The following is a 117962-nucleotide window of genomic DNA, read 5'->3' as shown; positions in this document are numbered from 1 at the left end:
CCTAGTGACACCTATTCACATCTTTATTGTATGTTCTTTATCAATGCCGATATCCTCTCCTGTCCAGAGTGATTTCCTCCTGTTGTTTTCTGCCATCAAACACATCACATTCTGTCAGATTACTTTGCTCTGTAAGAAACAATTAGTTACTACAGCTCAGCATGTCAATAATGAGTTTTTAATTAGCTTTTTGGAAAATTCTTTTCATGCTTTGCATTTACCTGCTTGCTTGCTGCCACCAAGTGGTATTGTGTTATATTTACCCACACAGCAAAGAAGATAGAGAGCCTTGGATCTTTTTTCTTTTTCTTTTCTCAGTTTCGCAAGTGTCATCATAGCTGAATCAAAAAAAAGCAAATCCTCTGACATATGACAATGTTTGTTTTGTTTTGTTTTAATTAAAATAAGCTAGCATTAACACTTTGAGCGTAGCAACAGTTAAAATTCAATATAGATTCAAAAAATTAAAAATGTATTTCTTGTTGTCAGTAGCAACAATCTGTGATTGTGCCAGAACATATTTTGAATCACCATCATGGGCATTTCAGATTTAGCACAGGTGGCTGATTGTTACACTCTGGAAATTGAATGAAGGTGAGTGTCATAACCCAATAAATCATGAAAAAATTACTTTTTGGTGAAAAACTTGGTCATGACAGTGCAGATTCCTGACATTTTGTAAGCATATAACAGTTATTTTCTAACACAAGAATGTGAAACTGAAATTAGAAAAATTGTATTTCCAACTGATCCACCTCATGTTGTGTAGTATTCTGGATTTTATACTTATTGAGCTACATGTTTATTTAATCAAAATGCACATTTTTTTATGTAACGGAAATGTTTTATTATTTGGCCTAAAGCCAATAAGAAGGTTACTGACCATGTTTATATGAAACGTGTATAGGCTACTTACTGCATTTGGTGTATTTTAAGCATATATAATAAATATTACAGAATATAACACCTGCACATTGATTTTGCCACCCCACGGGATTTCCACCCTCACGCCATCCTAGGAATATTTCTGTAGATCCACTCCTGCACGTCAGGACCGATATTGCAAGCTTACTGGCTAGAACTGAAGGTAGATCCTATTCTATGTTTCTTTTTGACTCTGACTGGGGGCATAATAATATCATAAATGAGCACTGCGTTCTATTTAATAAAGCTTAACTAGATCAAAAAAACTTAAAGGCCATTTTCCTTACACTTATTTACAATTAGAGGAGTCGCCCTCTGCTGGCCCGGTGCTAAAAAGAATCCAGGTTTAAGGCACTACAAAGAGCCAAAGCTCTTCTGTGCAGTGAATAATGGTCACAGAGTTTCCTTTCAGGCTTTGCATGGCTGAAAATTTGTTTTCTACAATACAATGATCCATTTAAAGTTCAAGGACTAGGTTACATCACTGCTTTTAAAATGTCCACCTGTAACCGGTTGGTTTAACTCTTGAATACATGCTGTAAACACAGCTGTCTGTTGAGCTTGGAACTTAGATGTGGGCTGGAATCAAAGGCAACATTGTTTTCATTGTGTGTCTTTAGTTTGTTGTTTGAGTCAAATTTATTTTCTGTGTCCCACTGTGAGGACATACAAAATGTCATGAGGGCAAAAGTAACTCTGAACATAAATTGTTACATTTTGGGATTACAAGTAGATAAAGACAGGTCTATCCAGAAAATGAATGTCCTAAAACATAACAGCTGTCATCAGAATAGTGCACAATTTTGAGAATCTGCGATTGAAATAAGGCTGGGTCTATTTTGTGGAAAATTGTGGCTTTTTGAATTTATTGAAAGAATAGCTGCATAAGATGATGCATTTTATTTTCCAGTGTTTCCTTTTGAAAATGTGAAAAAATCACATTTGAATTAAAAAGAGATAACACTTTATTTCAAGATAATGTTAAATCAGAAAAATCCCAATTAAACTGATGTTAAAGCGTTGTAAAACTACTCAAGGAGTAATGGCAAAGTGAATGGTTTTCTTACAAATGGATGTTTTGGGTTTGTTTGGGGGTGGGGGGTTAAACTTACTCACTGTCATATTATTTCCAAGCCTTTCAGGCTTGTTTTCTGAACTTGTTGATAATTCTGTCTGCCCAGATTTATGTTGTTTTGCTTTCTTTAGATTTATTTTTTTACGGCCTAATATTTTGCACTGATTTACTGTAATAACCCCTCCATCCATCACCATCTAATCATGTTCCCAAGACCTGTGTTGTCGAGAGAAACTTTTTCTGGTGGTCTTCAGCAGTGGGTTAGATTAAGTGTAACTCAAATGAGCACTGAGTGGCCGAGCCTTAGCCCACTGGGCCTGGCCGGGCCTACCCAGAACAAGATTCATGAGCCCACCCTCCTGTGGGGGCAGAGGGAGCTATAAGGGTCTGGTGCTTTGTAGATCAAGTAGCAGTCAGTGGCTTTGGCAGCCACATCCCCAGCTACCCAAGTTGACTTCAGGAACATAGAGACGAGTGAGGAGCTTGTTCATCTAGGACGACTCAGAGTAGAACATCTGACGAGGATGGAGCCTGCATGTGTAACTGGGAGAGAACATGCTGGAGAGATGACGACTCTTACTTGCCTTGGGAAAGCATTGGTGAAAAACATTTCTGCTGGATAACCTAGAGGCTATAGCCAGGTAAGAAGTGGGTCTGAGCATCTTTTCTTAGTCTGCTGCCTCAATGACCCAAACCCAGAAAAATGGCAAAAAAATGGCCCTGGTCCTGAGCAAGATTATACATGAAAGCCAGGTCAAAGAAATCTGACAGCAGTCTGGCTGGACTCGGCTAAATCCTCACAATCTTCTCAGAACAGCACTGAAGCACTATCACATCCCAGACCACATCAAGGGAATAATCAGCAGTTACCTGAGAGGGTTCAAGCGCCGCTTCAAAGCCAAAGACTACCTACAGAAAGAGATCGTCACCATTCCTGTTCGCTATGAGCATTAACTTCATTGTGACGTCACTATCATTGGAGCAGTGGAAAACATAAGACAACTGGCAATAAGGTGCTTCATACCTTACAGTCACAACATCTTCCAACATGCAGCCAAGATGGGTTCTAGGTTCTAGGTTAACATCGCTGACAAGTGCAATCTGAGAAAGTGGTATGACAATTCACCAAGCGACAGAAACAACACAAGCAGAGGGACGGCTGAAGGACACGGATAAATCTGACTACCTGGGAGTCTTAAGGCATGACTGTACCAACACGGCCTGCTCCCCAGGTAGATGTGGCTCATCATAATATATGAAGCCCCACAGTGGACAGAGAAGAACTGAGATAAGAAACCTGGAGGAGGAACAGAGGAAGTTAGAAGTGGTGGAGGTTGGATCCAAGCCATGACTGCTGACCTGCCAGCAGGAGACTGTTAGAGCATCAAAACACAATCGTGGCCTCATAACATTTCAACCACTGTGGGCCCCAAAGTGGCTGTCCACATCTTATTGCCATTTTTTTCTAATAATGTTATGACATTGTCTGTTTCATGCTTTATTTCTAACTATAGAGATATTAACATATTTGACTTACTCATAAAAGTTGTCATCCCAAGTCAATGCTTTTGTGATGAATGGCTCCCAGGGGTCCAGGCCCAGGTTACCCTGTCCCTTCAGCTGACATGGACCTTGGGAAGTCTGTAAATTCATATATATGTCTTTTTGAAACTAAAAAAAAGCTCATGAAGCATGGTCTCACTTGAAACTTGAAAGGCATTCGCTATGGGGCATAGGTGAGTTAAAACTGTTTTTTGGGCTACTCAAGCAATTGGGCTTCAGTGTTTGTTTACAGTACAGCTCCAAATCCAAGTGACAACGAGCCAAAATGATGTCACCTGTCTATGTCCAGCTGCAGCCTGTATTCAGTTTGAATATTGCTATAAACTGATATGGATCAGTTTATGCCTTTTATTCACTGTAACATTTAAGTTTTAAGACTGAGAGAGGACAGAGAGGGAGAGAAAGACAGAGAGCAGGGTGAAGACAGCAAAGAGAGAGAGCAAAAAGAAACTGGTAAGAGTGGACATGTAGTCAAATTCACCAAAAATGATGAAACTGTAGCTTTACCACATTTATTGACGATGAGTTTGCATATGTAAGCAGTCTGCTGTCCTGTTGTCAGTTGTGGATACCGCTCTTATACTTATTACTGTTCTATAATAACTATTATGAGATTATATTTGTTGTCATTTTCTAGCTTTTAGCTGAGTGAAGAGGATGGAGAGAGAGAGAGGACAGAGAGGTTGTAGTAGAACAGGAAGATCAGGGAGCACATAGTGAAGTTAGCTGGAAAAATAAAAGTTATTTTCATAAAGTAGTTTTTCATGTATTTTGTGGATGCTTTGCATGCTTTCCAGTAGCACACTTAAAAATGCCAATGGAAATTCTAAACAGGGCATATTGATATGAATAGTAGCATTTTACAGGATTCAAAAGCTTTAATATAAAACAGCTCTATTACAGTTTGCGTTGTGTCCTGCCATTATAGAGTGGCAGGATGATTTCCCAGTGTCTGTACTGCTTAATGCTACTTTAAATGCTTGATGATTTGGTGGACTGCCTCTGTGTGATTGAGAGACTGGAATAATGTTGTGCATGTTTCTCATCTTATCTGCTTTGCCACAGATAATTCAGAAACGTCTTTAATGACTGAGCCTTTGGCTTGAGTTTAATAACTAACGGCTCCACACTAAAATGGTGTATTAGATTGAAATCTCTGAATTATTCTTTGACACTACAATTGATCATCCAACTATTAGGCTGCTTTTGAAGGTAACATTGTAATGTTTATCCAATTGAATTGAGGTTTGCAACTGTAAAAGGGGTTTATTATATTTGTTGCAAACACCATATTCCATTAATACTAATTACACTGCACTGCATGCATGACATTATGATTGGGAGCTGAGCCCCCTTAAAGGTTTGAGCCTAGAATCGCCATTGCTATGTGGTACTGTTTATGGTATTATGCATACCGCTTCACGGTGTGGTTTCATTTACATTGTTTATCCTTGAATTTGTTTTATATGTTGTGAAGGTGGCAGCAGTGATCTCTGCTCCCTTTTTATTTCATTTTTTATTCATTTAATAACAAAGTGAAGTGATTCTAATACCTCCTGACAAATTTGTTTGACTTTTTTTTAGAAGAAAGGTGATTTTTTCCCCCATCATTTCCACTAAGAGTGGAAGTAGTGAAATGCATCGTAAATTTCCGAGCAGACCCTGAAGACCTCATTGTGTAGCGTGGCGAGGGCGGACCGTGTGACGTCGAGCCGAGGCTCTGGCTGTTTATTGTTCCTTCCTCAGCACGGACAGAGAGAAACGGGCTAACAGTCTGTCAGCCACTTTCTTCACACGGTTAACGGTCGATTTTACGAAGGTGTAACGGGCTAGACAGCTAACTGCACAAACCAGGGGTCATGGCGTATGCGTACCTCTTCAAATACATCATCATCGGAGACACGGGTAAGTTACAGAAAGTGCCAGCTAGACTGCCAGTTAGCATTTACCTAGCTCTTAGCCGCTAGCTAGCGGCGTATTTCCGCAGTGTTGGATAGTTCAATGACGTGGTAAAAGCAGAGACAGAAGGGGTGGGATGACAGCTCCAATCCTTCTCTATTAACATATTTAGATAACAATAAGCGACCCCTGGCAGTGTTAAAAATCTACACAGGAATCTTTACACAAGCTGCCTTGGAGTGTCAAGGTTGATAGCGGCTGATAAATGTTTGGGCCTTTTGTCCCTTTGCGTCGAGGGTGGGGGTGTTAGCCACAGCTTGCCAGCCCAGCTAAGTAGCTTTAGCTTTTCCACCAAATATTTAGCAACCGACTGTCACGACATCCAAATAATGCTTCACTGACTGCAGCTACATACGACAGACAACCACACTACCAATTTCTGTTGTTGTTCATGTCTTATAATTACTAAACATTAGCTTAGCCTCTTGTCAGAGAAGGCCAAGACGCCAAGCTGCACCTCTAATATTCCCTGAAATGGCGTAGAGCAGATCTAATTTCTGGCTGCATATATCCTCGCGATTTGGAGTCGTTGCATGGTTCCATGTTTTGCGCTTCATTTACCAAAATGTAGGTTTGTATATCTTGTGCTGGAAACCACTCAGTTAGCCGGCGGTGTTGTCATCTGTTTACTGTTAGCAGGCTGTACTGATGAGGGGTACCGCTGTGTAGTTGCAGGTACATTTCTATATTATACTGTTATAGCACCAGTTTTAAAAAAGCAGGCAGGTCTTACAACTGTGAGGTACAACGAGAGCTTTAGTAAACTGCCAGCGATAGCAAGAGGCAGCTAGAAAATTTTCAGAGTAAATAGATATTGGGGAAAGACTCCCATTGTGCGGATATGTAGTTTTGTCTTAGATGATGTACACTGTGGTGGGCTTCATGTTTACTACACTGTTATTGCCAAGCAGGGTCACGTTCTGCCTGCTGCTGTTATGATTTCGTACAAGTATGTTGTTTATCTTCAGTAGTGAATGTTGAAAAGGTCCCAGCTTGATTACACAGATGTCTACACCAGAAATACTCCATCTGTGCGCCACTTACTTTTACCTCACGAGGCTTTTTTAAGCACACACGCGGGCATTGCAGTGCTAGCCTCGTTTTGTTTTTCAAGCATATTTCTAGGGGGAAATTGTATTTATTTTTTAACTAAAATATCTGGTGTCCAGGACATAACATGTAGTTAATATTAGTGTCAAAAAAAGCTGCAGGGCCAAATGTTCCATAGCTATCATCTTCTCATCATATGACATTACAAATTTAGTGTGGGGTGTTTGGGATCACTTTCAGGAATCCCTGGAAAGAAACCTAACATTAGTCTACCAGCTGAAAATCTAATTGGCTCACTGATTTGTTGTTGTTGTGATCAGTAGAAAGGCTTCTAAAAAGGTTTAGGGGCAGAGTAGTAGTAACTGTATACAACAGTAAATAATTGTAAAAACATCATTTTCTGCATATAATATGTCATTTTAATACAACTTTACATAATCCCAATATATCTGACTGTGTTCTGTCTGGCTCAATTCACCTGGGGCTGAGAGATACATCAAGAGTGATTCTCAGAAGTAAAAACCTATCCAGCGGTTGCTTGAGTAAAATATATTTTCCAGCATTGTCAATGATGAGACTCAAAGGTGCAGGAGTCATGATGTTTACTTATACTAGGTCATGTGATTTCTGTCAACAGAAAGGTCAGCAGTTACACTTATGTATAGGAGACAGGTCATTTTAAGTAAGAAACTAGCCTGCAATGTTGTAATCATACTATGATGCAAGTCAGACTGATCAGATCATCTTAAACTAAGGTGGGTTGGGGAGAAGGGATTTAATCTTGCAAACAATGTATGTAGCACTGTTCATAAGCTACAATGCTTATTGCTAATTATGTAGCGGTGACTGGGAACAGCGAAGCTGCTTACGAGTTGCTCTACATGCAGGGAGAGAGGGGAAGGAGACAGTGGGGAGTTTATCTCTTGCTTACCAGCAGGATGGCACCCAATCATATTTAGTCAAAACAGAAATAAATGATTTAGGCCACCTTTATTAGTGAACATAAGTCAATAGATGTTAGCTGAACAGGTATAACAGTATGAAAGATTTGTCTGGTTCTTTATTCCCTTGCTAAAATTGAAAATTTCTAGAGCTATATTTTATCTGTAAACAATGTTAATACCAGGCTGTAGCTTAGGCAAAAAACAACAAAAAGCCCAGTGCATAGGTCTGCAAGGCATGTAATTCAGTGGGTGAATCATTGGTATGAGTAGAATGCTCATTTTTGCCACCACCTAACTACTTAACTAACTAGTTAGACAACATCAGCTTGGCTTGTGGCAACTTTGTGGACAAAGTGTGGGGCGATTTGCCTGCCTTTGTATGTGAAAAGTGTGTCAGAAAGAGAAAGGGACATCTTCTGGAAGAACTCTTTTTGACTGTGATCGTTTTTTGTATTTTCATTAGGCGGTCAGTTTTTACACTTTTGTATGACTGTATTTAATAATTTTATTTTGGAATTATTTGTTTCTTCTATGTTTAATTTTATAGAATATAACACATCTTATCTTGGTCTTATCTTCACCCTAAAGGCGATATGATGGTTCCTGGTCTGTACAGCCACATGTTATCAAAATCTAAAACCAGTCATAGATTAGTAGTTGGACAAGTTTAACTTGGGTGTGTCATCTTGTTACCTTGTAACTGCTTTGCTGAGTCAAAGTAAATCCACAAGTTTAAACACCAGAAAAACCTCCGATCTCCAGGTTAATCAATGTTCAGTGAGGCTTTTATTGTGAAAAGTAATCATTAAGGCTTCCATCTTCCCCCTGTGCTTAGTAAGATGGTCAGTACCAGTAAGATTGGCAGTCTTTTAGTGCAGTGTGTAATCATTCATCTACACTTGAAGACTGAGGAAGATGTATTTCCAGTCAGTGAGTTTTAGTTGGGTTTTAAGGTGTGATGCGTAGACATCATTTTAGTCTGAGGAAACATTCCCAGCTAATACACTCATACAGCTGGTGCTCTTAACCCCGCCTGCCAGACATGTATTCAGAGTTGACACTTTTTTTTTCTTTGGTTGAACTCAATAGTTCAACTAGTTTCTCACAGAGATTTTTCTTTTAAAATAATAACTATAATTAATACAGAAATACAGCTGCAGTGTATGACTTTCTAGGGGGAAAAACACACAGAGACAAGTCACTTTATCCAGTGGCATCCTACCTTTTTTGGCATGAAGTATGTGTTTCGGTAGTTGTTCACCTTAGGTGTAGATTCATGGCCTGCTATAAATTTTCTTGACCTTTATCTAACTTGTCCATGTGTCATTTTAATTTGGCGTCTACCCATTGTTGCTCTAATGCCTGCATCCTTGCTGTGTTGCTGATGCTTTCTGAAATGTGACATTTGTCAAAACTTACCGTATATCATTCCAGGTGTCATCACCTCTCTCTCCTCTTATTTTCTCTCAACCCTTTGTTGAGTGTTTGAGGAGATGCTTTGCTTTATGACTTAAAGGAGTAGCAGGGACTTGCACAGGCGAATAATGATAAATTGGATTGACTATTCTGAGACATAGGAAAAAAGTTAATTCGGTGTTGACTGTCTCTCTGACCCATGGCCAGGCTGTCCTCAGATATAGCTTGCAGAAGACAAACTGCATCTGAACAGAAATTATAGCTTCAGTACAGATTGAACGTCCAAAAATAGGCTCTGTCCTACTGAACACTGCCTGTAGATCTCCAGCTTTTCAAATTTTAGAGTTTGACCCCATTCAGAGAATTTGAGGTTCATTGTTTCACAGCAGTTTTCATTATGAAAAGCACTGACAGATTTCAGTATGCACAGCTATAGTTCGTTGGGATTTTTTATGCAATAATATCCAGTCTTTGGCTAAAATGAACAAACCCTTCATTCATGGACCTTTTGTTAAGTCCTGCGTGTGTATCTGCTTTGACTAAAGTTTTTTTTACAGGTATCCTTGGGAACCTACAGTGGAGTTGTGGTAAATGTTTGTGTGTAGTTTCCCTGTCTAATAATTATGATTATTAGCTTTCCACAATTCGCCCCCCAACAAATGCCGTCATTTTTTAAAACTCTTTAGATGTGCTCATGAGAAAGGCTGCAACTAACACATTTTCATTAGTTATTAATCACCTGAGTGTTTTGCTTCAAATATTTGGTCTATGAAACCTTTGATACCAAAGAAAATTGCTCAAGCAAACATTAGTAATATCTATGTTAGTCCATACAACCACCTAAAACTGTAACCAGGCAGAAACATAACTTAACAGAAACTACCTGTCCTTGACTTGTTTTTATCATTAATCTTTTTGCGGTATAGAGAGTACGGTGTCCCATAAGCCCTAATTTAAAAGACCTCTTCGCGGTAATGATCAGACTGGAGTGTGAACTGAGCCAACAAGTGTGTTATTCATAGTTGAGGTTGTTTTCTGATGACAGTAGTGTTTGAGGGATAACATTGCGTTCATGTGTGATTAAACTGGGTTAATGGGGGACCTATAACAGTAAATATTAACTGTGTGAAATCTGCCTTGTCAGGATTGTGGGACTGCAATTTGACCAGGTTTGATTAATAAATAGTCCCACAACTTGGGGTCTAATAATTATTGTTGTATGTAGGGTCCTTCATTCAGAATAGGATGCTGATTGAGTTTAAGTTTTAAGGATCTCTAAAACTATAACTTCAGCTATTTTATATTGTTCTCAACTTCTGAAATCCCCTGCCAACAGCCTACGGGGATGACGGCTTCAGATCACACTTGAATGCACTTGAGTAATACTTAATGTGCAAAAAACTGTTCCTGTGGACAGTTCCTGTCAAATTCCTCAGCAGGGATTGTGGTGCAGTCTGCTGACCTTGCCAAGCTTCAAGTTACTGCTGTAAATGAGCAGAGCAGCATCTCACTGGCTTGCTGGACACTCCCAACACATCGGCACCAACCATGTGCAACAAGGTTGTGTCTTGTGCCTGCTTAATGTCAGCGTTTTCTTGTTTTCTGTCTCATTTCAAACGAAATAGTAATTTTTTTGCTTGTGTTATACTTTTAATTCTCAGCCCACATCCATCATCTCCTCATAAAAACGTAATTGCTACATTTCTGAGTGCTAGAGATGAAATGGTATCAACATTTGACGTTTTTAGTGACCAGAATAACAGTATCAGGAATAAGTGAGCATATTTAGACGTTTTCATGTGTTAGAGCCTCGACTTGTTTTTCAGCAGATGAGGCCTGAGGAAGAGGATGAGGGTGGAAAGGGACGTAATGCTCAATTTGTCCTGGCATATTAACAGTTTTAACGGTTTTTGTCTGGAATGGGTAAGCAAAGAGTGCAGTCATACTACATGTACAGCAGCACAACAGCATCCAATGTTTTTACATGAACAGTCACACAGAAAACTTCAGTTGTGATTATTGATAAGCTGTGAGCAAAATAAAAGGGAAAAGTCATTACATTTGACATTTCTCTGCTCTCACTATAATATTGTTTGTGGTGCTCACAAATCAGCTCACTTTCTGCATCCTCAGTATAAAACATGAACACAGACATCATGACGTCACTCGCTGATTTGTGTCCTGTTAATGTCTGTTGTGGTTTTGTGTTGGTTGTGTCAGAAGTCCTGACATCATCGATGCCTCCTCACCATTTATACTGGCACTGAGGCCATGCAGTCCTCTCGTGGACAATAGGTGTCACCACTGAAGCAAAACGTCAACTTCAACATCAACACTGATATAGGACTAGAAGTTGAAAGAGGAAGCACAGTGATTGCAGTATTTTTGTTTTTGTCTTTTTCAACGTTTTCTCCAGAACTTCTTACTCTTCAAGCCGTCCAATATCTCCTTCTGTACAGTCCAAGATCTCTGCACTTTAACTGGTGGTAAAAATGGACACAATCGTACACTCTTGTTTTCAACCTGGCCTCACCAACTGGCTGGGTTTACAAAAATTGAGTGGTGCGTGACCGGCTGAAACCACACCACAGCGTGGTTCATACTAGCAGACTTGTCAGTCACAAGTTGTTAGTCAGTGACCATCTGTTTTTCCCTCTTTTTACAGTTAAAATGACCAGAATTTACAAATGTGCTATTCATACCCAAAACGAATGACTGAGCCCATAAACCCATAATCCCATTAGGAAAGTATTTACAGAGATGGAGTTCAAAGGCAGTTTTCCCACAAAGATCTGTAGGAACCAAAAGTCCTTTTGCAGGTGTCACCCCTGATGGCCATTAAAAAAAATGCAAGTATGTTGCATTATCCTCACTTTTCAAACCCTAAAGCGATGTCAGTCTTTTATACTGTCTGGTTTTCAATCGATTTTGGTTGAAGTGTGTTAGCTGTGATTTATTGTAATTAAAAACAATTTGAAATGGGTATCAAATAAAGGTAAGAAGTAGTTCAGTCTGGGAAATTGCCCCATGGTATGAGACAACTTGTGAGGTGCTCGGCCATGATGGACCTGTTACTATGACAACTGTTGAAGTGAGCTGGAAAAGGATACTTTTTTACAAGGTATCCTTGTCTAAAGAACAGGGCCGTGGTTTATGAAGCATTTTGTCGAATGCATCCTATTTTTTTAATGTTGCTAAAGGTCAAAGGTCCACTGTTCAGGCTTTTGTGAGAGCTTTCCCATCATTAAAGATTTTATCTGCCACAACTATGGGAGGTGGATATTTTTACTTGTTAGTGGATCACATTTGTTGAGTCATACTGGTGTTTGCTCAAAAAGCACAATTTAATTATTCCACCTGTCAGTAATCCAGTCAACATGTTCCTTTTGTTGTCTGACAGCCCAGCATGTATGTCCAAATTTTCCTCTGCGTGACGAGATCTGGTGAGAGCTAGACTCTGTTTGAAAGCACATTCACAGAAACCTATCACAGTCACTAATTATGACTCCAATTGTAGCCATGCTCTGCATTTAAAGACACAGCATGCTTTGATTCTAGGCTCCTGTAGACAGGTTGCTTTTGCTCTGTATCACAGCCATCAAGCTGTTACCTCTTGTCAGAAATGAAAAGTTCTGCTATGTTAAAATGTATGTTAATTGCATTGTGGCTAATTAGAAAGATTGCTATTACTGTTTTGTTGCTTTAGTACTGCAAGAGTGGCTATGAGCAGGTGTCTGTTGACTGATGGAGGTAACAATGACTTCACTGTTACACCTTTATTTAACCTTCTCGAGATCCCTCCATCCCTTACTAGCAACAGCGTCGTCGCACAGGCCCTGCTTAGCAACTTGTGACCCGTGGAAACCATGGAAGAGGAAGACCATGTCGCACCTCCTTGAGTTTCTGTCAGCTACTGTCTCCTTAACGTTCTCTTTTATTCTCCTGTGTTCATCCCTCCCCCACTTCCTCCTCCTGTTTTTCTTCTTACACACACATATGTTCACACACTCCCAAACCCTTCGACTCCAAAGCCTTACTTACCATATTTGCTGAGTAAATCATTCTATACCAGCATTCTCCATTTTCTTGAATGTTCCTGACACTCTTGGTCTTTTTATAAAAGGGTTAAAATGGTATCAGGTTGAGTTAAAGTTGATTCAGTGCTTTCAAAATGCATCTCGTCACCAATAGACATCGATATTCTTCCTTAAGTGATTCCTCACCATAGCATATTAGCCTTGGAGGTGGCAATGGGCAGATTCAAGGTGGCAGGAATTACTGCTGGATTTTTTTTTTCTTTTGTTTCCTTGCTTTCGTAACTGCTCTTCACTAAAGGAAATTTTCTTTTTACTACACACTTACACACACATCTCAGTGACAAGGATCAGCACTAACTTTTTTAAATGTTGTAGAAGTACTGCGGCACCAAACCTGTTGAGTGTGTTTGTCATGCTTCTAGATATTTGTGTTGAGGAAATAACAGCTCACACTCGCTCTGAGAATCTGCTCACCATTTCCATCTGTAGTTTGTAATGCAGTTAAGTCGATGTGTCTTTGATTTAATGATTGCATTTGCAAACACCTGTCATCTGACTTCCTAACTCACTGTTTCGCTTTGGGGGTTTTTTTCAGTTGAGAATAAATTACCTAAAACAGAATTATCACTGACAGAGCGTTGCTTGTCAGCAATGAAAGTGTTGCTTTTGTAAGTGTTTGTGTATCTGTGGGAGTTTGCCACATTCAGAGCTGAAGGTATGTGTGGATTGCCATTGAAAATAGGCACGCTCATTAGTGCCTTTTTGGCTACATAAAAATTAGCCACCTTTTATAGCTCAGTTAGCTTGCTAATAGTTAACTGGAGCAAAGCTGATGAAATGGTGTGCTCCCTACTGGGTCATTTGAACATGATGATGACTCCAGTTGTCTTATATTAAAAATGTAAGAGTTGTAACTTGGTGTTTTGCCAACCTACAAACAGCAGTGGCTCTGACTTGTAGTATTTTATTGTCAGCATATGAATGAATCCCCTTTGATCCCCTTTAATTCTGTTTGTGTACTTTTTTTTTTTTTCAGGTGTGGGAAAGTCATGTCTATTACTACAGTTCACAGACAAGAGGTTTCAGCCAGTTCACGACCTCACCATCGGTAAGACCACCTGCATCATTTTTAATAAAAACATAAAGCATAATTAGATGACTTTTACTAATTAAACTTGATAGACTAGGTCAGACTAAAGTAAAGTAAAAGCAATATAGCTGATGCTACGTTAACAGCATAAAAAAGTAAGTAAAAAGTAATTAGATGCTGAGTTAACCAAAACCCTTCTGATATTCAGATAATTCAGATTTTACTGTGTACAACTCCAGTAGATTTGACAGAGAGGAATAACCTCTTACAATTGCATCAGTTACAGAAAATTGCTTAATTACTTTGTGCAGTATGAATGGCCATAAAGCCAGCTCTCAGCTTTGCAGTCTCCAGTATTATTGAAATGCAGATGCTGCTCATTTTACGTTTTCGCTCACTTCTTCATTTTTCCCCGACACGCTTGTGTACCTGGTCTGTACCACCACAAAACGTCTGCCCCCCTTCCTTCTTTCACACAGCCCTTCTTTGCACGTGATTGACTGCATGGTGTGCCCATCAAAATAAAAACCCACCCCTGCCCTGTATGGATTCTCAGCAGTGCTGAATTCCATAGTGCTGTTTAAATCCGAGTGGGTCAGCGGCCTAAGCCATATACCGGATCTCTTGCCAACTCGTGTGTGATCTATGTACAATGAAAGAATGAGTTGGAAATCACATGTTGGAAATTACATGCACATAAAGCAGCTTCAGCAGGAACACCACCCCTGCTACAGGGGAGGAGCCACTGATAAATCTGATGAGCCAATATTTACGTCCAATTTTAGCCTTTGGCCTAAGAGCAGATATGTGATTTCAACTTCAAATTTGATCTTAAGCACAATGCAATGTATACTTTGTTGTGTCTGTGGGGCAATTTATGTTGCACTCAAAACACAGATGACCCAGTAATTATAGCATCTATAATCCTTATCAAGTGTTATGTCATGTAGAAATTCAAACCTCAGATTACACACATTATGCATACCACTTGCTATCACTGGTTGTGTGATAAGAACAGCATGAAGCCATCACACAAGCCCCACAGCCTCCATCAGCATTATTTAAGATTGTAGATAAGATTGATTAAGGTTGTGTTTACATTGTGGTACTCTTCATGGTCTGTATAAAGGTGGATCTGGAGAGTATGAGATAAGTCCAAGTGGGTCCATTTCCTCACCTTTCCTCATATTTAAAATGAAATGTCTGGCATCAGACCTCTCCACAAATCTCTCTTCCTGTGAACTAGGCTGAGGGATCTATACGCTTGTGCAGTAAGAAAAGCATAGCAGTGTCATTTGAAAATTGTAAAACTATTTCTGAAACCCTGTCGTTGACCCCGATGTGCTGGGTTTGACTTCTCCAACAGAAATTATAAATGGATTTTCATCATCTCTTTCATCATCTCGGTTAAAATCAACAAATGGCCGATCTGCAAAGCTTTTGAGGTGTTTCAAGTGCTTATTTGTCAAATTGCGATAATGTTAAGGACATTATCCATATCCTGCACATTACCTGCAGGCAGATGATAATGGTAAGATCTGTGTAGCTTTTATTTAGAAAGGGTTATTCATCCATCTTCTGTGATTGTGTCTATGCAGGTGTGGAATTCGGCGCGAGGATGATCACTATAGATGGCAAACAGATCAAATTGCAAATCTGGGATACGGTAATACATATACTGTTTTTCTACCTTTTCTTTTTCAAACAGAAAATATAACTTGAATTTGTTTCCTCAACTGTAAGCGTATTTAAGTCTTATAAATGTAGGTTTCAAGCTTGTTAGTATAATGTGGCAGGAATGTATTGAATTTTGTTTGGCTTTTATTTTTTCCGAAAACTGCAGAGGTGAAAGTAAATGTCTTCCAAATGCTCATCTTATTTAGGGAGTCTGAGTGAATTTTAACATGAATATTTGAGCTGGAGAGCACCACATGGATCATCGCTTGGTCTCATAAACATGAAATCTTAAATCAATTAAAGATCAAATGTGAATTATAAAGAAATTAAACTCGGATCCTTTGAATACTGAGGAATGCGTGCTGTCATCTTTGCAGCATTTCTCATATTGTGTTTAAAAAGAAGCCTTCCTGTGTTTTAGGGTTTAAAGAGCTTTAGATTTCTGCAGAACTAAAAACTTAATTTCTGTAATTTGTAAAGTGCCTGGAAATAAATATTTAATGAATTTTGCATGAAAACTGTTATATGCACCATCTTGTGCCTGCTTCAAGTTCCCACAGTAGAAAGTCATCTGCCAAAAACCAAAAGCATAGCTACCAGGTATAAAATAATTCTACAGAACATATTATTATGTTATTATTATTTAACTTATGTGCAGCACTACAGAGCAAGGACCCACCAATAATGCATGCATGCAATATTTGTGGGACAGTCCCAGAAAATGATGTAACATTGTGACTTTTGGATTGGTGGACTGTGATTTTTTTTTTCAGAGCTTGCACTTACAGCTTTAACCAGCAGATGGCGTTAGAGCTCTGTGAATACCTGTTCTCTGGTCTTAAGGAAGCAGTGTGAGAAAAGGGACCAGCATTTCAGTCCTGGTTCTCTGGTCCCAGGATAGTGCATTTTGGGGGACCCACCAGTGAGATTATTGTCTTTACCTGGTTTTCCGGGTTTGGCCAAAGTGAAAATCTCAGCAACAAATTTGGATTTGTATAGTACATAATCTCCTAATAGTTAGAGAAGCCACTTGGGTTATTGTGCAGGCTGCACTTGCCACATGTATGCTTATGTGTTTCTTTATGCACGCCTGTTGGCCAGATGGCAGACAGGCACAGCGTTCCCTCTCTTTCACCCTTATTTATCATTTATTCACTAATAGCTGGCTGGTTGACTGCTCCTTGAACATCTAGCAGACTGCTCTAGTGACCAGCTAACTTGGTGTTTGCTGCACTGACTGACCAAACTTCTGAATGGCTTTCTAGCTGGCTAACTTACCCAGCTTGTTGGCTGTCCTCACTAGTTTTCTGACTCACAAACCAACTGCTTCGCTGGGTGAGAAGTTGACAGCCTGGTCCCCTGACTGGCTGAATGATTCACCTCCCTGTCTGTCTGACTGTCTGGTGTTTCAGATGAGGTCAGAGCAGCACGGGACTTGCAGCTGCTAGGATAGAGTGTCGTTTTGTTTTCTGCTCGGGCTTGGACGAACACAGGCGACATTGTTACTGTACATTGAATGGCAAGAGAACATGAATAGATATTGCACTGGGGGGGTTGTAAGAATACCGGATGATGAAAATAATGAAGGAAAGAGGGGAGGTCTGTGGATAAATGGAAAAAGAATTAAAAGATGAGTGATCGAAGAAAGACATAGAAAAAGTGAGATAACGAGGGGATGATAATAATGTAGTGGGGTTCACTGAACAAGGTGACCCAGAGATCCAGCTTGACTAGCAGAGCTAGTCCTTCTGTTCATCATAAATATGGAGAAACAGCAAGGTTAGACATACAAGCAGAGAGAAAGAAAGGGATTGTGAAAGATAGATGGAGAATGAAAGAGAGAACTCTATTGTATCCCATTACAGGCTGTGCTCTGTCCTGTCCTCTCCCCAGCTGACTGAAAACCCAGAGCTGGACTCTGCTAGAGAATCAGGACTGATGTATAACATGTATTAGGACTAGACAACATGGGAGCTTGCAGAAGAGCTGGGCTGTTTGAATGAATTGCAGAGCTAAAAAAGCAGACCTGTGAAGCCAAAGTCTTTGTTGGGGCCCTTGAAAAACCGACAACTCTGCAGGTGTCTGCAGACATTTCAATTATTCAGCTTTCAATTTCTGTTTATTAATATATGCATGTGTTTCTCCAGGCTGGTCAGGAGTCGTTCCGGTCCATCACCAGGTCTTACTACAGAGGAGCGGCAGGAGCACTCCTAGTCTATGACATCACAAGGTAACAATCAGTCAGTCAATCATACACATGCTAGCTGAGTGTTTATAAGACACAATGCAATAGAGATGAACCGCAGTAGAACTACAGTCACATTACAAGCATCCTTTCCTCTCTATGGATAATCTCCACTTGTATGTTATGAGCATGTTGTGATATCATCGTAGACTGTATATAAATGACTGGCGTCACCCATTAGTTGCTAGTGTTGAATGCTAACCATTGTCATCTGCTGGCTTACCAGCTGTCCCTGAAAGTTAAATTACAGCACTGATAAATGGAAGTAACCTTAGCGAGCTAAGAAACTAGCAATGAGGCTAGATCAGATGTTGTTGAAAGAGATATCCCTAATACTTAATTTATCCAAAAGTTATAAAGATACTAGTGAAAAAATCATCATGGTGCTGTTGAAAAAGAAAGGATGGCCAAAGTCAGTAGCACATTTTAGCCGAGCTGTTTAAAACCCACTGGCAGTTCAACACTGTGAGCCATAGAAACGTATATATTGTCATTTACTAGTTTAATTACCTTTAATTGTGATGATTGAGTTTCATATTCTTAAGGGGTTAAATATTTTCTGTCCCGTGACTTTTTGTCCAGGGTAATTCATTCAGGATTTCCACTCCACCAACTCATGATAATCCATTTTCTTTGGAATATTTATGATCCCCAGTGGAAGAATCCTATCCTTAATAGCTCTGACCTTCTATATGCAGTTGCAGTCAGTTGACTATGGAGTCGGCCCTTTTGTGGTCCTGAATTTTCTGTTACATAAACACATTTGCAATGGTAGACGCTCACATTAAACTGGCAAAAGTTTTAAGTAATGTTTGTGACAATATCCCTAATACACTCATCTCAGGCATATGTCCACCTGCTGTCCAAACCTAATATTTACAAGGGTCAGTCAGAAGACAGTTGGCTTTAAGGGAGGGTGGCCGTAAAGGGGGAAGGGTTCAATGCTTGTTTTAGACAAAGAATGCACCAAGGCCCACTACAAGCTGAATAAGGATCATTTTGAATGTTGAGTCTCACAGAGTTGCTATAGTAGAGTGAAAAATAAAATGCTGGAAATGAGCAGAACAGATTTTGTTTTTCATTCAAGTATTATTAAGAACTGGGACACTGGAGTCCACTGAAGAGACTTCAGACATTATAGGATGAGCTGGAAAAAAAAGGCCAGTGTGGGGTCAGATATGTAATGACATTCTGTCAACTGTGATACGGTGATAAAGATTCATTATATCAGTAGTTTATAGCTCACAGTCTTAGTGCCAGTTGTACTGTCTCCAAGTTTTTTTTAAATCAGAACATTTTTATTATATATTAAGTTTTAATTCCAACCCTGTTGATTGTATTAATGAAATTTTCTGAAATTAAGAAAAGAAAATTCATTTATTCAGGTGCACTGGTGCGTTTTAAAGGCCCTGACCATTAACTGCATTGTGTTTGAAACCAGCTGGAGAATCGAGCTTTGATGATCTGTCTCTCTTTCGTCTCTTGTTTCCTTTCATGTGTTTGCTGTAGATACTCTAATAAAAGCAGCAATCCTAGTAAATGACAATTCATCCGTTAGTGCTCAGGTATATGAAGAGTTGAAAACTGTCTGGAGATGTATTCACATCACATTTGTCACCTGTAAGAAATTAAACTGAAGCAATAATTATTGCGAATAATGTGCATAAAGGAGTTAGAGAGGTAGATGTATATTTTTCAGGATGAGGGAGTTTTCTGTTTAAATAGTTGGCATAATTGCAAGAGGAAGTGGCACACACATCAGTCACCAATTTAAAAGGAAACGGCAGATCTGTAAAATCAGTTATGTTTATGCGTCTGCGTGACAACAGCTGCTTTATCTGGCATGCTTTCAGTTTGATCTCAATGCAGTCATAGTGAAACCATCAATCTGTGCTTGTTTGAACAGAAGGGACACTTTCAACCACTTGACGACCTGGTTAGAGGATGCCCGCCAACATTCCAACTCCAATATGGTCATCATGCTCATTGGCAACAAGAGGTAACATGTTTTTTTGTTTGTTAGTTTGCCCCCCTCCCCCCTTCTACAGTGATGGCTGCCCACTGCCCTACATAACGCTGTACCATTAATAGTGTGTTTTACAACATGTTGCTGTGTAACGATGACTTGTCTGACTTTGTTTTTTATGGCTGAGTCTGGTCATAATTTTACACTGTCACTAAATGTGTAATTCAGTCACTTCTGCTTTTCTCCCCCAGACACACTCTGTGCTCAAGCTTACATAACACACCATCGTGTAAGAAACTTGTCACAACAAGTGACGTCCATTGCTAAATGTGCTTTAATATTTACAACTTACATGAGGAAGTTTCTTTCCACAGTTCTCTTCAGCTGGTATTGAACAAACTGCTTGCTCACTCATGTTCTGTAAGATGACAGTTTCCAAAAAATGTAGCTTTTGATACAATTACAGACACATTGGCATTAACTCTGTCGTTTAAAAAGACATTTACTTTGTGTGATCTGAGGTGGAATTGTTAAATTTAGAAAACGGCAATCTACACTAAGCTAGCAGTAAGTTAGACACCTAAAAGCAGAAGGCATTACTCTCTGCTGCTAGACATTTCCCAGTCAAGACCTAAAGTAGCTTCATGATATCATGAAGTAGCAATTCAATTCAATTTTATTTATATAGTCCCAAACCACAACATCAGTCACCTCAACGAGCTTAAGGATAAGTTTTCAAACAAGAAAATATTAATTTGATATATGTTATATGTCCAGTTTTGCCTTGTGTTTAAAAAAAATCCTTCCAAAATGTCTTGGATCTTTATCCAGATCAACTCCAAAATCTAATCACTTCTGAGTTGTTGGGCCAATCCCAGTGTCTGGTAAAATGTTTGTGTAAATCCATCCATGACGTTCTAAATAATCCCACTAGTAAACAGACAAGGCAAATAACATCATTGGCTAATGTAGGTACAGATTTCTTGGGATTTACAAAGAGAGCATAAAATGTTTAATTCGTTTTTGTTTAATTTATATTTCTCATCATTTTGATGCAGAATCTTAAATGAGTAGTTACCAGAAGTACACAAAATACAAGCCCCCGTCAAGAATGGACCCAGAGAAAATTCAGTTACACGCTATAGTTGTAATAAGTTTGGCTACAAGGGTGCTTCATTTTTTTTTAAAAAACATAGTTTAAAGTGATCTTCTGCAATTTCTACCAAAATTGCTTTTGTAAAATCAGTAATCCTGTAGCAAATAAGGATACACGTGACCAACGCTGAACTGCCTAGCAATTTAGTTTGTAATTCATGGCTTGTTACATCATTTTATAATTGATTGTATCTATTGTTTTAGTGACCTGGAGTCAAGGAGAGAGGTGAAGAAAGAGGAAGGTGAAGCATTTGCCAGAGAACATGGACTCATATTCATGGAGACCTCAGCTAAGACTGCCTCTAATGTAGAGGAGGTAATTCCATACACGCAACCCTACCAGCTTTCACCACCTATTTATCTGAATTAGGAATTTGCCTTGGAGGTCAGCATTATATTTGAATATATTTTAGGAAGTCTTTATAATCACAGTCAGCTGGTTGTGATGGTGGTTCAGCTGAAGATGGTGATAGCCCTGCTAAATATCTGCTTATTGTGAGCATGTTATCACATAAGCGCTGCCATAGGCTCATAGACGAAACACACGGACTGTATATAAAAAAAATCACCATAACTTGCTGGTGAGGCCAACATGGAGGGTCTTTAACTTGCTTTCTTTTTAATGGCCAGCAGGGGGAGAGTTCTTTCTTTCCCTTTTTTTTTCTTTTTTCTTTTTTTTTTTAAGGAGTTTAGTTTTATAGAAATATATTTTTTAAAAATGGCCCTCAGCTTCCTCGATCTGGTCTAGATTCTGGTCTTTTTGTGTACACCATACTTGTTGTTTTCTATCACATTTAGTTAAAAGGAAGAGGAAGGATATGATTTAGGGTGGACCTACCTTGTTACTGATTCTTGGGTGTGCTGTGTCCCTCAATTTCTGAGTCAGAACCCACCCTTTGCTCAGTGTCCAGACACCAAGACTTTAACTGCCAAAACACTCACATTGCAGCACCGCAACAGGACTAGCTACAGGATCGCAACGAATAGCTACAGCCATCATGTATATACAGTCTATGCATTCAGCCCAGTTTGGGAATTTTCATGCATAATCATATATTCCTTTCTCAGATATATAAAATCCCCAAAGTAACAATATGGATGGAAAAATATTTTGTCCATTGAATTAGTAAAAGATTTGTAATTTATTAGCCAAGTTGCAGCTGTGTTTCTGAAGCAAACATACAGACAAAACAAATTTTCATTCAGGTTTAATTTATACTCAAAATCACTATTCAGGTCAGATAAAATGCTGAAAACCCAACCTAATTTCAAAAGCCTATAAAGAATTCATAGACTTCATGCTGTTTGTGGAACACATTAATCAAGCACAATTCATCTTTGTCCTTTTATAGGTCCAAAGTACATTGTAAGTTTCTAACGTAAATCTTCTAGTTAAGTCAGTTTTTCCATTCTTACACAAACTGAATTTTAAATGCTTGTTATTTTTAAAAGATGTGCAAATATGTCTAAAAATATAACAGTACCCCTTCATTTTCTTACATGCCCCTAATATTCCTGTATTTGCCATTCAGTGCATTAGCTTTAACAAATTACCTGTAAAAAGTTTTATTGGGGCTCAGAAACACAGTAACACAAAATCAACTTTGTGTCTAACTTGCAAACTCACAGTCTTCAGTCTTCCTCGTCAGTTGGTTTCTGGCCTGAAAAGCCTCAACATTTGTAATCTTGCCACGTTCATCGTCTGGAGCCAGAAAAGACCATATTTTGACAGTAGGGCCAAATGCAAAGTTATCAGCTAACAATGGCAATCTTGGTTAGAGAACTGCATACAAAAACTGTATGGATGCAACATGTAGACACAGAAACCTGATCAATAAAATGTACAGAAGCTGGAGTACAAGATGTTTGAATGTGTCAAGCGGCAGGCCTGAGGATTTGTCTGATGATTCCATAAAATTCTCCACCAGAGGTCATGACTAATAGACCACAATCAGGTGGCTGTGTTGCCACAACTCTAACTTTTAAAGCTTAAAAAACAGGTAAGATACTTTTTAGCGATTGCGAGATTGTTTATAAAATAGAAAACTGGAACTGCCTATAAAAGGTTTTCGGCAGTTCCACGATAGCTTAATTTACCAGCCCTGGATGTGGCGACTTGTTTACTGCCAATAGCCTTAAACACTACATAACTTTTTTTAATGACCAGCAATAACTGTTGTTCCAATAAGACCTGTGGTTCTATAGAAGTCTGTCAGAAAACAACCCTCTGCTCTGACCTTCACAAACCTTTTCCTTCATAGTCTCAGTCATCCAAGCCCATGGTGTAAGTGTGAAGTATTTTAAGAGTTAGACAAGAGAAGATTATCCAGGATGTTATCGTTGTGATTGAAAAGTTGTTACCCAAATAGCGTGGTTTCTCAGTTAGACTTACCCCTGGCTCGTCACATCTGGCTTCAGAACACCAAAAAAACACCATGTAAATGGTTTTCCACTCTCTGTGAAGAAGACGCTCAGCTCGAGGCTTCAAACCTGTACTTTACAATCCATTGGGTGACATCCATCTTTCATATATTGTCTATGCCAACAACACATGTATTTGTTTTTACATGTTCCATGATAAACAAGTCGGTGCACATTTTGGATCAGTAGTAAAAGTCAACACACATTTTTTTTTCTTGTTGTAATGTTCTGTGTCACAGATTTAACATTTGACTAAATTCCACATCAGACTCGAACCTCCTGTTTAACCAGCAGTGTCAAGGATCACAATGGTGGTGTATAACCTTACCAGCCTCACAGTAGTATCACAAACCCCAGTTGGCACTCTAAGCATCCTTCTCCACCCCTGAGAGAGACACACCCCTGGTGATGTTGTGTGTAATGAATGCATGGCGTCGTCTTCTGGGACCCCTCTCTCACTTATCCAATCACATAAATAATCCTATCCTGCACAGTGCAGCATGCAAGCTAAGAGCACGGCACTGTATGTTCGTGTGTGGGTGGGTGGCAGTGGTGATTTGGTTTTGGGGCTTTTTGGGTGTGTGTCTTGTTTTGCTTTTATTTTCCCCCAATCTCTCCTTCATACCGTCTTACGCCTGGCCTATATCATGCAAACACATACACCAACACCACTGATGAGTTGAGTCCTCTCTTGGGTTAAGATAAGGGGGAGGTGTGCGTGTGCGTGCATGCGCGCGTGTGTGGTATGATTAATTTGTCTCATTAGTGTCCTCTGAATCCTCCTGATACCACTCCTCTCCACCCTTCCCTTCATCTCTCCTCGCTCCATCCCTCCTCATCCCTTGACGTCCATCATTTGCTCTTTAGCTCTCCTCCTTTACCTCCCCCATCCTGCTCCACCATCCCTTTCTTCCTCCCCCCTCCTCCAACGTGTCTTCCTGCCCTTTTTTATTCATTTTATCCTCCCCCAATTCCCTCCTCTCCTGCTCTTCAACCCATCGCCTCCCCTCCTCTCTCGAGCAGTATATCAACCGGTTATAGTTCATACATATTCATAACCTCCACCCCGCCTCCCCTCACAGCGACATTCAGCAGCCAATCAGCATGCTGGGTTTGTCGTCAGGGTCTGTGGGTGGACATTGAGGCTGATAGGATGGTCCTTACAGTTAGATGGAGAGAAATTCCTGTAAGCACCTTTTCATCATCTCTTCTGCCCACCCTTCCTTCACTAAGATCCTATCCTTAACCTCTGCTCGCTTCTGTTCTTGTTCACCAGTCTTTCTTCTTATATTTCTTCACCTCTGCTGTTTTTTTTGTTTGTTTGTTTTTTGCCCACTGCTTAATTGCTTGTTTACTTTATTTAATGTTTTTTTTAATATTTTTTCCCAGTATTCTGTTATCAGCCATGTAATGGTTTTTCACTCTCTATTCTTTGCCCTATCACCATCTATAAATCTTCTGTAGTCACCTCAGTTTTCTCCCTCTTGTTTTCACTTTCTACACATATCTGCAGGTCCATTAGTTTAACTCAAAAAAAGAAAGTCTAAGTACATTTGATGGTACAGAGGGTGCAGTGATGAGTTGAAGAAGGGAAAGAGGACAGAGTACACTAGAGTGCACCCTTGGGCTCGGTCTATTTCCGACAGGGTGTCAGATAAAAGTTCAGGACATATTTTCAGTTCTTGAACATTCCTTTTTTTCTGATGAGGCTTAGTTTTGACTGCCATTGCTTATATGAGCCTGCATTGTTAGATCATTCCTACATAGAGTGAAGGTTATGACATCTGAGCTGGTGTCGCATTTCTAGTTATCCCAGCTGCTCTTCAGCTCGGACCCTTGAGACAGAAAGACTCCCCCTGGAGACGAATGCATCGATACCGTAGTCATAGGCCAGTCGCTCAGGGAGCTTAATTCTACTTTATTCAATCATCTTTGATCCTTGCTGTGCTCTTAGTAAGCCCAAAGTAAGTGTGTGTGTGTGTGTGTGTGTGTGTGTGTGTGTGTGTGTGTGTGTGTGTGTGTGTGTGTGTGTGTGTGTGTGTGTGTGTGAGAGACAGACAGACAAACTTTGTATTGTCTGCTTGTGTGTTCTGCTCAGATCTCTTTTGCTGATCTGCTCAAAAGGGCAACTGCATCTTCTAACAAGGTCTTACGCCATATCGCCTTAACTTCTCAAAGCTGGCTTGAAGGGCTTGGATAGTATTTGCAGAACAATCATACTTCTCAGTTGTAGTGTACATCATAAGCTCTTTAAGCCTTAACAAAACACAATTTTGAGAACATCTTCCAAAGAGCTCAGGGGTGCCAAAAGCCCCAATTTTACTCTTCTTTCTTTCTGTCTATATAATTTGGTAAATTGCAAGTTATGATAAATGTGTAGCTCTGAAGTCAAATATGAGATATCTTTAACATGTTTGAGCTAATTTGTTCTAAAGAATCAAAACACAAAAACACCAGACATAACTCCCACTCAGTTTACATGTGAGAAGCATAGACTGAATATAAAAGATGGACCTACATGCCTTCTAATGAGCTGTTAAAGAGGCTGCAGAGTTATACAATTGTGTGCTTACATGTTAGAAACATAGCTTGCAGAAGAAGCCTTTTAAACTTTTAAGTTGTTTTTGTTTCTTTTTCTGAGGGTTTATTTTATTAGATTGTCATTTTCTACATGCAGCTTTCATGTCGCATGCAGCATGATGTCACCTTTTTTTAAAAATCTTTCTTTACGTTGACATTTTTTTCTTTACTAATTTTAGGGTTAACTTAGCATGCAAATACTTAACATTACTTTAGAAGCATGACTAATCATACAAAACTTTATGAAATGCATTTACTTAAGACTGATATTAGCTGCTTGTGGATTCATTGGTGTTAGTGTGTTTGTTGTCCAACAAGTAACTTAAAGGATTGAAAGGATTTGTTTGTGCTTTAAATAGAGAGCTGAAGTCAGGGTATGTCTGACCTAGCCTAGCAGTTAGCATTTTTCCAGAGTAAGCACAGCTGCGCAGATATTTTATGCCTTTATCATGTCGAGACTGCACCATCGAACACAGATATTTTGGTGACCGTTTTTGGTTATCATTTGCCTGCCAGGTGTGTTTTTCCACTCACACAAACTTGTGAATTTATTTGTGTTCAGCAGCCAACACTTAACACTTAGTAACAAAATCAGACAATCTATAGATTGTCTGATTTTGTTACTTGCACTTGACACACCTATATGGAATATTTAACAGATCAGTTCATGCTTTGTGTCACTGATGTGAGAGAGAGCATAAAACTGGGAGTGGTAAGTTCACTGTGATGTCAAGTTTCAAAGTTCTGTGAGGTGTTTTTGAGCTGTGACGGGAAGCTCGGGCTGCAGCTGAACAGTAAATGGCTGAAAGTCAGAGCCTGGTTATGTTACTGAAACTTGAATTTGCTTTGCATTCCTAATGACATGAGGCTCATTTATAGGAGTCAGCATAAAAAGATGGTTTTAACCTTCCTGTCCTCTCTGTCTGTTTCACTTCCTGTCTCTACGGCAGGCTTTCATCAACACAGCCAAGGAGATCTATGAGAAGATCCAGGAGGGAGTGTTTGATATCAACAATGAGGTGAGATACTGTGTTCCTCCTGTGTTGGGTTTTTTTTATTTCCTCCCTGAGCCTTCTTCTCTCTTCTTTGTTCTTCTCTTTCCTTCCCCTCTTCTTCCTCAGTGTGGTTTTGCAGCAGTGTGTGTGGTTTGCCATGCTCCCTCTCTTTCAAAAAGAAGGGGAAAAAAGCCCTCCACTCAGCTTCCTTTGACTGCAGCCAAGCAAAACTCCCAGTGTTCCTCCTCTCCTCTGCTCTATTTTCCACACACACTCTCTTCACTTCTTAGTTTGCGCTCTCTCCCTGTCTCACTCTCCCTGTCTCTCTCTCGGCATCTTGCCAGCTCATAAATTCCTCACATCCCACAAGGTCTCAGTCATTGGGCAAGAAAACAAACACTCAGCCAGCCAGTCAGACTGGAAGCTGCCCATCCAGCCAAATAGAAAGTTTGTGAACCAGACATTGAGATTCATATCATCATCTTAGTGAAACACTAAGTGTAAGAAAGGCTAATTTCACATAAAGAGTGCAAAATCCAAACACTTGGAATCCATTCATTAAAATTCAGAGCACTATTATTTATACAGCGTGACAGGAGTGAACTCAAAGTGCTTTCCCAGTGTAGGAAAAAGGATTAACATTCCAAGTATGGAAAAACATACGGAATAGACTGTGACAGCACTGCATAGTGAGTTTAAAAGGAGAAGGATGTATACAGATTCAAATGGGAGGAAAATGAAATAAATAATTACAATAATAATAAAAATGGCTAACTGTAATAGAAATGCACTGACTGCAATTTTCTTGGCCAATTTCTGTTTTGGTTTTTGTTTTTTGTGGGGTTTTTTCCTTCTTGTTCTCCCCCAAGTATAAGCTCCCTTGTCACAAGGGGTCACCACAGCGGGTAGCTCCGGATGTTTGATTTGGCAGAGTTTTACACCAGATGCCCTTCCTGACACAACCCCAAAGGGGATTTGTGTCTTCTGCCGATACCGATTTTAGCTGATTCAGGTTTTCTATCTATGAGCTCTGACAGCATATACAGACTAAATAATTACAGAATATTTTTTTCTTGATAAAAGAAATCCCTCAATTTTACCATCCCCCCCCCTCCCCCCAACACATTTGCACAGTGACACAGCATCATGAACCTATTTTTAAAAGTAGCCTCTCTATTTACAGCCTGTTAGCCAAATAAAATGACCGGATGCATTGGACATTTCACATAGCATTACATTTTGGTTTATAGCAGAATTATTCTTAAAACTTTGTCTAGTTCTACATTTAGAAAATAGCTAACAATAACAGTAGAAAGTAAGTAGCATTGGTAAAGTTGAAACCTATAGCTTAAGTTTAAAAACGGCATATTAAAAATACCCTTCTCATGCCTGACTGTGGGCAGTTTATGGCCTCATATACACTGACAGAGGCCCTGAAAATAAAGAAAAAGATTCAAATAAAAGGAGCTCTCCAGCCTGCTCAATAGTTTACAGAAAGTCAAAGTCAGGACCTGTTAACACAAATATCACTGTAGGTTCAAGATCTTTTTCCACATTATTAAACATATTTAGTTGTAAACTTAAACATGACACAAGCTTTTGTAACATCCACAGTTGATAATACTGCCTACAATGCTCTGATTGGCTGTGATAATAATGCAACCCCATGATGAATCTCTGAAGGTGAATCTCCATCAAGAGGCTAATATCAAGTTCACTGTGGACGTGCACCAAGTTGGCTATCCAGTCCAGATGGTTATCTCCAAATTGTAAAGCACATAAATGTGTTTCCTGTAGTCACATGATGTAAGTCGTATAATGGTTCTCAAACACACACACATATGCAGAGTGCCAGAGTTTGGTGCCTGTCAGGCTCGCCAGCCCTCAAGTACAGGCAGTGGGCAGACAGAGCTGGAGGAAGCCAGCCACAGAGTGTTTTTGTTATTAGTAACAGTAAGACGGAGCGAAGGCAGGCCGGCCGGCCAAACCACATCAGCTGACTGGCTGCGAGGGAGAGCGAGAGAGAGGGAAGCCCCACCAGAAATGTTGGCAGTCACTATGAGAAAATGCACACTCACTCACACACACACACATGGCCTTAGCTCAATAAATGTGATTTAAAGGCATACAGGGTTTCCCAGAGGCACTACTGCTACTGAATGTAGGAGGGGGAGTTACAGTGAGAGGAGGAGATAAATATATACAGAGGCAGAGAGCGAGTGAGGCTGAGACTGTGCTACAGCCACACAGAGAGAGACATGATGAAACACAGAGGGAAAGTGAGCACTACAGTACAGAGAGAGGGAGGGAGAGATGAAAGTGTCTCCCTACCACCCACCTGCCTCTCTTTTTCCTCGTTTCTTTTCTTTTACAAGTGCTTTTCTTTTTTTCCCCCAGCGTCCTTGAGTGCCGCTGGTGTTTCCTTTTCTTTTGTGCTACGCAGCAGCACCTGTTGCTTCCTCTGTGATGAGATCTAATAGGAGCTCCCACAGGCACAGTTCAGTGTTAATCTCACCATGAAAGCTATAACACAGTCATTCTGAGGTGGCTTTATTTAGTCCAATACTGCGATTGCACTTTTTTGTTATAGCTGGGCCTGTTTTTCCATTTCATTGAGCTCTACAGTAGGGATGGGTATCGAAAACCGGTTCTTGTTGAGAACCGGTTCCCACTGTTTCAATTCCTTGGAATTGTTTGCCATTTTTGCAAATGATTCCCTTATCGATTCCAGTCACCCCGAATGACGTCACCGCGTTGCGGAGCGTCATTTACCTGGCAGGAAACATGGCGGCTCAAACGCTCAAAAGTTTGGTCATACTTTACGAGAACAGATGACAACAGGGCAACTTTCAATACTTGCAAAGTAGATATTTCATTTAAGGGAGGAAACACTATGAATATGCAAAAGCATTTGCTCACAAAACGCGCGATGACCTTAAATGAATGTCGTCTTTTTAATTCCGCTCCGGACTCGTGAATCTCAACCCAGCAGCAGCGGTAACGTTTGCACGTCCTCTCCCGTTAATGCGGCAGGTAAATAATCAACTAACAGTGCATATTATGTTAGCGCGATCTGCCTTATTACAAAACCTGCCATTACTGTGCATTTAGGTGACCATGATGAGACAGACAGAGTCTGGCTGGCTCAGATGCTGGCAGTTTTCGCTGCAGTCTACCGGTAGCGTCTCCTTTCAGGCCAGAATGTCACCGAGCAGTGACTAAGTTTGTGGTCAAAGGCTTGCACCCATTTGCCAGACCAGATGCCCCCGATTTTCAGTAAGTGAATGTGTTTAATTGTAGGCAGGGAGATTACTGGATATTCTAGTGTAATTGCTACAGAATAATTTATGTTATACTTTGTTATTGCTACAGAACAATATTTATTTTATTTTACATTTACAATTTTTTTCCCCGGGGACCCTGTGACACCCCATTGAAGAGCCATAGGCTGTGGATCTCTTAAGATCTCACTGTTGGGTTTGTAAGGCCATGTTACTCCTAAATTTCTATCTTGTTCAAAGAGAAGATATAAAACAAAGTTCTAAGCTAATCGACCTTAGTGTTCTCCTTTTTTTTAAAAAAAGGAATCGATAAGAGAATCGATAAAGAATCGAATCGTTATACAGAATCGAAAATGGAATCGGAATCGTGAAAATCTTATCAATACCCATCCCTATATATGACTGTTTTTGTGTTTTTAAAAAAACGAAAAGAGAAGAAATCTATGATGCAAATTAGATTTTTATTAATCTAACTGTGTCTAGACACCGATAGTAATCCTACAGTTTCATTGTACATGTACAATGACAATAAAGGGCTATTCTATTCTGTAACATTAGCTACATATGAATGATGCTATGATGCTATTAGTTGGATGAATAAAGTGGACATCAAGGCATTGGTTTGAAGCCTTATCCTGATGAACATACTTCACCACGGGAGTACATTCAGACCCAAAAAAGTTTTCTGGTTAACGTTGTTACTGCCGACAGTTGCCAGCTTGCATAGCTCACTGAGCTCAGCTGCATGTTCGCACACTGCCTTCTCCTAGCTTTAGCACACCTGTTGTTTAATAGGGGCCTGGTCCCACTATGGGCACAGTGAGAGACATCGAAAAGTCTGCGAAGGAGTGTTTGCTTAAACTCCATTACAGGAATTTAAAGCTGTAACCTGAATGTTGCAGTAACATGAACCTTTAAGAATAGTATAAACTGGTCTGCCTTGTTTTACGCGGCATCTTACAGACTGGAAAATGTCACAGGTAACTGGATAAAGTGGTACCAGGACCAACACTGTCATGTGTCCGAAATGGCAAATAGGTCAATAAAATGGGTAACAACAACAGCAAACAAAAAAAGGACAAAAATCCCTGTTTATTTTACAATATATTTCCTAATAGTGCCGATAGAAATACCTGCTCTTACCTTCCAAACTGTGCTGTTTACTTTGTTGGACATCAGCTGTTGCTTCCCGTCCCCTCCTCTCCAGACTCCAGGTTCAGTTAGTAATTGGACTGCTTTAGCACTTTTCTACTCTGAGCACTTAAAGACTCAAAGATGAATTGATGCTGTGGTCTCTCACGCTGTCAACGCCTCTTTCGTGGGGCACTTTATGTTCTACTCATGTCTGATTATTTTTATAGCTGCAACAAAAGCACTGTGCGCTAGGGCTGGGCCATGTCATACCGTTCACGGTAATACCGGTATAATGTTGGGCAACGATAAGAAAATGAAATATCGCGATAGAATTTGGGTAAAACGCGCATGCGCTGTGCCTTTGTTTTCATACGCACATGGCGGAAAAAGCATGGCGGTGAGGGAGAATGAGAAGAGTGAAAGCGGATCGTTGAATGAAACAGATGAACCAGAACTGGTTTGTAAAAATGCTGCAACTTCAGTGGTGTGGAACTGGTTTAGCTTTCGTTCGTCAGTTACACAACAAAGCGCTATTTTTGGTAAAGCATGCTAGCAGGCTGTCGCTATTACCGTGTTTTTTGGAAAATACGGCACACTTAAAATCAATCCTTTGATTTTTCTGAAAATCGACAGTGACCCTTATAATCCCGTGTGCCTTATGTATGAATTCTGGTTGTGTTTACTGACCTCGAGACGATTTTATGTGGTACACGCTTGACTGAAAGGTGATGACTGTGGCCTGATTTTGACTATATTTACAAGTTAAATGGTCACTCAAAGAAAGACAGAGGGTGTCTTTACTTTCTTCTGCCACACTGTGCACTGCCGCTCTCACTCTGAAGCCTCACTGATAAACACAGCAAACACTGTGGTGCTAGATACCACTGTGAAGTAGGAAACTTTATGTGGATTTTATTTAGCTGTGGGCTAAAATCCACTAATATGGTTTGACAAAGGAGACACAGTACAGTGTTTACACATGCTGAACAAGCAGAGTTCCCAATTCTCAAAAATTAAAATCCGATGCCTGCCCAAGCGATGACTATCAGAATCACTGAATATTTGGCTAAATCATTAGTGGATTTACAACCATGACTTATTATTCATGCTTGCAAATTAGTTTGTGATTATTTTAGTGAATCCAACTTGGGGGACTTAAAGAAAACTGGTTATTCAGGTTTTGTATAGGAGCAGGTCTGTGGTATGTGTGAGAAGAGGTAGTGAGTAAAACACTAAAAATAGTCCATCTAGTATTTAAATTGGATGTAGAGTCATGGTTCTCATATGTTTTATGTAGACCGGAGAGAAAATAAGTGACCAGCTTGAACTAAACAGACAGGTGTCAGTATGAAATGTACAAAGAAATAATGAGGCCTCCCACAAGCATGTAATGGCGACATGGGCGCTTTATTCTGTTCTTGTTCAGATGAGATTTTTTATTTACCTTTGGTCTCTTTGTGTTTGTGTCCACCCAGGCTAACGGTATTAAGATTGGACCCCAGCATCCCACCACCAACTCCACACTGTCCAGTAGCCAGGGAGGCCACCAGGCTGGAGGGGGCTGCTGCTGAAGCCCCAGAACGCGCCTCCTTAACCTCCAGCCTCGACCCTTCCTCCTCCTCGCCCGCTCCGACCCTCTTGCGTTTCTACAGAAATGTCCAGGCTCTCTTAACAGTTTAACCTCTCTCTCTCTCTCTCTCTCTCTCTCTCTCTCTCTCTCTCTCTCTCTCTCTCTCTCTCTCTCTCTCCTGCTGCATTTTTTTCGCTGCATCTCATCTCCCCCGAGTCTCTTAACCATTTTCATGAGGTCTAGGAGCTGCACCCCAACCAGTCATCCTGCAGGTTTACGAGGACAGAGTCCGCCTCACCTGCAGATGTGCCCACCTAATTTGTAGTTTTTCCTCAGTAGATTTTGGTTAGACTTTAAGCTTTTATTTAAAATTCAACACGCAAACCTATCGGAGTGTTATTCCAGCAGTTCCTCTGAATTCTTTTGGGTGTTGTTGGGATGATTCAGTGCCGCAGGATCGCAAAGCTCTGCGGTGAGTCGACTTTGTCAAGATGGAGACATGACCGAGGGTAGACGTGAAACACTCTTAACTGGCTGGTTATATGGAATAAAGCGGGCACTGTGTTTTGTCTATACACACATCTGTACATGTTTTTAAAGACCGTGTTGATAGCAGGACATGTTTCAACACGCTGAGTCAGTTTTCATGCTGTGCCTGTGTGTATAGGGATGATACAAGTATTCCACTGTCAGTCTGTGAGGTGGGGGAGGCTCCAAGTCGTTCTGTATTTTGTCCATAAAAAAAATGTGCAAATCATGTCCTTTTTGTCCTTCCTTTTCCCTGCTTTTTGTCCTTGTTCTCTCTCTGTCCTTGTGCCCTTTTTGTTCATTTGCAGATGATTTGTATTACTGAACACTAAAAACTGCTTACACAGTGTTTTAAACCACATGGAGAGAGAATAAAAGACCAAACTGTTGAGCGTGAACACGGATTCTTTGGGAGAGATGTAAAAAAAAGAAAAACAGGAAAGTTGAAATGATAAAGGGATGTCGAGAGCAGTGGTTACCATGATGAAGTTATGAAGTTTTAAAAAAAAAAAGGAAAAATGAATTGGTAATTTAGGATTTGGGGGGGGGGGGGGGGTGTTGTTTTTTTTTTTTTTATTATTATTATTTTTCTATATTTATCAGGCGCTTTTTTGTGTATATATAGATCTTTAGATTTCTGTGGCTTTTTTTGAGCTGAAGCTTGGCATGTTGTTGTGGTCTAGTTATTTCTACACCATGGGATGGAATAAAAGAGCCTTCAAGCAGCTTTTTAGCGTTTTAAACTATTCTCATTTAAACCCAAAGGTACCGAGCCGCCCTGTTATATTAGGGTCGATGGTGTCCTTTCTTTTAAATGACAAGTATGAATGATAACAAGCTGTTAACAGGGGTGCGCAGAGGCATTCACAGTCCCTGGTGGAGAACGGACTCCAGCTGAAAATGTCAAAGTGAGCTAAGATTTCCACCCAGAGTTAGCCTGCAGATATATAATGTATACTGTTTAGAGCTTGATCGATGGCTGCTGCAATGGTTTTTTTGTTTTGGTTTGGTTTTTTTGGTTTTTTGGCTTCAAGATCCCCGATGGAATGGCACCGTTTTACTGTTATGATCATGTTGTACTGCTTCAGTCGTTCACTCCTTTCCCCTCTTTCTCAAACTGTTTGGTAACAATACCACTCTACCAGTTTTTAATGCCAAATGATCGTGTTTACCTGTGTTTCTCATCAAACAAAGGATGAAGAAAAAATAAATCTGACCCAAAATCAGCTGTCTGCCTTAACTCCACCCCCCTGAGAGATTTGGACAGCTGCTAAAAAGAGCAACCCTTTTATCTGCGGATAGGCATTTGACCACTAATTAGCTAGAGTCACATACACAGTGAGAGAGACGTGCACGTTTAGAGACCGTGATATGACTTGGAGAGAAGCCCAGTTTGAATCGGGGCATTTAAAATGAATCTAAACCCACATTTAGGTTTTTGTTTTTCTTCTTCGCATCTCGTCCACCCTGCACACACACGCGCACACAAATTCATATGTATGCAAAGGTAGATGGTGCATACATATATTCCCTTCTATCTAACCTAGCTGTGTTTGCTCTCCTGGCTAACCGTACAACTGTTTTGGGTTTCACGGCAGTGCGAGTGAATCTGTGTTCTTATTTTACTTTCTTTTTTAAAGTACTAGATATATTCAGACAGTTATTAATCTTCTTCTGATGATGAATATTCTTTGTAAAGCAACATGTAGTGTGTGTGTGTGTGTGTGTGTGTGTGTGTGTGTGTGTGTGGACCCAGAGGGGCTACAGGGGGAGGATCAAGCCAAACCTACCTGATGCGTCTATCTACCTACTTACCAATCTATCTATCTTATCTATGTGGCCCTCCTCTCACTCTTCCCTCTTCTACCTGCCTCTCCTCCCCTTCCCCTCAACGTTATTTGCTGTGTTTGTTCTTTGGAAAAAAGAAAACCTTGAAAAAAAGGAGAAAAAAAAAAAGAAAATGCTATCACAATAAACTATAATAAAACATTCTAAACTCTAAACATGTCATTTTGATGGTTATGTGGAGATGGAAAAATACAGTGTTAAAAAAAAAGTTGTATTTTCTGTCATTTTATTTTATTTTCGAGTGCCACGAGGTGTGTCCCGACGCTGATGACTTCTCACTGATAAGTCGTACTGCGTCCACATTTTGTTTCTCTGTGTCTGATTTATCCATTAAACTGAGCAAGCAGGGACGTGTGCACTCTTGGATCTGTGCTGTTTGACCTTGAGGCATCATGGAGGGTTGGTCCAATCCAGGGCCGCTTAAAAAAATAAGACTACGTACACGTGTGACTTTTATATCAGAGTCCTCAGACTACTCTTAATAAATAACACGCACATTTTAATATTCCATTATTTAGGTACTTTATAAGTTTCACATTTTTACTCTATTGTAGAATAGAGTAAAAATGGTGTAGACCAGCATCAGTTAGCATGCATAGTTCAGCTATAGCAAGAAGGGAGAATATCATGGTGGCAGGTTCGTGAAGAAAAGATGCCATTCATATTCTCCATATTGGTTTTCATTATGAGTCATAATGTAACCGTACAAAGTAGCTATGTGAAACCTGGTTTCTCGTAGAAACTACAAGGCTGCGTGATATCAAGCTTGTTTTATTTAACTAAAGCATTTCACTCACAGAAGAACCGTTCTGCCTGCAGTCTTCTAAATTTAAACAGCAATGTCTGTGATTGGTGAAGGTTGCCGCTACCATTGAATGATTTAAACCTGCAAACAGGTTGCTGACACTTGTTTTATGGGACTGTAGTTGTGTGTAGGCCTACATCAATGGGTTTTCAACCTAAGCAAACAAGCTCCCGTCCACTGGAGATCGTATGCTGATTGGTTGACAAGTGGGCCGGAACAAGGAAGAGTGTGACACTGTTCTATGTGTTACCATGAACACGACTAGTGTGAACAAAAACGTTGAAGATCAAAATTATTTCAAACAATTATTACACATCAATGTGATCATGAAAAGGACAAGAAGGTGAATGATTCTGTTATTCAGAAACAGTCATGGCTAGCTTATAATTGAGTTACACTCAGGAGGTAGATGTACAGTAAGCTATATAACAAACATGCACAAAGCAGCTACAAAAGGGTTTCAAGTTTTGGTAATGGATTCCTAACAAGTCACTTTTCTCAGTCAGTAGCATTACTAGTATATTATTACAAGAATCATCACTCAGCGTGCATGGGCCCAATGTCAGACTCCTTCATTTACAGGAATATAGAACATGTTTGGGACATTAGTGTAAGTTAACTCATTAGAAAAAAAAACTACCAAGGTTAGCTGCTATTATTTAACAAAATACATGAAATCGCACAGGCGGGGGGGAAAGTGCTGACATCAGGATAATGAGTCGTAAGGGTGTGTGAGTGCATGAGTGGATAGCATGGTGTTGAATGCATTGCGTGACATGAAAAAAAGATGCATGTGAAAGAAGAACTCCCAAAGGTCTGAGGAAAGGTGGGGTTTTATTGGGGAAATACTGGGCTGCTGCTTCTCCAATTAACCTGATGAATCTGCTCCACCCGACTACTACAGCAGAAAACAGAACATTCAGACAAGTTAGGCAAGCAAGCAGTCATCGCAGTGACAGCCGATGACGACGTACAACTGATAAGACTCATTATCCTAACCAACAAATAAAAAATTCAGAGAATAGTCCCTATTGCACATCCAAAAATCCATATTTAATTTGGGTTTTTCTCTACCTGAAAGCCACCTCATGGATCTCTACCTCACTTCCTTGCTGTTTTTAGATTGCTCCCTGAAAGTCTCTTTCTGCCACTTGTGACAAAGCAAAACCTGCAGCAATTCCAGGATGCAGGGTTTCATGATCCATATCATTCACTTTGCCTGATAGTAGCTGTAACATGATGGCTGACTGGTGTAACATTTAGTTAATCTAAGACCTTTCACAGATATGGGATCATGAAACAGAACAGAAAATCAGAAGATGGACCCAAAGTTGGGCAACACTGTGTTCTCCTCATTTGTCACAACACGGTTATTTTAACTGGATTGTGCCATGTTCATTATCTCCAGTAGTGACAGGATATTTAATAATTAAGCCTGCCCCAGTCAGCACTTTTCAGTGTCCATCTGTTTGGAATCTTAATGGACACTTGGGAAATACATCATGCAAGTGGGCACCTGACTGCCAGTTGGGCTGCAGGTGTAGTGCCTGAGTCAGAAAGTATGCAGTCTACTTTTGACCCAATGATGGTGCAAAATCCAAAGCCATGATTAACCAAAAGGCACCAGACTTCATCTTAAGAGTGTTAAGTGCTTCTGCAGTACATGTGAACGTCACTGTGGGATCTAAGGGAAACTTACATCATCAGGATCAGTGAACAGTGTGTGCAAACCACATTGCTAAACATGGTACATTTATGTGACCTGTGATGTATTGTTTATTTAAGCAAATGGTGAAACATTCATACATCCTGTTCTCCAAGCTTTATGCCAATGGCAGTTGAACCATTGTCAGCAATAATCACTCTTCCTTTATAATAGTGAGGTTTTTACATGCTGCAGCTGATTGGGTAATACCTCTGACGCACCCACCACACAGAATAAACCTTCCTCAAGTCCACACCCTTACACACTTTAAAGGAGCCATCCCTCATGTTCGAGGATTCAGCGGTTTTTGTTTTTCATTCCAGCGCATGTTTTCACATGAGGTGAAATTTAATTCTTCATTAAGGTCACATTAGTATTAGGGGAGTGGGGCTGCATTGCAAAGTATCCTAATCTCCTGTGATAATTCTTCGTTTGGGAAGGGGCAACAGTGAAGATGTTGGTTTGGAGAAAATTGTAAAAAATATATTATTTCAGAAATAAAGTTATAGTCTTTCAGCATATAATTAAAAAGCATAATTGTAAAATGTGTACTGCGTACTGTCTCAAAATTACCCTGAAAAGTACCTTCAGGGTGTAGTTTTAAAAAAGGTCATTAGTTATTTGTTTCTAGTTGTTCTGCTGTACCGACTTGGAAGTGCTCTTTGAAGTCTTGAGCTAGTTTGGTTAAAATGTAAAAATGATATCCAATATCAATAGGACAATCTCAGAAAATATTCAATTTGGAATGGGCCTTTTTTAAAAAAAAAAAAAAAAAAAAAAAAGATAAGATAAGATGTTTTCCTGGTATTATTGTCAAATAAATTATTTTAAAATTCCTGTTTTGCTGTGCATTTTTGTCCCAGCTTTTTTTGAGAAATGGGATTGTAGATGTCCAAGGTCAAACAGGCTTTGAGAATATTATGTATTTCACACAGAGAAATAATTCTTCCCTACACAACAGTGCACATGTGGTAAATGGTGCGAAGACAGAGAGAAAAAAGTAATTTGTCACTCATAACCTCCTAATGAGCTACATTATTTTCATCCCACACACCTATTTATACTCATATACCCAGATCAGCTCAGATTTGTTTCTGATGCTACTTTTGTTCCTGAAAGGTGATTCTCCTCCGTGCTTCACTCTGGCATTTACTGGGCTGCTAATATACCTTGTTTTAATGCTTTATAACAGCCATCATTCACCTCCAAGCCTGAATCAACTAATAATATAAAAATATCTCTGCGGCAAAAATGAACTTGAACTTTCTTTCCTAAATTTACCCCCAAAATAAGTCCTTTTCATCCCAACAACTTCATTCATGTTCTACCTTTCCTTAGTTCAGTTCAGGAAATCTTTATTAATGTAAAAGAAAACACAAAATCAAATTCCCATCTTATTTTATATCATCATTGAAGTGGGGGGCAAATGTATGTGTAAGGCGTGCTCTGCTTCTCCCCTGAAATCCACATTTATGGCTGTGACTATATTAACCACAGACACCGTGTTCACGGTGACTCAAGCAACTTTCAAGTCTCTGCATGTTGAATTTCAAAATGTACTGAGAGGAAGCCTGAAAGGAAGGTGAAATATGTTCAGATATCTCTGGAAATCAGCCAGCAGAGTGCAAAACATGTAGAATATATACAAAATGGGTGATGAAGGACAGACTAGGGGAAGAAAAAACAGCATATATGTGTGGAAATTCATTTAGAAGACGTGTTTTCTGGTGAACAAAGTACAGCGTGTTCTCTGCAGTTTTGCTGAATGCGACTTCCAAACTATGTCAGCATGTTAGGGACTTTGTGACCTTTTAACCAGAAAGGAGGAAGTTGTAGAGATTGGAGACCTAAGAAAGCGCATTTACATGAATAAGTGTCTGTGTGTGAGCACGTGTGCTTCTCTACTGAGGACTAGATTGTTATGATAAGCAAATTACAAGTTGTTGCCACATTACTGCTGGTTCCTCATATTTTAGGTCATTTGCTGGCTTAAAATAAAAGTACCATGTAATTCAAACAGGGTGGTCTCCTGCACTTGACTGAGTGTGGTGAGTTTCTTTTAATCTCCTATAGAGCCGTGCATCATTAAAACACCATGAAATCCTCTGCAATAGGTCTTGGCTGCTGGGGGATTCCCATGATGCATTGAGTCTTCAGTCACCTTTTTCATTCACCAAGTGTTTATAGGGAGATCCTTTTCCATTAGGTGGAGAGCAGCTAAGAAATATAAATAAATGAACGGGTCACGGTAGCCAAGAAGTTCAAAACTCATTTAGAAGATGCATTAAATAACATTGAGTTACAATATATGCACAGGTGCAGCAGTCTTGAAATGGATGTTCTAGCATCAACCATCACAGAAATCCCTCTTTTCACTGGTTGTGTCTCGCTGAAAAAGGCCTTCTTACTGCATACAACTCCTCCGCCATATCCATCAACCGGTTCTACGGACAATTCCAGGGCCAGTCTCTTTGGAGTCTGGCTGGTTTCTTGATCCCGTTGGTCTGCCGAAGCTCTGCAGTCATCATGCTTGTGCCAGTTGTGTACATGCTCCATGACTCCTCTCCTCTGACTGCTCTCACCTCCCTACTTTTATGCAGCGTGAGCAGGTCTGGAGAATTCCTTTGATAAGGTGTGGGTTGGAAGTAAAAAAATAGATAAAAGCATGCAAAATATATTCAAACATGCATAAAACCATACTATAACACCAAACCAATAAAAGACAGAACAAAGCATTAAAACTACTTCTTCTCAGAGCATGTCTTTGTCCTGTCTTCCTCCCCTAACTCTACGCCTGGTTCTGCTGGAGGTTTCTTCCTGTTAAAAGGGAGTTTTTCCTTCCCACTGTGGCCAAAGCGCTTCCTCATAGAGGTCATCTGATTGTTGGGTTTTCTCTGTTTTCTTTGTATTATTGAAGGATGTTTACCTTACAATATAAAGCACTTCGAGGCAACTGCTGTCGTGAGTTGGCACTATATTAATAAAGTTGAATTGAATTGAACTCTTAGCATGTCCCTGCTGTAACTTGCAGTCTTTTACTGCAATCAGAGTTTTTATTATCTAATATGTACATGATTGTTTCAAGAGACTGGATGCTGTATAAAATGTAAGAATATAATAGTCCTTATTTATCATGTAGAAAGAGCAGCCCAAACGTTTTCCCCACATGTACTACAATTACTAAACTTTCTAGACATCGCCTCATCAGGCATTAAACATTAACCTGCCAGCTCCATGTTACAAATTTAGCATCTCCCATATCTGATTGCACTCATGTGAGAACAGAACAGGTAACTCTCTGGTCAGTTCACGCTGAATGAGCGCGTGTCATGTGTCCTGCCCACCGTGTGCTGTACCAAGGATGCACCCACTCCTAGACCAAATACAGTATTTTCAGTAGTTCTAACATATCTGAGGATGGCTCTTGTCGCACACTACATGTCAACTTAACAATGATCAAGAAAATAATACCCAATTCAGAATACAGGCAACAGAATAGTCTGATCCTAAAGACATGTGGTGTTGGGGCCGGGCATTAAAATGGATGTTTTTAAACCTATTTACTGTCACAATATCTGAAACACTTTGGAATTCCTGACAAAAAGGCTAACATATAAGATGCTGATTTTCCCTTTTCACTGATTTGATGAAGTAATACAGAAAGACAACTTGCACTGCCTTCTTGGTGAGACCCATCAACAAGTACAGTTTTGTGAGGCTTTCTCCAAATCAGTGTCATACACACCTCTTTTCTCTCTGATGCTCAGTCACAAATAGATGTTCAGTCTATCATGGCCTCTGGACAACAGGTTATGTGTATTCATGAAATCTGACTGTGTCTGATTGTGCAGTGAGAGCTAAGATAAGATAAAATAATATAAGAAAAGATAAGATAAGAAAACTTATAGTTTGTTTATCCCAGATTTGGGAAATTGTGAGAAGCTATCTTTAGCTTTATCACCAATTAAACACCAGACTCTGGTACAGCAGTTGACTCAAGACAGACAATAAAGATGCAGCAGGAAAAAACACACACGTTTTGCTTTTCATTACAATTATAGAGATATATGTTTGATAATGTGCAGCTCAAAGACAAAACGGGACTATTTCAAATGATTTTATACTGTTGGATGTCAGTCCTGATTCACACATATGCACAATCGTGGACATTAAGTCTGTTTGATCTGGTGACTGAATAGTATCTAACAAAGCATGTAATAGATTGTGGCCTGTCTAAAGTTATCTGTATCACTCTTATCCAATGGATGATCGTGTCCCTAATCAATAGTTTGTGAGTCCCTGATGTGTAAAATATGAGGAGCATTTGCTTGCCTAGATCCCTCACCCAGAACAGGGAGATGAAGAAGTTGTGAATGTGTAAAAATAATATAAATAAGTCTGTAAAGATTACAGAAATACACATATACATTCAGGTATTTTCCTAACTTACACATTCACCTAAATATTATATAAATGATTAGAAGAATTTAAAGTTGTTCACAATGATAAACATTAGGGCACATACCCCAAAACCTTCTAATTTTTAAAAAATCTTATCTTAGGTTTTTAACCGAGTTTATGCTTTCCACTGTTTGTTTGTTTTAAATAAAAATGCATTTAATATATATATTTAAAAATACGCCTAATTTCTACGGTTTTATTCAGAAGCTCCTTTTCTAAATGACGCCCCAGTTATTTTTTTCATCCCCTAATGAGAACTTACGGGCACGGCCGGGTCAGTGACCGCGCACGCTGCCTGTTTATCTGTATGAGAGGTCCTCGGGAGCGCGCCCCCCCTGGCCGAGGAAGGTGAGCGAGTGTCTGGAGGGGAGGACTCGGGAGCGCGACCAGCCGAGGGATCGATCGGATTAAACTCGATTTGAGTGAAATTAACACAAAGGAGAGAAGAGCAACGCACACTAGTCGGCGAGGTCGCGGATGCGAGATACGCCGGAGAAATAATTCATGAAAAACGCAAAACTTGAACTTTTTTTCCTCTGTTTATTTATATTTCAAACTGAAAAGGACCATCGTGGATTTTTTTCAAGCAAGCGGAGATACTAACCCTACTAACGAGGAGTTGATTTGATAAAGAGCCCGAAGTGACCGAGCTTGTTGGGTAAGCTAACAAATGTCCCTTTTCACTGAGTGCATTTAAGAAAAATTTCGAACAGATTTTGGCACAAGTGTAATGCTTCCATAATAACACCGGGTCCTGAATTAAAATCGTTTATATTCTTTCTGAATAGCAAGTTTTCCATACTTTTTCAGCACAATCGGACTCTTTAATCCACCCAGTGAGTTGTGGTTTTTAGACCGACGAGCATTTCTTTCAGGGCAAACTCGCGGGAAAGGTTCTGTTTTAGACTGCAGGTTTATTTCGCATCTGTTTTATTTTTTTCTTTCAGTAGAAAGTCATTGAAGGTCCGTGTAGCTGCCATGCCGACATGCTAACAATAGCAAGTTTAGCTTTGCCACCCGCAGCATCGCTCACTCACACAGACGCACAACAGTCCCATTAGTTAGTTGAAAAGTGGAAAGAAAAATGTCCAGCACAACACTGAGAGCCTCGCAGTTTCTGAGTCAGTTCCTCAGACAACTTATCGGCCTTTGTAATATAAAACTTGGACTTAGTTCATTTTTAAAGTGTGAGTGTTAGCCCTGTTAGCTAATTGTGTTGAAGCTTCTAGGAGACACGAGGTGGCTCGAGCGTAGAGGTGAGTCACTAGCCGACTGAATGAGCGGAGCACCGAGGGAGATTCCCAGCGGAGAATACTTGGCAGAAATCTCCAAAAACGCCTCACACTGGCTCAATTGCACCATTTAACAATGAAAGTATAAATAATAGTTTGATTTCAATAGAATTGTAGTGTTTTGTGGTTAAGGGGACAGTGTTAAGAATGTGTAGTAGTCGGTAGTTTTATTGGACGAAAGGGACAGAGCAGTGGAGGAGAGGAGGGGGGAAGCTGTGAGGCCAGGCGGTCATTCCATACAACCGTGTTTTTCTTGTTGTTTTTACCATGCCTTGTATTATCAGAACACTTTGGAATGTGCTGAAAAAATTGTCCTACTCGTGTACAGCTTTGGAGTGGCGCAGAAAGTATTTTACTTTAACAAAAAACGAGATGAGCGAATCGTTCCCTGGTCCGAAACGACGTGCGAAATACCGCTGATAGGCTAATTAGCTTTGCTAGCCGCTGGAGGTTGGCCCAGCGCTAGGACACAGAAGTTCAGCTAGCCTGCTAGCCAGCTCTCATCCTCATTGTGTACGGGCAAAGACCACTTATTAGCCCCCCCGAGCTAGCTACTAACCTGCTCGAAACGGTTATCGGTCAGTGCATAGCTCTTGGGCAAGGGAATTAACTTTGCTTCTTTTTTTCACTTCACTTTTTGACGAGGTAAAAATGCAAAGTTACATTACAGATCCTCCTTAGGTCTTTCCGCCTTTTGGCTTTTGTTAGGAGCACTTGTTTGTTGTGTTACATTGTATCCGGCGACCGAAGTTTGGTTACCCTTACGACTACACTTGTTACTCGATGTGGACGGGGAAAAAGGCAGTCCTAAACACCTGCCCTTGTAGTTCCACTGACACATCTTTACCATATACTAAAACCGTATTTTTTTTCTCTGTACAGTCTTAACTTAATTGCGTGTGTTTCTTGCGCTATCCTGTTCTCTTTCCCCATTATGTGTTCTGTAATCGGCCAACTTGCATAATGGTCACCCTGCCGCTCTCACGCAACTCTGGCACTAAAATCTCTGGAAAATAACCGAGCTTGGTCCCCCCTCAGAAACACGCGCTCGTTTTCTATCCGTTTTTACTTTGTGGTTTTAGTCAGTGCGACACATTTCAGTGGATTTGTGCTGGGTCTTTATTTTTTTCCTCTCGTTTCCCATAGAGGCAGGAGCTGCTATACCCCCACCACTACCACCTTGTGTCTTTGAGCCAAGATGGCAGCTAGTCATGTTTAGCGGGCCACAGAGGGAGAGATAAGAGGCCCCGACCACACACACACACACACACAACAGATGCTCAGCACTATTTGGTCTCTCTCCCCTCTGTCTCTCACTGCCCTTTTTTGTGGTAAAATTTGAGCCCCCCTCCCAGCTGCAAGGCTGACTTAGTTTGCTAGAGACAGTTAGTCTGGGCTAACCTGAGACTTTTGCACAAAGTTAGATTCCCCTCCCTATGACAACGTGTGCAGAGGTGAATGTTTTAATTTTGCACATATTTAGATTGATTTACTAAAGTAAACACAATGGTTGTTATTTTTTAGAGTAGCCTTTTTCTCCGTTTAAATAGTTCAGACTTAAGTTTGTGGAAGTCATGCTGATTACCCTCGAGTTGTCTTAATTTTGGCTGGTGAGTGTGCATTATTCACTCAAAGAGCCATATAATGCAGCCATTAACATTTGAAACTTTATGAAGCAAGTTGCCGGTAAATCTGTTTGTCGCGTTGTCATAAACTCTTTGTTCCACTAAAAGCGCAAAGCAGAATCTGCCCTCTTGTCTCATTTTTAACTCTAAAAGATGGGGATTCTGTGAGATTGAGGAGTTTTTCTGTTTCCTATTTTTGGCAGTGGTCCCAGGATGGCCACATCTAGGGAAATCCCTGTCACCTTACACTGGGGCTAAGATTGGGGCATACACCACACATACAGTGAAATGCAATTTTAAGATAGCGTTGCTGAGAATGATTCAATCAAATTTCCATGCTTATAGCTGTACACTGATGCTCATTGTCGCCATGTATGCCCTCCCCCATTATCTATATTCAGTGATTTTAATGGACATCTGTCTGTGCAACTTTACCCTGATCCATTATTTTAACTTTGACACTTTGTTTGGAGCAGGTGTCCATCAGTTTGTCATGATTTTGAATAAGCCTACTCCCTGTTGTTATGGTCTATGAATCATTAGTGTGGTCAGTGTTGGTTATCTGGACATTTCACTTTTGGTGTGCAATCATCTGATGACCTTTTCACCAGCTCTTGCTACTTTCATGCTGTGAAGAATAGTTCAGATTAATATGGCTAAACTTACACAAGTGTACGCAAAAGTGACAGATGAGGAGAAACTAAAGACAAACGAGAGGAGAAATCAGAAGTAAACTTGTTGGCATGTGGGAGAACAGTGACATTTTTGTATTATGCTGGTTAAAGTGACATTTGTTAACATATTGGGCCTTCCTCTCTCAGTTTAATGTACACATGATTATTGAGAGGATGGGAAATCTAGATGTAACAAGTTCATAATTTCTCAGCCTCATTTCTCAAAAGGATAAAAAGCAACTTTAATATCAAAGGCGCATTTTCACTTTCAGCATTGCACCTACTGCCCCGAAGTGATTTTTGTGTCTGACTTAATGCATTAGCACCCACTCTCTTGGTCTGTCGAAGTGTTGAAGTTATCTTACACACTCAGTGGGGTTAACAGTGCAAATAAAGTATTGACCACAAAAAGGAAGTGCTAGATTCTTGCCTGTGTTGCAATTAAATCTGAGTGCGAAGCAGAGTGACTTGTCTGGAGAATGATCTTGATTTGGCACGTGGGGTGCTCTTCAGTGGTTAGGCTCTTTAAAAGCTCTGTAAAGGCATTTTAGTGTGAATGTTCCTCCCTGTCTTGATTTGTGTTCACCTGCCTGCAGGTTGGCCAGGTGATCTATGAAGCTGCCTCTGCAGACTCACTCGTCCCACACACACAGACTCCCATTGTAACCAGTAACTGGTTTATCTAAGCCTCTTTTCCACTAGTACTGCCTCAACTCTACTCGGTTTTTGGTTGTTTTCCATTTCAGTAGAGTACCACCTAACGTGGTCTATGCAGCTGAAAGTTCCAAGATGCCATTTGTCACATTTTCCGATCAACTCAGCTCACTTGGAACCCCAGCCAAGCAGGTACTAAAAAAGTACCTGGTACCAGGTAATACTACCAAATGGAAAACCGCAAACGCTGACTAGCTACTAGTGAGAAAGGGCTCCTAGTGAACTGAAAATGTTTTAAGGGACTCACTGGAGAGGCAGCCGAATGACAGAAAGGACCAGGCCAGCTTGAAGGTAGGGAAACATCAGATAGCGTGGGCTTAGCTGTGGACAGCTGGTTAGCAGCACCTGAACTTTAAAAACAGAATACTTCATAAATAAATTATAGAGAGATACAAAAACACAGATTTTAAACAGAAGATGGAACGGTGTGCAGAGAATAGTATCAAGTAGACCAGCATCATAAAAGAGATGTTTTAGTGGGAGATATGCAAATCACTCCAGTTGGTCAGCACTTTCAGAATAAAATCAGTAAAAAGTGGAAGCAGAAATTTGTCATTTGCTGCCTTTAGTCCTGAGATAAGCGAACAGTTGTAATGCCCCAGCTGATGTTTTTCTGGACAGTAGTGTTAAATGGAATAATAACGAGAAATCAAAAAGAAAATTCTTACAATATTTTAAGAGAGCTGACTTGCAGTTAGTAAACAATGGGTCCTGAAACCTTCTAAAATGTTTCTTCTGGATTTTAACCTATGCTCACAGGAGACGCTCCATGAGGAGCTAGTCTTTCTGTAAGTTTCAGTGAACAGCCTCCAATTAAGCTCTATAGACACACACTGCATAGTACAGATAACCTCTGGTTGAACTGTAACAAAAGCAAAATGTATATAATGTTTTTGATGTAGATATGATTTATAACTGAAGATAGGTTATCTTCACAACTTCTTTGTAGAAGTGGACCTTACGAGAAAAATAACTTTTTCTCATGTATTAAAGAACAGCTGCTTGTTTATGGGAACGTCTGTGGCGTTAAGAGCTGATGCATTGCAGGCATTGTTGAAATCCATTTGAGGTCAGTGGAGGTTTCGCTGTAGTTATGTAGTTGAAAGTAATGATGAAAAGCACTCACTTTCTCTCTCACCGGACACACAAACGCACATAAGATGGATGACACTGATTGCCCGGCCAAAACTGAACTGAGTGGATTGTCTGCAGGTTAGCTAGCAGCAGGTAATGCAGCGCACTGGACAATCTGGTGCTGAAAGGTTGCTGTTGGGTGTCTGAATCAGATCACTGTTGTTTGTTAGGGGGGCCATTTTGTCTCCTATCATCATGTGTCATAGATGGCACTTCTGTTAGTGGGGATGAGAAGTGGTGCTGTTGTTTGCCTCCATCTCTTTCATCTTCGCTATCTATTGCTCCACCTCCACCCCTCAGCCACCCACCCACTCCCTTTCTGCCCCTCTCTGCATAAGCCTACCTCCTTTTTTTTTCTAGTCTTCTTTCTCACCCTTTGCATCTCTCTTTCTCGCTCTCCATCTTTGCCTGGCTGTCTGTTTTCTCCCCCGCCCTCAATCCAGCGCTCTCATTTCCAGCCAAAAGGTTAGCGGGGGTCTTTAGCACTGTGGTGACATTCAAAACTGAGTGTCATCACTGTGTCTACTGCTCTCTCTCATCCTTCCCTCTCACCTGTCTCTCCCTCTGCCCCCTCCTTCTCTTCTGCGCCTGCCTCCCCCATCCTCCTCCTGCAGCGAGGGCCTTCTGGACCAAGTGCTGTGCCTAGGAGAGAGGCTGGCATTAATACAGCTCTCAAGTGTTTGTGTGTGGGCTGTACGTGTGTTCTGTATGTGCTGGAGGAGACGGCCTGTCAAGTACGGGCCTTTTAATCTGTTGTTGACCTCTGCTGCTGTATATACTTTTGGAATATCCCGTTTCCCCTCTTCAGCTCTTTGCTAACGTGGGAAGAAAATAAGCAAAGCTAAATCCAAGGCCTTTCCACTGGAAATATGTGGGAGTTTTGTGTCATCAGCTGCTGATGAGTCCTATTGCTGAAAAGCTCCGTCAGCGCCATGCAAAAATCTCATCAGTTTCCCGGCGCTTGCTGTGGTTTAATGGCACTCTTGTGGCATCCACGCATCCTTCTTGCTCATCTTCGATCACCATTTCTCCTTGGTGATTCACGTTGCTGATGAAAGATTAAGTGCTGCTTGCTTTTGGAATCAGCATCCAGTTAGGGAGATGGAATGAAAACAGGATGATGTTAACTACATGTGAAAGAGATTTCAACCAGTAAAGACATTTTCGTAAGAGGTACATAGATCTTTGTTTTTGGCAGATAATATTGGAATTTCCTGAACATGTAAACATGTAAATGACTGATCCTCCGTGAGCCTGGAGGTTTCTTCTTCTTAGAAGGGAGTTCTTCTTTCCCACTGTTGCAAAGTGCTAATCGGTCGGAGATCATCAGATTGTAGGGTTTCACCTTTTATATGTAGGGTCTTGAACTTAGGTTATAAACCACCCTGACACATCACTGTTGTTGACTAGTAGAGCAGGGCGATATGGCCAAAAATATTTATCACGATATATATTTGAAAATTTGCGATAACGATATAACTGACGATATAATTGATGCGAGACAAAATACAAAATACTCCACAACTTTACTAGCGCAAAAAACCATCAAATTATTTTTAGTTAAACAAGCAGCTGTTTTTTATGTGCATTAAAGCTATATAAAAATTTAACAGTGCAAATGCAAATTCCTTGCTGAAAGTTTAACCAAAAGGCATTTCCAGTAGAAATGGGCTGACATATCCTGAGCATAACCATGTATAATATCCACAAAAGTTAAAAAGAGGTGCTTTGCAACATTAAACTGCAGTGTGCCAAATAAAAAAGTCAAATACGTATTTTTCGGACCATAAGGTGCACGCGATTATAAGGCACAAGAAACGAAGCAGTCAGATAAATCAAACTTTATTCAACTCATTCTTCTTGCTTCCTCCACTTCCGTACCATTGATTCATTAATGTTGAATTCTCTCGCAGCTTCTCTATTCACATGTTGTTGCAGAATATTAATGACTAACCTCTTATTTTGGATGGATTATCTCAGTTGTTCTCCTGACTCAAGTTTGGTCCGTTTACAGCATCCTGCCATGCGATTGCATTTGTCTCTAACTAGGGCTGTTCGATATAACGATATATATCGGATGACGATATAAAAACGTCTATCGTTTCATTTTACGCTATCGTTTGTTTCGTGGTGTCGCAAAATAAACTGTTTACGGCAATATTTTTTCATCGTTTTGATGGTCACTGTAGTGGCTATATTAATTTCTTAAAGTTCTCTCTTTCTCTTATATTTAATATAACCACACTACGGACGGACAAGCGCCTGTTTTTATGCGTTGTGGTTAGCAACAATGACGGTAACAGCATCGCGTGTCCGCTTGTTTATGTTCCACATAAACCTTTCACAATAAAGCTCAAGATCCTGTTGAGACTTCTCAAAATAAACTGAATCACATGAAAGAGCAGATTATTACGGATGAGAAGTAAAAAAAGAGCCGCCAGGTGTTAAAAAAATAAACCTTAGACTAAAACGTTAGAACAGGCTTTTCCCCGCAGCACGCCGTGTAATAAATACTCACAAAGAAAACGGCGGCCGTTACAACTTAAGTCTAAAAATGTATAGTTTCATGCATCGGTTAAAACACTCGACTCTAGCTACATGACGCGCAGCTGGAAACACTTCCTGCAAGACGAGCTGCCCGAGATTCACAGAATTTACAGAAAAGGTTACATTTTTGTGATTTATATCGTTATCGGGATGATAGAATTCTTATATCGGGATATGAGATTTTGGTCATATCGCACAGCCCTATCTCAAACTATCAGGAACCCTCATGTTAACTTTTGAGTGGAAAAGTGTTAGCGTTCATCCTGCAGCTTCACTGTTTATGTTATGCTAACATAACTGTGTCGCTAGTGATCACGTAGCACATCATTATATACCAGCTATCCCAACTTCAGTAACCCTACAAACGTACAATTGGTTTTACAAACCACTTCTGGTTCATAAGTTTCACTCAATGATCCGCTTTCCCCCTTCTCATTCTCCGTTGCTGCCATGATTTTTCGACCATGTGCGTATAAAAACAAAGGCACTGCGCATGCGTGTTTTACCCATATTCTATCGCGATATTTTATTTTCTTATCGTTGCCTAACATTGTACCGGCATTACTGTGAACGGTATAATATGGCCCAGCCCTATTGACTAGTTCCATCTACTGTTGGAGATTTAAACCCATAACAGAAGCACCGTGATCCCATGGAGCTCGCCAGCTCTGGAGAAAGCGAGTGTATTGGGTGATGTTTCCTCGCGTTTTTAGGAGGACTCTGGAAGTCTTAGCACCTGGGCAGGCGGGGCAAGAAGAGTAGCTATCCAGGCTCAGGAGATTCGGTTCAGACCTGGCTGTCACATTGGTCGAAAAGGACATGTCGATAGCAGTGACTGACTGAGCAGCAGTGGGGGTTGCATTCTGGAGAGCCTGTTTATCATCAGTGTGAGAGCCTTCCTGGTTGCTCTTGCATAAAGGGATACCTAAGCATTTTGACTTTGATGGGGAATTCACCATGAAAGCCTTTCTGTGGAAGCCCGTGTCATATTCATGTTTTCTACAAAAATGAAAATCTAGACCAAGAGTCAGGAAAGTACTGCCTGTGATGTTCTTGTTGCTCAGAAGTATTTCCAAAGCTTCGTTGTTTTTTTGTTTTTTTTTTTGGTTTTTTTTTTGGTCTGAACAGGTATGACAAATCTCTCAACAGCCCCAAAACCACTGGTGGTTTTCTTTCAGCAAGCTGATCTGACTCCCTGCTACTGACAAATCCTGTAGTTTTTGAAAAGACTGCTGCTTTTGAACACTTGCAGGGTTTTCCCCAAAGCCTGTAATAGTGGCAGTGTAACACTATGATAAGTCATTTGCATTACCAAGCTACAATTTCCCCTTCACCTGCAGCCGTTTGATCTCTGAACTTCATATCAGCTTATGCCTGCTGCTCTGACTTTCTGATCAAGATTCAAACAACACTGGAATATTCATATTAATGAAGGGGTTTGTTTTAGACACAGGGGACGCCTGTCTCCTTCAGCTCTGAATGCCTACAGCTACAGACTCTGAGGGGTGGTAGGGGAAATACCAGCATTAACTATAGCGCTCATCCTGAAAGCGTCGGTACATGTCGTCTGACTGGGCATTGTGACCTGCCTCCTGTTCTGAACTCAATGTGGGTCAGATGCTACAAGTCAAATATTAGTTCAGCCTACTGTATGTATTAAGGTCAGATAAGACACTTAATCTGGTCCCAGTCTATGGCAGAAGTTTTGGAAACTCATTCATCCCTAGAGTTTTAGTACTGCAGAGGACAGGCTGTAGAGTACTTTCAGGAGCTGCAGAGATCTTTTAAAGATGCATCCCTCTGGCTTAATTTATAAATTTGAGACATTTGCTTTATATGAAAAAGACACTCCAATGACCTTATTGCCTGTGAGGGCCTATCACAATTTAAACATGCATATGTCAAAAGTCTTTCTTGATTTACATAAGCTCTTTTCACAGATTCTAAATGCATTCTACAACCATATCCAGTGACCTTGTAAGTAGATGAGTGGAGGAAACCCGTCAGCTAAGCACAAATTAAACATTCTGGTTCTTAGGAAGCATTTCTCAGCAGTCTATTAAAAAAGATTCAAGTCTTTGCCTAAACTTTTGTTCTTGCTTGTGTTTTCCTGTTTGTAGTAAGTGACACAAAGTGTAGAAGAGAAGACTGAGAATCAGTCTAGCTTCAAAACAAGCTATTTTGACATCCTACATTTGACATTTGGTTTTGATTTGCTTCACTCTGCTGTTGAGTTTTGATGACTAGAATCTACAGAATTTAGGAATGCCAGTTTCTGTTCAGAAAAAATGTTAACATATAATTACCAATGACTGATACTTGTTGTAAACAGTGTTTTGTACTCATGTAATGGAGTATTATCTCACTATCAGCTGAGATAATGCTAATCGCTAATTCCGCAGTGACACAGACAGAACAGCTTGTGTGTAGCGCTGTGCACGGGAACAGAGAGGAGGGAGATGGGACGACACACTGTCAAGTTTATTTCCTAGCTCCAGCATGAAGAGAAAGTAATGCATGTAACAGATGGAGAACAAATCATACTTAACCTCATTTACATACACCAATGAATGATTGAGACTCGCTGAATCAGTGAGCACAAATGGATGGATATAAGCTGAACAGGTAAACCGGCACTGAGTCATAGCATTTGCCTGCTTCTTCAGTCCTGTTTTTAACTAAAAAAATTGTCTTTTTAATGCCTTAAAAGGGATTAACAGGAGCTTCAGAGCGATATATAAGGGTTGTAGGGTTAGATACTTATTTGTTGCGAAGCCAGTACCGGCATTGTCTCCACCCTTCAGCTCTTACTAGTGGTTGATGTTCATGACTCGTAACAACACGTTGTAAGGAGTTCAAAGAGGTCAGTAGAGTTCTCGTTTCGGCAACATTACAGTATTAAACAGTTATCATAAATGTTAACCTGGCTCAAATCAGGAGAACCGTGTAAGATATGTTACCTAAATCAATGGTTGGAACTTTTGAACTGACCATCAGTGTGATGGGTCACCACCCTTGTAAGGTGCTGGCAGAAACCCTGGTATTGGCAACAGATTGGTGTCTCGAAAAATTTGGAAGCTTCAGTTCTAGCTTTGGTTTAAAGAACTGAAAAATCCTGTTTAGGCCCGATGGGTAGAAAACCTACTAAACCCACTAGAATCTTTAAACTATTTGGCCAATATTTCTGGGCATATATGTGTCACTTTTTAAATAGGCTTGCTTAAACCAGTGATTTTCAGAGAGCATACAGCTTCACAAACCACATGACAGGTTCTTTAGCTCAGTGAGCACAGAGACATGCACTCTTTCTCTCTTAGCAGGTTCCTTGGCTACCCCCTGTGGCCTACTTCTTTCTCTCCCTCCCTCTCCTGTGTCTGTCTCTCGGCCTCTATGTCTTCTGGGATCAGACTGAGAGCCGGCCAGTGGTTTTTCCTACCACATGGTAAAGGCAGGGAACAGATTGGATAAACACAGCCCTTTCCTGCTGACCCACCGCCACCACCCACCCCCTTCTCCTCCAGTCTCTCTCACACACAAACGCAAACCAACACACACAGTGTCCATTAACAAAGCAGCCGTGCGTAAAATAACCAGATTTTCTTTAGCTTCACTGCTTCTTTCTCTTTTCGCCTTGCTCTCTTGGCCCCCCTCACCGCCACCCCGTCAACCCCCACCTCCTCTTCTTTCTTCCTTCCTTCCGGCCCTCAAATCCCAGCCCCAAACACACGGCCATGCATCCCCTCACTTGAGCGTAATTACACACACAGCTAGCCAGCTCTTGCACGCTGTCCTCCATTTGGGAACAAAGGTATAAATTATAGTGGCTTAGATCCTGGTGGTAATGGGAGGTGGGTGGGTGCACACGTGTCCTGCAGAGGAAGAGGGAGATCATTCGCTTTTTAAAAAAAAAAAAAATTCCCCCCGGAGGTGTTTAGTGAGGTTGCGCTTGCTAAGGCACTGGTGTAGTTTGCTCTTTGGCTTGGTTTTATTTGTCCGTACCTGTCTGTGCCTCAGAGGAAACATGGTGTTGTTGACATGGCAGAGATTTCCTGTAGTAAAGCCTGGAGGCTACAGACAGTTTAGCTGCCAAACTGTCGACAGCACAGACAGAACTGTATTGAGCCGCTGTTGGCTAATCTCCCTCCCTCACACCCCTCCTTCACCGCAGGCTGACGCTGCATGCACCAAGTGATTTGCAGTCATTTTGGTCAAGTGTGGTGATAGTAATAGATGTTAACAAATAAAAACCAGCAAGTGTCTATAATAGTGGAGAGGAAAAAGAGTAGAGGAAACCACTAAAATGAGGCCTGTGGATCGAGAAGGTGACAGCCCCATGCAAATTGTCGACATCTCAAGATTTCTCTGGAGTGTTTAAAATGACAACTTCGATAGGCGTTCAGAAATGTTTACAGAGCAGGAAAAAGGTGAGGTGTGCCTGCCGCCTGCGGGTTTTCATTCCAGCCCAGTTTACACCAGGTGACGTCACTCCCAAACATGCCTTCACGCCGACGGGAAGAACATATCAGTTGGATCACCTGATGTGGGCGATTGTCTGCACTGAAAACTTGGAGACTTGTCACGCTGTGTTTTGTTAACCTGCCAACAGGTATATATGTTTAAAATGCTCAATACACAGAAATTGTAAAAATAAAGTGGGCATTTCTGATTGGGCCAGGCTGCCAGTCTTTTCTTAGAGTTCCTGTTTGGGGTTGTTGTTAAATGAAAGCCCATCTCTAATGCATTACAGTGAAAGGCTGTGTAATGCCTCCGGCAGCCAGAGAAGGCCATTCAGTTGCACTAACTTGGCAGTGATATTCTGCGGTTTCGGCTTGGCTGAACGGGTGGCCTCAATAATTGTGGTTTGACAGAGCTGCACAGTCAGTGTGAATTCCTGAGCCTGGCTGGTGATTGCATGTGTATTTATCAAGTTGGCTGAAACTCGTGCATGTATAGTTGGTTAAAACTATACGTACACGAGCCTTTCAGTTGTGTTTTCAGGTGAGGTGGAGCTGGTAATTACGTTATTTGCCTCACAGGCCCGTGCACTCCTCTGACAGTGCCCAAACCAAACCCTTTTCATATTGCTTCTAGCTGTGTGTAAACTGGAGTGTGTCTGCTGCTTCAAGGTCAGTGTCTTGATACAGTATCTTAGGTTTTATTTTGGGACACGGTTTGCTTGGAGTTGCAACACAAAGAAATGCAAAGGAAAGGCCCTTTCTCTCCCATCCTGACCCTGTCTTAGCTACCTCCAGTGCTTTCTTTGCACTGCACAGAAATTACTAATAAAACTCAGCATTTGTGTGTGCTGTAGATCATTTTTCACACAAGTTCTCATATTTGACAATGAATTGTTTTAATGACGACTGTTAGATTTGTTGATTTTGTAATTGTCCATTATAACTGTCAGTATGGTGAAATTAATCAAACATTAGCCAATATATAAAAATTATAAATATATTTACAGATAGATACGGATAAACATCAGTTAATCTTGTGATAGTGGAAATCAGCCAGGCACATATCGGCTGATAGCACATTTTGTTGTGCTCTTTTACGTCTCCTTCAGCATTTTATGTCATTTTGTAGATTTGACATTTATCCAAACGCGGTCGAGTTTATCCAGTTTTGATGCTGTTACGCCAGCACATCCTCCAAGTCTATATATGAGCAATTAGTGATAGACTGGAGCTAAAATAACATATTTAAGCTGCTCAAAATAGATTTCCCCACTAGTTTCACTTGCCACTTTCTGCGCAGTATGTTTTGTAATTATATTACTCTTATAATATAATTATAAAAATGTATATTACTCTTTTTCTCTCCTTGACTTTACACAGATATGACGATTGATATTCTAGATTTTTGCAGTGTCTTGTGACATGAAAGTGGATTACTTTCTTGTCTTTTCTTTTTTTTTCCCATGAAATCTGTTACTGATATTGACAATTAATAACGCGACAGCAACTAAAAAGGATATTTACCTTGTTCATCACCATTGGAGCGTCTACTCAATGTTTTTGGACTAATGTTTTTTGCTAATACTGAAGTTTTGTTTATCTGAGTCATCCGCCTTCAAACTGACCCCTGTTGTTAAAACCTACATTGACTGTCACCTCTGAAAATGCTGATAACCATCAGTGTGGTCGTGTGAAGCCACATTAAGTGAGCATGAGCTTTCGGCTGTGTTAGTACCTCCTTTCTTTTTTATGTCACTGGATGGCTGAGTAAATTTGTTGGATAGGAGGTCGAAGTGCCTACCATACTGCCGATAGCACACAGACTACTTATTAACAGCTTGCCCTGCATCATAAAAATGGGAGGTCTATGTTGTTGTATGTGAGCTGCTAAGGATACTAGCTGTTGAGGGTCAAGCATGAAGGCTCATCACATGCCAAGATACTGATTTGCATAGCTGGGAAGGGACAAAGTGTTTGCTGCTTCATGCTAAACATTGACTGGTATGTATTCAGTTGGTTCAGATGACAGCTTGCTTGTTTGTTTGTTTTTATGGGGTTTTTGTTGTTGTTGTTGTTTTTAAACAGATACATCTGTGGTGTTCAGTATGGATATGTCTGAATTTCTACTGGGCTCCTCAGCATAAGTGTGTTACGGCAGGAGGAGCATAGGGGCCTAAAAGCCTCATCCTTTGATGAGATTTGGCATTTAAAGTGGCACACTGGTCGCTCACCTAATTCCCTGTGCAATGACAGCTGGGCCAAGCTGTGCACGTGTTTTCATATATGTATGTCACTGTGTGATCTCTGCAAGAACTCAAGTTTGGGCTAAAACTGCAAAGAAAGTGGTACAGAAAGTTGAAATCAAGAGAACAAGGAGTTTGTCTTTTCCATGACTGAAGCAGGTTTCACAGAGGGATGAACAGATACGCTAGAGGGATGGAGGATGAAATAAAGAGCAAGGAGATGAAGTGTATCCTGCTCCATCCACTCGTTGCAGACGAGTGTTATCTTGTGGGAGGCTAAGTTCTAAATGCCAGACAAGAAATGAGGAGGATGAGTGGAGCAAAGGAGCCCCGAGACACACACACGTGCAACTGCGCTGTTCTCTCACACACACATAGACGGCTCAAGTAAGTGCTTATATAGCTACATTTATTTAGTAATGTGGGATTCACTCTTATGTAGAGTGTGTGTGACAGGAAATCAGTTACCCTCACACTAGCTTGCTGCAAAGGATGTGACATTACACTCAATTACTCTCACCTGAGACACAGACACATGTAGAAACTTTTTTTTCCTTCCTGTAGTGACTGAAATGCACAGCGTTTCCGAGCTGCTGTATTCTTGGTAATCTAGTAGCTGAACACAATTTTTTTTTTTTCTTCTCTAATGCAACACTTGATGTGCTGCTTTAAGAGCATGCAGCACATTGGCCTTAGCTGCCATGCAATGTTTGAATGACTTATACAAAAGCAACTAGACATGGCATAATATCTTTTCCTTATTTTCTATCATAGTGTTACATTGGTGGAGACTTATTTTAGACACGGCCAATATTTCAAAGGAGTTTAATCTATATACAATTAATCCCAGTGAGTCAGATGCTTATGATTCACACTGCTCTACTCAGAGGAGATATTCTAATTTGGTCTTCTCAGGCACACAGCCCTGCCCCTCTTAAACTCACGGTTTAAGAGGGGCAGCCAATCAGATATTGACATGAAGTGTACGAAGCTGTAGAGGTTGCTTCCCAAATATGAAATGAATAAGGATCATTTTGACCTTTGTATCATGCATAGCTAACGGTTCAAGAACAAAAGTGGACATAAAAATGTACGTTCACTCTCTGGTTATTGAGTTTGAACCTGCTGAACTTAAGTGTGCACCAGCAGGCATGCCCATGTTTACTGTTTATAGTAATGCCCTACTGGAGCTAGCAAAAATATAGCTGATCGAGTGACCGAGTGAAAAGCTTTTATAGGTGTTTCTACTTCTTTATGGAAACACATCTCAACCAGGGATCTTAAAAAAGGGCGAGGGGGGTGTCTGAGTTTTGTGCAAAGTTAGCAAATTCTACAAGAAAAGTGCTGTCAGCTTGACACAAACAGTATCAGATCTCCTTTATAGGCCAAGGTCAGTGAATTCTCCATTTATCATTGGTCCTGTCCAGTATATGATACTGATAACCTGTGTACCCTAGCTGATGTTGTTTGCTGGGTGTATTTAGAATCAAGTTTCCAAGTTCTTATTTGTAATCCAGAGGCCCTGTCTCAACACATGCATGTCAAATTTATTTTCATTCCTGTTCCCTCTGACTAACACTCTGCTGTGTAAGTCTCAACTGTAACAGCTTTGCCATTAGGACAACGTGCAGATATTTGGAGACTCCATCCAGGTGTGGCAGAATAAGTTGTGTTACTGGCAGAAGAGTGAAATAATTAATTCAGATGAATTGTTATCCTTGTAAATTAAATTCACATGTTCAGAAGTCTAAATTACAAATTAGTGATTTTTAATTGATGATTAAACTAGTTTTCCAGAACACAGGGGGGAAAAAACACATTACATCAACACTGCATGAAAAGTCAACTGTGCTTGAGACAGATGAGCTTATATGTGCTTATTTTATTTTGATAGAAATATATAGATATAATTTCAGAAGAGAAGGAGACTCGAATTGTAAACAAACATGTTACTGTCTGTAAAGCCATTCAGGTGTTAGCAGCTCTCCTTCCTCCAATTCAGTCACTTAATACTAAAAACCAACTGACCAAGACTAACAGATTTCCTGCTTTACAGGACAGATGTAGTGTTTTTGTCACTGGCGACCGGCACTTTGTCAGAAATGGCTCCAGGTAAAGCAGTGAAAATGTTCTCAATATAAAGTTAGTTTAAGTCTTGGATACCTTTGCATTTTGCCGGCCATGTCGTAATAAGCTCTGTGTTCGTACAGGCAGCTTGTTTACGGCTCATAGGTATGGAGGAAAGGACTCGTTAATGCTATTTACACAACAAGAGTGGATGCTCCCAGCCGGCATCTTGGAGATTTGCAACAGAAAGGCCCAAGGCTTTAAGGAGAGCTTTTTCACTGTAGTGCTGTGTCATGCTAATGTCATGTTACTTAGTGAATGGCTTTAGTTTATAAGGGTATTGTCACCCAAAAAGCAGACATTAAAGAGTATGCAAAGAGACTTTGAGGAATCACATCTGGTTACAAATAACTTGTGCTCGTTAGTCTCAAACGTTAACTTTTAGATTCTTGAAACTTTTCAAACAAAAAAGTCTTGGATTAGTTTAAAAGTATCACTTTGGCTTCTGTGTTTTAACTGAGTAGAACATGGTAGTTTTTACAGCATTCAGAGTTTCTGGCAATAGCAGATGGTGGAAGCAGTGAAAGGATGGTGGACCAATCAATTCTAACAGTTTTATCCTCTCGAGTAAAGCTGAAGAGAAAACATCTGCCTGGTGACAGGAAGCAGCAGGCTTTATGTGAAGTGTGGTCATATTTTTGACAAAACAGTAGCAGAAGTGCTGCTTCTCTGCCATGCAGACTGCACCAAATGTAGGCCCAGCTCTGTGATAGGCACGTGAGCCAGTCCAGGATGTACCCCATGCTGTGATAGACCTCAGCAGGCTGTATACTCAGACCTAGTTAGCCCGCAGTGAGAGGTGCTTCACTAAATCTGACGATTTGGAATATCAGTTGTCTAATTTGATTATTTGTGTGGGCACGAGGAGTTTTACAGTGCCGAATATTTATTAAGAAGGAAAACTTGCTAATGCTTGTGTGCTACTTTGCGTGAGTGGAAATAATGACACGTTTTATCCCCGATACCTGCCGAGCTCTATAATGAACCAGTATGTGGGAGGGAGGAGTGGAGGAGGATAGAAATGGGGCGAAGGAGTTTGGGGGGGTGGGGAACTCTGTAGCGGTATAAGTTGGCTTGGCTGTTGGTTTTTGCAGCGCATAGAAGCAACAAGCAAACCTCCCCCAGTCCTCTCTATCTCCACTACACACACACACACTTCAAGCATGCTCAGATCCACCTACCTCCATCCTCTCACTCACACTCACTCGCTTGTTACATTGGCCTCTAAGCTTCTCGGATGCCTAATTTTATCACACAAATAATGCCGAGTTCTTAGCAATAAGTTTCCCGTACGCATTTTAATCTAGCTTTTTATACAGAGGGAAAGGGAAGCCCACAGGTAGCAGGTGGCTAATTCCCGTACCTTCAAACATCTGCCAGGACTGACTGGTTAGTTAGCCAGCTGAATGAGTTGCTGACTGAAAAGCTAACCACTGACTGACTGGTGTATGGGCAGGCTCTGTGGCCTGTTGGCTTGCTGTTTTCTGGCTGGCTGGATGGCAGCTGCTGCTGTTCAAACAGAGCTGCATCTGCTGGGTCCTTTGTTCTAACACACACACACACACACACACACACACACACTCTCACTCAATGACTCCAAGTGTGTGTTGGAAAAGAAAGAAGTTCTTTGTTTAGTAAAAATGGAGGTGGGGGAGGGTCTCTTGGGGGTGGGGTGATATAGAAAAGTTTGATTCAGTGGTTGCCTTTTAAAAAAATAATTTTTAACATCTTCGTGTTTTACCTCACCGGATAAACTAAAATCTTTACGAATGAGGCCATCATACCATAGTTAATAAAGATGGCAGTTCAGTTCTGCATGCATTTTCTGTTGAACAAACTTTGATAACTAACCCTCCTTCAGTGTTTCTTTCAGTGGGGTTTCTAAGAATGGAAAAAGAATCAAAATAAATTGTGTTCTTGGGTTTTACTCCTGAATTCAAAAAGCTACCTTTGTAGAAAATGTCCCTACAAGAAATGTCGAACTTTATACAATACCAACCACGGAGGAGAAAAAATGGTTTCCATGCTCATCTGATTACCCGTTGCTGATCAATACATCTTAGATGCTAGCTTAAACTAAACTGTGTTGTCTCTTTGTACAGGTGATCAGCACCATCAGTACTCACAAGGTTTATGATATGATTATGTTGTTGCATGTCCATCAGCAAAAGTTACTGTAGTGTAACTAGCCTCTAAATCAGCTGCTTTTCCAGTGAGTCTCCACGTCTGTGTGTTGGACTGCAGCTGACAGCTGTACTTCTTGTCCTGCTCTCCACCCTCTGTGAGCTTGGTGTAGCTGAAATTGAACCACCTCTCCACCTGTTGTAGGTTCTGCTTAGAACTGCCCTGGAGCAGAGCAGAACAAGGACTCGTTGACCAGCTGCAGCCTAATATATTCTAGTTGGAGCAAACCAGATAAGATGCTCTCTAGGTGAGCTGCTGAAGGATGCTGGGGACTCTCACAACATCCGTCTGACCTCAGACTAGCTTTTTAGCAGTGACTAATCATTGAAAATAAGAGTGAGGAGGACTGAGTAATTGTGGATGAAGTCATTCGCTCATATTCATCAAAAAAAGATAAAACAACTTGCTGAATATAAAGTTAATATGAAAAACTGGTATATTATATTGTTACTGGCATATGGAGTCCTATACCTGTTAATAGTATCACACTACATGAGTAGATTAAGTTAGGTGGCTGTGGACTATGTAAACACTTTATTAATACAGAACTATTGAAGACTAGTTCTGTATGAATTAACAAAGGCAGCATTCATCGGGGGACTGTTAAAGTAAATTATTTTCATAGTGAAGCATCCAGGAGCTCTTTGCCCTTCTCTGAATACCTGCATTAATTCCACTGTTTCTTTTTCTCTTCCTGTCTCACCAGAAACCTTCATGAGGACCATGGTGGAAAGCTTCAAATTAGCAGCTATCTGATTAGCTTCTCACTGCACAACAAATCTCCCTCCATCCAGTCCCCTCCATCCAGCCATGGCGGACCCTGGGATGTTGAGCTTATTTGGGGATGACCCAGGGCTGTTCTCAGATGGGTTAGATGGTTTAGGAGACTGCTTTCCTCAGCAGTCGGTCCCAGGCCAGTCTGCTCCTCTTGCCCAGCAGACAAATTCCGCTCTGAACCATGAACACCAGGGAAGCAGGGGATACCACCAGGGGATGATGCATGGGAGTGGGCCTACCCCAGCACAGCCTAAATTGGGGCAAATGTACGACCATGGCCCGTATACAGGCTATGATCAAGCCGGCACCCCTGGAGGACGAATGATGGCTCAGAATGGCCCCAGCCAGGGTCCCCCAAATGTGAACACGGCTATGAATGGCATGACCTCCCACTACCACAGTAACCCAGCTAACGCTAGCAACCCCCACCATGGGTACCAGGGTGATACTGGAGGAGGAGGAGGTGGGGGAGTTTGGGGCCAGCAGCAGCAGACCAGACCAGCTTATCCACAGGCTCCAGCACAACCAGGGGCTACTCCCAACCAGATGGGAAGCTACCAAATGTCTCAAGGCAATTATGGTGGGATTCAAGGTCCACCCACATCTAATGCAGCCCGCATGAATCAACACTACCCTCCACAGAGCATGGCACCCCCTCCTGCTCAGGACGCATCTCACTACTTGGGACATGTTGGAATCGGGGGTAACCAGATGAGACACCCTCAGCCTCAGGCACAATCCCAAGGCTATCCCAATATGGGACACACATCCCGATATCCACACTCCCCATCCAGACAGCCGCCACACCCCCACCACCAACAAGGCATGGGAGGGTTTGGGGGTACTCAGTACTCTGGCTATCAGCCCCAGTATGGTGCCATAGGACCTGGGATGGGCCAGGGTCCTAATACTAATGTCAGCGCTAATGCCAGCCAGCCCATGGGATCAGGGCAGCTTGGCCAGAGGTTTAACCAGGGAACAGGCCCGGCAGCAGGGCAGCAGGGACAACGATACCCCCCTGGACCACCACACCAAGCCCATCAGACTCATTCTGCCCCAATGCAGCAGCAGCAGGCAGGGCAGCAGAGCCAGCCTATGCACCCCCTAAACCACCCGCAAAATATGCCCCAACCCCAAAACCAAGCCCAGTCCCATCTTGCCCCCCCAGCTCAGGGAACTTACTCCTCTCCTTCATCCATGTCCCCAATGCGGGTTTTAGGAGCCCCGACCCCTCCTCCCGCCCAACAGGGCAGACCTCCTAGCACAGGGCTAGCTGGGCCCCCAGAGGTTGCAGGATACACAGCAATGCATTCTCCACCCAGTGCTATGGCCCATCCACAGAGGACTCCACAAACCCCGCTGTCTGCCCCACACCCCCAACACCAGCAACCCCATAGCATGGCCCCCAGTGCGGGGCAGATGTATCCCGGTATGGGGCCACAGCGTGGCGCACAAATGGGACCAAACAGGCCTCAGCTCCAGCAGCAGCAGGGTAAGCGGTGTTCTGTTCATGGGCTTCACTTTGATCCTTTATTGGCGATCAAGATCAGTTTCTTCAATTTACAAAAGGACAGAAGTAGAAACTAAAGCCATCTCCATCATGGATGTATTGGCTAAATACTGAGTAAAGCTTAAAGAGGCACATGATTTGTTTAAGAGAAATGATCAAAATATGGAAAAGTAAGAGCATGTCTACACCTGTTTGGGGGGGGGGGGGTCAGTCAAAGTGTTCAGATGAATTTCACAGGGGAAAAACACAGGGGAAAAAGGAATACTGCCTTGATTCCATCTAAATAGTTGACAAGGGTGACATGACGATGATGATTCTTTTTTTTTCCTTTTTTGTCCTGTCACTTTATCCAGGGCACGAAGCCCCCGCAAGCCAGGGCGGAGACCAGCGTCTACTCCAGACCCAGCAGCAGGCCTCTCGAAGTGGGCAGCATATGCAGCCGGCACCCATGAGTTTCCAGGGACCGCCTGTTGGTCAACATGGAATCCCGGCTCCAAACCAGGGCCTTGGGCCACCCACTCAGAGCCCTCAGACGCAGCACACACACCTGCCCTCACACCCTCATCACTTGCAGAGCACGCCCCCTCCCCCCAACCAAGCCTCCCACCCGTGGGCACCTCCACCTTCTGCCTCCCACCCACTCTCTTCACCCCCTCTTACCCCACAGAAAGTGCCTCACATACAGGTGAGTCTCCGTCAAACAGACACTTTGATGTGGTAGCAAGGCTGAGTATGTGTGAGTGAGATCAAGACTATGTGCATTTGTTTTCATGTGTGGGTGTATTTTATGTGAATGTTTATTTTTCATGTGGGTGGGGGAATGTGTGTATTTGGAGTGTAAGGGAAGTGTGTATGTGTGTGCAGGAGTGTGTGTGTGTCTGTACATGACATTTGAGAACACAGCGGTGCATTGGGCACTGGCTCACTGGGGTTTTGTGTATGTTTGTTCATGTTTTTTGTTTTTTTTGTTTTTTTTTTTCCTTTTGTGTGTTCTGCTGCGGGCCTTGTGCACGGTGGTTGTATTTCCGTGTGTGTGGTGGGGGGAGGGGGTATGGATTTTTGCAGCCGCTTATTTCCTGTGAGCTGCATATCCTGCGACACGCGTGCACACACATGCACAGAGGCGCCACTAGCATAATTTCTCCTCCCCCTTGCTCCCACTATCCCCCTCCTCTGTAGAGGAAACCTCCCTTCCTGTCTCTCTCCTCCCAGTCTCCTCTCTTTCCGCTCTCCCTGTCTGTCTTACTATTTGTCCTCTCCTTTTCAGGGGTGCCATCATTAAGTTAATGTTGTGTAGCCGGATGTGCAGAGAGACAGTTTGGACAAGAGGGAGACCGTGATGATGGGGTGTGATTAAGTGATTTGGAGTGAGAGAGAAAAAACATTAAGAGGAAAGAAGTGAAAAACCGAAAGAAAATCTCAAGTGAAGGGAGTCCAGAGGACAGGGATGGTGGGAAGACATTCTCAGTGGCGACCAGCACGTTTGTGTGTTTGAGTGCGCGGCACCATTGCCGCCTGCGTCACGTGTCCTCGCCTTCCATTAGCTTGTTTTGTTGCTCAAAGCCCCCTTTCTCCACTGACCCATTCACACACAATAGCAGCCCTATGGACATACACACCCAAAGATCCAGTCCCCATTTTCTCTTCCACCCCCACGCCTCACCACCTCCCCACCTCCATGCCTGCATCGCTGTGTTCAGTGGTTGACATTTCAGCCGTCACACTTAATTTATCCAGCACTCCTGACCTACATGCCAGGTTGACTGGTGAGCCTTGCTCCTCGCTGGGGCACGCACTGCATGTGCCGTTCTGCCATTCTGGCTCTAGCTGCAGGCCCAGCAGCCCCCGTCATTACACACACACACACCAACGGTGCTCTGGAACGGAATAGTGAATGTGCCTTGAGAAATAGGATAGTCTAACTAGAGGAGTTAGAGTAGCGTGTGCATGTGGCCCGCGAAGCAAGGTTTCTGTGCGCCTCATGATGCACTTGTTAGAAAGAGCCCCACACACAGACACACACACCAAGCTGGTCAGTCAGTCATGATGACTGCATGTCTGGTACCCTAAGCTCCATCTGTTCACTAAGCATGGTTATTACACATGCACGGACACATGCACGCGTGCCTTCGTCAGCAGCTCAAGGTCAAAGCTCTGGCAGAGTGCTGGGGTGTGACCTTTATTCTACATCTCATGCACACTATGTTGTGTGCAGCACTCTAGTTGACATATAACGCGCTTGTCTTACCCCTCCCCCTGCTCTGCTATACATCTAGCTTACCGGGGTTCTGTAGCTTTGAGGAAATGCTGCTGTGATATGAAGACGTCGGGTGCTCGTTTGTGCGAAGTTCAGCAAATGAAAATATTCTGCAGTTGACTGCTTACTCAACACATGAGCACAGTTCATTTTTCATTGATTTTTCTCTTGGTAAAGTTGAAATTCATCCCATCTGAACTGTCTGTCTATAATAATAGATGGATGCTGGGATGGATCATTAAATGAAAATGATCAATGGAGATTGACAGCAGATAGTATGACTTTGTACTTGTTCTGAAAGTTAACAATATAGACATGTTAGAGGTTAAGGAAAAAGGTGTTTTGTTCTAGGGGTTGTTTTTTTTGTTTTTTTTTAAGCAAAGTGTTTGTCTAATGCATGCCATCAAAGTCATTGGACCTCTTCGGGCAGTACAGTTGTTCCTGATATCTCCTCATTGGTGCTTTGATTATGTTGTTGGATAGCACTGCCTTTCATGCCAGTCCAAAGTCTCCTAAAGCTGTTTATTTGTGTTATACTGGTGACTGAGAAGGCCACAGTATATGATTCACATCCTTTTTATACTCATAAAACCAGTGAGTCAGTGAGCCCTTGTCCTATAGGTGGGAACCGGTTCCATCAGGATAGAAATTTGTTTGTATTGACTCTTCTCTCTAAAAAGAACATGTTCCCCGTCTTACCATAAAGTGTCAACAAAAGCAAGCAAAGTTTATGTTATTAGAATAATATAACAAAGTGGTGTGCAGTATTTATTCCCTCAGCATATGGCTCACTTGACCTTTGCTTAAGTTGTCAAACTCAGGACTATGTTTTAAGTGTAAGCATCCAGGTTTTGTCTTTTCTTGCATTATTTTTTAAACTGAAATTTCCAGATCACCAGTGTTCATATCCGTGAAAGAAATACACCATTTTTCTTTTTTAAAGAATTTCTGGTTCAGAGTGTTAAAAATTCCTTTAAGAAGGATGTGTCCTTTTAGAGGCATTGACACCATCTTAGCCACAGTCACCTTGTCCCAAAAGATGACAAATCAGGCTGAGAGTTGCTAACATTTGCAAATTTTTACATTATAGTCTAGTGACTGCCATTGATCTAACCAATTAGATATGATTAGGGCTGGGCTATATGGCCTAAAATCCATATTGTGGTATAATTTGAAACATGATCCGGTGCGCCTTATGTATGAATTCTGGTTGTGCTTACTGACCTTGAACAGATTTTATGTGGTACACGGCGCTCAAAACTCTGTCAAAATGTTTTAGTACGACTTTGGTAAGCTATGAAGTCGCACCGCTTGATGGATTGTTGGAGCCTCGCAGAGTAATCTGGGTCCAAAACTCCATCTGCTTCAGGTCCTAAAGTGAAATGAACACTGCGGCATCACTGAGAGTTAAAAACTGTCTAAATTCTTTCATCTTTAATAAAATGATCAGTGTTGCTGCTTTACCGGGTGTAACAATTAAGTTTAACATCCAGACATGAAAACAGAATTTATTAAATTTAACAGAGTTTGAAGTTAGCAGGAAGTTAGCTCGCTAGTTTCCACCTAAACATAATATAGCATGTTCTGACTGAGAGATTTCTGAAAAATTCAAACGTACAGCTCTGCTATCACTTCGAACATAAATGAAGACAGAAAATAAACAGCAGTGACTTTTGTAGGGTTACTGAAGTTGGGCTAGCTGGTATATAATTATGTGCTACGTGATCGCTAGCGACACAGCTATGTTAGCATAACATAGTGAAGCTGGAGGATGAACGCTAACTTTTTTCCACTCGATAAACGTTAACGTGAGAGTTCCTGATGGTTAGGGACAAATGCAATCGCATGGCAGGATGCTGTAATCGGACCAAACTTCGGTCAGGAGAACAACTGAGATAATCCATCCACAATACGAGGTTAGTCATTAATATACTGCAACAACATGGGAATAGAGCAGCTGTGAGAGAATTCAACATTAATGAATCAATGGTACGGAAGTGGAGGAAGCGCAGTTTTTGGCTTTCCTCATATTCCAAAACATGCTTTGTCTCTTCGCTATTACTGTCGCCCAGCAAAATTTGCAGATGATATTGTTTGCAGCTGCTGCAATGCTTTTGACCAAAACAGGCGCAGCTTGATGACACCATCAACATGCGTTATCGCGGTGGAGCAGTATAGTCTAAATCTCTACCATTGGCCAAATTCATATTGTTTCTACCGTATACCGTTTATACCGCCCAACCCTAGATATGATATAGAGATATAGATATAATTAGAATGTGAATACTTTCTCCCCTTATTAACCAGTTGGGCCGATTCAGGTGAATCTGGGATTTGTTCAGAAATTTACATTTTAATAAAGATTCTCAGATTCTAAAAAGTTAACCTCATACCAAGTACATTAAGCTTACGCAACCATTTCTGTGTGAGAACTAACTGATCAAAGCTTGTGCTTCAATGTTGCTCTAATAATTATCAGAATATAATCACTGTGATTAAACTTTGATCTTGTAATTTCTGTTTTAAACCACAGTCACAAAACGTGACAAATGTTGGACACTGTTCAGTTTTCGTCTGATGTTTTGACTTATTACTGACGAGTTGTCAATGAGGTCAATTAGAACAAAGTTGGCTTAATGGGGAATGAGCTTAAACTGTTTTAGATGGAGGATAAATGGAGGGGCTGCATAACCGATTTTTCAGGATTCTTTCAGTTGTTAATCAAATGTATAGTCTGCCACAGTGTGATAAAGATTTTGAACTGTGAATCAAGCAGTGCTGCTTTAGTGGAGTCAAACAATAAAAACATGGAGCAAGATGTGAGCGTAATAGGTGTATATTAAGTGCTTCTGCCTGGTTGATTTAACCATGGCACTATTCTCTCCTCTCACTCACCTTCATCCTCGCACTCTCCCCTCCTGTCCTCCCCTCTGTTCGCTGAGAGCTGACACTTGACGCTCTTCATCTACTGAATCTGTTACATTAGCCATGCAGCTCTTCTGTTGGTCTTTTAAGGATTTTTTTCCCCCTTTTATGAAATCCAATTATTGGGGATGATATTACAATCTGTTTTGGAACGAATGGAGATCATGTCTCAGAAAAGAACAATAAAACGTTCTATTGTTGATGGAAACACTGGATTTAAACCAGTACCTGTGGAAATGGCAGAGAGCTGAATTCACCCTGCAGAACGCCAAACCTGACGCAGCACTCGAACATGTGTGTTTGTGTACACACTGTGTGTGTCTCCATTGTCATTCCTGTGATTGATTATCTAGGAAGCTTGGCAGGAGGACAGATTTATCTCTTGGCACCACATCCCCCCTCGCCATCTCTCTCTCTTTCTCTCTATCCCTCACTCCCCTCCTGTTTGTGTGCCTAAAAGGCTCAGTTTACGTGTGTGTCAGCAGGTGTTTGTGTGCATGTGTGTAGAGGTTTGTGTGATGTGACCTTGCAGTAGTTGGGTCTGTGTGTGTGTCCCCGCACACATATTTGCATTCTCCTGATGGAAGTGGACTTGCAGTGATAGCAAGCACTTCCTCCTCCAAGTGAACAAGCCGTGTGTGTGTGTGTGTGTGTGTGTGTGTGCGCGCGCTGCTGAGGCATTTTGCTGTAAACTTGCTGATGCTCATACACTTTATTCAAACACACACAACTGCACACATGTGTTACACATGCACGCACAAACACACACTCTCAAAGGCTTGGTCTCTTGCTCTCATATGACACACACACACACACGCTCCCTCGCTGCGCCTTTTTGAAGTATGGAGATAATTTATTCGTGTCATGATGCCTGATTTCCCATCTGCTACTGGGACCCTGAGCAGCTGGAGGGAGAGAAAGGGGGGAGGGATGGAAGAGTGAGGGAGAAAGAGGAGAGGCAGTTGGAAAGGCTCCCAACAGCTGGTAACCAGTTTCCTGTCACAGAAAGCTTACTTGGGAGCAAAGAAGAGGTGGTGGTGGTGGTGGAGGGGAGAAGGAGCAAGGAGATGGGATTTAGTCTGCTGGAGAGAGGAGGAAAGATGAAGTGTCAGCCAGTTTGTTTACTAAGGTTAGGCTGCTGGAGTCGAGGCAGGAGGGGGGCGGAAGCTGCAGCAACAGGGAGTTGAAGGGAGGGAAGAGGTGGCAGCCGTGTTCATGGATGGATGATTGAGTCCCTTCTCCCCCCCCTCTGCTCTGGTCTACCATTACTGACAGATTCATACCCCACCCTGCAGAATTTATATCAGTATTGATTGACAGGTGAACCAGCAGTGAAGCCAAGTCCACATTTGAGATTATTAGTTTTAGAGTTTAAATGATTAGTAGATTAATAATCAGTAATCCAAAAATAATAAGTTGGTTAATTAAACTGATAAGGTTGATTAACCACTGAGGTCATTTTAAACAAAAAAAAAAAAAAAAATTCTTTCATTTGAGAATTTACAATTTTATGTCTTTGTCTGCAGGCAGAACAAGATCATATGGTAGAGTAATCAGTGTTTGAGCCCCAGTTTCTTTTGGGTTTTTTTCTGCTTCTGTGGTATATTTATGCTGTAGTTAGATTTTAACTCTGAAACCCTACACTGTAAGCTACACTGCACTGATGTGCTACACCTTTTTTGTCATTGGCCTGTTCAGGTCCTCTTGTGCATTTCTGGGTACTTTTTTGCCACAGTTTTTGAATGAATCAGTGAGAAAATAATAATCATAGCCTCAATAAAAGATCCCTCACATGTCAGCAAATTGAGATTGTTGGAATAAATGGTAAATGGACTGATTGTTACATAGCGCTTTTCTTCTCTCCTGGAGCATTCGAAGCACTTTATTGCCTCATTCACACAAACACTTTGTTCTATTAAGTGCTTCCTATCTGTCAATCACACACATTCTTACTCCGATGGATGCATTGGAGAGCAACTTGGAGTTGGTATCTTGCCAATGATATTTGGCATGCAGACTGGAGCAGCCAGTGATCGAACCACCAACCTTCCTAATCAGTAGATGAACTGCTCTACTTCCTGAGAGCATCCCAATATATGTAAATATATTTGAGGGAATGACCAGAGGTAGGGAGAGCAACAGTAAGACCTCAGCAGAGAACAGGCATCAATAATAACTGATAAGACACTAAACCAGATGCAGCATGAAAGCGGAAGACTGGGTGGAGGTGGGCTGTAAAGCTGCTTGTAGATGCACAGAAAATGGGGCCCTGCTAAGGCAACATAAATGGCACACTCTATATAACATTTGCATACATCTTGTTTCAACCAATAGGCTGCCATTGAGATCAGCTGATCTCCTGGCAGCGGCTTTGCACCATTCCTGGACTGTCTAAATTAATGCTATGTTCAGTTTCTGTGGAAATTGTTATAGTAAATGTATGTATTATTCTGTCAGTGCCTCTAATTTTCAATTGTCGAGTAACTTGCATGTCTTTCTCCTTCCTCTGTTAGCATTCCCCCACGGACCCGTCAGGTGATGTTTTGATGGCGGTTCCTGACAGGCCAACAGTTGGTGCCGGTGCCCCCGGTCAGCCTATCAGCACAGAGAAGCCCAACGACCAGGAGACCAAGCCAAAAAAGAAGAAGAAGAAGAAGGCAAAAGTAGTGGATGGAGAGGAAGAAGGTACAGGGAAGAAAGCGGGAGAAGGAGGAGAGGAAGACGTAAAGTCTGAATTTCCAGGAACAGGAAGTGATGGTGGTGAACACATTACTGGCACAGAACTTGTAGAGGGAAGTTCACCACCGGTGGAAGAGAAGAAAAAGCGGAAAAAGAAACCAAAGGAGAAGACTGAGGGCAAGGAGCCCAAAGAGCCCAAGACCCCGAAGATGCCCAAAACACCCAAGACCCCCAAAGAGCCCAAGGAGAAGAAGGCCAAGAGCTCCACACCCAAGCCCAAGACTCCCAAGAAAACCAGGTAGGACTAATGCACTATTACAGTCACTGTGTGTGTCATAGTTGGTGTTGAGCGGGACGTCACTGTAGTAAACCAGATTAAAGTGTCAGCTAACAGGTGAAAGGACTTATTTTCTCATCAGCTGTAAAGAGCTCATGTCCAGAGCGTCCCAACGGTGCATTTGGCACCATTAACCACTAAGTGGAACTGTGAAGATTTCAGTTCCACATGAAAACAGAAATGGATCAATCTGAGGAGGGTAGCTCGGGCAGTCTCGGGTCATGTGGGTAACATTTCAAGTGCTGAAGCTCAGCATGCTGGAGATATCTCGATTTTAATGTCAAATGCTGAAGCTGTCTTGAGTGTAGACGCACAAAAATAGTATGTGCAGATACACACAGACACCTCTAGGCCCATCATGGGCAAGCACGGGGAACCAAAAGGGTTACAACTCCTGAGCAGTGAGCCGCTGCACACTGTGTACAAGTGTGAGTTAGTGATCAAAGGCCTGCTAACAGGCACATCTGAGGATCAGTTGCATTTACCGCTACATATTAAAACACAGTCAGGCTTCGTTTTTGAACAAAGAGGAGCAGAGCCAAGAACTTGTTTTTGGTTTTTAGTTGAAAGTCTCTGAAGAACAACACAAATAACATTTTTATTAATGTTATTAATAAAAATTAAACTGCCACCGTTTTTAACATTCAGTGTCATGCATTTAATTCTGGAGGAAGAGTGAGGTCCTGTTTAAACTTCCTGTACAGGGTTATAGATGAGTAACTTCCAGCACCTATCAGCGATTGCCGATATCACCTTCAGTTCACTTTGTTTACTCTGTAGTCTTATCCCTGCCTTTTCACACCCTTCCTCTCTCATTTATCACATCCCTTTTTTACCTTCCCTAAGAAGTACACATTTAAACAGCTGTTTTTCTGAGTCGGTGGCCACTCTTTCCCTTGGTTTCTTCCAGTCAGTCAGAGAGCCTTCCTAGGCAAGAAGAGCGTATGAGAGTATCAGCAGCGGTTTCATTGTGAAGGTGGAAACTCGATCGGTCTGAGGAATGTGTCAGGATGGCCCCCCATTTCTCTCTCCTTCTTCCGTAGTCCGTGGCCCATCTCTCTCTTTCCTCTTGGAGCCTTTTATCCCAAGGAAGAGGGAGGGCCAAAGCAGCAAGTAGGGGTCAACACTGGGGGAGGTGTGTGTGCATGCACCGGCCACTGGAAAAGAGTTTGGGTGTGTGGAAAGAGGGGGGAGGCAGCTGGAGCGAGTGTGTGTAATGTGGGGGTGGTGGGCATTGTGTGTGTGTGTGTGTGTGTGTGTGTGTGTGTGTGTGTGTGTGTGTGTGTGTGTGTGGGCGAATGCATGTGTTGGGGGAGGGGCCATTGCTAGTCTTTGTGGCAGAAAATGGCGTCTAATGGTAATGAAGGCCATGCTGCTGACCAATCCACACCCTGAGCTCAACACTGTGTGAGTGTGTGTGTGAGTGTGAGGGCAGGGGGAAATGTGGGGGTGAGGAGTCCATTCTCAACTCTGTGTGTGTGTGTGTGTGTGTGTGTGTGTGTGTGTGTTGGTAAACTAGCTCTTATCTGTTGTCAGGCTTTCCTCCATCTTGAGTGGCGGCCTGGAGCTCCCAGGTTAATTTAGCATAATAATGGCTGCCGGCCATTCACTGCTGCTCTAAAATGGTGGACCTCTGCAATCACCCAACTATCTTCTGTTTTATTCTTTCTTCTGGTTTCCCTTCTCCTCCCTCCAGTCCCACCCCTTCCTGACAAAGAGGAGTGTATCCTTTCATCTTTTCCTCTTCACTGCCCTCCCCTTGTTCCCCCTTCCTTTGTCTTTCTAATTTAAGCCGAGGACTGAGGAGTGAAGTTTTGAGCACATAAGCAAGGCAACAGTAAATCTCCATATTTTGGGGAGAAGTTTGTCATTGCTTTCATTAAGTTGAGCTCTTCACAAGTCACGGTTTCTTACAAAAGTCATGTAGCATGTTAAGTTAATTAAACATGGTTTTTGCAACTCAAAGTGTCTATTAGAAAATTTGTATTATGAATTCCTGAAAGAAATGGGTCTTGCTGACTAGATGCTGGTCCTGTAGGTGCTTTTCCGAAAGCAAGCACTTCTTCCTTTGGTCTGAAAAGAATGATACCTTCATTTGCATGTTACCTTTATGCAGTTATTACCCAACTCCTACTGCATTTCTTATAAGTGAAATACATCTTGTACATGTATTTTTTCCCGTGCTTGTATATGTCGTCCTTCTGCTGCGTCTAAGGCTATACGAGACGACTTGTGGGCGCATGCTGCCCCCTTCAGTTATCAAAGACTGGCTGATACAGCGGTATCAGGCAGCGTATTTAAAAAAGAAAAAGTAAAAATAGTACCTTTTATGTTTTACGGATTGAAAGGTATTGTAAGCATTAGTTCTGGTGACATCCCTAGAATCCTTCAAATAGAATTTCGCGCCACCTGAGTGGTAAGCTAAGGTTAGCCAGCTCGCTGCCAGCTGTGGATAAAATCGTATCTACAATTATCTAATCACCCGGGCCTTGCTGGGTAACTTTGTCAGTTGTTTTGAAATTACTTTAAAAGTTAATGCTATGAGTTAACTGTCACTAGTTAACCACAGCAAAATGTAACTAGCCATCTGGGGTGGCTGAGTTGGCCGTCAGTGGATTGAGCCTCATCAGTCCGATTGATCTGAGTGTGAGTGGATTTGAAGAATGAGACTTGTACAAGAAAGAGCTTTGAGTGCTTAAATTGAGTGGAAAAGCAATATATACCACTCCATTTACCATTCACCTAACCATATCTTGTCTACTAAGGTTATCTCCAGCAAAACTGCCTGCCTGTTTATTTTAACAGACGTATTATAATTTTTAACAATCAGTAAATTATTTAATGATGAGGAGCAAAGATGTGTAACAAGGCTTTCTGTAGTAGTAGTTGTTGGATCAGCCAGCTGGCTGTAATGTAAGTATATAGCTTGTATTGATTGTCACTGAGGAGTTTTACACTGGTCTCTCACTTGTTGTATCACAGCTGTATCTATATGACAAGTAGATACAACTGTGCAACATACCATTAATTTTAAGTATGTTTTTAATTGCAATCTAATCTTAAGGCTTTTATAAATTTGAGCTTTCATTTTTTTGTGTGTTGTCTTTTTCAAGGGGCTGGAATTCCTTTCCAAATCTCATGAAATTCTCGAAATGTACCCATTAGTGCTAAACTTTTTGATCTAAAGCCAACTTTGACAAGGCTCTGCAAGGGCCACTAGCGCATATGTTCCGTTACATTTTGGGGGGATTTATGTGAGATTTCCACCAGTGGGTGGAGAAATAATCTTCAAAGCTCAAGGGTTTTTCTTGTGGCCCATACCATACTACAGTACGTTTTCTCTCTGCTGTGTGTATTTGCATCTCCTTATGAACAAATAAACCACCACAGGAGCAGACTGAAGTCTTTGCTTAATCAGTGTAACCAAGATGTTCCGTTGTGCTGTTAACCCTTTGAACACAAGCTGTTTTCATTTGGTTCTTGCTCTTTTATTTACAGGTTTGTGGCATTGTCACAAGCTGTGCCTATACGTTAGGCTCATGATGCTTGCCAGCATCTTACATTGATGGATAGATACTAGGTTGTAGGCTAAATTGAGTTTAGTTAGGCAAGTTTTATCCTGTATTAGATGATTGCAGTACCTGTTGACACAATTTTTTTGCTGGATATCTTGATGGTTATTCAGTATTTAACACCAGAGAGCATGAATAAGTTCCTCCAATTACAGCTGTTTTGCTTGAAAAGGTTAAAAATTTGCCCCACAGATTTGTGCAGGCCAACTTGATCCTAATGAGCAGACAAAATAAATGAAAATTGAAGATGGTCTCAGCTGTTCAGGACGGTCTGAGTGTGTGCTTATGTGAGCGAAGCCGGGAGAATCAGGTGGTTTACTCGTCCAGTCAGCTCACTCCTCTCCTTTGACCTTGCCTTGTCTCTCCATCCTCTTTTTCCCTCACTCGCCTGCGCTCCCTCTCTGAGGAAGTACATCTATAAATAACACAGCTCTCAGCGCCACACCCTTCCCTCGATGTGTGTGCATATATGCGTGTACGTGCGCATGCACAAGGGTGATTTGTTTGCTGTACACACAAAGAAGTCAGACATGCATGCAGACACCTTGTGTGCAAATACAGCACTTTCTGAACACACACAGAAGCGTATGTGCGTTGCCTTCTGGAGTTTTTGTGTGCATCTGTGTATGGGGGTTCAGTGGTATGACTCATCACAGCAGCAGGTGTCTGTTCCACTCCGCCCTCCTTCTTCGGTTTCGTTTTGTATCCCAATATTTTACTCCACTGCTCTGCTTCCTGTCTTTCCTTTATCCCAGTCTGAAAGGAGCATCTCAGCTCCTCGCTGACACACACAGCAGGTTACTTCAGTCAAGGTGTGCATAAGTAAATTACCACATTATTTACAAAAACAAAACACTAACAGTGTTTTACCTTACTTTTATTAAGTAAACCTAAAATGATGGACAACATTGCAGTCTATTAATGTAATCTTCAGGTGATTACAATTTGTGCAGTGTTGTAAGCATAGATAGGGCTGATGAACTTGGTTAGGCCAAGTTTGAATGTGAACTCTTCAGTGATAATCTGTAGTGAATCGGGCCCAAAACAATGGTGGTTGTTGCCATTTGTTCCCATGCTTTGTCTCCATTGGCCCATGGTAACGGCACATCATACAAACAAGTCTGCTGCCACAACTACTTCTTTGTTGCAATCCCAAACAATTTGTTTTATATTGTATTTTCCTTCCTTGTTTTTTTTTTTGTTTGTTTGTTTGTTTGTTTGTTTGTTTGTTTTTTTCAGCAAATTGACAGTGTAATTTCATGCTTCATTCTTATCGGTTAGCCAGTAGACACAGCTCATAGCAGCAGTCCCATTGTGAGATTTGTGGCACTGTTGGTCTTATCACAGGCTATCGTTGGTGGAGCCCTGACCAAATGCATCACCACAGTTCTTTCATGTTGGTTTTATTTGCTTTGGAAAAAAAAAAAAAAAAAAAAAAAGCAAGTCGCCTCATCGACAGAGCACATCTTGCCTACTTAACTGTATACAAAAGATGGGTGTTTTTTGTTTTGTTACATTTTGTAACATCCTGTTTTGTATAAAATATATTCCACATTATGGGGACAACAAAACCATTGTGGGTACCTGAAATGGAAATAAAAAAAAATGAGGAAAGTGGTAAATGAAAACAGAATAGATATTGTTGGCTTAAAAATTACTCAAATAACTCAAAAAAACCCTAGATAAAATATTGGAAGTGCCTGGAGTTCTAGTCTTTGTTACTTCCAGATGGATGTGAGGCTTTCCCATTCATATTTGACTTGTAATGTCTCTTCTGAATATGCTGAACGTTTCCCCTGATGAATGGCCTCCATATTGTAATAATTGAAGATACTAATTTTCATAACTAATAAAACACATTTCAAACAAAACGAACTAAATGAGCAAAACCACTTTTGCAACTAACTGCGCTAATACCGAAGTGAAAACAAAAACTAAAAAAACAAATACAAAACTATTAATAACTGCCCTCTGTTTCAGTGTCAGATCCAATTATTGCTCACTTGAGGCTTCAAAATGCCAAAGCCTAGATTACACTCTGTTGTGGAAGTGGACAGCTGGAGGCCTGATGGCCATGTATTCCTTCCTGTTATACTTTGTTTTTGTTTTTTGTTTTCTGTTGTTTTGTTTTTTTGAAGTCAGCGTACTTGGTGCGTTGCAACTTCCTCTTGCTAACCAGTGAATGACGTAACCGTGGCTGCGTGGATCTTTTATGTTAGGTTTATGCTGTAATAGGCGGCTTAGGTCAAGTTCCTTAAAGAGGATGAGTTGATGACAGAGTGTCTTGTTTGCAGCCAGCAGGAGCAGGCAGGGATATAGAAGCAAGAAAAGAATCTACACTATCTTACAAGATTTGTTTGACTCATTTAGTCCTTTTTAGGAACTTGATGGGTTTTGTTCATGTAAACACAGTTGTAGCGATGTCATAATGCATTCAAGTATATGCTTGCACCACAGGCATACTGGAATAGTAAAGTACACTATATTCTGAAGTCACATTTTCAGGTAAACATTTGTTTCAAGCAAAAGTTGCTTTAACCCTTTTATAAAGTAAATGTTGATATACATTTTTTGTTAATCAAACTGGACAGAAAATCAGATTGTTAGAAGAGTGTTGAAACGATGAAAGACGATGGATTGAGCATGAAGAGCTGCAGAGAGGTGAGGGTGCGATTAAGAAGTGGGGCCGTGACGAAGCTAGGAGGAAGAGAGAGAAGGCAGCCAAGTGGAGAAGTGTGTTTGTGTGCGTGCTTGTGTGTGTGGCCAGATGGCTCCAGCGTGTGGCGACCAGCCAGAGGAACAGGTGCAGGTCACATGACCAGCCGTTACCACGGAGATGGTGATTGCTCTTGGCGTGAGGATGAAAGGAGAAGGGCCCCAGGGACAGAGAGGGGGTGAGAGATGTAGAGGGAGGGTGAGCGAGCGAGCAGGAGGGAAGGAGGGAGAGAGGCACCAAGCAGGAAAGGGGACGAGCGACACAGGCATAGAGCAGAGAAAGGAGATCGGCCATACACTACAGGGAGCAACACAAATGGTTATATGTTCTGTTTCATAGTAGGTTAGTTAGTGGAACAAATTGCTGTTGCCTCATCAGGCAACAGCAATTTTAGCCTGACATAACTTTTACTCTGAAATAAATCAACATGTCGTAAAGTGGAGTGTAAAGCTTGGTTTAGATAGCCAGTTTGATTGTGGATCCAGTTCCATGTTTGCAAATTAGCTGGATTTGCTAATCCCCGCTGCCAGCTAATCACTTATGAAACCTTTTAACAGTACTTTTTTTTGTCATTTATCAACAGCGTGCAGTGTCCTAAACCTTTAAATTTTAGCCAGCATTGACTTTTTATTTAAAATCACGGATTCCATCTGTAGCCAGTTATTTCAGAAGTAACTTTTATGTAACAACATATTTAAAAAAACAACTATCCACTGCAAAGTTCTCTTTGCAGGCAGGTGTCAGCCACTTTGGCATAGAATACCATTGTACATTTCCATTGCTGCAGAATGTAACTCGTGGGTCAAGTCTTCCAGTAACTGTTAATTGAAGCTTTATGCAGTATTTCTGATTGTTTGCTCTATATAAGCCATGCAGTGTCTCAAAGGTGAGGTCTCAAGTGAGGTGATGAAAGCAATCTAAGAAGATAACGTTGTTCACTCTGTGTTTAGCGTGAAAAATATAAAATTATGCACCTACAAAGAATCAGGTAATCCTGATCCTGTTTGAAACAAGTATGAATGATACCTCCTAGGTTCCTAGCAAATAAAGTTGATGTAGTTTTGTTTATTTGTTTTTTCGGACTGTTTCAAAACCCACAAATATTCAACCCTAAGTCAGTCGTGGGACCATTTTCCTTCCAAAGTACTACTGAAGACCTAAATTATTGCTTGCAATTTTCATGCTGCTTTCATTTTTTTTTTTTTTTCAGCAAAATTAAATGGCACACTCCTGCTGCCTACAAATTAGTTTTTTGTAATATATGATGGATTCAGATGAAACTAGGTTTTCTCACAACTGATAAAATCCAAAAATGCAGAATGATGCAGAAGCCTGGCGAGCGACAAAAAGTTGAAAATACTTTGACCCTGTACTCAAAGTATTGTTAGATCATGTCGGAGTTACATTACCAAACTTATGTGTGTGTTGTGTTACAGACATTTGTTCATAGTTTCAGATGCTCAAACAGTATTTCAACTTTGAGTGTTGTCTCACTTTTAGACTTTTCTCCCATTCAATAAACTAGTAAAGTAGTTGCCAGGAAAACACCATCACTGGGTAGTGTACATCAATGTTTATTACACAGCTTCAAAGTATTTCCAACTTTGTGTCACTCAACAGCCATTTGCATCAGTGTGCGTCTTTGCATTTTATCAACTATGAGGAGAAAATGCATTTTGTTTTATCTGAACCCTTCATTAGGATTCCACAGTGGGTGTATATGTGAAATCTGTGGTGATGCTTTAGGCTACATTAACACGAAAACTATGTGATCATGACCAGAGTTGCTTTGTGTTTCTGAGTGTTTTTGGTGCGCACAGCTGTAAAAAGTAAGGTGTGATACTGTTTTCTCAGTATTCTGCTGTCATCTGATTTTTAGATTGCAGGTGCAGAGTAGTTAAAGGCTAATAAGCTTGGACTGGTTTGAAAGATTGGGCTTTTCGTTGTCAGATTTTCAGAATACATCTAGTTTTGAAACTGAAACCCAGAAAGGAAAAAAAAAAGCATTTTAACGTTTGAAAATTAACTAGTCAGTAGTGTGACCCCTGCCTCAGCATGACCTCTCCAGTGTTGTACCAAGGTCTCTGTACCTGCTAAAATAAAACGGTTGCTGGGCTCAGCTCAACAGCTCCAGGCTCTTTTGAAGAAAGGACAACTTTTTGGGGGTGTTGGATGGGATGCCCGCATATCTTATGTGAATTCATAGTCTTTGGCACTTTAAAGATGAATGGTTCACACAGAGGTGTCACTCAACCTGCATCGTACAAACATCTGCCGTTTGGAAGGGGTAGAAATGCGAGTCCGCGTGCCAGACAGAAGAAGGATGCCGAGTGTCCTCTCACCTCTGTGGTGTGAATGCACACAAGCTCTCAGACAGAGCCAGCTCCTCTTTCTTTCCGTGCCATAGATTGGAAGAAGCCTGGGGGCCTCTCGGCCCCTCCCCCTTCCTCTCACAGGCCTCCCCCTCCCTCTCTCTTTCTGTCTGCCTGTCTCTCTCTCCCTCCCTCCCTCCCTCCTTGTGGGTCTTTCTTTCTGCCCTCCACCCCACCCCCTCTCTTTCTTGCTCCCTCTCTCCCTGTGCCTCCATGCAGTCTTTCATCACATTAACCCCCTGTGTGCCAGAGCCTGAGGCACACTAATGATTTCTAAATGGGTAAATCAAACATGGCGATTGCCTTGGGACAGACAGGGGCGCACACATGTAAAAGAGGTAGTACTTTGAATAATGGCTTTATGTTGTGGTTAGACACTTTTTTTCTTTCTTTTTTTTTTTTTTGATCAGCTCATTCTAACTTGTTTTTTTTCCCTCTCTCTCTTCTTTCCATTGTATCCTGTAACAGTAAAAAAGTGGAGTCAGAGGGTGGGGCCAGTGCTGCTAAGAAGGATTCAAAGAGAAAGAGAGAGTTCTCGGTCAACGATGATGCTGAGGTGAAGTCTCCACCTCTGTCTCCACCTGAGGAAGAGGATGATGATGGCGTACAGGTATGAAAAGGAAAGCTGTCGTAGAAAGTTTTGCAATGCCATAAAAGCAGGACTAAAACACATGTACAGAGTAATTTAAAAAAAGCAGGAGGACATGAAAACCTTTGCAGATCTGTGTCACGGCCTGTAGAGATAGACGGCACTGAGCCAGCAGGCGTCTGCTGTTTGTGTTGTAAACCAGCCATGTTGACAGACCAAGCAGATAAGCCCTCCTGTCAAGTTGACATCATGCATCATCAGCAACTTTTCAGCTGCTGCATACTTTTTTTTTTTTTTTTTTTAATTTTACATCTCGAGTGTGGTGTACTTTCTCTACCAGGCTGCAGAGAATAGTTGAAAATATACTTTTAAGTGTCCATGAACCCATGAACAGATTCATGAAATTATGTGCAGATATAATTATGTGGATCTTGAAGAGAGTAGCATCTGGCTATTAGCTGTATGAAGAGTTGTGGCTCTAATTCAAACAGGAAAGCACTTTAGCAGCTGTATGTCCCCTTAAACATGTCCTCTCCAGACTGCTACCCTAGTTTGTTTTCACACTCTTATGTTGAAACATTCTGAGCCCCTTGAATTGTAAAGGTTTTGGTTTTTTAAATATGGATAACATGCTGGGCCATATGGTACAGAATAGTGAATAATAAAAAAATAATGCCTGGTGAATGATGATGTACAGCCCTTCATTTTCCGCTTACCAGTGCAGATTTGTTAGGATGTTATATTCATCCCGAAAGTTGGGATAGCAGCCTAAATGCAGCCAGTAAACGCACACTGTGTTATATATCTAAGAAAGTAGAATAGAATTGAAGTAGTGAAGTAGAAAAAGATTCTGCACAATAAATAACAAATTTAGACTAAAAAGAACCACAATAAAATGCTAAATAAAAATGTAATAAATGTACAAAGCAAAATCGAATCAAAAAATGACACTAAAACAAAACGGCTGGATAAAATAAGTAAAATAGCGCAGTAAATATAGTAGAACCACTACAGCAAGTGGCAGTGAAGTGGCTCACTTTGTACAGCACGTAGTAAAGTGTAGTGAAGCATAGAAAAAGGAGGAAATGTACAATACAATGAGTGTCATCAGAATTTTTAAAATGGGAGACATTTTAATTTGCTGTACAGTTAGTGGAAGGAGGAAGACAAAAATCACTGTGAGATCTCGCAGATGACTAAGGCTACGTTCACACTGCAGGCCAAAGCGCATCAAATCCGACTTTTTTGACCCTGTGCGACCCATATCCGATCATGGTATGACAGTGTGAACAGCACAAATCCAGTATTTTCAAATCCGACCTGGGTCACTTTCGTATGTGGTGCTGAATCCGATACATATCCGATGTTTTAGAAAGCGACTGCTGTTTGAATGGTCATGTCGCATTAAATCCGTCTTTTACGTCACTGACACAAGACAGACGCCAATTATCAGCGCCGGAGAAGACAAACAAGAAAGCATGGCGGCCATTGTTAAAGCACGGGCTCTCTTTTTTTTCTGTGTCCTTTCTCTAATTAATTTGTCAAAATTCTGTCGGTTACGACTGTGCAGAAATTGATAGACTGCTGCAACAACACCTACTAGCTCTGTAGCCGCCATTTTTACTTCCGTTAAAAAAGCGCGTTGTGTGTGACGTCTTCTTTTGCGCATGTGGGCTGCTTTGAGAGCCGTGAACCGTTCACCCTAGAGCGCGTTTGCTGTCACATTTTATTTGTAGTGTGAACAAACAGACAAAAAAAATCAGATTTGATCAAAAAATCGGAATTGAGCATTAAGACCTCCAGTGTGAATGTAGCCTAACTGTTCTTACTCTCCCTCTGTTTATCAGAAGCGTCGGTCTAGCCGTCAGGTGAAGAGGAAGAGGTACACAGAGGATCTGGAGTTCAGGATCTCTGAAGACGATGACAGCGGAGACGACTCGCCATCACCAAAGTCTCCATCGTCCTCATCGCAGCAACAGGTGCAGCCAAGATTTCAGTTTTTGGTTTGTCTTCAGTGAACCACTTGTCAGAAGCTAAATGACGCGATTGAATGATGCTGTTTGTCGTATTTGCCTCTTTGGAATAACATGTGTAAGGCTGCATTTGAACATTGATGTACTGAAATGTGGAACGAAGCTGGCAAGAGACACATGAAGTGAAATCATTGTAATCAAGTTGTTGACAATGTCCATGTACTTAAGTTACCATAAGTGGAGTAACGAATATATTAAGAGTGAGCTTTGCATTCATCTCGAATCATTTGATTGGTTTGCAGCTAGTTCAACAACTACAGCAAATATAGGAAATAAACGTTGTTGAAGCAGGCAGTTAAGAGGAAATGCATCCAACTTGCCAACGCTTTGCTGTCAGCTTCCTTCATGTTGTGTTGGATTGCAACCAGTGCACTTCTGCTAACATGCGGTGTAGTAAACACACAGCATTGAACGTAACAGATTGGCCTGATGTAACTAATACCCGAGCTAGATTTTTATTATTTTTTTTAATCCAGATCAGACCAGTATCCAATCCAGACATCACATGAAACAATGCAGCACGGTGAATGAATTTGCTTGTTTTGTGTTTCCAGGATGTGGCTGAAGCTGAAGGACCAGTTGTAGAGAAGATCATGGGCATGCGCACCTCCAAAAAACAAGTGAGCTGCACAGATCCACACCCTAATGACACTAACACAATACACAGATCCACAGGGTGGCCAGAGTCGTGGTTTGTGTCATGTGATTAGCTTTCCCACAGTTGACATAAGCACATTGCACATACATACGTTGCTTATGCAGCATGTTTTCACTTGGAAAGCAGATTCCTTATATTTCAGCATGTGTATGCTCTGAGCTCTGTGTGCGCCTGCGATTGACTGTGTGTAGGTGTCGGCCTTGCTTTGTTTTCTACGCCTTGTCTAAAGAGAGATCATCCCTGAGCCAACACAGGCGCGCGCACACAATCGCCAGCCAACTCTCCTTTGCTAGCCAGCTGCCAATGGGTTATCCCCCCCACCCCCTCGCCCACCACCACAACACACTCCCGTGCACAAGCACACTCACACCACTCTTTTTCTCTTGTAGCTCCGTTCAGAGTTGACCTCGGGCTTGGCACACAGCCAAAACCGCAATACTAGCTACACCAGACGCCAAACTAGCGTTTCCTCAGGCAGGGTGTGTGTGTGTGTGTGTGTGTGTGTGTGTGTGATTGATGATTCATGGCATTACAGTAGTAGTAGCATGGTAGAGGGTGTGTGTGCAGTAGTAATGGTGAATGAAAGTGGACAGCCTTGCTTGAAAGAGCTACTGTTTTGGTATTTCCCCTTTTTATGCATTTATGAAACAAAATGCTCAGTCACACAGATTTTACCATTTGAATGTGTTCAAGTGTTTCCTGTTAAAACCCATTAAAACTTCTTCAACAGCCTTATTTATTTTTGATCAGCATGTTGTAGCCAAAATGTCAAATAGGTGCAAGGCTGCTTACACATTACATGAAGGGCACCCCTTTCTCTCAGTTTGAGACAGTTTACTGTTGAATGACGTGTCAGAGTGAAACTCACGTGCAGGCTCCTTCACTACTTCGACCACATGTTGTATAATAATGTTGAGCCACTTCTGCAGCTGCTGTATTTGCTGTGATTATGATCCCTCTTTTGTATTGTTTTTCTTTTCAGCTGGAGTCGGGGGAGGAAGTGGAGGTGGAGGAGTTCTACGTCAAGTTCAAGGGCTTGTGAGTAGTAGCTCGGCTTTTTTTGGGTTTTTTTTTTTTGCTCTTTTTCTTTCACATCAGAGCTGCCTCGTTCTTCTTTTTTCTATTTATTTAAAGACCAGTGAACACAGGGACATTTTTAAGTATGTGATCCAGATCCTTTCTCGCATTAATAACACAAATGGTGCAGTTGCATCCTATCACAATGATAAGCACATGGAATGCTTTTCATTCATTAGATACCTGTCATTTCTGTCTCTTGCTGTGTGAAATGTAAAAATGCATTTTACAAAAACAATTTAAAGTTGCTTGTTCTCTAAGCAAATTTGACCCCAACATGCAAATAATGTAGTTTTCAGTTTCCCCCCCAGCATTTAACATAAATAAAGTGTGCTTAATTCTTGATTCGCTTCAGCTTTGATTTTAGCAGCTGGCAGTTTAATTAAAGAATTAACCCTCCTTTGGACAGGGATACAACTAATACTGGATCAATTATTTTCTCAATAATAAATAAGTCTATGTTATGCCGGAAACAATACATTTTTCATGAGTTTGGAGAGTTTCTACTGTCTGATTCAGAGTCCGAAATACTTTGAGCTCACAGCCATAGAAGGCAAGGAGAAGCTGATATATGCAGACATTGAAGTAGATTTAATTTGGATGTTTGGGGGACACATCTGCACAAAAACACACTGGTGTCAAATCGGAGGTGATGGACTTTACCAGACTTTTGACTAAGCAGTCCAGAACAGAGATACAAATGTCTTTAATCCGTGAGACACAGTTTCTGTAAGAAGTACTCTAGCTGATAGACTTGGAGATCTCCCTACGACATCACATACAATTAACACGTAGCAGCCTGCCAGCACACGAAACATTTTCTTCCTCTAGTTTATAGCATCCAATTCTTTGAAATGACTGATGTGAAATTTATTTTGTGCTTCTCAGTTCATACCTCCACTGTCGCTGGGCTGACCTGGAGGAACTAGAAAAGGACAAGAGGATACACCAGAAGGTCAAGAGGTTTAAGGCCAAGCAACAACTCAACAACTTTATAACTGAGGTAAGACCAAAACGCTGCACCACAAACCAGACCTTCCGCTGCATGGAAGTAACCACTCACAAGGGTCAGACCTTGGCTCAAAGGAGTGCTTCTGAATGGAATGTGTCAAGAAATGTTGCTGGCTATAAAATTGTTTTTTTCCCCAGTGTTTTGCTTTATACAGACACTGACTTGAGTTTCACATAGAGCTGTTAAATAGAAAAGCTGGGTAGACAAAACTAAGAACACATTTCATACAGAGGAGTTTACTCTGCAAGCCTCATTATTTCATATTCAGTGTATCTTAAAACTCCACTTATTTTCTCTGCAGATGGATGATGAGCCTTTTAACCCTGACTATGTGGAGGTGGACCGTGTCCTGGACGTTTCAGAGAGCACAGATGAAAATGGAGAGGTGCTTTGATCTCTTTCATTGGGCTTGAGCCTCTCTCTTTTTTCTCTACACCCACACTCACCAAAGCGCCCTGTGTTTTATGTGTGCAGACGGTGACCTTATATCTGGTGAAGTGGTGCAGTCTGCCTTACGAAGACTCCACCTGGGAGCTGAAGGCCGACATCGACCAGTCCAAGATAGACGAATATGAGCGCATCGGAGCACGCACGCCCAACACTAAGAGAGTGGTGAGTGGCTGTGCTTTGGGTGCTATCTGTCTCCTAGTCTCCTCCTTATAGGCGTGTTTGTGTGTATTGGCCTGCTGTCTGCTCCTTCCTCTTCCAGATTTACAGCTCCCTTAACTGCTCTCCACAGGGCCACGTTTTTGTGGTCTTACACACTCGCACACATACGCCCTGCTCTTGTGGCCAAGCCAAACCACTAACAGTGTGTTTAATGCTGAACAGAAGCAGCTGACTGGCTGTGGTCTCTCCTTCCATCACTCTTTCCTCAGCCTGCATCCATCTATTTTAACTCCTGCCTACTGTTTCTCCTTAAGGGCCATTCTAGTAATGCTCCATCATATAGTGGCAGCATTGGGAGGCAGTTTTATTTTTAGCCTCATTTGCAGTGTGGACCAAGGGCCTTTTCCCCAGAGGATGAATTCCATTAATTTAGTTGGTCAAAAAATCCTTAATAACCCAACATCAGTTTCATTTGTAATATGTGGTTTAAAAAGTGAGGCATCCTAAGGCTGCTGACAGAAACCATGTGTGAAAGATATAACCCTTTCATTTATTACAATGGATCCAGTCTGTCAGTGCAGCGGGATACTAACACTGTGGTTTTTTTGGCAGCAAGGTCTCCTGCCAAAAAACCCTGGGTCAATCTAGCCAAAAAGTTGAATTAGGTTAAACTTTTCCTGCAATGTGACTTTGTCCTGCAAGCTAATCAAACACGTGTACAGCTCACTCTCTAAAATACCTCCCACCAATGGCTACAACCAGTTGTAAAGTTCTGTATTAAAAGCTGTGCAGTATTATCAAATTAATTTGTCCTGGATCGTATTTCATTGTCTCACCAGCACTTTAAACAGCACGGTGCTGCTAATGCCTTTAGCTAATTTGGGACTGAAACTTTACTTACCCAGAAAGGGGCGCTGTTTAGTGTAAACACAACTGAAATCAGGGTGTTATGTAACAGAAAACAAATATTGAATGTATTAAAAGAAAAGAAAAGCTTGTCATGCTCATGACCAGTTGTCATGTTTTCCATACTGGCTGGCTCCTGTCTGGCCATCCATGTTCTTTGGATGGATTAAAGGATCTCCACCTGCAGTTGGATGCCTTCTAAAATCTTGTCATCAGTGAGCCCAAGGGTCCATGCAGACGTCCGCATACCTGTAGGCGTTTTTGTTTTTTCGGTGACCAGCCATACTTGTTCATGGAGACTTGACTTTACAATGCCAAGCAGCAGACTTGAGCAGATTACAAAGAAGTAAAACTGGAATGACTACTCTGCCTTCATGTCTCCATCTACCTCTGTCCGGAACACAATACAATCAATGCTCAACTCCACCATTTTGGACTGTAGTTGTCATTCTGTTCTGAAGATGCTCTGCATAACTTCAAGACTGCAAAACAGAACAAGGGCCAGCATTGCCTTCAATAGTTCTAGATGCTGGAGTTACACTCCCAGGACGAAGACTCACAGGAGAGGCAGTTGGGGGTTTTTTTTTTGTTCAGTTATTTGCCGCAAAGGGTTTGGGCGAAAAAAGTGTTTGCAAAGGAAAACTTGTGAAGGGTAAAAGCTTTTAGTGAGCAAAAGCACCCAGAGGAACACACATATAATCCTAACCCCTCAAACACACAAACAGTATCTACATCTTTATGAAACACTGCAGTCATCAACACTGACTGTTTTTTTAATAACCCTATATGTTTTATTGTTGTGTCCAGGATCGGCCTCCTGCAGCTGACTGGAAAAAGCTGGAGGGCTCCAGGGAATACAGGAACGGCAACGCACTCAGGGAATACCAGCTAGAAGGCCTCAACTGGCTAACTTTCAACTGGTACAACTCGTAAGTCACCATTAATTGCATTTTCTTTGAATTAGTCTCCTAACTGCTTCTGTCAGTCTGCACATGTGATACCACCTTATTTAATATTCTTAAGTGTGCATTAAAGTGAATATTAAATAGCCCTGTGGTGCACTGCTGTTTAAGCCTTCCCATTGGCGTCCTGAAATGTGCGCCCTATCGCACCGCCAAAGTGTTCAGGAAGGCAGCTCTACACAAATGGAACTGAAATGACTGTTTTAAACTGGAGCTGTTGTGTTTTTCATATTTTTCTGTGGTGCTCAATTCAGGGTTGTTTTTTTTTTTGTTTGTTTCTTTTTGTTTTTTTTTAATATAGCGCCAAATCGCAGCAACACTTCCCTCAAGGCACTTTATACTCTTAAGCTAAAGACTCTTAAGCTAAAGAGTTCTCAGAACTCTACAGTGTTCTGGAGAAAACCCCGACAAACAATCCCCTATTAGCGAGCGCTTTGCAGTGCTGAGATAGAAGAACTCCCCTCCAGCAGAACCAGGCTCGGGGAGAGGCAGCAATGTGCCATGAGCAGTTGGTTAGGTCAAAGAGAAGAAGAGAGAGAGAGAGCATAGGGAGATAGATGATCACATCAGTGTATGCACACATAATCCCTGTGAGGTGAAAGCTTAGCGTCCAAACTGGTCAGAAAGTTCTGTTCGACACAGCTTTTCCTACTCTAGGCCCTGCACTCGGAAAGAGTAGTTATCCCTAATATGGAGGTCACAGGCACATCAAGAAGGGGAAAAACTGAGGGGCTGGATCAAAGACCAGTATAGCATAAAAGTTGATTATTGTGAACTATAGAGCACAGAATAAATACTTAGAGCTAGAAATAAGCAGATCTCCTTTTAACTTCTGTTGTGCTTTTATGTGCACAAATGTGAATAATTGTCATGGATATTTCTGGAACATTTGGTATCTATTAATGGAATTCAGTCAAATCCAACAGGAGAGCTAACACCCAAATATTTTCCAGCTTTTTTTGTCATTAGAACACTGATTTGGAAAACAGATTTTCCAAAGGGGTGAAGCAATGTAATAAGCAAAGAGCTTATGGAAGACTGTTTAAGAAATTTGTGGTCAGTGTGCGCAAATACAGGTGATATAAAAGGCGTCTGTCTGCCTTTGTCCCCCCACAGACGTAACTGTATCTTGGCTGATGAGATGGGTCTGGGGAAGACCATCCAGTCAATTACATTCCTCTATGAGATTTACATGAAGAGCATTGAAGGGCCGTTTCTGGTCATCGCACCGCTCTCCACCATTCCCAACTGGGAGAGAGAGTTCAGAACCTGGACTGAGCTCAACGTGGTGGTCTACCATGGCAGTCAGGCCAGCCGGAAGACCATCCAGGCCTATGAGATGTACTACAGAGATGCACAGGTGAGAGGGAATTAAACATTTAAATGTCAAATACTTTTTTCCCCTTTAATACATTTGCCTTGTACTATGAAGCAAACGTATTCGGGGTATCCTTCTGAGCTGGATAAATGTTCACACACAGCTAGTTATCTATTTGTTAAGTTATCCCCGGGTTTCCTCTGGGTTTGACATTAGGGGCGCAATTAACAGCATCATACCAGTAACAATTATGGAGACGTGTACTAGTAGCAGAGTTGCTTATGTTTACCTTTAAATCTTTAAATCCTGCTTCATAGTATAGGCTTTAAAGTCAAATATTTCATTACGCATCTAACATATTTGTGACAGCTTGTATGAGGAAAAATGAGAAGGATCATAGAGGTGTAGATTAGGGAGGCAGAAACAGGATGCTGCTGTGTGAGAAGGTCTCTAGGTCTGAACACCACCTCAGCTAGCTGGGGATGGACAGCGCTCCTCTGCTGCATAAGCTCTTTTAGTCCTCTAGCTTTAAGCCGGAAACTGTAAGCTCTTTTTGTACAATGCTGCTAACAGCTTTTAGTGTAACCTGTGTCACAGCAAGCCTGCGAAGCAGCGTTTTAGTGTGCTTGCCTAGCTTCTTGTTCATAATCCAGACTGGGGTAATCCTCAAGGTCGTGGGGAGCCTATCTGCTTTCTCACACGCACCAAATGCTTGGGACTTTTCCAGGCAGATCTTTACAGATTATGATAGCAAGAGGAGGTTTGGGGGCATTTGACCTGGTTTGAATTAAAAGCTGCATAACAACTAGAAATACTCAAGAGACAACACCGAAACCAGATGCTCAGGTGAAGACATCAGAGCGTTAACGTCCAGACTTTTTCTGTTTCAAAGTGTCTTTGACTCGCGTTTGCAACAAATGGTGACCGTTTTGTTGACCTTCATGCTTTTCCTCTTTTTTTTTATCACTTCTCCAGGGTAAAATAATAAAGGGAGTGTATCGGTTCCATGCGGTGATAACAACTTTCGAGATGATTCTGGCTGACTGTCCAGAGCTGCGCAGCATCCCATGGCGCTGTGTGGTGATAGATGAAGCCCACCGTCTCAAAAACCGAAACTGCAAACTACTGGAGGGACTCAAAATGATGGACATGGTGAGTGGCAGATGTATGTGGTTTTTATTTTCTTTGATTCACAGGACCAAAGGACAAATGTGATTTTCTTCAGGGGGTTAAAGCTCTGTCAACATTTCCTGCTTGCATTTTTAGAAACTCTAAATCTTTCTTCACCGTCTCTCTAGGAGCACAAAGTTCTGTTGACAGGAACTCCTCTCCAGAATACTGTGGAGGAGCTCTTCAGCTTACTGAACTTCCTGGAGCCGGAGAGATTCCCATCTGAACAAACGTTCATGACTGAATTTGGAGACCTTAAGACTGAAGAACAGGTAACGGGGATACTCTGTGCTGTAGGACGACTTTTCATGTTTGCTGAATTCTCACTGTGACATGTCCTGTGTGTATATCAGGTTCAAAAACTGCAGGGCATTCTGAAGCCCATGATGCTCAGAAGACTGAAGGAGGATGTGGAAAAGAACCTGGCCCCGAAGGAGGAGACCATAATTGAGGTAGAACCCTTTTACCAGAACAACAGTGATTCTGCAGTTGCCAAACAAAGCAAATATAATAAAAGGGGGGGGGGGGGGGGACATTAAGCCCACTTCAGTCCTGACAACACTGGAGTTTGGAATTAAAATGATTTGAATAAATGACTTTTTGTTTTGTTAGGTGGAGCTTACCAACATCCAGAAGAAGTACTATCGGGCCATTCTGGAGAAGAACTTCTCTTTCCTGTCCAAAGGAGGGGCTGGAGGGGCTGGAGGCGGAGGAGCCAGTGTCCCCAACCTCCTCAACACCATGATGGAATTGAGGAAATGCTGCAACCACCCTTACCTCATTAATGGTACATACTCAGCTCCCCTCCCTAAAACGAAAGAATGACTTTGTAATTCTCAATTTTTGTAACTGTAAACTTGTTTGTTGCACAGGAGCGGAAGAAAAAATCATTGAGGAGTTCAGGGACTCCCATAGTTGTGGGGCGGATATGCCAGACATGGCCCTCCAAGCCATGATTCAGGCTGCCGGAAAGCTGGTGCTCATTGACAAGCTGCTTCCCAAACTCAAAGCTGGCGGACACCGAGTCCTGGTGTTCAGTCAGATGGTCCGCTGTCTGGACATCCTGGAGGACTACCTCATCCAGAAACGGTGAGAAGTTTGTGGAAGTTTAATATCAAGTTTTTGTCACCATGGTTGTATCCAATACTTGATTTACCCAAAAGTAACTCACTGAACTAATTGCGGATGCTCGTATTAAACATGACTGAAGTGTCAGATGATAAGGTTCGACTGCTCTAAGCACTCGTGTCATGCAGATATCTCTAATTTAATGAACTCGAGTACAGACGTCTCACTTTTACTCGTACTGGAATGCTCACACGTGCAGTGAAACGCAGACCGAGAAACAAAATGGAGCGTCACTTTTCAACATCAGCTTTCAGCAGAGCAGAACAAAGAGAGGATCTGCATTCCATCAGGTTTATTTTAGCCGAGATGAGCCATTAAAATATGGTCAGACTGGCATTGCAGGCCACTTGAGACAACTTCTGCTTCTGCTACAAAACTTGTACTGCTGTGTGCAATTCCACTTTGACTGTAATTGTGACCGGTTGTCTTGCTCCATGTCCAGATATCCATATGAACGTATAGATGGTAGAGTTCGCGGTAACCTGCGGCAGGCAGCCATCGACCGCTTCTCTAGACCAGACTCGGATCGTTTTGTCTTCCTGCTGTGCACGAGAGCTGGAGGACTCGGCATCAACTTGACTGCAGCAGATACCTGCATTATCTTTGACTCTGACTGGAATCCCCAGAATGACCTCCAGGTACCACCCCCGATGTGTGCTCTGAAATAAATCTGCGCCGCATCTTCAATCATCTCCAAATGAATAGTGTCCTTGAGAATCAACAGAAAAAAGCAGAAATGTGTTTAAAACTCTAAATGCGTCTTCCTCCAGGCCCAGGCAAGGTGTCATCGTATCGGCCAGTCCAAGTCTGTCAAGATCTACCGCCTAATCACCAGGAACAGCTATGAGAGGGAGATGTTTGACAAGGCCAGCCTGAAGCTGGGACTTGACAAGGCTGTTCTCCAGAGCATGAGTGGACGAGAGAATGCCAACAGCGGGGTGAGACCTCACACCAGCGGATATATCCACACATAACGGCATCAGTCCACTTTAAAGTTCATACTTCAGATTATCATATCCTTCTTCTTTGGGTTAAGCACCTGACCCTTTAGAAAGAGAGAGGAAATAAATATTTTCCTTCATTGTCCAGGTCCAACAGTTGTCAAAGAAAGAAATCGAGGACCTGCTGAGAAAGGGAGCGTACGGAGCTCTTATGGACGAGGAAGACGAAGGCTCAAAATTCTGCGAGGAAGACATTGACCAGATCCTCCAGAGACGAACGCACACCATCACCATTGAGTCCGAGGGCAAGGGCTCCACTTTTGCTAAGGTGACAAAAAAATTACTGTGATGGGGGGAAAGAGAGAATCTGTATATGAAAAATAAATCGCTAACAAGTGTTCCTCTGTCTGCAGGCTAGTTTTGTTGCGACAGGCAACCGAACAGACATTTCCCTGGAGGATCCAGACTTCTGGCAGAAATGGGCAAAGAAGGCTGAGCTAGACTTGGATGCCATGAATGGACGGGTACTACACACATGTGGCAAACACAAGTACCTGGCGTCTAACACACCACACAGGACCATGCAATGTAGCCATAAATCCACAGAGAACCGTCACACCGTGTATCTAAATACTTCACAAAGTTGAGGACACAAAGCTCTGGGCTGAGTTCTGTTATTTAAAGGGGGTTACAATAGTTAATGGTAGTTAAATAATGTGAGACGGCTTGAGAGTGAGACAGTCGGGACAGAAGGGAGGTACAGAGAGGGGGGAGAGAGATTAATATTGACAGTTGGGAATCTCCTCTCTTCCTTAATTACCCATGTTTCCCTGCTCGTGTGTGTGTGTGTGTTTGAGCGAGAGAGAGTAAGCTGCTTAGCTCCACTTAACAGAGCACAGATGCCTGGAGGGTACAGAGATATCACTTAGGCTCGTGCTCACACATACACGCACAGAGACACAACCTCCGTCACATTCTTGCACACACATACACGGAGCGCTCTGCTAACTGGCAGCTTTATATTCCTGCGTTCCTTCGCTCTCTATATCATTGGCCTTTTTTTTTTTTTCTTTCTTTCACCCCCCCCCTTCCCCCTCGTGTGTGTTTCTCCCTCGTGACGACTTCTTCTCCGTGCTCCCTTACTGCCTCTCTTGTGGAGGACCCTCCACTGGAACACTTAATCCAGCTCTACGAGCATGAATACAGGCCTCTCCCCTGGGATTTCTTATTGTACCGTGTTAAAATGGAAATGACTGCAGCTCTGTGATAATTGTGGAACTAACTACTGCCCTGTTTGTGCATATTAATGGGATTGCAAGTGGGTGGGGGTGGTTCAAATTAATTGAACAAAAATGTAATTCATTAGACAACATAATTAATGCCAGTTTATGTTTGAGCTAGGCAGCAAATTTCTCAGTATCATGTATGAAACGTGGGGCCAAATATCCAATTATTCAGATTTGGTTCAGGGGGATGCCATGTATTCAGGAATTGGAGAAGTCGGAATATACACGAAGTGTACAAATGGGGCCATTTTCATGGGAATAAAGCAGACAGTGCTCTTCATATTTCAGGCCACCTGTAACTGAACACAGGTTTTTAATAAAGTGACAAAAATTATTCAAACAAAACTCTTTTGTCTCCAGAACACGCTGGTTATCGACACACCCAGAGTGAGGAAGCAGACACGACACTTCAGCAGCGTCAAAGAGGAAGAGATGCTGGAGTTCTCAGAGTTGGAGAGCGATGAAGATGAGCCCAGCAAACCCTCATCCAAACCACGGCGGCCCCAAGACAAAACGCAGGGCTACCCTCGATCAGAGTGCTTCAGAGTGGAGAAGAACCTGCTGGTCTATGGGTCTGTCACATCTTCATGTTTCTTGTTGACTAAATTCAATGGTAGCTGCTCTTTAGCGTTCTGTTAGCGCGCTTGCTACACTGCTTTCACATAAATATGTAGTGGACCTTGGCACTCCCCTTGATCTAAAGCAAACTGCTTTAGCTTTTGGGTCCAAGTTTTTAGCAGCAACTAGTAGATTGCATAGCCCTCTCTCTGTGACAGGAAATTGTAAAAAAGAACAATAACCAGGTTATTGTGAAGTATTGCTGAAAATAAATGGCTGGATGTAGGCTGTGTCAGCATAAATTGAGGCATAACCACATCTTGCATAGAGAAGGGAATAAGGGCTGCTTTTACACTGCTGTGCAAACTAACCTTATCTTACGTGCGCGGTATTAAACAAGGCATAAAGTACCACACATGTCAGCAACATTTTAAATATGATTTGATGATGGTAGCTGTGGTTCATGAGGCAGAGCAGGTTGTCTGGTAATGCACATGGAGTGGAGAAGACAGAAATCAGTGAAGTCAAGGCCATTGGTTCTGCTAATCAGTGCCACAAACAACCATGCACATACCAAACATTCTTATTCTGCTGCACACAGTGTCCTGTGTTCACTCAACTTTAAATGACATCGCTTAGACCTCGACTGTATTCAACAACGGTTTGTAAAGTCACATATACGAGAGCAGAATACTACACAGTGAGACTGACATACTTACCATGGAGACTGATTATCTGGCAAGCCCTTCCATTTTCATGCCTGACTTGAATAGTCAGTGTGTGTGTGCGTGCATGCAATGAACAGTGGTGCTAGTGAGATGTCAGCGTTGTTATTGTTACAGTCTAGTCTCGTGGCCTGAGGCTGTAGGACACACCAACACACTGTCTGACTGGGCCAGTCGTCTCTGCTCGCCGCTCTGTTGTCTTTTCCCATCATCCGTCTCTCTCGCTCGTTGTCACCCACCATTTTCCCCCTTTTTTAAAAGGCTTCAGATGTAGGCTGGTGCACATGGTTCATTGAATATTGGGAAGCAGCAGCAGTGGAAAAAAAATTTTCAGTTGAGAATAAGAGTCTGAGCATTCCTGGCTACCACATCAGCCATTAGGTTGGTTCCACTGTGGAAGTGGGGGGAGATACGCTGTGGTCCATGAAAACACTGTGTGATGTCTGCATTACACTAGTTGGATGCCAGTAATGGTTAAGTAAGCAGAATGGTAAGAGGTACAGCATAACGGGAACCCAGCAGTCATTTGTGTGTGTTATGCTCAAATGGGAACCTTATAATTACTGCACCAAGCCCTGGGGGGCCAAAATTGAGGTCTCAATGGCTCCAGGCTGCTTTTTGAGGGTTAAACCGTAGTGTTTGAATGAGGTTAGTGTAACACATTTGGGATGGTTAAGGTAAGGGGCTAGTGAAAATATGTCAACGAGTGCCTCCGCAGGGATAGTGGCTGTGTGACTGACAGAAGCGTGTTGAGGACTTGTCTGTACGTTGAATTCATGATGGATCGAGCAAGCCACAGAATAGTGTAGCACAGAATTATGAACGGTTTGAGTTTTAGTAAAAAAACAAATGAAATAAAATTAAAAATTCAACAAATGAACGTATTTATTTGCACTTACATTTCTGACCAAATAAAAGTACCATTTTAAAAACGCTCAAATTTCAATCAGTATTTTTTCATCCTATTGTTGGTGGGAGGGGTTGGTCTCCCCCAGAACACCTGCTCCCACATCCAAGAAGTCAAGTTCATTTTCACAGAGCAATAGTGATGTCTGCATTTAAACTAATATTGGCCATTAAATATTGCATATAAAAGACTGGCATAGATACTGACAGTGGTGGCATTCATATTTCCCTTCAATGTCTCCAGTTGGGGTAGATGGAGCGACATTCTGGCTCACGGCCGCTTCAAGCGCCCGCTGAAGGAGAGCGATGTGGAAACGATCTGCAGAGCCCTCCTGGCCTACTGTCTGCTACATTACCGTGGAGATGAAAACATCAAAAGTTTCATCTGGGACCTGATCACTCCGAGCGAAGATGGGACCACAAGGACGCTTACCAACCACTCTGGTAACACACGCCTTACTCTCAGCCCTGATTGCACTAAATATACACTGTAGGCAGTTTTAGGGCCTGCTCGGTGGTTACTCGGGAGCGCCCTGAGAAATCAGGGTCTGGGGAAGGAGAAGGAAAAAGAGAGGCCAAGAACAACAAGTGGAAACATAAACAGACTGCAATCGCAAAATGCTTTCATGTTTTCTGTATGAAACTGTGCTGACTTGTTAACCATGTATCATAAAAGTTGAGAGGTCGTCATTTGTAGAAGCCCCTGACTATTGCCTCACCATCTTCTGTCTTTCCCTTTAGGTCTCTCGACCCCTGTGCCCAGGGGCAGGAAGGGCAAAAAGGGGAAGCCCCAGGCCCCACCTCCACAGACACCGCGTGCTGATTGGCTGGCTAGCTGTAATCCTGACCACTTACTGCAAGAGGATAGCTACAAGAGACACCTGAAACATCATTGTAACAAGTAAGGCCGTTTTTATGCTTGTCGCATGACAACTTTCCACATCATATCCTGTGTTATGATGTTGAGAGACACAATCTTTGTGGCGCATCGGCTAGTCATGCACCTCTTGATTTTTGTAAGTTGATGGCACGGCCGTCGCTGCTGGGTTGAAGACACAAGTGTACGATGTTGCAACTGTTTGAAAACTAGAGTTTGTGGAAAGAACTTTGGAGGAAAAAAAACACTGCTCCTCCTGATCAGTGCGTATGACGCAAAATGGTCAGAGCAGCAACACCTATTGTTTAGGACAATAGTGCAGAGGCTATAAATGGCTGCATCTATGCGATGATGAAGCGACCACTGCGGAGGGTGTATTGGCACTTCCCAGACATCTAAACGCAGGTGGCACATCAGGGCAGCTAGTGGCCAACTTATGTTGCCAGCAGCACAAAGGCATTGTTGTGGGTAATGTTCATTTAGATGGAAAGTAAGTGGATGGTACTGTGGCTTTAAAAACAAGATGACGATGAAAAACAAAACTTTAACGGATGTAGCAGTCTCATGACTTCCCTGTCGCACACACACTGAGTCATTTGTGTGTGGTCAGCTCTCTCTCCTGTTGTCAGGGAGATATGCTTCCTTGGCCTCACGATTCAATTCCAAAGGTTTTTTTTTTTTTTTTTGTCTACAGGGGGAAGTTTGTGTGTGCGTGTGCATGTGTGTGTTTTTCTGGCTGCATGCCAGGCCAGGTGCTAGGCAGGCAGACCTGTTGGAAGTGGGTGAAAGACACACATAAACACAGACACGCACACATACACACACTTGGGGGTGATTATGTGGTGCCATCTGCTAGGCTGGAGCACAGCGTTGTGTGGCTAATCAGACCTGGCACATTGATGGATGAGCACACACAGCCTGCCAACAAACACACACACTCTGCAACTTGTGATGCCATTGATGCACAAACACACAGACATGCTGCAGAATGAGTTGCAAATGACTGTCTTCATACACCAACCCCCCCCACCACCACCACGCACACACACACACACACACTCTTCGCTGCTTCTCCAAACTTTGCGTTAACTCCCCTTTCAGCATTGCTCAGTCCTTTCAATCCATCTCCTCTCTGCACCTCCCAACCCCCCTGGCTGTCCTCCCCTTGTCTCCTGCTCCAAACATCCTTACTGGCATTAAATCCTGGTGACAAATCTTGTGACAAATGTTTACAGTGAGCCAGATCTCCCAGATAGCAGCATTTCCAGTGTCAGGAGATCAAATCTGATTCACAGTGTTTGGCTAAACTGATTCATGTTACATGTTAAGGCGTTCAAAGCTAATTCTCATACGGAACACGTTTCATTCTTTTCCAGAGATGACCGTAATTATTTTGTCCTTAGTGGTAGAAAATGCATAGGAACAATATTTTGTATTAAAATATTTGAATTATATTTTCAAAAGAGAGAACATTGTAACGCAAAATGTGAACCATACAAAATATCTTAAAAGATCCTTTATTTAATACCAGTTAACTACAGAAGATGATTCAGTTTAATTTCTTGATCTCATATGACATTGTCTTGTTCTTGTTTGTCACGTATTTATTGCTTCTTTTCTAGGGTTTACATTATTTTTGTATCTGAAGCCTCATGGTCAGGAAAAACAAGCAATTTGAAAATGTCATGGGAAACTGAGGCATTGTGCTGACATTTAATATGGTTGTTAATGGCTATTTAAAGTTTTGAAAATAAATCACTATCAGGCCAACTGAGTGTTGAGGTGATGGCTTTTTACTAGAAAATAGCACACAACAAAATGTATCTTCATCCATGCTCGGTTGGTGCTGCACTTTTGGTGCACGCTGTCTTGGCTGCAGTGCTGTCTGTGCATTTAAATCCTCATTTTAAAGCTTTGTAGGCACATTGTCAATGCTGCCATGTATATATTAGCTTAATGAAACCTTACTAGCCACCATTTGGCAGATGTGCCATTCTATAACGATCCTTCACTTCACAGACCATCCAAAAATCTGCTGCCGTTTTAACTTGTTTAAAGAGTTTTTTGTTTTTTAAGTACTTAGCATCTCATCTTTTGATAAACGAGCTTTTGTTGCCTCTCCACCTCTGATTAATGCCTGGATCCTATGTTTGCTTTCAGAGCTTGGATTCACAGTGTCATTCACATCATATCATTGCATTGGAGTCGAGGAATATTGGTTGTTTATAACAGTCACTGGTGCCTCTGTTTGTTTTCCTTTAAAACTGAAGGAGCATTTGGATCCAGAAATCCCATCAAACACTTGAATAATGGAAAAAGCAATTAATAGAGGGTTTGAAAATGTTGCCTCTTTACGAGTTTTTTTCCACCAGTACGTCACAGAGCCTCATTGCTAACTCTGTCCTCCTCGTCCACAGGGTCCTGCTGAGAGTGAGAATGCTGTATTATCTGCGACAGGAAGTCATAGGTGACCAGGCTGAGCGCATCCTGGAAGGTGCAGACTCCAGGTCAGTAGACTTTCTCAGTGCTATTTTCTAATTCTTCACTTTATTGGACAATATCTTTACACACTACAGAAGACTGATTTGCACGCACAAATCTTTGTTTTGTGTGTTTTGTTGCTCTAACGAGCCCGTTCTAAACTATTTTGGCATTGTAAATAGTCTCTCGAAAGTTCAGGGATCTTGAGCCTGATCCGTGATCAAATTTAATTAAAATGCTGTAATTGACATAAAAGACACACCCAAGGCCCTCTGCCTTTGTGAAATCTTGCTTTTCCTGCATTTTCTCATGAGGATGTTGGATGCGAGTCAAAGGAAATAAACACAATAAATACCCTGTGCATGAGAGTATTATTCCTAGAAGAACTTTGAGAGGAATGGAAAGGCTTCATGTATTGGATGCATTATGAAAGTGAGATGAGAGGCGGATATTTATATGAACTTGTGATGAATTATTACTCAAGTATATTTCAGGCTGTTCTAGTGGCCTCTTTGGCATGGTTCTTTCTATTCTGACAGACACAACACTCAGTTACTTTATCAGGGGACCGGTCCTTTTATCACACTTTGACCCATTTAGAAGTTTTTTGACAAGCTGTTGCCTATTATGATTTGGCACAAGGCCTCATGGTGCAGAGGTGTGGATGTGAAGGTTAGATATGCTGCTCACCTCAGCAGTCAGCTTCATCTTACTCTGACAGCTCCTTCATGGCTATCTCCTTTCTTTTCTGTCATACTACCCTTTCCTTGCCATCTGTCCATCCCTGCCTTTTTCTGAAGTGCACTTTAGTCTCTCATCAGCTCCCATCCCCCTTCCATCACCCTGCTACCCAGATGTGAATGCATTTATAATGTGGAACACATGCACTCCATGTTGATCTCTCTCACCCCCTCTTCTCTGTCCCTCCCCCTTCAGTGGCTACTGTGACTACTGTGTGTGTGTGTGTTTGTGTGTATCAGCGCGTGCCAGACGTGAGCATACGGGGTGCCATCGTGCCAACATATGCCAGGGGGATTTAGCATGCCAGTCTTGGTGTGTGTGTGTGTGTGTGTGTGTGTGTGTGTGTGTGTGTGTGTGTGTGTGTGTGTGTGTGTGTGTGTGTGTGTGTGTGTGTGTGTGTGTGTGTGTGTGTGTGTGTGTGTGTGTGTGTGTGTGTGTGTGTTGCCAAGGCTGGGAATGCTGCTGTTTGCAGAGATAAGGGACCGTTTCCCCAGGTTTTTCTCTCTCCTCCTGTCATGCTCTGTCTTTCTGCTCCATTGTGTATTGTACCCTTTTCTCTCTGTAACTAGCTGGAAACGCCATTTTCTTTCCATAATGGATGCCTTTTATTTATTTATTTTTTGTTTTGGCGCTACAACATAGAAGAGCTAAGAGTAATTGAAAGTATTCAGCTTATTTACAGGCATGGACAAACCAGATGTCTCGGTCTGGTTGGGGGGGAAATGGATTTAACCCACCCCGCCCCCCTCGCATGGTCTTAGGCTGAGTTTAGGTACCGTGATGGTAGCATCAGTATGTCGTTGTTCAGTTGTATCAGGGTATCTTAGTTGAGTAAAATGAACCTACATACAGCTTTACTGTGTTTTAATGCCTGCTTACAGCTGATCGAGCTTCAATGGCCTATCGTCTCAACCTCTCTGCCTTTTTCTCATGCTCTGTTTAAAATTGAAATAAAGATTGATTCAGTACCAGATCAAACTGAGCCTGCAGAGTTTATTCAGTTGACATTGTTTATCTCTGCCACAGTGTGCTGGACATCTGGATCCCCCAGCCGTTTCATGCTGAGGTGCCGGCTGACTGGTGGGACAGTGAAGCTGACAAATCCCTGCTCATCGGCGTCTTCAAACACGGTAGCTTTTTTTCACGTTGCCTATACACACAGATCCACACCCTCCAACATGGCAGCCATGAGACTCACAGATAACATGTCAGCACCTATAGACAAACTCCTGCTGCATCCAGGCACAGTGAGCATCACAGAAGCACACACGCGCACGCATGCACGCACACAAACAAACACTACTTTCGAAAGTATTCGTCCCTCCCACTTCTGCTGCCACCAGTTGACTGGTGTTGCTATAGTGATAGCTGTACGCAGCTGGCTAACTTGGTGTGCTGTTGGGAGTGTGATTGATGGCTACTTTCGCTACTGACTGTGTGTGTGCGTGCGTGCGTCTGCATGCTCTGTCTTAGTCTAGTTTGAGAGTTTCAATAAGAAAACCTCAGTTAACTGTGGAGCTGGTTGTTTAGTGCATCATTAATTGACCAGTGGGCCAACTTTAGGTGCAGACTGCGTGTGTGAGTGTAAGAGACCGACAGGGAAGAGTTAAGCGTGTGTGCGCGTTGTGGATGGAGACCCTCATTCATATTAATTTGGCATAATTCTCATAATTTTTCCATCATTGCCACCTTCTATGATTCAATTAGGACACGCACACACTCACACACAGGAATACAAAAGGGCTCACCCGTAGTTAATCATAATCCTCATTCACTCAGGAGGGCCTTCGGGGGGGGGGATATAAAACACACACAGGTTTGTATGCAGACACAGATTGTGCCACACAAGACAATGTTACACATATGCACAGAAAGAGTGATAACCTATAAAGGCCCCAATGATTAAGTTTGGCTGCGGGCACAGGGGTGTGTGTGCGACAGAGATGTTGGGAACAATGTGTGACAGCTCTCCTAATTGAAATGTGGTGGAAAGAGAGAAGGAATAAGGCATAAGCGAAGAGGTGGTGCGGTTGTTACTGCAAGCCTCCTCTTCATGCTCCTCCCTCCCTCCCACCCTCCACCCCGCTCTTCTGTATTTTCCTCTCATTCCTTCCATTTTTCTCACCCGTCTTTCTCTCTCCTTCCTGATGTGTCTCAGTAGGATCTGCACATTCTAATCTGTTCTGCCTGAACGCTCCTAACGGACAAACACACGCACAGTTTCTCACACTCACTAGCTCACTTTCACAGACTCCATGACACACACACACACACTCTTCTCTCCTTTTCCTTTCCATCCCTCCTTGCTCCCTCTCTCCCCCCCATTTCCCCCTCTGACACAAATGAGCACCTGCAGGCTCACTTGGATAAGCACACACACAGGCAGAACATGGGCAAGTGTACGCACTCAGAAACGTGCACACACAGACACACAGACTGTCTTGTCAGCAGCTGGCTCCTGGGGTCTGCCCTTCTGCTGCTGTTTTTGTCTATTCCTTCATTTAATATGAAGTGTGTGTGTGTGTGTGTGTGTGTGTGTGTGTGTGTGTGTGGCATTCTGCCTGTTTAGTATTGAGCTAGAAAGCACAACTTCTCTCTCACCCACCCTTGTAGGAGTTTGCCCGTAGCTGGGTGTGTCTTGAAGGGAAAACCTTTTAGTTATTCTTTTCTAGTTTTGACTATTCTAATCTCTATCCTCCCACACCTGCAGGCGTGGATTTCTGGTGTCTGTGTTTCTCATGCCTTTCTCTTCCTCTTCAGGCTATGAGAAGTACAACTCAATGCGTGCTGACCCCGCCCTGTGTTTCTTGGAGCGAGTGGGCATGCCAGACGCCAAAGCCATTGCTGCTGAGCAGAGGGGCTCTGACATGATGGCAGATGGTGCTGAGGGGTAAGAAAGCAGGCTTCACTGACCAGCAGCTCTTTACTCTCCTGTCCTTGTAGTATTGTCTGTTTTAGTCCCCATCTCTGTGTTTGATTAGTCACATTGTAATGCCCTTTGAAGTTTGTCCCATTTCCCACTCTGTTGTAACACTTAAGCTTCTTCAAGTGGTGCTCAGAACTCCTGCACGGCCTGGAAATGATCTGATTTAAAGTAACAAAGGAATGAATCCGTCTTCCAGAAGGTGAATTTCTAAGTTTTCCCTGTGACTTTCAACAGTGAGGATGAGGATCCCGAGTACAAGCCGCTGCGGATGCCCTTTAAAGACGACATGGATGACTTCACCAACTCTCCACTCGATGACAAAGATGAGGGTGTAGAGGGAGAGAATGAAGGTAAACTCCATACAGACAAAGAGGGGAGGGGGTGAAAGGTGGTTATAACGCACCTACTGATTAATTTAGTAGGTTCCCATCAGTTTATTGTAAGATCAGTTGACTTAAACCCTGTGGATCGTTTAATGGCGTTAATCTTCTTCCTCTTACCTTTTCACACATAAAAGCAGGTTGAAAAACCTAAAAAATGCTTCTTTTTTTCTAATGAATTAATGTCCAGAAAGACCGGAGACCTAAACGAGCAAAAAATGTTACTGTCCAAAAGTAGTTTTTGACAAAGTGCTGACTGACTGAAACCATTTGTCATGTGGTTTAATTACAAAAAAATGAATTTTCAAATGAAGCCGTATTTTATTGGAATAATCTATATTATTGTAGGGTTTTCACCTTGCAGTCTAAAGTGCCTCGAGGGAACTGTTGGTGCTATCTGAATAAAACTGAACTGACTTGAATTCTCATGTGTCTTATGAGCGTTGAAGCACCACCTCAATTCATCCTCTGTGTTTTAACTCCCCCTCATTTAACTCTACTTCATTCTGATTTGCTGCCTCTCCGGAGTAAAACGTTTCTGACATCACAGATCCAAAAGTAGAAAAAAAACCTGCATAGCAGACTGAAGCCTGAGCTTTTGGCTCACGGGGATTACTTGTACAAACTTTAACCATGTTCATTGAGAACAGTTACCATTGAGACAGAATATTTATGACTGCAAAAAAAAAGATATAAAGCACAGTGAGCTGCCATTACTGACTATTTATGGTACGCTTTGCCAGAAGCAGCACAGTATAGAACAACTATTCAGACGCTGAGATCATTTCTTCTCTCCGGTAGCAAAATCAGATGAAAACAGTCAGAGGGCTCCTGCTTCCAATGAGCGCCTCTACTGGCCAGCAGCCTCAGCTCTGACAGCTCGTCTGCGCCGCCTCATCACCGCCTACCAGCGCTCCAACCGGAGAGAGCAGCTTCGCCAGGAGGCACTTAACCGACCTGATGGCCGGCGACGAAGACGCAGGGAGTTCCTGCCTTCAGTTGGTATGGTTACTGAAACGGGAGGAGCAGCACCTTACATCCAAGATGGCGCAGGGATGTTCATGGCAGAAGGAAGCCCATATTTGGCTAAAGGAAGTGCTTATTTTGCCAAAGGTGGACAGTTTATGCCCGAGGCATCTCCAGTGTTGAACGCCAGCTCCCTGGTGTCTGAGGGAGCCATGTACTACAAGGAAAGAAGACAGAGGTAGCGTTTCATTTATTAGCAAGTTATTATTTATTGAATGCTTCTATGTTTAAAGAGACAGTGACTCCCTAACAACAGCCCCCAGTAATTTTCTTTACCTTTCTTTTTCAGATGGACGCGTCGTGAAGAGGCCGACTTCTATCGCGTTGTGTCAACCTTTGGAGTCGTTTTTGATACCAAACGTCAGAAATTTGATTGGACGCAGTTCAGAGCCTTTGCTCGACTGGACAAGAAAACAGACGAGAGTTTGGAGAAGTACTACTATTCATTCATCGCCATGTGTAAACGGGTCTGCAGAATGCAAGTCAAGACTGAAACAGGTAAGGTGGACTTGCTGCGTGTGTCTTGAGATTGTTTAAACTTGAGTGATGTTTATTTTCCTAATTCTCGTTTGCCTTATTTGTCGTCAGAACTTCCAGACCCAACTCTGATCATTGACCCCATAACAGAGGAGCGTGCCTCTCGGACCCTCTACCGCATCGAGCTTCTCCGCCGCATCCGAGAGCAGGTCCTCCCTCACCCTCTGCTTTCTGAACGCCTCAAGCTCTGTCAGCCTTCCCCAGACCTTCCAGAGTGGTGGGAGTGTGGCCGCCACGACCGGGACCTCCTCCTGGGTGCTTCGAAGCATGGTGTGAGCCGCACAGATTATCACATCTTGAACGACCCTACCTTGGCCTTCCTGGAGGCCCACCAACGCTTTACCAGCCAGCGAGGAGCCAGCGTTAGCATAGGAGCCTCATTAGAGATCACCAAAGCTGGGATGGGAGGGACAGAAAGTACCTCTGCTCCGCTCCTAACCCCTGCGGAACTGGCAAGTGCCACAGCTGCTGCCAAAATTGCTGTCAATGCAACAGAAGAGGAGGAGGTGGAAGAGAAGGCTGTAAAGATGGAGGACGAAAAAGCAGAAATGGTGGTGGAAATGGAGGAAGGAGATGCCAACAACATTCCATGTGCTAAAACTGAAACTTCCGATGAACAGAAGGAACATGAGGGAGAGATCAGAGAAGATAAAGATGAGACCGCTGCATCACAAAGTAAGGAGATCAAGAAAGAAGAGGTCCAGCCAAAGGCAGAAAACGAAGAGCAAGAAGTGCACAAAGAAGAGCAAAGTGGTGAAGAAGAGAAGCTGACCAATGACCAGGACAAAGACCTGACAGAAGAGAAAAACGGCACACTCGGTGACCAGAAGGACACACTCGCTGAACTCCAACACTCCTCTCCTAAAGCGCAACCAGCTCAAAAGACTGCAGAGGAGGAAGATAGAGAAGAAAAGGAGAACCCAGAGTCTCCTAAGTCTCCAAAGTCTGCTGACACAGAGAAAAGCCCAGAGGAGGAAGAGGAGGAGAGACTAGATGAAGATGACAAATCAGAGAAGTCTTCTCAGGCTGAAGGTATGAATGAAGGCCAAGTTAGTGATCTGAGCAGGGATAATGTTGAACCATTAGTTCTTCGCCTCATCTCTCTGATAAAACAAATCTAACTGTAGCTTGCACAAATTTCTCTCATTTCACTTTTGTGTCTTATGACCCTTTTGCTACTGACTTTATTTGCCCTGGTTGTCAGCCACTGTTATTGCTGGGCCTACACTCGGTCACAGGCTCATTAAAACCCTGACGAGTCATGAGGGGAAACACCAGAAATAGGCCCGAGTTCCAGGGGCGAGAGGAAAAAATGAGTTTAGCTCCCTCGATAACAATTCAGAATGTCTTTTTAATTAAGGCTTGTAGCATGACTTTCCTTCTCTCGGCACAGTGAGTGCTGCGTCAGAGCAGAAGAACTTTGACGAGGAGAGCATCGCATCTCTGAGCACCTCGGCCCGGGATGAAACCAGAGACGGCTTCTGCCCCGACGACCTGCCTGAAACCTCCGCATTGCAGGCTTTACAGGACCGAGCCTTTGGCTTCTCATTCTGGCCTAAGGTGAGTCTCAAATACTAGCCAGCGGATGCGAACAACGGAGGCTGGAATTACATTACAATATAGTAATTTCTCACACGTTAAAGTGAACAGATTATCCGACTACAGCAGCTTTTCCTGATTCACATTTTACGATCCAGTTTAACTTTCTGCTCCAAGTTTTTAAAGCAGACCCTTTTCTGATTGGCCACCCTTTGGCATATTAGGCATATCTATACCCATGATGTCACATACCCAGTCTCCTTTAATTTCAGGAATTTAGATTTCTAAAGCAGTAATTCTGTCAGTACTTGAATCACATCATGCACACAACACAGTAGCTCTGCTTTTTTTCTTTGCTTGGCTTGGCTGTTCCTATGCAGTCACACTACTTAAACTCAACCCTTTGTATAAACATTCCACATTAAGTCTGAACTGTCAAGATTTGTCAAATTTTTTTTTAATGTGCCCCCTCTTTTTTTTTCTTTTTCTATTTATATATATTACTTTTTTTCTCATCATTAATCTTCCCATAATAAACTGAACTGTCCTCCAACTGAAACTGGACCTTGTAAAAACCTACAACTTAAAGTTAGAGGAATTCTTTCTATGTACTGATAGTTTTTAGGCCAAGAAATAATCAGAACCAGCCCTACATTAACTGCTTACCAGAAGGAGGATTATGCCTTTTGATCTACTGCAAGGCTTTTAATATGAAACATCTGTGCAGGAAGTGTTTACTTGACAGTAGCTCAGCAGCAATTGTAAAAACAGCAAGTGGTTGGAAAGAATTACAGAAGAGAGAGAGAAGTTTTCTGTTAGATTGATTTTTCCCCAAAATGTGCTGAAATATACTTTAGAAAACTGAAACATATTCTGATTCTCAAGCAAAACTGTGGTTCTGAGAGATTTACAGTACACAGGAAACGAAGCTGACAAAAGGAACTGACACAATGATCCATCACCTCACTCGGTTCTCTCTTCCACTCAGGATCGAGTGATGATCAACAGGATGGATAACATCTGCGAGGCCGTCCTGAAGGGCAAGTGGCCTGTCAACAGACGCCACGTATTCGACTTCCCTGGCAACCTCCTGCCAGGGCACGGCTCCTCGGCAACAACAGCGGCTGCAGCCATGGCGACCGAGAGCCCGCTCCAGAGGCGGAGCCTGGCTGAGCTGACAATGGCCGGCATCCATACGCCATTCAGTGGGAGTGAAGATAAAACACTATCACCTCAGGTTCATGTGAGTGTTTGCACACATGTACACTAAACAAGTTCAACAAATGACGTTACCAATTAATAGTATTCTCAGTTTACCATCATGTTTTTGGAAATGATGACACTGTGCTCATATGTGAAATGCAGTTTTGGAACAGAAAGAGGACTGAGTGCTGACCTATTATTGCAGGAGGAGACTCTGAGCCTGACGGTGCCTCGACAGAGAAGGAGGAGGAGGAAAAAGATTGAGATCGAGGCAGAGAGAGCAGCCAAGAGACGTAACCTGATGGAAATGGTGGCACAGCTGAGAGAGAGCCACGCTGCTGCCGAGTCCCAGAGCCAGGCTATAGACCTCACCAAGGTGCTCACTAACACGTTCAGTCTAGTTACTAGCTCCTAACGATTGAGTCTTACTATTGTTAAACTAAATCACTTCAGTTTTCGCAGGCTACACAGTTGAGCTCAGTCAGCAGTCTTAGCACATCAGCTTGTCTCAGTTCCAGCCTACATCAGCTGATGAAGTCAGCAGCATTTCCTCTAATGTGTATGATGTTACACGCCTGCTGTATTTGGCCTTGTTAGCTTTTGTGTGCTACTACAGAGCCATAAAAATTACTTCAGAAGGAATGCCAGTCCTATTTTAACTGAAGTGGTCCTGACAGAATTACAGATTTTGTATCAATGTTTAAAGTTTAAAAGTTGATGCATTACAACTGATCTGATCTGATCTTCAGGGTATGCCCCATCACCACAAGGCCTCTCCCTCACTGACCAGCTTCTCCAGTGCCCTGGTGACAAACCCCTCCCTCAAGGCGCAGATGGATTTGCTTCAGCAAGGCCCGGCGACTGGACACCGAGCCAACGGGTCGCTGGAGGCTGACCTGCCTGTCATTAGGAGGAGGCGTGGCCGCAGGAAAAATGTGGAGGGTTTGGAGCTGCTGTTCATGGGCAACAGACGAACAGAAGGGGTATGTAGGAGGGCAAATGTGGTCATTTGTGTCATGCACACAGATGTGATCCTTGTACAGATTGTCAAGGTAATCTTTCCCTCTGCGTCATCTTTTCAGGATCATGCAGACGGGCCGAAGGTCTCAGGTGTGGAGGGGCTTCAGGATGCTTCACGTGTCCACAAACCCCGCAGTGTCTCTGAGCAGAGCCCCAGTGCAAGATCTCTCGCCTCAGGCAATCTGGAGGAAGAAGAGACAGCGGTTTCCAACAAAGAGCTCGGCGAATGGCTGAGGCAGCACCCAACGTACACCATGGATATGCCTGGTTTCACACCAGTAAGTCCTCCTGTTTTTTCTGCATCTTTATTTGATAATTACTGTGGATTGTTAAAGCTCAAGCGAGATTATCACTTGATGGATGTTGTGCTGCGACTTGTGGACGCGTTTCTTAAATGTGCCCTGTGTGGTTTTCTTTGTGCTACAGAAGAATGAGGACTTGCTGCTGTCTCAGTTCTCTAAGCCTAAGCAGAAGCGCCATCGTTGTCGAAACCCCAACAAGATAGACATCAACACACTGACTGGGGATGAGAGAGTGCCTGTGGTCAACAGAAGGAATGGACGCAAGGTAAGCTAACACTGCCGCACTATGACTGCCTCTCCAAGATCGTCTCTTTGTTTCAGAAAAATGACATTTTCAACACCAACCTCACTTCATTTTCCTGTTTTCTAGATGGGCGGAGCCATGGCTCCTCCAATGAAAGAGCTTCCCAGGTGGTTGCTGGAGAACCCAGAGTTTTCGATTGCTCCTGATTGGACAGATATCGTCAAACAGTCGGTGAGTAACGAAGGCACAACCTACGCTTGGTGATAATGTAGTTAACTGAAGTTTTTACTTAAAAAATCCCTGTCTACACAGGGTTTCCTCCCTGAAGCGATGTTTGACCGCCTTCTGACCGGCCCTGTAGTCAGAGAGGAGGGCGTCCGCCGTCGGGGGCGTCGCCCCAAATCTGAGATCGCCAAGGCAGCTGCTGCTGCGCAGGCGGCTGCTGCAGCTCAGGCTGCACAGGCTTCACTGGCCACGGCTGCTTCATCAGCAGGTACGAACCAACCCAACCGTCTGGCATGTGGATCAGGCAGGAGTGTGTCTCAGTAGACTGTGTGTTGAAGAGTCATACAACTCGATTTGAACCCTCACTCACTGTGTGTGTGTGTGTGTGTGTGTGTGTGCGCGTGCATCTGCAGGAGGCATCAACCCTTTGCTGTTGAACAGTCTGTTTGGAGGGATGGACCTGTCTTCTCTCCAGAGCCTTCAGTCTCTCCAGTTGGCTGCAGGTCTGATGGCCTTCCCTCCTCCCACAGACCCCAAACAGGCCGCTGCCAATGCCGCCGCCGCTTCCATGCTGCCTCTCATGCTGCCCGGCATGGGAGGCCTTCCCAACATGGCCACCGCCCTACCCAACATGTTCAGCCTCGGCGGGCTCTTTGGCGGTAACCTGGCAACAGCCACAGCCGCTGCCCCAGCTGCACCCAACTCCACAGTCACCACCACAGCAGGCAAAACGAACGGAACAGCCGAAGGAGAGGGAGGAGACTGTGGCGAAACAGCAAAAGCAAAGAGGAAGAGGGAGGGAGAGGAGAAAGACGAAGCAGAAAACTGCAATGAGGCGGGAGAGGACGAGGAGGCAGCTGAGGGAAACGAGGAAGGAGTGAAGAAGGCAAAGAGGAAGAAGATGGAGAAAGAGGGAGAGGATGGGGCAGAGAAAACTGAGGCATCCCTCATCGAAGACGCCGTGGCGCCTCAGATCCCAGCTGCCGATTCGTCAGCAGAGGCAACCATCAACGGTGACGCTGCCACCCTGCTGGCTGCGGCTGGCATGTCTGCTAACACCCTGGCATTCAACCCCTTTCTTCTCTCCACCATGGCCCCTGGTCTCCTCTACCCGTCTATGTTCCTACCTCCAGGCCTTGGAGGGCTTAGCCTACCGGGCTTCCCCACCGCCTCCAACCTTGCTGAACTACAGAGTGCAATGGCTGGAGCGCTGGGGGGCAGTGCTGGGACTCCAAATGCCCTAAGAGACCAAGACAAGGAGGACAAGAACGCAGATCTGAAAGCAGCAGGAGAGGAGGAGGAAGAGGAAGAGGATGAAGAGGGAGGAGGAGAGAGTGACTTAGCTGAGGAGAAGGAGGGGGAGATGAGAAGTGAGGCTGATTATTCAGCTTTAGAGGATGGAGGGATGGGCGAGGAGGAGGAAGAGGCGGCGGCAGAGGAAGCAGCAGCATCTTCACAGAAGGACAAGAGTGACTGAACTAAAATACAAAACTGACTGGCCTTGGACATTTCTTCACCTCCTCCACCCACCACGTTTACACGCCTCCACCAGAAATATCCAAACTATTATAAATTCTTTTTTTTTTCTTTGCATTGTTGTTGATGATTTACTTTCACTTTGTTGTTTTTTGGCCAGTTATATTTCCTATGCGTCAGAGAGAACGAGGTCTGTGCGTGTTAAGTTAAATCTTTCTGATCGATAGTGTAGTCAGGGAAAATCCTCACAGCCGCTCGCCGAGTGCTCGGCTGCTCTTCAAAGACTGTTTCTTTTTGTCTGGTTGGCCTGTGTGCGCACACTGTGAACGGTGCACCCACGCTTCCCTCCCACAATCCCTCAAACAAGACTTCACAAGGGTTCCAGTAGTACTACTATTATTATTATTATTGTTATTGTTATTATTATTATTATTATTGCTGCTTTCAGCTCTCAAATGTTTTTTTTCTTTGCCTCCTCCTTTTTTCCTTTGTTTTTTCGTCTGGACTGTTTTGTTGTTGCTGGCAGCATCTCATCAAAACGAGAAGCATCCGCTGCCAACACTTTTTCCAGCGTTTAAGGGGTGTACTGCGAAGTTGGAGGAGCCTAAAGCCAGAAACTACACTGTTTTAGGAAGTCTGACACAGAATATTCACTCAGTGAGATTCTTTGAATTGTTTTGCATTGGTGTCAAAACCTTAATGCAGACTTTATCATCATGTTTAAATTGATTGGTTTGAGGTTTATCATCTTTAATGTGTAGCCATTACCTGAGCGGTAGAATAGCTACTTAACTTAAACGACTGTACATTAAGATGGATCACATTTTTGATCACTCACACAGCCTTAAGCAGAAAGGGTCATGGAAGAGTTGAACCGTCTAATTCAGGGTTTGAGGTTGCTTTGCAGTGCACCCCCGTGAGCTCAAAAGAAAAGGAAAACAGCATTACAGCTAACCCGACTGTCTGTCTGACAAAGCTGCTGCAAAAGGAATTGTGGGTAATGGAGTTGAGCTGTTCTTACTCGGAACAGATTTTAAGTTCTCACATATCAGACCAGGTAGATGTGGAGGAGGAAACAAAACCAGACTGGCCTAAAGGAAGAAGAAGGAAAAAAGAAAAAAACTCAGTCTCACACACTGACTTCCACAACACACACATCCAACACATACTTGATCATTAGCTGCACACGCTCTTTCAGGTGTCCACCACTACACACTCACACACACACTCACACTAACCCCTTTCTCTGTCATGTGACTGTTTCTGGGAGGACTGTTTCTCTTTGAGTGTACGTGTGTGTGCTTGTGTGCAGGCTGAACCAATACTGTTAAACCCAGTCCCACACTGAATACCAGTCTCCGGTCTTTCCATTGCCACATCTCAAAACCTTCCTCCCGCTTCAAGGCGCCTGGTTTTGGCTCAGGGGGTGACGAGCGGGCTGGGTCTGACACCAATCAGGTTTTCTGATTGGTCCACTTCGTGCTGCTGAATCCAGGCGTCCTCATTTGGGAGGCTTCTGTAAATGTATTTTGGAGAAGTGGTCTACAACGGGATGCGATGCTTCAGGTTTATTCTTTAAAGGGGGGCAGCATGTTATAAATGCTTTGTTTTTGTTCTCTTCACCTCCTCCCAGTTCTAGACCAAGTGCTGCTCCCTGGCGACCTTCACTTTAAAGACTGTTGCTTTAGTCACACACTGACACCAGGCCTGGCCAACGCAGGACTGAGACACATTTTTCAGCAGAGTTGGAAAATTGCATTTTCTATATGAAGTTCAACTCTTCTCACTGAGTATGTTTGAAATACTTGAAAAAGCGCAAGCGGTGCTTGATTTTCCGTTCCCCCCCTGAGGCCAGTTCAAGTGTCTGATATGAATCAAGTGCTGCGAGTGGTTCAAATATTTGAGAGTACATTCAAAGACACACACACTGTGGCCAGGTCTTGTTTTTTTTTTTTTTTTTTTTTTTTTTTTTTTTTTTTAACATTTGCTCTCACAGCCAGCCCAGCAGATGCAGAGAGAGGGAAGTGGGTTAGAGGTGAGGGGAACACCTTCCCCATCAAAGATCCCTGTTCTCCTCTCTAACGCTGAGACAGCAATAACCAAGGCAGCTTTTGAATGTTCCAGCATCACTCTCCCAACACACACACACACACACACACACACACACACACACACACACACTCTATAAATAACCACAAGTGTCGTATGAATAGAAAAACAAAACTAAAACTGTAAATGATGACAAATAAGTACTGCAATCAATTTTGTCTCACGCTGTTCCTGTTGATGCACTGGTGTTAAAGAGTTAAAATAATCAGGTACCTTTATTACTTAGCTACTTTTCTTGAAAAAAAGGACTTTTTGTTACTTTTAGCCAGCAAGCTGAAGAGCATTACCTCAATTCTTATCTAGCCTTGAAGTTTACAGACATACCATGTAAATGTTTTTTCCTCTTTTTTTTTTTGGTGTGTGTCTTTTGTTGTTTTTGTTTTTTTTTTCTTTTGTTTTTTGAGACATCATGTATGATGAATTGTAGCTATGATGCTTTTAATAAAAGTGAATCATGATATTCGCCTAGGAAACCAATCCTCAGCCTGTGTCTCATCATTTGCCTCCCTGCACTTGAATAAATGTTCAGGGTTTTGTTTTTGTTTTTTTTGTCTTTTATAAGAGCTTGTGTGAAGAAACGAATCTCTGGGAGTCATTACAGGAAGTTTTGTTTGTTTTTCCTTTACAAATGTTAAATGTTATTGTGTTGACCTTTGAGTAAAATTAAAGTTGGTACCAAAAAAGGGCCTCACTTATAAAAAGTTAGACATGATGTTTTTATTTTTTGAGAACTTAAATGAAAGCTGAAGGGACCAAAATATAAGATTAAAGTTTGTGGGGGGTTTTTTGTTTTTTGTTTTTTTTTGGTTTTTTTAAATGGGACTCTTGTGAACACGGCACCAGACTGAGGACCTGTCCAGGGTGTGCCTGGCCCGACAGCTGGTGCAGGCTCCAGTCCAGTGACCACGAATTGGTTAAATGTAAGAAGATGGATGTGAAAGCCACTATAGTAGACTCACAGAAAATTAGCCCTTTAATAAAAGTCCTGATTTCTAGCACATAAAGTTGAATCTAAAGTAGAATTCCCTTTGCAAAACTGATGCTACTGAGATCATCATCCATCCAGCTGCAGACTTTGGCCTTTTTTGTCAAACTAAGGCCCGGTCAGCAATTCTCTCATTTTGATCTCATCTCACCATAATTTTATCATCTGCTCAACTCTAACCGTTGCAGCTGATGCTAATTCTCTGATCAGCAGACTGCTTAGATATTAGATGAAATATATGTACAGTACCATGAGTGTGAATACAGTTTGTACAGTGTGTCGCTAAAGCCTTAGAAACCTCTTAGTTGCCCCTAGAGGATCCAGTGGTCATTACACACGAGTGGAACAGGTCCGAGAGGTCAGACCTTTGGTTGGATGAAGATGCTGGGATCATACAGGAGTGTGAGTGCAGAGTGTGACACCATAAATGAGGAAAATAGTAAAAGTTGAATTAACATTTCAGGTCAAGTGGAGGTGAAATAAAGGAACAGGAAACTGCCAAACTCTAGCTGTGTGTCTGGGTGTGTGTACCACTCCGGCCAGGCATCAAAAATGGCCTCTCTCCCACTGGAGCTGCTGACAAAACACAAACTGACAGCAAGACCCAACTGTCTCCCTCTGTGCGTGCATGTGTGTGTCTGTGTTTCAGTTAATGGACAATAACATGTAATGTTTTGGCTGTTCTTTTTCATGCTGTGAAATTAGGCATTTATAACTACACTGCATTTCAGTTCTCTCTTATGGTGATAGCACAGCTGAAGCACAATATGTTTAATAAAGTTAAATAAATGCTAATATGGTTAAAAGCTCTCCAACCATCAGTTGCAGGTCTGCTTTAACCCTTTTCAACAAAATTTCCTACTAAATTCAACTCATATAAATGTACCACAGAGTTTTTTGACAAAAGTAAAACTACTTATTAGTGGTACTGTACTATCCAGAGAGGGTAAACCATATGTTTTTGCTATCGCCTAAATACAGAGATGAGAGGAGAAATAATGTTTGTCTCCTGAATCCAAACTGGGAGCTGGTTCCACAGAAGAGGAGCCTGAAAGCTGAAGGCTCTGCCTCCTATCAACTACAGCTGCCTGTGCTGACACACCCGTTGATGAAAGCATCTTTAATTGAAAGCCTTAAAAAATCTAATTGGATTAGTTATTTAAAAAAACACACACACAACCAGTCATGAAAGCTAAACTATCCACAGCAGCTGTTCATACTATGCTGTAAATAAACTATTTAATGCTGTTAAACTGGAGATTTTGACATGAGGGTCTGTGGGGATTGAACGGCTTTTGGAGCCAGCCTCAAGTGGCCATGAGTAGAAACTACAGCTTTTTCACTTTTCAGCCACTTGATGAAAATTTTAGCGACAATATAATTTTTGATGTGACCTTTACAGTAAACATCAGTACTTCCATACCAATATCTCAGAGTTAATACTGACATAATCAAAATCATTCATGCACTTCTTTAAAAAGTTGTCCAGACTGGATTGAATGAAAGTCAACAGGATATCATCACATTTTTAGTTATGCAAACATAAGTGTGTAAGCGAGGGTGTGTTTGCTCTAGCAGAGGGTAGAGAGAGGTGTGTCTCTCACTCGCTCTCCTCTCTCTCTGTGTGACAGACGTCTGGCTTAATCGCCTTGCAGGAGGAAGTGGGACGTGAAATCCACCAGCCGTCCCATGCCCCCTGCCCCTCTCACACACACACTGAATCACCAACTCAGCATGCAGTCTTGTCTTCTTTCCTCATTTCTCCTTCCAGGAAATCGGGGGGAAGTGTTTTATTTTCTGTCCACTTACTGAAGGTCATTGTTAAAATATGAAAATTATCAAGCAGGGTTTTAAGATAAAAATAAACAGTCTTTTGATGCATGTGGCATGTACTCTACTGTATACATATATCACATTTCAAGCTTTGATGAAATAACTTTACTTGCTGCTTTCTGACTCTGCTTCTTTACATTATCAATAAACACAACAACTGAGGAAATCCCCACTTTAAGCAGTGATTTCAGAGGGATCCACAGCCAGAAGCAGCTCTGCTGTCATCATGGCTCTGTCTCAATTTATATCACTTGTCATTGTCTTGCCAGGTTCTGCTCTGCCAGCAAATTTCCAGTGAATTTGCCCAGATTACCGAATATCTGTCTAACATACTGCGCAACATGCTAGTCATAATCCAGATATCAAATCAGGAGGGAAAAGCGATACAAAACAAGACAAAAAATGTTCTTTTTTCTTATGTTAGGATGTAGGATCGAGGGTTGTTGGAGGGCGAGAGGTTGGAAGTCAGAATATCTTGGCTTGTGGTTTTTGAATATATCCTTTAAAAGATGAGCTGTACAGAAACAAAATGTTCCTTTAGTAATTTATTGAAGGAAAATGATGTATGGTGTGTGTGTGTGTGCTCCTGCGATGAAGAAATGTACTTTTATTATTTTGAGTATACACACTGTAGTTTCTTTTCATCAGTCCCATACTTCCCTAATAGTCACTAAAGCACCAAAGGTATATTAATCCATAACTGAAAATAGTCTAAATCAACCGTTTCTCATTTGTGTCATTCCTGCAATAATCTTCATAGCACAGCTGTTTTAGGAGATTACTAAGACTGTGTTTTAATATCTTTTTTCTTCTTTTTTTTCTGTGGTTGTAACACATAAATTCATTACAAAAGGAGCCTTACTTAATATCTTTGACTCCCCAAATTTCCCTAATTATGTTTTCTTAAGTCTTGTTAAAATGTGCTAAACTGTCACGGCCCTAAGACCCGAACTCTTTCGTGGCATGCATTTTTAATTTCTCTTGGCTATTTGGGCTTTAATATTCAACAGAATACTATAATGTCACAATTGAGTAATGATGAGTAAAACTCTTTATTTAGTGTCTGAACACAGCAGCATTTTTCCTAAGTACAAAAACAAAATGAGAAACAACAATTGTGCCCCTTTGAGCAATATGGCTCTTTTGGAAGAAAGAGAAAAATTTAGTATCGTGGTCTAGACGACCCAAAATGTGATGTCCCCATATGTGGACGCCAGGTCCTAGGAGGTTAAGGTGAATGGCTGGTTTCTCTCCTGTCCACAAAATGCTTAACCAAAATGTAGGGAAAAATATATTTTATGCACATGCAGTAGAATTTCAGCGGCATCCACAATCACGTAAAGTCTGTGCTCGGACCGCTGTCGTGGTTGTTGTTGATGTGTTTATCTGCAAGCTGCAAAGCTGCAGCCGGGTATCGTGTACAGCAACCGTGGAGAATAAAAGATGATGCTGAAAAGCATGAAAATATGGACGGGTCTGCTATGTGATGATTACAGTCTGAGATTTTTTTCTTGTCCAGCTCTGTACAAGAAATGAATTTAGATTTTTGCATAAAATTGCAAAATCCACAAAAGCAAGGTGAGGACAAGTAGATGGTGTGCTTTCATTT

At 42.2% G+C, this 117962-nt stretch overlaps 2 protein-coding genes across 4 annotated transcripts; both read left to right on the top strand.

The window, feature by feature from the left end:
- The first annotated feature begins 5265 nt into the window (after positions 1-5265).
- On the top strand, positions 5266-33999 carry rab2a (RAB2A, member RAS oncogene family). The gene is made up of 8 exons (XM_063461944.1): positions 5266-5467; positions 14005-14076; positions 15657-15724; positions 17883-17965; positions 19887-19979; positions 21306-21417; positions 27053-27121; positions 32988-33999. Exons 1-8 carry the CDS (start codon positions 5422-5424, stop codon positions 33081-33083), a joined length of 639 nt encoding a protein of 212 aa, XP_063318014.1. The 5' UTR covers positions 5266-5421; the 3' UTR covers positions 33084-33999.
- Positions 34000-42792: 8793 nt separating this feature from the next.
- Positions 42793-114012, top strand: chd7 (chromodomain helicase DNA binding protein 7). Of its 3 annotated transcripts, none has more exons than XM_063462664.1 (41): positions 42793-43087; positions 62133-63695; positions 64067-64398; positions 71409-71872; positions 81040-81181; positions 83008-83139; positions 83748-83813; positions 84834-84889; positions 85817-85931; positions 86242-86325; positions 86415-86552; positions 88263-88384; positions 89534-89777; positions 90711-90887; positions 91034-91177; positions 91259-91357; positions 91518-91692; positions 91778-91994; positions 92476-92671; positions 92804-92971; positions 93123-93302; positions 93388-93498; positions 94621-94832; positions 96694-96893; positions 97191-97350; positions 99744-99833; positions 101575-101678; positions 103309-103438; positions 103709-103824; positions 104656-105058; positions 105170-105378; positions 105469-106449; positions 106811-106977; positions 107945-108199; positions 108365-108535; positions 108909-109142; positions 109242-109457; positions 109606-109746; positions 109852-109956; positions 110038-110218; positions 110364-114012. In XM_063462664.1, the coding sequence occupies exons 2-41, from the start codon at positions 62237-62239 to the stop codon at positions 111425-111427; spliced, it is 9960 nt and encodes a 3319-aa protein (XP_063318734.1). In that variant the 5' UTR covers positions 42793-43087; positions 62133-62236; the 3' UTR covers positions 111428-114012. The 3 variants fall into 3 exon arrangements, with proteins under 3 accessions (XP_063318734.1, XP_063318736.1, XP_063318735.1); XM_063462666.1 differs by lacking the exon at positions 42793-43087 and adding an exon at positions 52931-53040; XM_063462665.1 differs by lacking the exon at positions 42793-43087 and adding an exon at positions 57233-57502.
- Positions 114013-117962: the final 3950 nt, after the last annotated feature.

This window comes from Pelmatolapia mariae, linkage group LG18 (assembly GCF_036321145.2).
Source record: "Pelmatolapia mariae isolate MD_Pm_ZW linkage group LG18, Pm_UMD_F_2, whole genome shotgun sequence".
Lineage (NCBI taxonomy): Eukaryota > Metazoa > Chordata > Actinopteri > Cichliformes > Cichlidae > Pelmatolapia > Pelmatolapia mariae.
The sequence above is the reverse complement of the archived record's forward strand: the minus strand, read 5'-3'. Positions and strand labels throughout refer to the sequence as shown.

What these genes read in the sequence shown, in the direction of transcription:
- chd7 (XM_063462664.1), top strand. Translation starts at nt 62,237, where the DNA reads ATGGCGGACCCTGGGATGTTGAGCTTATTTGGGGATGACCCAGGGCTG. An exon ending in GAGAGAATGCCAACAGCGGG is followed by an intron (nt 92,972 to 93,122) that starts GTGAGACCTCAC and finishes TTCATTGTCCAG; the next exon opens with GTCCAACAGTTGTCAAAGAA. An exon ending in GCTTCTCATTCTGGCCTAAG is followed by an intron (nt 106,978 to 107,944) that starts GTGAGTCTCAAA and finishes TCTTCCACTCAG; the next exon opens with GATCGAGTGATGATCAACAG.
- rab2a (XM_063461944.1), top strand. Translation starts at nt 5,422, where the DNA reads ATGGCGTATGCGTACCTCTTCAAATACATCATCATCGGAGACACGG. An exon ending in AATTGCAAATCTGGGATACG is followed by an intron (nt 15,725 to 17,882) that starts GTAATACATATA and finishes GTGTTTCTCCAG; the next exon opens with GCTGGTCAGGAGTCGTTCCG. An exon ending in CTGCCTCTAATGTAGAGGAG is followed by an intron (nt 21,418 to 27,052) that starts GTAATTCCATAC and finishes TCTCTACGGCAG; the next exon opens with GCTTTCATCAACACAGCCAA.